Consider the following 144179-nt stretch of genomic DNA (forward strand, 5'->3'; position numbering starts at 1 on the left):
AACAGAAAAGTGGATGAAGGGAGACTGTGGTTGGTATAAGTCATGAAAAATATAAACTAATAATTTATAAATTCTCAAGGGTTCATGAGGGAGAGAAGGTGGTGAAGGGAGGAAGGGAAAAAAATGAGCTGATACTAAGGGCTCCAGTAGAAAGAAAATGTTTTGAAAATGATGAAGGCAGCATCTGTACCAATGTGCTTGACACAATGGATATATATATGGTGATAATTGCGGTAAGAGCCCCCAATAAAATTATTTTTTTTAAAAAAAAAGAGCTCAAGACACATGGAAACCAGGAACAGGAATTAGAGTAGCAGCATAGGAGTGTATGGGAAAGGAGAGGAGGAAGGGGAAACCAATCACAATTTTCAACCCATAACAACCACCCGCAACTTCCAGGGGTACAAACAACAGAAACTGTGGGGGAGGGATACAGCAGTCAGTGTCAGACATGAAAGTAATAATAATTTGTAGTTTATCAAGGGGTCATGAGGCAGGGAGGAGGGCAGGGAGGCTAAAAGGGGGACCCAATTCCAAAGTCTCAAATAGAAAGTAATGTTTAGAAGATAATGATAGCAACATATGTACAAATATGCTTGATATAATTGATGTGTGGATTGTTATTAGAGCTGTGAGAGTCCCCAATAAAGTGATCTTTTAATTTAAAAAAGGCATTGCTTTGTGCAATTTCATAATCTTATCCACAATTTCCAAATCTCAAGAGACTGAAAATAAAATGTCACACTGTGTGTGTCTGATTTTCCTAAGCCAATTGGCTGAAAACTTTTACCTTACCTTTATGTATTTTGTAATACTACTTATAAAGGCATGCGTACGTTTTTGTGTGTGAAAATAATGAAATATTTTAATTATAGGGTCTCCTCAAGATCCTGTACGGAGAGTTATACACTATATATACTCATATATAAATTTAGTTTCTCAGCACATTTTTAATGCAGTTTCTGTGGTAAAATTAGGTGCCTCCGCTGATATTCAGGTAGGCTTATACTCGAGTATATTTGGTACTAAGTCAATATGTAGTAGATACAATGCAATGCTTTTCTTAAATTGGAAAGTCCTGAATTCCATTGTCTTCAGCAATGGGTTCAGACATATAAAAGCAATTGTTGGGAAGACACAGCACCAGGTAGTATTTCATTCTGTTGCACAGCAGGTTGCTGTGAGTTATATCTGATTCAAGGGCACCTAACAACAAAAATGACAAAATACATCATTCTTAAATGGAGAAAGTCCTAAATTCCAAATTGTATATGACTCACCAAGGGTTTTAAATCATGGATTGGGAACAAGTCTCAAAATAATAAAAATTTATAGGAGAAAAAGAAATACCAAATTGAAGATATTGGTTACCTTCGGGAGGGGCGAGTAAAAGCATGGAAGAAGAAAGTGATCAAAGGTGTATACAGAATACCTCACTATATTTACAACATTTTCTTTATTAAGATGAGTAGTTATCACAGATGTATTTTTACATTAATGTATATTCATTTTCCATCTTTATAAAAGAGTTGCCTATCATAAATCGTGGGGATTCACTCTAGGACCAGTGCAGATACCATAATCCATGGGTGCTCAAGTCCTTTATAGGAAATGAGGCAGTATTTGCATATAACCTGTGCACATTCTCCCATGCCTTAATTTATCTTTCTCAACTCAATACAACTCTCACTACCATGAGTCAGTCCAGATTCACAACCTGTAACATCTAGGACAAGGTAGAATTGACTTCGGGGGATTCTTAAGCTATAAATATCGTATGTGAGCAGAAATCCTCATCTTCCTGCCTGTGAACTACTGGCTCAATGACTTAGAGGTAATATAACATGTAATTTACACTGTATTAAGTATTATATAGTATTTATCTAAAATGTGGAGATGATTTTGACCTCTGGTAGTATAGTGGGTAAAGAGTTGGGTGTCTCTAAACCTTTGAGCCACTACTTATCTGTCAGTCTGTCCTACTGTGGTGACTTGTGTTGTGATACCAGAAGCTGTGTCACCAGTATTTCAAATGCCAGCAGGGTCGCCAAAGGTGAACAAGTTTCAGTGGAGCTTCCAGACTAAGAATGGACTACAAAGAAGGAATAGGCTGTCCAATTCTGAGGAATTAGACACAGAAAACCTTACGAACAGAATCAAAACACTGTCAGATACTAAAAACCTCATAAATAGAAGCAGACCACTGGCAGAGATTGTGCCGGGAGATGAGTACCTCAGGTAAGAAGGCTTTCAAAATATGACTGAGGAAGTCCTGCCTTCTTAAAGCAGAGTTGACCATCATGACAGGGATGGAACAAAGCCTGTGGAAGTAAAGCCATCTGAAACTACTTAACTGCTGCGGAAAGACCCAAAATGAGAAAGAAAAGCTACAAATATCAATAATCACAACTTAGAATATGCAAAGTATGAATCTAGGAAGTTGAAAGTTGTAAAAAGTGAAATGGAATCCATAAAAATCAATATTGCAAGCATCAGTGAGCTAACATGAACTGACATCGGCCATTTGAATGAGAAAAGCTTATCATTGTCTTATGCTGGGAATGACACCATGAACAGCAATGGTGCTGCACTCCTCACTGAAAAGGACATTTCAGGATCTATCTTGGAGTACAATGCTGTCTGTGATAGGATTTTATCTATCTGCATTCAAGGAAATGCAATCAATACACGATTATTCAATTTTATGTACCAACCACCAAAGCTAGTGATAAAGAGTTTGAAGGATTCTACCAATGTCTTCAATCTGAAATTATCAAAGATGCATTGATAGTTATTGATGATTGAAATACAAAGTTCAAAGCGGAAGGAACAGTAGTTGGAAGATGTGATCTTGGTGATAGAAATGCACCAACGACTTCTTCGTGGCAAATACCTTATTTCAACAATACAAAATGTGACTTCTCCAGATTGAATACACATAAATCTAATTTACAACATCTGTGGGACTATATGATGAAGAAGCTCAATATTAGTAGCTAACACCAAACCAGGGACTGCCTGCTGACCAGACCATCAATGGTTCATAAATAATTCAGGTTGAAGCTGAAGAAAGAAAAAAAAAGCCAACAAGAGCCAAAATACCATGTAGAGTAGATCCCACCAGAATTTCAAGAATATGTAACGAACACACTCAGCTCGTTGAACACTAATGACAGAAGACCAGATGAGCTATGGGGTAGCACTAAGAACCATACATGAAGAAAACAAAAACTCACTTAAAAAACAACAAAGAAAGAAAAGATAGGTGCAGATGTCAGAAGAGACTACGAATTTGCTTGTCACCATAGAGTAACTAAGGCACGGGAATAAAATGATTACATAAAATACTGGACAGAAAGTTTCAAAGGGCCGCTTGAGAAGACGAAGTAAAATATTGTCATGAATTGTGAAAAAACCTAGAATTAGAAAAACAGAAGAAATAATATGCTCAGTAGATCCTAAACTAAAACAACTGAAGTGAGAAATGGCGATATTGAAAAATTCTGTGGGCAAAGTTTTGAATGATGGAAGAAGCATCGAAATAAGTTGAAAGGCACACACAGAGTCACTGCACCACAAAGACCTAGTTGGCATTCAGCCATTTCACGAAATAGCGTATGGCCAAGAACCAATCTTACCGAAGGAAAAAGTCCAAACTGCACTAAAGGCATCAGCCCAAAACAAGTGTCCAGGAATTGATGTAACACCAATCAAAATGTTCCAGCAAGCCGTGAAACACTGGAAGCACTCAGTCGTCATGTTTTACGGGAAATTTGAAAGACAGGTACTTGGCCAACTGATTGGAAAAGAGCCATATTTGAATCCATTTGAAAGAAAGGTGACCCAACAAAATGCTCACATTAAAAAACAATCTCATTAATATCACATTCAAGTAAAATTTTTCTGAAGATCATCCAACAAGGGTTGCTGGAAGCATGTATTGACCGGGAACTGATAGAGGTGTGGGTCAGATTCAGAAGAGGACATGGAACAAGGGATATCACTGCTGATGTCGATCCTTTCTGAAAGCAGACAAGAACAGATATTTACTTGTACGCCCAGGCATTCAACTGTATGAACCATAACAAACCAAAGATACCCTTGAAAAGAATGTGAATCCCAGAACACTACATTGTGCTCATGCAGAAACTCTATGCGGATCAAGAGGGACTTGTGCAAATAGAACATGAAAATGCTGCATGTTTTAAAATCTGGAAAGGGTACATCAAGGTTACATCCTCTCACTATACTAATTCAATCTGTATTTGAGGCAAATAATCAGAGAATGTGGGTTAGATTTAAAAGAAGGTGGCATCAGGATTGGAGGCAGGCTGGTTTTTAACAAATGACGCAAACTTGTTTGTAAAACAGGATTGCTTGAAGCACTTGCTGATAAAGATGAAGAATTGCAGCCTTCAGTGTGGATTATGACTCAACACAAATGAGGCCAGCATCCTCAAAACTGCACCAGCAGACAACATCATGGTAAATGGAAAGAAGGTTCGAGATTTCAAGGATTTTGCCTTGCTTGGATCCACATTCAATGCTCATGGAAGCTGCGAGCAAGAGATCATTGCATTGAGTGAATCTGCTGCACAAGACCCATTTTAAGTGTTGAAAAGCAAAGATATTACTTTGAAGAATAAGATGCTCCTGCTCCAAATTATGGTATTTTCGATTATCTCCTATGCATGTGAAAGTAGGACATGAAGTAAGGAAGACTGAAACAAAATATGTTCATGAAGGTGCTGGTAAAGAATATTGAAAGTATTACGGACTGCCAAAAAACAAACATTTTTCTTGGAAGCCGTACAACCAGAATGCCCCTTGGAGGCAAGGATAGTGAGATCTCTAGTGCTTCGGACATGTTCTAGAGAGAAACCATTTCCTGGAGAAGGGCATTGTGCGTGGTAAAAAGCAGGGCAGTAAAAACAGAGGAAAGCCTGCAACAAGATGGATTGTCACCGTGGCTTCAACAATGTGTTTAAGCATAGAAACAATTGCAAGAATGGCAGTGGACTGGGCAGCGTTTCATTCTGTTGTGCGTAGGGTAGCTGTGAGCTGGAATGGACTCCAGCAATGACAACATCACTAAATGTATGCACTTCTAAAACTACATAAACGTACACCATTAATACATTTGACTGTACATACATCTTTCTGATTTGGGTGGTCATTGCCATCCTTTCCTTCATCATTCATGCATCTTCTTCCAAATCATCTGTGCCAGGCCTCGCTACCCTCTCATTCTAGAGTCTTTCATAGAATCACCATTACTTCTAACTATATTTAATGGATCCACTTTGCATGTTAAAATTTCAGACAAGTTCCTGTAAGCAAAATTTCTCTCCTGCATATCTATCTCACTGTTCTAAATCTTAACTCAAATGCCATTTTATGCTATTCTAAGAAATTCATCTGAAGTTTCTTTGCAATTTTGATGGAGAAGAAAAATATATCTAGAGGTCTGAGGCTCAGGCCCTAAACAACATCACCAATTACATGCCCAGTTACATGAGGGAATTCCCATTTAATGAGTTAATCCTTGATTCAGACAACAAACAGTACAACTACTGTGACTAAGGAGTATAAGTTTTTCACTTTGCATATTTCTAGAAAGAAATCAAAGTATCACTAGAAACAACCAAACATTTTCATTAACAGGGGCAGATAGTACCCATGAGCCTGTTGTCCTTGAGTTGATTGTAACTCGTGGTGCCCAAATAGAACAGGGAGTGCAGGCTCCAAGACTGTAATCTTTGAGGTAGCGGACTGTGCCCACTGAGGGGGTGACTTGTTCTAACTGCTAACCTTGTATTTAGCAACTATCATTTAACCACCGTGCCTTTCTGGTTGCTTGATCAAAGCATAGGCCCATCAAAATAGTATGTATTTTAATTTTGTAATTTTAGGTATGGTCTAGCAGAACATAAAGTGAAATTCATTGAAGTTAAGGAAGTGAGGGACATAGCTCAATTACATTCTGACTTTGGGGCACAGACTATTAATTTAAGCCCCAGAGAGTATGTCCTTGAAGATCCTTAAGCATGAGCACAAGTTTATGGCATGAAAAAAATTTAAGTATTAATGTAATAACAGCTTTGGTTTTCTAAAAGAATTTCTTCCTAGCTTAATAAAATCATGGGGAATTCATTTTCAGACTTACTCAAAACATAAGCTGCCTGCCTCACTCACTGGACATTTATCACAATCAATATTAGTTGTAAATATTATATAATGTTATCCATTTCTTTATAGTAACTGTAAACTCAGTAACTATAGTAACTCAGTTATTTCTATATATACATTTTTAATAATTTTTTATTGCTCCCTGGTGGTACAGTAATTAAGTGTTTGGTAACTAATCAAGTTCAAGCTGCTTTACAGGACAAAGATGTGGCAGTCTACTCCCAGAAAAACCCAAACTTAGTAAACCTGATGGAAGGTTTTTCACTGCCCTACAGGGACCTTATGAGTCAGAATCAACCAAATAGATTTGTTTTATTTAACTTGCATTGCTTATTTGAGGTACCCAATGATTTTCCTCATACCAAAAAGTATGTGCATATATTTCTCTCCCATACTGTCAACTCCACATTTCAAACTTGATTCTAATGCACAATTGCCTTGATCTAGGTATATATCTCATACATTGAAACAGAGATAGCAAAGACTATATCATTTTAAGTTGCTGTACATACATGTAAAGCCATCTAATTAAGAGAGATGGTCTTTCTGTGGGCAGTTAGGGATAATTCTTTTAATTCAAATTTGTCTGTCTTGAACTTTAAATCTCTTTAACATTTTCTATTAAGTATTTAAAGAATGGTAGCAATACTCTGGCACTTTTAAGTTTGAGCAAATTGGTTGCTTTACATTTATGGTTAAGTATCAAAAACCCTACATGTAAACAGATTCCTTGATCTAATTCATTTTTCTAAATGGCTTAGTTTTCGTCCTTTAGACACAAGCATATGCCACATTTTACTGCAGTCCTTAACTTGGGTCAGGAGAGGGGAAAGAGAGAAGGGGGGGGGGGGAGAAAGGAGACATGGAAAAGGAGAGAAAGATAGACCGTGTCGTGGATCTTAATAACTATCGTTCAGTCTTTCTACCGTTTCCATGCCAACTTAGTTAATTTTCAGTACCTTATTCTCTGTGTCTCAGCTTTTTCCTTGGGTTTTCAAGTAATTTTAAATCATTTCTGATAATTTGTTCTTATTTTGCTATTTCACTTGTAGAACTTTTATGCAGCTCTAATTTCCCCTGGTTAGATATCAGAACTATCATCTTTGTGACACCGCCTTTCAAATAAATCTAGAGCCATTTCTGCCATTGTTCCATAATCCCACTGCTAGTATATCTTAATTTTAAAGGACACTGGAAATTATTATTTGAATGAATGATACAACATAAAGGATAATCACTTGAAAACTACAGATCGACAACTTTATCCTAAATTTCCACCTACATTTATCGGTCTACATAATTACTCAACTGTACAAATTGAAGATGGATTATCATGTAGCATCTGATGGCTGTCCCTTATGCTGCAAAGTGTGTTTTCAAAAATAATTTCCTGCCACATTCCTGACTGTATTTGCAGCCTGGATTGATCTCCTTCCCTGCTGTTCTCTGATCTGCCCCTGGGTTACTAACAGCCCCAACAGACAGACTGGCTGGTGCTACCTGCTGCTCAAACACAGATTAACTCACTACCAGCCATATGGGCTAGCGACTTCATAAATTCCTCTCCTTTTGCTTTTAGCTCTTAGGGAAGTTAATGGACAGTTTTCTGCTGAAGAGAACAACAACCTGGTAGCATGCAGGCTGGGCAGTAATCACCTGCAACCTACACAACTGTCACCTCCATCTGCCTTTCGGCAGCTATTTGTGTGAGGGGAATAGATTATTGCATTCAAAGCTATTACGGTGCTGTTAGCCAACACCATTTGCCTCAATTAGAAAGTCAAATGATTAAACACCTAACTTGTATTTCTATTATTTAGGATAATTACTGAATGCATTCATTGTTACAGGGTTTATCAGCGTTCCAGAGTTTTAAAAAATTGAATAATTCTATATGCTTTTGTAAGCATATTCAAATATGTATGCTTAGTTTTTAAAGTACTAAAATTAATGCTCTAAGACCCAGCATGGTAAAATGGAAAATATTTTCTTATTTGGATTTACTATGACTTTGCACACATTCATTGCTGTGTCTAATATCTCTGAAATATCTGAGTTTGTAAAAGTACATTGCAAATTGTATGACAGCACTTAAGTGTTATAAAAGACTAATACTACACGTTGGTTTTATTGTAACTAAATAGTAGAGGTTGTCAAATTATCTGAGTCTTAATTATATTGACACATATTTTTCATCAGCAAATGATCAGTGCCATGAATATATTTACCAGCAGTAATACATGGTTCAGGCTTTTAGCATTGCAGCCATGTTCAACTCAGCTTGCGTGAGTCAACAGTGGTAGAATAATTAAAATTTTGAATAATTAGTTTAGAGGTAGTAATTCATCAGAAATGCTTGATTTAATTAATTGCTGCTCTTTGCTTGAAACATTACTTTCTAAACTTGTTGATCACATAATACCTCTACACTAAGAACTTAATTAACATGAAATCATTTGGGTGGTTTATATTCACCACATAATTTGGAAGTTGGTTTTATTATCAAGCTGTCTTGTAAGTTTTAACAGTCATCAACTCTTTATTAAATCCTTCATTTCCTTTATATTTAAACTGTGTTAAAGAAATAAAAAGAATAATTATAGTCTATTGCAAAAATAACAACTCAAAACTTCTTACATGGCAATATGACATGTAAAACTAGATCTTAAATTTATTTTTCTCATGTTTTGTTTTTTAAAACATTATAAATTTGATGATAATCTACAGAGCAGATAAGTTTTCCATTAAACAATTCATATCCATTTTGTATCATCTCATTCATTCAATTCCTCAATGTACCATCATTACCCCACTTCCTCCCATATTTCCTATACTATTACTTTTTCTTTCCTAACCCTTCTGAAGTTTGTACTTGAGTGTGTTAGTCTGGGTGGACTAGAGAAACAAATTCATAAACATGCACATGTATATAAGGGAAAAGTTTACAAGAGGAATTGAACATCAAGAAAACATCCCAACCCAGTCCAGTCCAGGGCTTAAGTCTGATATTAGCCCATATGTCCAAAATCAATCTACAAAATCCTCTTCAGACTCATGAAACACATGCAATGAATCCAAATGCAGAAGATCACAGGCCAGTGGGTAGAAAGTCTTTGGATCCAGTGTCACTGGAACAAGCTCAGCACTGCAGGGGGTCTTTCTATGGCTTCTCCAGCTTCCAGGTCTGGTTGCATCCATGCAGCTTGTCTTGTGCAATGTATCCCAGGGAGTAGCAGAGAGAGAGGTGACTTCCGCTTCCAAGGAGGAAGCACCAGAATTTTCAGGAGAAGATCATGCCCTCACAGAAGTATCATTGGCGATCTCCAGATTGACAGCCTAGACTCCACCCGTACACTCTTAATCTTTAAATTGACACCAGATGAGGTGACTACCACATTGAGTAAACACTGTCCTTTTGATCTTATATAGTTGATTATTCTGCAATGTGTGTATCTCACTACGTTAATGTTCCCCTTATTCAGCCTATTGTTTGGCTGAAAATCTAGCCACACAAACAGTTCAGTTCCAGACTGAAAGGGTGACTAAAGGACATAATCTCAGAGGTCCTGCCTCTCTCTAACTGACTAGTAAATGTTGTCTCTTTTATGATTTTGAGTTTTGTACTATGTACAGTAGTCTCCCACCTCCTGGCCCATCTTCATCCATGACTCTAATATGACACGTTTCAGAGCACTTGATCTGGTAGCTGGGTACCATCTAGTTCTTTTGACCTCAGGGAAGAAGAGACTCATGTATCCAATAGTTCCTGCAACTAATTGTTTCCTTATGTCTCCAGTTTTTCTCACTCTTCAATCTTATTGATGGAGAAAGATCAATAGTTTGCACCTTAGATAGAAATCCATGAGTTTTTAAAACCCCAATTTCTGCTCAATAAAGCAGAAAGTAGAACATTTTCTTTGTGAGTATTGTTGTCAGTTGACCGTAGTACCCACAAGACTTTTGTCACAGCCCATCAACCCAGTGACTCATTCCCTCAAGGTATTTGGTGTGTCTAAGAAGTGTCCAAATCTTTTCCCTCTTCATGCTCTTCCACATGATGGATATATTTGCAGCAAAAGGAAGGACATTTCTCCAATTCCCACTCTCCTTCCCATACCTGTTTAGCCTGCATATCTAGATGCATCTACTCATAGATCTCTGTTACTGCAAAATTGTGTTTCACAAAGTTAATCTCTGCTGTCTTTAACTCTTATAAACCACCCGGTATCTTCCCCTGGCAGCATCATTTTTGCCCATTTTTCTCTTTTTGTACATTGCCTTTCCCTTCACTCAAGTTACCACTTGTCTACCCTCTAGCTAGTGTTTTATGTTCTTTTTCATTTGATTTCACTTTCTTACTGATTCCTGAAAGTAGAATTTAATAAGTAGTCTGGAGAGACATTCTCCTGCCAAGACAATTGGAGATCCCCTTTTCCACCATGAGGTACTACAAGGGCAGGGTAGTACCAAGATGGATGTTGCAACCTGACACTTCTCCACCCAGAGAAACCAATAGTAAAAGAAGGAATCCCACCATGGTGGTTGCTTTTAAGCGCTGTCCAACTGGTTCCTACTCAGTCAGCCTATGCAGCACACTGTCTGATCCTGCACCATCCTCTTAATTGTCGTTCTCATGGAGTCGATTATTGCAGCCACTGTGTCAATCGATCTTTTTCTTGTTGCCTGTCTGCCTTATCAAGCATGATGGCCTCCTCCAGGGAATAGTCTCTCCTGATAATATGTCCGAAGTACATGAACTGAAATCATACCATCCTTGCTTCTAAGCAACGTTCTGATACCTCATAAAAGACACATTTGATGGTTCTTCTCGAAGTCCCCACTGCTTTCAAAATTCTTTGTCAACACCAGAGTTCAAATTCTTTCTTTCTTTTTTAAGTTGTTTATCATTTTAATGGGGACTCAGACAGCAACCTGGTGCACCAAGAAGTGAATGCAATATACCGGCATGAAGCAGGGAACCAATAGAGAGGTCTTTGGGGCCAGCCACAATGACATAGACACCCCCACCTCTCCTCTCAGAAGAAAGCACTACAGAGGATAGCACTGAAGCTACAGCTCAGGAAGAGTGGCTCATTGATCAGAGCACACAGGATCAAATGAAGAGGGAAGGAGAGAGTGTGGAACACCTCCTGCCTCACCAAGCCCTGAGAACGATATTCCTGCTCAGAGCAGCAAATGCACAGAGAGGACCATAGGGCCAACCCCACCACAAGACGAGACATTTCTCACTGGCCCATATCACTGTGAGGGACAACACACTGTGGAGGCACAGTGTGAGAATTGTGCCCAACCTGACCCCACCATACCGGGGCAACAGAGCAGCAAGCAAAAATAGACTTTGGGGCCAAGGTGTGGCACCCCATCAGACTCCACCTGAAAACACTCCTAAAAGTCAACAAACAGATCCAGAACTATTTATAGGCTTTTCTATTGTTTTGTTGAGGGTTGTTTGTTGTTGTTGTTGCTTGGTTATTGGGTTTTTTATTGTTGTTTTGTTTTGCTCTGCCTTGTTTTTGTGCTTATTATTGTCTCTACATGTCTATCTAGAAAAGATAAGTGGGAAAAACAATCCAGAGGAGAAAACAATGGGACCAATGGTTCCTGGGGGACATGGCAGAGGAGAGGCAGGGAAAGGAAGTGGGTGTTAACAAACCCAGGGACAAGGGAACAACAAGTGATCTAAAATCAATGGCGAGGAGGGCATAGGATGTCTGGTAGCGCTTGATCAAGGGTACTTTAATTGAGAGGAATTATTGAAACTCAAATGAAGGCCAAACATGATAGTGGGACAAGAGGAGAGTAAAAGGAAATGGAGGAAATAACTAGAAGGCAAAGGGCATCTGTAGAAGCCTAAATATAGGCATGTACATATGTAAATATATTTATATATAAAGATAGGGAAGTAGACCTATGTACATATATTTATGTTAAGTATCAAGGTAGCAGATGGACATAGGGCCTCTACTCAAGTACTTCCTCAATGCAAGAACACTTTGTTCTAATAATCTGGCATTCCATGATACTCACCTTCCCAACATGATCGCTGAAGACAAAATGGGTGCATAAGAAAATGTAGTGAAGAAAGTTGATGGTGCCCAGCTACTAAAGAATATAGTGTCTGTGGTCTTACTGGTTTGAAAATAAACCAGTGGGCATCTGGCTGAGGAGCAACAAAGTCCACATGGAAGAAGTGTGCCAGCCTGTGTGATCATAAGCTGTTCATGGGATAAGGTATCAGGCATCAAAGACCGAGAACAAAACACTCATGTTAGCGTGAATGAGGGGAAGTGCTGAGTGGAGACCCAAAGCCCATCTGTAGACAATTGGAAATCCCCTTACAGAAGGGTCACAAGGAATAGAAAAGCCTGTCAGAGTGCAGTATAGCCCAGATGAAACATACCAATTTCTCTAGTTCTTTTTGTTTTAATACTTTTATTGGGGGCTCCTACATCTCTTATCACAATCTATACATTTATTCATTGTGTCAAGCACTTTTGTATATATGCTGCCATCATCATTTTCAAAGCATTTTCTTTCTACTTGAGCCCTTGAGATCAGCTCCTTATCCTCCCCCCTCCTCTGCCCTCCTTCCCTCATGAACCCTGGATAAATTATAGATTATTATTTTCATATCTTACATCATCCTCTGTCACCCTTCACCCACTTTTCTGTTTTTCATCCCCCTGGGAGGAGGTTATAGGTTGATCCTTGTGATTGATTCCCCCTTTCTCCTCCCCTTTTTCCCCTTATCCTCCTGGCATCTCTACTCTCATTTGTTGGTCCTGAGGGGTTATTTATCCTGGATTCCTTGTGTTGTAGGATCTTATCTGTCGCAGTGTGCATGCTCTGGTCTAGTCTGATTTGTAAGGTACAATTAATGTCATGAAAGTGGGGGGGGGGCGGTGGTTGGGGGGAAGTATTAAAGAACTAGAGGAAAGTTGCATGTTTCAAAGGTGCTATATTGAACTCTGAATGGCTCGTCTCTTCCTTGTGACCCTTCTGAAAAGGGATGTCAACTGTCTACAGATGAGCTTTGGATTTCCACTCCGCACCCTACCCTCACCCCACCGCCCCATCCACATTGGTATGATTTTGTTCTTCTAGTTATTTAATGCTTCCTCCCCCCTCACTATCACAACCCCAATTCTGCCTTACATATGCAGCTAGATCAGAGAATGTACATTGGTACAGATAAGAGATGGTAACACCGGGAATCCAGGACAGATAAACCCCTCAGAACCAATAATGAGAGTAGCAATACCAGGAGGGTTAGGGGACTGTGGAGGGAGAGAGGGGGAACTGATCACCATGATGGAAAACAGAGAAGTGGGTGAAGGGAGACATCAGTCAGTGTAGGACTATTATAAGTATTATAACAACAACTTATAAATTATCAAGCGTTCATGAGGGAGGGAGGGGAAAAAGAGGGGTTGATACCAAGGGCTCTAGTAGAAAAGAAAATATTTTGAAAATTCTTCTTGATTTTTCCTTACACTTTTTCTAATTTTCACATGCATACAAGGCAATTGAAATGGCATGGCTTGTGTTAGGTGCCCTTAATCCCTTAGTAAATGAGCAGCCATCCTTCCTTTTGAGCACTTTAAAGAGGTTGTGCAATAGGTCTGCCCGATGCAGTGCACGGCTTGGTTCCTCAACTGCTGATTTCATGAGCATTGTCAGGGCTACAATCAAAATGAAATACTGGACAACTTGAATTTTTCTCCATTTGCCATGATTCTGTCTACCATAAACATCTTCTAACCAACATAGATAATGAGATCGACCCCACCATAAAAACCACCTGGTCAGGAAATTGGCTGACTCTGAGGGTCTGAGACTCACCTCTCCTTCTGAGAAACACTACCATGGAAGCTCTCCTAGAGAAAATCTCTCCTATCATCCTGAGGTGGCATCACCAAGGACAAGTGTAAACCTCTATAGTACCCCATAAAATAATCCCACCAAGATTAGCATGGCAAGGTCTTTGAAAAATAAACTTTCAAAGATACAATAGGGCACAAAATTAGGCCAGGAGCTAGATGCTAAACCTGAACATTATGTCTGTCTACTAACATGAGAGCTAAAAGGTTACAGAGTCTTCTAATAAAGTAGAAAACTTATCAAGGATACAATTAAAAATCACCCACCATATCAAAACCAGGAACATCACAATCTGAATGATAAAACACATGTTGATAAACTGATACCAATCCAAACCAATAAAACATTAAAATTACAGGAAGAGATTTTTTAAAATCATTTTATTGGGGTCTTTTACAGCTCTTATAACATTCTATACATCAATTGTATCAAGCATATTTGTACATATGTTGCCATCATCATTTCTAAAACATTTTCTTCTTGAGCCCTTAGAATAAGCTCCTCTTTTTCCCCTCCTTCCCCTCCCCTCCCACTCTAATGAATCCTTAAGCAATTATATATTGTTTTTATTATTTCATATCTTACACTGTCTCCCTTCACCCACATTTCTGCTATTTGTCCCCTTTGGGGTTGGGGGCTATATGTTCAACCTTGTAATGGTTCCCCCTTTCTCCCCCTTCTCCCCTCCCTACCATCTCCCTACCTTCAGGTTATTGATACTCCCACTACTGCTTCTGAGGGGTTGATCTGTCCTGAAATCCACGTGTAGAGAGCTTATCTATACCAATGTGTGTTCTCTGGTCTAGCCAGATTTGTAAGGCAGAAATGGGTCATGGTAGTGGGGGAAGAAGGCATTCAGGAACTAGAGGAATGATGTGTGTTTTGTGGGTACTTACTGAATACTGGCTGAATCATCCCTTCTTTATAACCCCTGTGTGGGGGGGGATATCCAGTTGTCTACAGATGGACTTTGGATCGCCATTCCAAACCCCCTCGTTCACATCAATATAGTTGTTTGTTTTGGATCTTCTGATACCTGATCCCGTCAACACCTCACAGGCTGGCATGCTTCTTCCATGTGGGTGTATTTGCTTTCCTGCTGGATGGATGCTTGTTTAACTTCAAGCCTTTAAGACCCCAGATGCTATATCTTTGACAGCAGGGCACCATCCACCCTCTTCACCACATTTGTTTATGCACCCATTTTGTCTTCAATGATCATTTTGGGAAGGTGATTATCAACGAGTTCTAAGTTATTAGAAAAAAAGTGTTAAGGGGGGTCTTGAGTAGAGGTCCAAAGTCTGCAGGCTATCTTAATACTTAACCTATAAATATATGTTCATTGGTCTCTATCCTTTTTATTATAAATTAGTATATTTGCCTATATACATACCTATAGCTATAGCTATATAAATAGCCTTTACCTCCTATTTCTTTCCTCTATTTCTTTTCACCTTCCTCCTATCCCACTATCAGGCTCACCCTCTATTTGGCTCTCAAAATTCCTCTTGGATACCTTGCACTTGAATAAACCCCAGCCGTCATTATACGCCTTCCTTGCCATCAATAATCCATCTCTTGTTGTTCCCTTATCCCTAAGTTTGTTGGCTCCCCATTCCCCCTATCCAGCCCCTCCTCTCATGCCCCACACCCCGATACCCACCCCAGAACCTCAGGTCTCAGTTGTTTTCTCCTTGGGATTTTTCGTCCTGTCTATCTTATATAGATAGACATAGGGCAAAGAAAAACAAAAATAAAAACAAGGGAAAAAATAGATAGTTCCAGGTCTATCTGCTGGATTGACCTTATGTTTGTTTTTGTATCAAGTCAGAAGCCTATTTTCAGGATTCCTCGGGGACTTGGTTACTTTGCTCCCCTTGCTGCCCTGTTGCACTCCCTTTGAGTTTCACCCTGCTGTGCATGGGGGAGACCAGGCACACTTTTAATCACAGTGTCTCCAGGGCTGTCCGCCATAGCACTATGGGTCAGCGAGGGAACGTTGTGTCTCGTGGTGAGGAGGACCCTAAAGACCTCTCTGTGCATTGACTGCTCTGAGCAGCCCGGGGCTTGGTAGGCCATGAGTTTCTCTCTCTCACTCTCTTTCTCCCTCTTAGTTCACTCCCAAGTGGTCTGGACAGACACGCCTCTCTCCCTGGGCTGTATCTTCAGTGTTGTCCTTTGAATTACCTTCTGGGGAGGTGGTCAACATAGTTTGGCTTTGGCACTGCCCCGTCGTCCTCTCTGTTAGTTTGCTGTTCCATGGTGCTCTGGGAAGGGATTTGATCCCTCTCTTCCTTTCCTGTGGAGTCATAAACAATACCCTCCCCATGGGTATATTAGTGCCCTTTTCCCCAATCAGTCCTGTTTTCCCTTCTTTTTAGGAAGAAATGTTTAAATTCATTTTATGGGGGGCTCTTATAGCCCTTATAACCTTCTATACATCAATTGTATCAAGCATATTTGTGCATATGCTGCCATCATCATATTCTAAACATTTACTTTCTATTTGAGTCCTTGGTATCAGCTCCTCTGCTTTTGCCTCCCTCTCCCTTCCCACCCTCGTGACCCCTTGATAAATTATAAATTAAGATTATTTTCATATCTTACACCCATCACTGTCTCCCTTAGTGGAGACAGTGTTTCTGTTTTTCTTCTCCCTGGGGGACAGGGGGTGAGGGCTGGTTGTTATGTGTCAATCATTGTGATCAGTGCCCCCTTCCACCTTGCTTCCTCTCACAAGGAAGAGATTTTTAAAGCAACTGTTACATAAAAAAATGATTGAATAGTTACACATCCTCACGAAACATGAGAAACAAAAACTATAAGCAAAGAATTAAAAGTCATAAAAAGGAACTACATTTTTTAAAAGGAACCACACACAAAAAATTAACCAAAAAAACACTACCACAGAGATATGCAATTAACTGGTTATGCTTTCTAGTAGAGTCCAGTAGGAATAAAATGAGTGAACTGAAGGATGTACACATATAATTTATCTAATGTGAGCAAAATATGAAAAATAAATTGAAAAGTAAATGAGCAGAATTCCAGATACTTGGAGACAATGAGAGGTGGAAAAGTAACCACCCCCACTCCTGTGAAAAAGAAACAACCAAAGAGTGCCACTGAGTTAATTCTGACTCATAACAACTTTATGACAGAGTAGAGCTGCCCCTATGGATTTCAGAGGCTGTAAATCTTTATGGGGGCAGAAAGTCTCATTCTTCTTCCATAGATCAGGCCGTGGGTTCTCACTGCTGACTGTGTGCTTAGCAGCCCAATTCATAATCCACTACATCAGCATGCTTAAAAATAGGATGAAAGAAATGATGCATGGCAGCTTCCCAAAGTTGACAAAAGATGTAATCCTATAAATTAAGATGCTCTTAAACCCAAATTAGATCAATCCATAGACACTCACAAAAAGTCAAATTATAATCAAACATCTGAAAGCTAAAGATTAAAAAATAATAATGAAGCTGAAATCAACCAGAGAAATTAGGCATTGCAGGGAACACCAATTTGATTGGTAGCAGATTTCTCATCTGATATCATGGAGGCCTAGTAGTGTCGTAAATATAGTAAATATATATATATATTTGCATTTTATTGGGAGCTCTTACAGATATTGTTACAGTGCAGAGTTTCATTAGATCAGATGTAGTTGTACAATTGTCATCATCATTTATAATCAATTTTTCTTTTTCTTGAACTTCGTGATATCAGCTACCCTTTATCCCCTACCTTCCCTGTCTTACCATTCCCCTGAGCTCTTAATAAATTTTATATATATATATGTATATATATATAATTGTTAGTTTGTGAGAGTTTTTGTTAGACTTACACCATCCAATGAATCTCTTCACCTAAATTTCTGATGTTAATTCCCCTCAAGTGGGGCTATACAGTCATCATTGTAATCAGTTCTCTCTTCCTCCATTCCCCCCTCTCCTCTCTTCCTATGCCCTCAGGGAATCATTACTCCCATTAATGTTTCTGATGGGTCTATCTATCTTGGATTTTGTTCTTTGAAAGATCTGACTAGTACCAATGTACATAACGACAGGTCTAGCAAAATTAATGAGGTAAACTAAGGCCATTAATAGTGGGAGTTGGAAATTTTAATGAACTACAGAATAGTTATGTGTTCACCATTACTCTACTACACCTGGATGTATCATCCCTTCTGTGTGGCTCTTCTGTGGGGGACTGTCTAGTTATCTTGCAGGTGGGCTTTTGGGCTCCACTTTGCCTGTTCTCCTTCACATCAGTTTGGTTGCTTGTTTTTTAACTTCTGATACCTCTTCCTGTCGACCCCTCATGATCACACAGGCTGCCATGCCTCTTCCATATGGGTCGTGTTACTTCCCTGACAGATGGCCACTTGTTTAACTTCAAACCTTTAAGACCCCAGATGCTATATCTTTTGATAGCTGGGCACCATCAGCTTTCTTCACTACATTGGTTTATGCATTGATTTTGTCCTCAGCAATCATGTTGGGAAGGGGAGTATCATACATTGCCACATTATTAAAACAAACCATTCATGTACTGAATGGTCCCAAGTCCATCTGCTTCCTAGTTGTATTAACATATATATATATATATATATATATATAGCTAAAAATGCCCATCTTTATATACTTACATATATACATATCTATACCTATATATACATAATTTTCCTTCCTTGTTGTTTCCTCTATCTCTTTACTCCTACCTCACTATTATAAAGAGCTGAATATCAGCCCAGATTAAATTTTTTTAAAAAAAGACATTCTCAGACCATATATATATATATATATATATATATTTCCTATCAGCGTTATCTTCAATAACTGTCTAGAATTAATCAAGCAAAGGGGAATATTAAAAGCAAGGTTCTTGGAGTATCAGGGGAAAAGAAAGAAAGGGGAAAAGGCCAAAAATTGGGGATACATAATAGATTTTGATTTTTCCATGAGTTTTTTTAACCATACCTAATGATTGAAATATAAATGACAATGATAGTAAATGGAAATGAAATGCACATACTTCTCTTTAATTGGCAAAATGTTGATATCAAATGACTATAAATGTCATATATATATATCCATAGCAATGACTACAAAAATCATAAAAAGAAAACTCTCAAAACATAGTAGGTAAAAAATAAATAGGTATATTATCATCTATGTAGATGTTTCCCAAAAATTTAAGGGGAAATTATTTTCAACTAATAAATGAGGTCAGTAATGTTGCAAAGTACAAAATCAACTCAAAAAGATATTTTATATTTGTGGTTCAAACCCACCAGCCAATCTGCAGCATGAAAAAGAGGCTGTCACCTCCTGTAAAGATTCACAACCTCAGAAACTCTATAGAGGGTTCCTATGGATTGGACTCGACTTGGTGACACAACACTGAACGATGAAAAATAAAAACAGAAATACAATTTACAGTTATTCCAAAATTATTAAACGCTTGCATATACATGTAATGTATTTGTATGCTAAATTTTACAGAAATAAAAAGACATAAATAAATGTATAAAATACTGTTAATGGATAGAAAGATTCAAAATAACAAAAATATCAATTCACCCAAAATTTAAGTATTACAAATTTAATGTAATTCTTAGCAAAATGACAATAGGGATAGTTGATTATTTGTTTTAAACAAAAAAATATTCTTCAATGTATGTGAAAAGGCAGAGGGTTAAACCTAGCTAAAACTATCTTGACAAAGAAAAATAAAATGGGAAGAATCAGTCTAAAGCTTACTTAAATTACAGTAATTTTGACAGTATACTAATAATGTAGAAATAGATACACAGATCAATGTAACAAAATAAAGATCCCAGAAATAGAGTCATCCAAATATGCCACTTCTACCATCCCCATCCCCATTGGCCTGGTTCACCAGAGGTACATTCTCTTAAGATGACTCAATCAGTTATAAGAACACAGCTGTCCTAGTCATACCAGATACCAAAGTATCACCTTAACCTGAATCTCACCCTCCTCAGACATCCTAGAAGACCAGAAGGCAGTAAAACATCATACCAAAAAAACAAACAAACCACTATCTCTACATAATACACAGGGTGTACAAGTGACCCTGGTGGGTTTTCTATACTCCTCCTTTACCCCAACCACAACAACCTCTGAAACCTAGTCTCTTCACATCAGCACCACACAACCTCCTTGAAACTCACCAAGTAATATTGAAGCTTCTAGGATTTGAGCTGGTCTCCAAGGAGAAAGAGATGCAACTTTAACTCACAGCATTGCTAGTCCAGAGAGTTGTTATATGAATACATATTAACTCCTGAGAAAAAAAAATACAAGGCACCTTTGCCCACCACAGAAATTGGGACTCATCACATCGGGGTTACTCAGTGACCTTTTCCACCCCTGGCAAGGTAGTCAGTGACTACGGGGTTCTTAATATAACCTGGCCACCTTCTGAACAGAAACTCTGCCTGACAGTGGTACCCACAACAACTCTTGTATCTACCACAGGATTGTACATAAGGATAGGAGAAGTCGAAGTTGTGCAGAAACCTACTATCAAGGGGCCTTCTGTTATAAAAAAACAAAAACCAAATAATTAAAGGTCTTAACTCTTCCTTTCACAATTTACAGGGTTGACAGGAGACCCCGGTAGATTTAGCATACCCATCATGCACCCCTACCACCATCGCATGTAGAACCTGCTTCCTATACCTTGACATCATCTATTCTCTGCCAGATTATCAACTAAATGTGCATCCCCATAACTATCTGTCCCCAGGTCCCTGTGAATAACTGTCCACTTGTGCATGATCAGCCTGCCTAAAACCACCCTCGCTGCTCACAACAGACCTGATGCTGCTGCCAGTGATTGGAGCCTGTGACCAGTCAGTCCACAGGTCCCTTGAGTAGCTCCCTCCCCCACACAGTGCATAAGTGCCAACGCATACTGTGCAATCGGCCTGCCCAGCACAACCCTTACTGCATATGGTTGCCCTGCCCACACTGCCTGAGAAAGTCACCCACATGCCCCGCCCCCAATAGATAGTTGCAGCTGACTAGGGAGAAAGTCAACACCAGTGAGAGACACAGCTCAGACCTGCAGCACAGCTGACTCCAGGTAGACCTGAGAGTCATTCTTAGTAGCCTCTGAGGAAAAATTCACAGAACTACTGGACTCCCAGGAAATTGTGCTGAGCTGCATAAAAATGCCACAACAGATAACAATCCACATTAGCAACCACTACAAGAATGCAAGAGAAACAAAATGCAATGTCTGAGGAGAAACTGAGCCTAGCAATATGCAAACAGGCAGACTTTGAATGGCCACAGAAAGAATTCTTCAGTAGAGTGTTTTGAGTCATACAGGATAAGAGAGAATCATTATAGAAAAAGGATGAAAACACAGAGAGGATAGAGTCTGCCTACCAAATGGAGATACAAAAGTTAGGGGGAAAGGAGCAAAAACAAAACAAATGGTCAAAGACCTTACCACCAGACTGGAAGAGGCAGATAATCAGATCACTGACTACAGAGGCAGCCAATGAGAATTCAACAAATAGGAAACAAGAAATCAAACAAGATCATCAAAGAAACTTACGAAAAGCTGAGGACAATGAGCAATGCTATGGAGAGAAGCAATGTCTGAATAATTGGTTTACCGGGGCAAGACATAACAAACAAACAAAAAATCAAAAACCATGATATTAAGGGAATTCTTGGAAGAAAACTTTCCCAATTTAATGAAGGTGAATCAGACAATCATCCAAGAAGCAGAGAGGACACCAATTAGACTGAACCCCAAGAAGAACACACCAAGGAATATTAAAGTCAAAATATCCAACTTTGTGGAAAAGGAGAAAAAATACTGTCACCTATAAGGGTAAACATATACGAGTATGCTGACTAATCAGCAGAAACCATGAAAAAGAAGAGAGAACAGAATAGCATATTCCAAATGCTGAAGGGTAATAATGGTAACCCAAGAATCCTCTATCCCACCAAACTCTCTATCAAAATAGACTGAGATAAGGGTTTTCCCAGATCTGGAAAAAGTTAGAGAATATGTCAGAAGAAAAAAAAACACTACAAAAATTACTATCCAACTCACTTTGGTAAGAAGACCAACACCCACAAAGCACAAACACAAGACCACAGCATAGTGTAACACTATCTAGAAGTCAGAGCACTGAAAGTAATGCCCAAGACGTCTTTGACCCAATGGTGAAAATAAGTAAAAAATCAATTCCCCTACATGTTCCTAACACAATGCTAAGTAGGAAGGGAGGAAAATGTCTATCACAAAAGGTCCGAGATGTCGAATCCACAGCAAAGAATCCACAGATGAATGTAAAAACTTTGGACATCAATGGTCTGATTTCCCCCATCAAAAAACAACAGCTGGAAGACTGGATTGGGAAACAAAACCTAGCAACCTGTTGTCTGCAAGAAACACATCTCAAGATCACAGACAAAAACAGGTGGAGGATCAAAGGTTGGCAGAAAGTATATTGAGCAAATGGCAACCTAAAAAAGCAGAAGTCACGATTCTAATCTCTGACAAAAATATAAGAGATCAGTTTGGGCATTATATAATTCTTAAGGGATCAGTAGACCAAGAGTAGTGATCATAATAAACATATATGCACCCAACGAGAGACCCCTGAAATACATCAACAAAATCCTTCAAAAGATGAAAAAGGAAATCACTAGCTTGACAATAATAATAGGAGACTTCACTACACCACTCTCAAGAAGGATAGATAAACATGAATGAAGCTCAAGGAGCCTGTAGAACTTAACTCTATAATTCGACAGCTCATCCTGATAGGCATAGTCAGAGCTCTCCACTCAACTGCTGAAAAGTTCACATTACTTTCAAGTTCACATATCTTGGAATTAACAATAGATCATTGGCAGGGACACAATTCAAGTTTGATCAAATTCAGGCCACACAGACTTCTTTCTTGAACCACTACTTCATAAAGCTGGGGACCAACAAAAGAAATGTATTTTTAAAAACAAGGACAAATACTTAGAGGTTAAATAACTTACGTCTCCAAAAGGAGTAGGCATTAACCCAAATAAGATACGAAATTTGGAAGTTTCTCGAAACCAATGAGAATACAACCTACAGAAATCTTTGGGATACAACAAAGGCAGTTATCAGAGAATGATTGATAGCAGGAAATGTGCTTATGAAAAAGAGAGAAGTATGGTGGATACCCCCTCACAAAATCTCCAGCAGTTGGAACAGCATCAACAGAATAATTCTTCTAATAGCAAAAGAAACAAAATTACAAAAATCAGGAAGGGACTAAATGATTGGGGTAATAAAACTATGAATAAAAAATGAATTCAGTAAAAAGTTACTTACTTCTTAAGGATTAACAAAATTGACAAGCCAATGGCAAATTTAACAAAAGATAGGAAAGAGCAGAAGTCAATATCAGGTTGAGGGATGAAACAGGATAAATTACAACAGACCCCAATGAAATTAAAAGACTAATTTATTACACAGTACTATGAAGGACTGCAAGGAATTCAACAACTTAGAAGACATGGACAAATACCTGGAAAAACAACCCTCCTCAGATTATCCCATGTAGACATCAAGAACTTGAAGAGACTGCTAGCAAAAGAAGAAAAAGATAAGGTTATCCAGGAACTAAAAATAACCCTGGCCCAAATGGCTTCACAGGAGAATTCTACCAAGTATTCAGGGAAGAGCTGACATCAATTCTACACAAGCTCTTCCAGAACATAGAAAAAGACATTACACTCCCAAACACATTCTATGATGCTAGTATAACACTGATACCAAAATTCAGCAAGGCTGACATAATGAACATAGATGCAAAAATGAACATAGATAACAAAATCATGACTAATAGAACACAAAAGTATATAAAATAGTTCATTATGACAAAGGTGGGATTCATACCAGAGATGCAGGGATGGTTCAACCTTCAAAAATCCATCAAAATCATCCAACACATTAGGAAGAAAAAGGACAAGAACCACATGATAATATCAATAGATGCAGAAAAAGCATTTGCTAACATTCAACACCTGTTCCTAATTAAGACTCTCAAGAAGATAGGACTGGAAGGAAATTACTTCAATATAATTAAAGATATATATATGAAAAGCCAACAGCCAGCATTACAATGGAGAAAAGACCCAAAAAATCCCATTTAAAAAGTGAACCTGACAAGGATGTCCTTTGTCCCCACTTTTATTCAACATTGTCCTGGAGGTCCTAATAATGTAAGGCAATGGAAGGATATCAAAGATAAAGGCTGGGAGAAAGAAGAAGTGAAATTATCATTATTTGCAGATGATATGATATTATTGAGAATGCCAAAGATTCCATAATAGGATTGCTGGAAGTGATATAGGAATATGGTAAAATGGGAGGATACAAGATCAATTATCAGAAGTCAATTGGATTGCTATATACAACTGATGGTTTTACAGGGAGGAAAAAAGGAGTACCCTTCATAATAGACAAACATAAATTGAAGTATCTAGGGATATACCTAACAAACAAATAAGAAAGATCTGTACAAGAAAAACTACAGAACACTATTAGAAGAAAGCAAAAGGGACCTTGACATTTAGAAAAATATCCCATGCTCATGGATCAGTAGACTAAATGTTGTAAATTTATCAATCCTACCTAAGGCACTATATAGGATCAATGCAATCCGATACAAATACCATCATCATTTTTTCAAAGAAATGGAAAAACTGGTTACCAATGTCATATGGAAAGGGAAGAAACCAGAATTGACAAAGAATTCCTGAAGAAGAATAAAGTGGGCAGACTTGCATTATCTGACATTAAAGCTTATTATACAACCACAGTTCTCAAAGCAGCATGAAACTGGTGCAATGATAGATAATTGGACCAATGGATAAGAACAGAAAATCTAGTGATAAAACCAGCAGAATACAGACCACTGATCTCTGATAAGCCACCCCCACCCCAATCAAATGGGATGTAAATGCCCTTTTGAACAAATGGTGCTGGATAAAATGAATATCTATCAGCCTACAGAAGAATGAACCAACACCTCTAACTCACTCCATACATAAGGATAAATTCAAAGTGGATCACAGACCTTGAGGTAAAACCCCAAACTATCGGAATCATCAATGAAACATGTGGGACAAAACTAAGAACCTTAGCACAGGGATTAAATGGTGTGGTAGTAACAGAATTTGGTGTCAATTTGAAGATTAAGAGTGTAGGGGTGGTGTCTAGCCTGTCGAACAGGATATAGCCAATGAGGCCACTGTATGGGCATGGCCTTCTCCTTAGGATTCTGGGAACTCCTATATTTTTCCTCCTTGGAAGTGGGAGACACTCTTTCTTGGATGACTCTCTGCAAGATATCCCTCTTGATAAGACACATGGAGAGGGATGATGGAGCCAGATTTCTGGAGATGGAGAAGCCATGTGGAGACCCCTGCCAGAGCTGAGATGCTTAAAATGCCACTGGATCCACAAGACTCCCCGCCCACTGGCCTGTGATCACCCTGTATTCGGGATCATTGCTTGTGTTGGGTGAGTCTGAAGATGACTTTATAGACTGGTATGACATCTGAGCTAATAATGCATTTATGGACTTGATCTGGACTGGGCTGAGGTATTTTCTTAATGTTCAATTTCTTTTGTATATAAGCCTCTTTCCTATACATATATGAGTGTCTATGAATTTGTTTCTCTAGTCCACTTGAACTAACACACATGGGTTATCAGCAATAATAAAGGATATACACCCAGAGGAAGAGAAAATAGACATGTGGGACAGAGTAAAGATAAAACACTTGTGTGCATCAACAGACTTCATCAAGAGAGTAATGAGAGAGCCCACAGACTGGGAAAAGATATTTAGTATTGACATATCAGATGAAGATCTTATTACTAAAATCTAAAGAACCCTGCAACCTTACAATATGAAAAAAAAATGAATAGTCCACTGAAGAGGTGGGCAAAAGACTTGAACAGAATATTCACAAAGGAGGAAACCTGAATGGCAAATAAACATTTGAGATAATATTCCCAATTATTAGACTTCTGGGAAATGCAAATCAAAGCAACCATGAGATACCCACAAGCACAACCCAATTAAATAAAACAGAAATCAACAAATGTTGTAAGGGGTGTGGTGAGATAGGAACTCTGATTCATGTCTGGTGACCTTGTAGATACAGGCAAGCACTGTGGAAAGCAATTTCATGATACCCAAAACAGATGGAAATCAACTTATCTTATGTATGACCCAGTACTTCCACTAATGGGCATATACTCAGAAGAAATAAGAAAGAGGCAACAACCAGACACCTGTGCTCCATCGTTCATTGAGGAGCAGTTCACTATCACAAGGAATTGGAAGCAGCCCAAATTTCCATCAATTAATGAATGGATTTAAAAACTCTGTCATAAGGGAGGGGGTGTGGGGAGGGAGGGGGAAAATGAGGAGCTGATATTAAGGGCTCAAGTAGAAAGCAAAGGTTTTGATAATGATGATGGCAACAAATGTACAAATGTGTGTTGACACAACGGATGGATGTATGGATTGTGATAAGAATTGTACGAGCCCCAGTAAAATGATTAAAAAAGAAACTCTGGTATATACACACAATGGAGTACTACACACCCCTAACATGAAACATTGAGGAGCCTTGTGTCCTGGAAAGAGTTGGAGGATATAATGGTCAGCAAAGTTAGTCAAGCACAAAAGGACAAGCACAACATGACCCCACTGAAATAAGTTCAAACGACAGAATGGACATAGGGGAAAATGTTGCACACTTCCCAGGCTGAGGACCAGATACTCTGGTAAAAACCAAACAAAACACAATGATGTGTATGTCAAGGAGGAGGAGGAGGAGGAGGACGATGAGGAGGACGAGGAGGATGAGAAGGAGAGAAGGAAGAAAAAAAAAGAAAGAAAAGATGTAGATAGCAACTAGGCAGAAAGGCATCTCCCCACCCACCCCATAGGCATTTAAGGCCCACAGAGGGGTGAGGGAAGATAAAAACAGCTATGGGGGCACAGGGCACTAATCCACACAAGGGGATAGTGTTGTTTTATGTCCTCACAGGTAGGGGAGAGAGAGAGGAGACTTTATCCCAATGCATCAAGCTTTACGGACAACACTTCCGCTCCACGCTGTTCATTCACAGAGAGGACTGCAGGACCAATCCAGAGTCAAGATACGACTTCCCCTCCCTAGACACCTAGACAATAGTACCATAAGGAGAGCACTGAAGATAGAGTTCAGGGAGTACCAGCCTGTCTGACCCGCCCACATGGGACAAACCAAGAGGGGTGTGCAACAGACCAGCAATGAAAGCAAAGACATGAAGTCCCTGAGGAATCTTGCTTGTAGACTTTTAACCAAATTGGACGGGGGCTAGCGGAGCTTGCTAGTGCTCTGTACCTCATCTGAACTGGTCAGGGGATATTCCCAAAGGGACCACACTGAAAGTCTGAAGTTGTAACTGGGTGGGGAAATAGACCACTCCATCCTTGACTGCAAGAAGGGCAATGGGGTCTTTGTAGAAGGTGCCCCTCTCAGACATAAACACTGAGGACTAAAAGTTTAGAAGTGTGGTTGGGCAAGCAGGCTCTGGGATATGGATCCATGAAATAAAGTGGGAAAAGACCAATTGACTATATCAGGGCCTGTTCACTATTTAACAGAGTGATAGTCATCTACTCTGCATCAGTACAAGGTAGACTTGGAACTATTTGTATGATGTCCCTCTCTCTTTTTGTCTTGATGTCTATATAAGATAGGCAGCATAAGCAATCCCAAGGAAACAGCAACGGGACTGACATATGGGGTGCGTGGGGGAGGAGGACCCGGGAGGAAGGGAGAATGAGCCAACAACACCAGGAATAAGAGAATAGGAAGGGATCTAAAATTGATAATAAGGAGGGTGTAGCATTCCTGGTATGTTTGATCAATTGAAATGTGTCTGGGAGGAATTACTGAGAGACAAACGATGGTGAAACATGATAGTGGGGCAGGAGGAAAGAAAAAAACAAATGGGGAAAGACAAAAAAATAAAAAGCATATGTATAGGCATACATATAGATATGTAAATATATAAATATATAAAGATAGGTGTATTTGTGTATATAAATAAATAGATATATAAAATAAGGAGCAGATGGACTTTGGACATCTATGTAAATTTTACCTCAGTACAGGAACAGTTTGCTCTAATAATATGGCAATGTATGATACTCACCTTCCCTACATGATCGCTGAAGACAAAATGAGAGCATACGCAAAAGTGGGGAAGAAAGGTAATGGTGCCCAGCTATTAAAAGATTTAGTGCCTAGAGTCTTAAAGACTTGAAGTTAAACTAGCTGCCATCTAGCAGGGAAGCAACAAAGCCCACATGGAAGAAGCACACCAGCCTGTGTGATCATGAGGTGTCAAAGACAATAGGTATCAGAAATTCAAAATCAAGTAATGAAATTGATGTGAAGGAGCATAGGTAAAGTGGAGACCTCAAACCTGCCTGTGGATAATTGGACAGTCCTTCACAGAAGGGCCACACAGAAGGAATGATAGACCCAGGTGCAGTATAGCACTGATGAAACTCATAACTATCTTCTAGTTTTTATTTATTCCTCCCTTGCTATTATGGTCTTAGTTTTTCCTCATTAATCTTGTTAGATCTGCATATGTTCATTTGTATAATTAAGATTGTTCAATGCATGATATCCAAGATAGATAAACCCTTCAGAAATAGCAATAGGAGTAATTATTCCCTGAGTATGGAAAGGGAGTGGAGAGGGTGAACTGATAGCAAGTATGACTGTATAACCCCATGCAAGAGGACCAGATAACCGAATGGTAGGTGAGCGGATACATTGGATGGTGTAAACTATGGGAAAATACATATGCATATAACAAAAAGGGTTCTTGGGCGTAGGGTGAGGGAGGAGGGATAAAGGGGAGCTGTTCTCAAAGCGTTCAAGGAGAAAGTGTTTTGAAAAGGATGGTGGCAGCAATTATAGCATTGTGCTTAATTTAACGGAACGATGAATTGTTACAATATCTTAAGAGCTCCTAGTAAAATGGTGGCGGGGGGGGGGGGCGCGGAGGGTCAGAGATTTGCTGAACTGTGGGAGGACATCAGGAACATCATTCATGAAGAAAGAAAAAAGATATTAAAAGGACAGGAACGAAAGAAAATATCAAAGGTGATGTCAGAAGAGACTCAAACGTGGTCTTAATTGTTGCGAATTTAAAGTAATTTAAAGTAGATGAAATCAAAACACTGACTAGAACATTTCAAAGGGCAGATGAAAATACAAAGCTAAATATTGTAATTAAAAGCACAAAGACCAAGAATTAGGAAACCAAAAGGGAAGATCACACGTAGCATATCTTAAACTGAAAAAACTCTATAAAAATTTCAAGCCTACCATTGAAATTTTGAAAGCGACTGCAGGAAATATCAAAAGAAGATTGAAAGAATACAGAGTGATTGTGCTAAAAAAGAACTAGTTGACAGTCCATCATTTCAGGGCCTAGCATATGAGCAAGAACCAATGGTGCTGAAGGAAGAATTTAAAGCTACACTGATCACATTAGCCCAAAATACAGGCTCCAGGAACTGATGGAATGCCAATGAAAATATTTCAACAAGTTAGTGAAGCACCGGAGCACCCACTGGTCTATGCCAGGAAACCTGGACGATGACTGCTTGGTCAACTGACTGGAAGAGAGCCATATTTGTACCCATTCCAAAGAAAGAGGACCCAAAAGAATGCTCGAACTATAGAACAAGATCATTGATCTCACATGTCTGTAGAATCTTTTCTGAAGATCATTCAACAACAGTTGCAGCAGTACATTGACAGGGAGCTGTTGGAGGTTCAGACCAAATTCAGAAGAGCACTTAGAACAAGGAATATTAGTACTGATGTCAGATCAAACTTCGATGAAAGCAGAGAATACCAGAAAGATGTTTACTGGTGTGTTTACTGACTATTCAAAGACATTCAACTGTTTGGATCATAGCAAACTATGGATAACCTTGAGAAGAGCGGGAACTCCAGACGTGTAATTGAACTTATGCAGAACTTGGATCAATAGTCCATGGGAATGCTGCATGGTTTAAAATCAGGAAAGGTGTGCAACAGGGTGTATCTTGTCACCATACTTACTCAATGTGTATGTTGACCAAATGCACAGAAAATCTGGCTTATATGAAGAAGAATGCAGCATCAGGATTGGAAGAAAGTTTATGAACAATCTGAGATATGCAGATGACAAATCTGCTGTACTAGATGTTTTAAAGTGTGTGTGTGTGTGTGTGTGTGTGTGTGTGTGTTAGTCCTGGTTGACTAGGGAAATTCATTGACACTCATATATGTGCAAGAGAGATTTTTATATCAAAGAGTAATTGTATATTAAGAAAACATCCCAGCTCAATCCTGACCAAGTTATTAAGTTCAAGATTAGCCCACATGTCCAATGCTAGTCCATAAATTCCTCTTTTGAATCATGCAGCCATACAATGATGCCAAAAGCAGGAAAATCACAGGCCAGTCGGTGAAAAGTCTTGTAGATCCAGTGATGGTGGAAGCTTCTCAGTGCTGGCATGGGACTCCACATGTTTCCTCCATCTCCGGGACCCTGGCTCCATCAGTGTGTTTCCATGTGGCTTGTCAACAGGAATGTGTAGCAGAGTGTGTCCTGCCTCCAGGGAGGAATACAGGAGTTCCCAGAATCCTCAGGAGAAGCCATGCTCACACACAGGCCTCATTGGCTATGACTTGATTGACCAGCCAGACTCCACCCCTTCACTCAAGTTGACAAAAGATTATGTAACTGCCACAGTGTGAAAGAGCAACAATGTCACTTTGGGAATAAAGATTCACCAACCTCGCACCATGTATTTATGATTTTGTCATATGTATATGAAAGTGAATGAATAAGGAATACAATAAATAAGGAAGATTGAAGAGCTATTAGACAGGTACCAAGGCCACTAGTTGGTGGCCCTCTAATGCCTGGCTTGCTGTCTAGAAAATGGTTCTAGCCAACAGTCTAAGACTGGCTCCCGACTCCGCCAAAGATGGAGACGTCTGTCTGAGGCTCTCAAGTTACAGTGTACTGTAACCTCTGGGACACTGGGCTCTTTAACCTTTTGCTGTTTGTTTACTAGATGGGCAACCAGGAGTCTGCTCCCCAGGGAAGGTTTTTGTATTGCATCCTGTCTAACTGGTTTAAATTTGACCCACAATGCTAATGAAGCAGAAGCTAGTGTTCTTCTGCAATACCGTCTGACCCCAGGACATTCCAGGTGATAGGGAATCCTGGCCAAAGCATAGTACACTCTCCCTCCCTAATCTAATAGAGTTAGAATTTTTCTGCAAGGGAATGGGCAAGTGGGCTGAAATCCCGTATGTCCAGGCATTTTTCCTCTCGAGAAACAGTAAAGTCCTTTGTTCCAAGTGTACCAAAGACCCTATAAAGGGACCAGAGTCTGGAGCTGAGACCTGCTCAGCCCCTAGCCCAACTGTTCCACCCTCTGAATCTGCATGACCTAAGAAGGAAGAGGGCCCCTCCGAAGTTCTACTTTTGGTAGAGGCCGCTGGAGAATTTGGTTCTCAAATGGTTCATAAGTCTTTCACCTTAATTGAACTCAAGCAGATTAAGAGTGACCTAGGCAGCTACTCAGATAATCCAGAACATAGATACCTTTCAGCACCACACCTGGCCTAGAAGGATGTAATGATAGTTCTTGGACAGATTATGACAGATTTTGAGAAAGAATGAGTATTAAAGGAAGCTAAGAAAATTGCATATAATTTACATGTAATGAATGAGAAGCATCCAACAGGAGAAAGACCTGTGCTTCCAACTGACCCCAACTGGGATTATAATGATCCCACCGACAGGTGGGCATGGGAAGATTTTCTAGTGTGTGTGAAAAATGGCCTAAAGCCATGGTGGCAAAAGGCATCAACTATACTAAAATAACAGCCATTAGTCAGAAGCCTAATGAAAGTCCTGTAAGCTTCTTGGAATAGCTGAGAGAAGCCTTGGATAAGCATAAGAGTTGATTTAGACTCATATGCAGGGCAGACCGTACTAAAAAAACAAATTTCTCACACAGGCTGCATCGGACATTTGGAAGAAACTCCATAAATTAGTGCAAGAGACTTAAGGAGCTACACTAGACTAGATGGTTCCTATTGCCAATGCTACCTTTTACAGTAAAGCCAGGAAGCAAGAGGCTCGGGAGAAGGAGACGGAGAAAAGGAAAGCTCCTGGGCAGACACAGGTACTGGTTGCCATTGCTCATCAGCAGCCATCTACTGTCTCCCAAGTTCCAAAGACTCCTGCAAGGGTAAAAAGTGCCATGTGCATTGGCATGTGGGTCACAGGGCAAAGGACTGCCCTAATAGAAATAGCCCTCCATGAGGGCCACGCTATCACTATAAACAAAATGACCACTGGGAGGCACTCTGTTCTATAGGGGAGACCCAAGAGGAGAGCAGCCCACACATTCATCTGCAACTGCTAACTGAAGATTAAGATAGCCTGGCTCGATGGCCCAGCAGCTGGATATCGCTGTTACTGGTCTGGAACCTCGGGTGAGTGTACATGTAGCAGAGCTAGCTAAAGATGCTCAAGTATCCTTAAGACAGCAATATGCTATAAAAATAGCCAGTGCCAAGAGCTATTCCATCAATATGGGCTTACTCAGGCCCAAGGGGAAGACTACTCTCCCTTTGTGTCTTCCTGGAGGCCTCGTTCCTATAAAAACTTGGAGGGATGGGTCCAGCCGGTCAGGAAGGGTACTGTCCTAGTAATTCTATGTACCCCTACTACCATTTAAGTTCCACGACAGAGTGCATGGATCCACCATGCCTGGGTAAAGCTGTGGAAACCACTGGAACCAACTCTTTCAGACTCAGATCAAACAGAGAAAGATCAGCACACATGTGAACCATTAGACAGCCTAAAGATGGTGTTTCATCGGCACCCTGAGACAGATAAATGCTCTGTAGAAACCTACTCTCAAATCCACAATACCTTTTAAGTTCACAAGTACTTTCCCACAATTCCTGTGTTTAAGTAAGTCTGCAGTCTATGCCTATAAATCCAGTATTAAAACTATCTTTTGAGGTTTCCTTTGGAATCTTCTAGTGTGAGACTGACTCACACTTCAATGGGCATTGCTACCCCATAGCTTTTGCCCTAGCCTTACCTAAATGGCTCATCTGTTTTGTCTCTTCCAGAAGCCATCAGATTACCAAGATTGCCACCCCCAGCGTCTCTAGTGTTGTGATCACCTCAGCCTCATTCACCATGGGCCCCTAAGTGGATGACAACCCCTCCAGGACAGCAGAAAGAATATCGACTCAAAACCCATCTCGTGCCCACATGACAGCAGTAAATAGCCAAATGACTAACCGTGGCCAGTATCCCACAATGATTTGATCCATACTCCTTCCATGATAATTGATAGATAGGAAGATAGGGATAGAGGGGGTTGTCTCCACTGAATGCCTATGCTAAACAAAACTTAGCTGGCCATGCCACAACAAAGGGGCTGGAAAGAAAGCAGGCACAGAGTAGACCCCTATGGGGACAATCCAAGCTGGGCATGCACAGACAGACCAAGGTCACCCAGAGAGGTGAAGGTCAACCTGGGCACACACTGGGCACTACCCACATCATGTCACAGGTGCACCTGAACTCAGCCACTAGTAACAGCCATCCCATCCCTTCATCCATGACCCCCTCCCAAGTGAGGATAGAGGAGATAAATATCACAGATTGAGGGCAGGGAGCTCTCACAGGTGACTCCCTTTTCAGGTTGGCAGGTGGGATCTCTCTCGTGTGTGCTGTGCACATGGGTGTGCCCTCTCAGGCCTGCCTCTCTCTATCTCTCTCTCTGTCTGTCTCTCTCTCTCCTTTTTTGTTTCTGGGACTTCTCTTTTGTTTCTGTGGATTCCACATTACGGTCATTTTTCCACCTGAGGTTTTATACTCCCCTACAGCGGCCATTTTTGGTCTCAAACTTCCCCATGGCCTCCACCATGTGACCTTGCTCTCTTTCCAGACATGACATATACCGTCTGAGACTGTATTACCCAAACTTGCCTTTCTCTCGCAAAAGTTATTTGGATTTACAAAAGTGCTTCTGCCACGTGAATTCTTCCAGTGTTGAGAAGCAAGAGCTGGCATAAATCATCTCAGAAGCCTAAGACAGGGAAATGTTACTTATTGCCTCTTTACATAGGCTGTTGGTGGTGGTGTTCCTGAATAAGTTCTTTAGTACATACACATAATGGAATATTTTAGTAATACAAACAGTGGAGTACTATGCAATGTCAAAGAATAATAATAAATCAGTAAAATGCATCATAACATGGATGAACCTGCAAGATGTTGTGCTATGTGAAAGTGATCAATCACAAATGACAAATATTGTACAAGATTATTATATACAGTAAAGGAAAATATTGTACAATAAAGAAACAGTTCAATGATTATCAGAAATGGAAGTGGCGCTAAGGAGTAAATAGGCATTAACTTGCATGAAGGAGAACACCACATACAAGAGAGAAGTCAGAAAAATGTGTGAAGGCATGGCAAGACATTGAGATATTTTCAAGAGTTAAAGGCAAAATAGAGAGACATTGTATATAACACAAGATTGTATATATATACAAACTTGAAATAGTGGGGGTTTATGAGTAGAAGTTTAGACATGCAAGCTGAACAGGTGTAGGAAGGAGATTGAGAGGATGTCCATGAGTATATATATATAGATTTGACAGCTGACAAGTCACTAATGCCTAGGATATCAATAGTTAAGCTTTCCATTTCACTTTTGACAACTTCCAATTTTCCTGGATTCATACTTTGCACATTCCAAGTTCTAAGCCTTAGCAGATTTTACAGCTGTTTCTCCTTACGTTGAGTAGCTTTAATTAGTCAATGAAAATCCCAAAGTCTCTATGCCTACAGGTTTCCTCAACTCACATCACCATAGTCACCTTCACTCCAAGAAATGAGATCCTCCTCCATCAAAATATGAGTGTCCCAGAACCTGAGTGACCCCTCCTCCCACACTGTCTCTGACAATATTCTGTTTCCATTCTTGTGGCCCTCTGTGTCTGACCACACTTTGAAGCTACACAAAAGGTGTTCAGAGACTCCTTCTTGTGAAATGAGCTGGATCCTTGTTTGTAGTCTCTTCTTACTCTGGAAGTTCTGCCGACACCTGTTCACTTTGGGTAACCTTGCTGGCATTTGAAATACCAGTGATATAGCTCCCAGCTTCACAGCAACACCCAAGCCACAACAGTATTACAAACTGACAGTCAAGTGATGGGTATAGGACCCTAACACTGATTAAATATATAGATAGAGGGTAGAGAATGCGTGTCTGTCCTATACTAATATGTCACTCCTTCCTAGTTCCCTAAGAGTTTGTAATGAATTTAATGAATTCGGAGGGGAGTGAGGAGTACATGTTCCTTGGTAAGCATAGACGGCAAGGCAGCATGGCACAAGGGACAAATTCTGTATCTTCAAATAAATAGTGTCCATTTTAATTGACACTGATTCTAATTAAAGTTACCTGGAAACTGGACCCAGGATTAAAATCTTTGCCTTTGTTTCCACAACCACATGAGCATCAATTTTCGGATAAGATTTTGTGTAACAGCTAAGTGCTATGGAATATAAAAATTCGTTCCATCCTCAAACATGCAATACTTATTCACTTACAGATTCTCTTTTGCAGAAATTTGAGGACAATTAACTCAGTTTTCTCAAATTAAATTTTAATTTGTCATATTATTTGGAAATTATCTCAATTGAAGCAATTATTCTGAATTTCAATAATGGAAAAAAATCCTACTTGCTGATCACAGATTTGAGTTTTTTTTAGTGCAAGGGAAGTCCTTAACAAAACTACAAATAGTCAGCAGATTTTAGAAATAGTTTGTGAATTATTTTAATAGGTTAGAAGCCCTTAAGGCAATTTTAATTAAACAAAGAGCAGCGATAACTTCATAAATCTAAAGTCAAGGTTATGCTCCCTTCTGACTTTCACGTCATCTGGCACAGCCTGAATTCAAAGAAGATGGAATAAGCCAAGGAATGAAAAAACAGCAGCAATAGTTAGTTAAGGAGCCCCTCCAGGAAAGCAGAACTTCAACTATGGATCTTCAAGACCTATTTCATGAGAAGCAAATGATTAAGTGCTCTGTCCAGATGCCTACAATTATGAAATGAGAGAAATCAATCTTCGGTTGGCAGGATTCAGGCACATGCTGAGAGGGCCAATAAAATAGGAATAAGTTTCTAAAGTAGACTCGCACATGAAAGTCAGCTGGTAGTTGTCCTTGGTCTCCACTTGAGACACACCCAACAATGAGGCGGTTGCTTTTCACTGGGTCCTTTTTATGGCCCAATGTCTTCAAAATATTTTTTGCAAACAGGTTTTTTGTTTTGTAATAGAAAAAATAATCACTCTCCTTCCCCCTATCTCTATTTAAAAATCTTCATTGACTAGAAGACTCCCATCCACTATAATAGCCCATTCTGACTATTTAGAGGAGTGAAGGATTCTTTATTCTGAGGTTCTTTGTGTACAAAGGTAGGTTTGAAATACTGTAAGAATCATAGTCTTCTAATCAATATATTTTTTAATGTTGTGTTTGTAGCCATACCTCCACCATTACTGATGGAAGGCTTAAGAATGAGGACAGCAATATTAGATATTTGATTTACAAAGGAAAGAGGTTGGTTCAGAGGATGGCAGCATTTAAAAATTAATGTTGTATATAAACAAATGAAAGAAAACATAGCTAATCATGTTTTTGCAAGGATAAATTCGGTAATTCAATCCCTTTTAGATAACTTTCATTGTTACTTCTCACCGGCACCTCTTCAAATGTCAAGTATAGTGATCGAAATATATTTAGGTTTGTACTAAACTAACTGTGGATACAAAGTGATTAAGCTCTGGGTTGCCAGGTGAGCACATTGACAGTTTGAGTGTCAGCCTCTGTGCAAGAGAAAGAGGTGGCAATCTGCATCCTTAAAGATGATAGCCTTGGAAACCCTGTTATGCAATTCTATGCTGTCCTATAGGGTCATTGAGTCCATGAACTTGGTTTGCCTTTTAAAATCATATGCATTAATGAATGGGTATTTCAATACTTATTTTAAAATTTAATAGGTTTCCTAATCATTACTACCAATAGCCAACAGACATCAGCAATGGCATCTCTGTGTCAAATGGATTGGGACTGAAAGCAAAGAATACCAGAAAGATGTTTACTTGTGTTTTAGTGACTATACAAAGGCATTCAACTCTGTGGAGCATAACAAACTAGGGGTAGCATTAAACAGAATCCCAGAATACTTCATTGTGCTAGAGGAGGTCTTGTGTTGGTGTGTGTTATGCATTGGGTTGTTAACTGCAAAGTAAGCAGCTTTAAACCCCCAGTCAGTGCACAGGAGAAAGATAAAGCTTTCTACTCCCACAAAGAGTTACAGTCTTGGAAACCCAACGTGGAAGGTTTCTCCTGTCCTGAAACACTATGAGTCAGATTTGACTTAAATACAGTGAGATAATCTTTGTAGAACCTGTATATGGAGCAAGCAATAGTCTTTTATACAGAACAAGGAACTACTGTGTGGCTGAGAGTCAGAAAAGATGTATACAAGGATTTTAGTTTTCACCATACTTATTCAATAATCTGAAAAGGTGGACTAGACAAAAAAGCAGTGGATTGGCGTATCAGGATTGAAGGATATCCATATGACATAATTATGCTTGCCAAAACCAAGAGGACTTAAAACACTTGCTGATGAAGATCAAGGATTGAAGCCTTCAGTATGGATTACTACTCACTGTAAAGAAAGCCAGAATCCTCACAACTAGACCAATGAAAAGCATCATGATAAACAGAAAAAAGATCAAAGTTGTCAAGAATTTCTTTTAAAAAATTTTATTAAATACTTTTATTGGGGGTTCTTGCATCTCTTATCACAATCCATACATTCATCCATTGTGTTAAGCACATTTGTACGTATGCTGCTATCAGCATTTTCAAAGCATTTTCTTTCTACTTGAGCCCTGATATCTGCTCCTCATTTTTCTCCTCCTTCCCCCACCCTCTGTTCCTCATGAACCCTCGATAAGTTGTAGATTATTATTATCTTATCTTACATCGTCCTCTGTCGTTCTTCACCCACTTTTCTGTTATTCATTCTCCTGGGAGGGGACTAAATATTGATCCTTGTGATCTATTCAAGAATTTCATATTACTTGGATCCACAGTCAATATTCATGGGTGCAGCAGTCAAGAAATCATATTGCAGAGCTGGTCAAGACCGTGTCCAGGTGAGCAGCACATACTAAGAGCTGTTTTGAGCATGGCAGGTCCTGATGTCCAGACGGCTTACTGGATGGATTCTGGTGAGTTAAGGAACCCCCTGGGGCCACCCATGCATCTGTCCTGAGCTGGAGCCTCTGAGATCTGGGATCTAATCTTTGGGACATCTCGGCTTATTGAGCTGAGCTGCCCCACCATGTTGCTACCATGGTCAATGATTGACTCACCCCACCCCCAAGCGTGATCCACACCAGGAGTTGCTTGACCGTCCCACCAAGATATGTGCAGCTGTGGCAGGACCCCCTACAGCAGCTGCCCACTCACAGTGCCCCACTTAGAGAGTGGCTTCCTTCTCCCATGATTCCCCTCATCCTATGTGGCAGTGATCCACCACAGGGATTGGGTCTCTACTTCCATTCAGCCAGGGCCCCAGACACTGAACTTTAGTCTACTAGTAGCAGGTTAAGTGACCTGCGACAGGGATGACCCACCCCCATTGTTGCCTTGGATGTCCTCACCGGTGCCCCTGCTGCCCACCTACTTCAGCAGCATTCCCACCAGTGCCACTCATGTTCCCCACCTGGACCAGTGAAGCTTCCACTGCAGCACGCTCTCTGAGCCAGCAGCCCTGGGCACTCCCACCACTCCCGCTGGCAACACCCCCTCTGCCTGAGCCCACACCCCTTCTGTCCACACACAGGCTGGACCATGCCACTGCAGAGGCCTACAGCAAGCTCCCAACACTACCACCTTGCTGCTCCAGCCTGCTCCTGCCAGCACAGGGGGCTCACATCACTGCTGTGCATTTCCCGCCAGCACCACTTATGCCACTGACTCAGTACTCCAGGACAGCAGGAAACAGGTGAGATGCATCCTGGATATGAAGAGCATACATTCCCCATGCATAGCCTGACTCTGGATCCCTCGATCAGTACCACCTCCCATAGTAGCGAGGTGTCCCCCCACCTTTGCCTTCTATTAAGCATGTTTAAAAATTAAAGTAAAAATTATGATTATTTTTAATTAATCAAGAAAAGGGCTGCTAAGTGTGGCCTGACAGACCAGATCAAAGCAGCCCAGGGGAATACATATAGGCTCCAGCCCCCTTCCAGTCACTGAAACTCTTCACCACTGTTGGTCACTGAACTACTGTGGAACTCTGCCTTCACAGCAGTCTGACCCACCTCTATAGTAGGCCATAGGCAACTCCCCTGAAAGCATTCTTATCAGTAACACAGAAAAAGACCTAAGGACCCCCTGGTCTCCCAGAAACATGGGGCATACAAAAGGGTCAAGGAAACATCAACAAATAACATCACTCTCAACCAAAAAGCCATAGAGACAGTAGCAGAGTTAATGACACTCATAGAAGAATCAGACACAGACCTGCCACCGAAAGAAATATTCAGAAGTCTGCTTGGAATAATACAGGAGTTGAGGGAAGCAACACAGAATAAGGAGGCAATGATAGAGGAGAAAAAGCAACAATAGAAGGGATGAAGTCCACCCACCAAAGGGGAATGCGTGTGCTAATGGATGAAGTAGCAGAAGCCACACACAATTTATAGAAGTTATGATGAGACTTGAGGAGGCAACGAATCGTATTAGTAATCTCGAAGACACTGAAACAACCCTCAGTGAACAAGAAATACAGTCAGATAGGAAAATTAAAGAATGAAAAATAACCCAAGATCAATGACAGATGCAATATTTGAATAATTGGTCTATCAGAGCAGGACACAGTGCACAAGTCAACAGCCAAGATACCAAAGGAATTTCTGAAAGAAAAATTCTCCATCTTAAATGAGTGAGGATTAGGTACTCATACAGGAAGCAGACAGGATACCAACTAGACTAAACCCCCCAGAGAACTCACCAAGACTTATAATAGTGAAATTATCCAACTTTGAGGAAAAAGTGAAAATGTTAAAGAGCAGCAAAAGAAAGACGGTGACATACAAGGGAGCTCAGGTAAGAATATGTTCACACCTATCAGAAGACATCATGAAGGGTAGCAGATTGTGGAGCAACATCTTCCAAAAGTTGAAAGAATAAAACACCTGCCCAATAATCCTTTACCCTGCCAAATTATCTATTAAAGTAGATGGTGAGATAAGGGTCTTCCAGGACAAAGAAAGACTCAAAGAATATGCTGCAAGACACCTGACCCTGCAGAAGATACTGGATGATTTATTATGTCCAGAGGATCAACCTCCACCAAGTACAAGCAGGAGACCACCATATAACCCAACTCCATCGAGAAGCCAACGTGCCAACAATTACCAAGACAGTGGGGTCTCAGAGAGAAAGGAAAACAAAAAAGAAGCCACACACAAACTCAGCACACTGATACGAAGGGAGACAGGGAAACAACCAAAATGCAACACATGATATGACAGCAATGAATCCACAGATTGTGATAATAATTCTGGAAACCAATGGCTTCAATTCATATTAAAAAAAAGCTTGAGGACTGGTTCAGAAAACATAACCCAACAATCTGTTACCTGCAAGAGACACATCTTAAGTACACACACACAAATAAACTAAGAATAAAAGGCTGGTGGAAAGTATATCAGACAAATGGTAACTTATAAAAAGCAGGGGTTGCAATTACAATCTCAGACAAAATTGACCTATAGGTTAAGACAATAAAAAGAGACAAAGAGGGTCCATTTATATCCATTTCAAAGAAAACTGACCCAACAATATATGCAAACTCTAGGGCAAAATCAGTAATATCACATGCAAGTAACATCTTGTTGAAGATCATCTAACAATGGCTGCAGAAATATACAGACAAGGAGCTGCCAGAGGTCCAGGTAATATTCAAAAAAGGATATTGTACTGCTGATGTCAGGTGGATGTTGTCTGAAAATGGAAAATACAAGCAAGATGCTATCTATTTATTTATTTATTTATTTTTCTGGACTAGGCACTTATTTTTAATGTATTGATCACTTTATTGAGGGTGGCTCTTACAAATCTTATAACAACCCATAATTCAATTGCATTAAGCACACTTGTACATATGCTGCCATCAACATTTCAAAAACATTTTCTTTCAACTTGAGCCCTTGGTATCAACGCCTCTTTTTTCCCCTCCCTACCCCACTATTCCACACTCTTGAATCCTTGATCAATTATATATTATTAATGTTATTTCATACCTTATATCTTCCATTATATCCTTTCACCCACCTTTCTGCTATTTGTTCCCTTTGGGGGGGTGGTATGGGTTGTGATGGGTTATGAACCTTGTTATGGGTTCCCCCTTTCTCCACCCCCAATGCCATCCCCCTAGCTTCATGATATCACTACTCCCACTACTGTTCCTGAGGGGTTTATCTATCCTGGATTCCAAGTGTTGAGAGCTCTTTTCTGTACCAATGTGTGTACTGTGGTCTAGTCGGATTTGTAAGGCAGAACTGGGTCATGGTAGTGGTGGAAGGGGAGTTGGGAGATAACATTCAGGAACTAGAGATATGATGAATGTTTTGTTAGTGCTATACTGCACTCTAGGTGAATCATCCCTTCCTTGAAACCCTTACGTGGGGGGAATATCCAATTGTCTACAGATTGGCTTTGGGTCTCCACTCCAACCGACCTCCTTCACATCGATATCATTGTTTGCTTTGGATCTTTTAATACCTGATCCCATTGACACCTCATGATCACAGAGGCTGGTGTGCCTCTTCCATGTGGGCTTAGTTGCTTCCCTGCTAGATAGCCACTTGTTTAACTTCAAGCCTTTAAGACCCCAGATGATACATCATTTGATAGCCAGGCACCATCCACTTTCTTCACCACATTTAGTAATGCACCCAATGTTGTCTTCAGTAATTGTGTTGGGAAGGTGAGTATCAACGAGTGCCAGGTTATTGTAACAATATGTTCTTGTGTTTAGGGAGGACTTGAGTAGAGACCCAAAGCCTGTCTCTAATCATAATACTCAATATATAAATAGATGTACATTTACCTCTATCTCTATTATTATAAATTAACATATTTACATATATATGCCTATAGCTATAACTCTATAAATAGCTTTTGTCTCTTGTCTCCTCTATTTCCTCTCACCTTCCTCCTGTCCCATTATCATCCTTACCCTCCACTTGGCTCTCAGCTATTCCTCTTAGATACATTGCACTTGATAAAACCACACCAGGAATTAGCACTCTCCACCCCATCACTTTTAGATCTCTTGTTGTTCCCTTATCCCTGAATTTGTTAGCTCCCTCTTCCCCTTCCCTGGCCCCTCCTCTCCCATGTTTCCCTGGAACTGCTTGTCCCATTGTTTTCTCCTTGAGATCATTTGTCCTGCCTATCTTTTATAGGTAGACTTAGAGCAAAAAGTAATGAAAAGAAAAAAAAACTATAAATAGTTCCAGGTCTGTCTGCTGACCCTTAAGAATGTTTTCCAATAAGGTCCAATGAGGTGCCAAGCCCTGTTCCCGCAGTCAGAAGTCTATTTTCAGGATTCCTCAGGGGGTTTGTTACATTGCTCCCTTTGCTGTACTGTTGCACTCCCTTCACATTTCACCCCCTCTTTGTGTGAGACAGACCAGGCATACTTTCCAGTGTCTCCAATGCTGTCCTCTGTAGCACTATGGGTCAGTGAGGGATGCCATGTCCTGTGGTATGGCTGACCCTATGTTCCTCTCTGTGTGTTGGCTGCTTTCGAGCAGAGATGTCATTCCCAGGGTTTGGTGAATCATGATGAGGTTCTCTCTTGCTCTCTCTTTTAGTTTGCACCCATGTGGTTATTGACTTTGCCGAGACATTTTAGGTGTACATCATAACAAACTATGTGAAGATTGGGAATGCAAAGGCCCTTCATGTGCTCGTGAGGACCCTGTACGCGGATCAAGAGGCAATTATGCAAACAGAACAAGGAAATACCACAGGGTTAAAAGTCAAGAAGTGTGTATTAGGGTTGTATCCTCTCACCGTACTTATTAGAAACTAGATTATATGAAGAAGAATTCAACATCAGGTTTCAGGAAAGGCCTTTTAAGAACCTACAATATGCAGATGACACAACCTTGCTTACTGAAAATAAGGAGGACCTGAAATACCTGCTGATGAAGATGATTGACTGCAACCTTAAATGTGAGTTACAACTCACCGTAATGCAAAGAAAGCCAAAATCTTCAGAACTGAACCTGTAGGTAAAATCATGTTAACTAGAGAAAAGTTGTCAAGTGTTTCATCTTGGAACCACAATCGATGTTATGGAAGCAGCAAATGACACACAGTGGCAAGTAAATCTGTCAAGACCTTGTTAAAGTGTTGAAAAGCAAGGATGTTCCTTTGAGGATTAACATGCTCCCGATCCAAATCCTGGTATTTTTAGATGCCTCCAATGAAAGTGAGAGATGAGCCTTGAGTAAGGAAGACCGAAGGAGGATCCATACACTTGAACTATAGGGCTGACAAAGAATATGGACAGAATCATGGGCTCCCAGAAGAACAAATAAACGTGTTTGGAAAAATTACTGCCAGAATGCTCCTTAGAAGCAAGGATAGTGACACTTTATTTCATGTACTTGGGACATGTTACCACGAGAGATTAGTCCCTGTAAAAGGACACCATGCTTGGTAAAGTGGAGGAACAGTGCAAAAGACTTTGCTTTGAAAATGATGTTGGCAATGTATGTAAAAATGTGCTTGAGACAATGGATGGATGTATGGATTATGATAAGAGTTGTACGAGTCCCCAATAAAATGAATTTTTTTAAAGAGTAAGACTTTTGACAAGATGAATTGACACAATGGCTGCAATGATGGCCTCAAACATTGCAACCGTGAGAATGGCACAAGACCCAGTTTTGTTTCATTCTGCTTTACATAGAGTTGCTATGAGCCAGAACCAACTCAATCCCTTCTAAAAACCACAGAGGATAAGAACCAAGTCACCATGCTTTCTTTCTGTAGTTGTATGATCAAATGAAAGACAAAAGTCACTTCTCCCCAAAGGCATTCCCCTGCCTATAACAGATGTATCTCAGAAACAGGAAGAAAGTGAATTTCCAGGGCCATCAAGGAAGAAAAGCCACCGTGGAGCACACTTGAGATCTTGCTTTGAAGTGGCAGAGGCAACAGTCATCATGCCATGCCAAAGACTGAAGCAAAGAGACCAGAAGACAGAGTGAAAGAGTGATGCCTAGAGTATAAGACAGAGCAGCAGCTGGGCTTCCTGGCTTATGTAGGTAGAAGCCAAGGCTTTGGGGCTGAGGACTGGAGAGACATGTGGCTGATGGCTAAGGAAAGGTGCTGTTGTGGACCAATGACTACACACTTAATGTTTTGGGTCCTAGCTTTTGGCAACCTGGTAACTTCCTTAGTAAACCTTAGTCACAAGTACTATCAATGAGTAGCCATTGCAGTGGATTGTCAACCCTGCAGAGAAGGAGAATGCCTTGGGAAGAACACTCGGGGTCAGAATAGGGTAAAAGTAGGACAGAGGAGGGAAATATGTCTGACATCTGCCTTGTGGCGAAGTTGGTGTGGAGTTGGAATCTCTTCCTTTGTCTAGGCAGAAGGTTAAATGTGGTCTTCCTTTGCCGATGTTTGCGCTGGCTTTCCTTCTTGTTAAGAGAGTTCATATACCTATGAATGCATACGTTTAGAAGTCTGGATATGGTGGCAACTGAGTATAATTCCAGGGATTCTTATTACTTGATTTGATTGTTAAAGGAGGAAGAAATAGTTATAGTCTTGATTCGCTTTGATTTTCCTTGCAGCAAATACCGCAAAAGAGAAGGTTAAATATGACGATTTGATGGAAAATAAGGAAGAATTCCTTCTTAAGTCAATATCATATGGAGTCAGTTTTAAAGCAAATTCCTATCAGTAATGAACTTGTATTCATCACAAGGAAAACTAATGCGAATCAAGTGGATGAGATTGGAGGAATGCCCTCTTCACTCAGGCACTTCAATGCAGATTGTTCAGGCTTTTGAATTTAAGGTATGCTACTACTACAAATCCTGCTGAATGAGAATCAAGAGCTCTGAAAGTAAATCTTGTTTCTAAAATTTTGGTAACGATAATGTTGTCTCCACCATAAAATGTGGATTGTTGCAATTTGCAAAACAATCATCCCTTTAAATTAAAATTTTATCAGGGAAAAGTTAATTGAAAACATTGTTTTTCTAACTAAATGGAAGTGTGCATCATGCAGGCAATAAACATTCTTGCTTGAAAGAAATTCTTGCTCCTTTTTCTAAGACCCCCATGGGAATAAAATAGAAAATAGGTGGGGTGCCAGAGGCAGGGGGTGGCGGTGGGCTGAAGTTGTGTCTTGGTGAGCCAAATGTGGTTTTTAAGCCCACATTTTTCTATACACTTCTAAATTTAGCATCCACAAATTATCCTTTTGGCAAATCATATTCTCCAAGCCCCAGTGCAAAACATTTATTTAGGGATTCTTGTCATTAACTCCCTCTTACCAGCCATAACTAATCTACCCTGCTGGAAATTTGGCAAAAGAATATTTCAGAGTTCCTGTATGCTCATACAGGGAAAGAAGAAGTGAGAGAATATAGCTGGTTTATAACTTCAGCAAATGAGGTGGTGAAGGAAAATGTTTTCCAATGTAAATAATCTGTGATTCAGGACACAGAGGATAACAGCATTCATGACATTCACTTTTCTGAAAATTTTTGTTCTTTTACTTTGATCATCATTCCTTCGACGCTTTTCATTTTTTTCTTTTAGATAAAGATACTTTCCTGCAATTATAACACTTCTGTGTTGTTGAGAGCATTTCTCTTGAACACTTAATTGCAGAGTACCAAGACTTGTGTTATAAAATAGATGCCTTTTTGTGGGGAAACATTGTCCTGTTGCCCCTGAGAGGATTGCTTGGGTGCAAAAGACTCTGACGAAACATTGAGTGTGTAATTCTTTGCATGTTCTACGAACTTAAATGCTAAGTGATAAGGGGATTCTTTGATGGAAACTAAAGGACAGATCACAATGTGCTTACCCACAAGAATGTTTGATAGCCATACAAGAATGCTTGTTAGTGGGAAAATGTTCATTAACTATGAATCATATAAGCTTCTTGAACCTGAAATCATTCTGCCCCAGTATTTTTTTTAATCATTTCATTGGGGCTCATACAACTCTTATCACAATCCATACATACATCAATTGTGTAAAGCACATTTGTGCATTCGTTACCATTCGTTACCCTCATCATTCTCAAAACATTTGCTCTCCACTTAAGCCCCTGGTATCAGCTCCTCATTTTTCTTATTCCTCCCCACTCACCCCTCCCTCGTGAACCCTTGATAATTTATAAATTATTATTATTTTGTCATATCTTACACTTTCTGATGTCTCCCTTCACTCATTTTTCTGTTGTCTGTCCCCCAAGGAGGAAGTTATATGTAGATCCCTGTAATCTGTTCCCTCTTTCTACCCCACCCTCCCTCCACTCTCCTGCTCTCACCACTCTCACCACTGGTCCTGAAGAGATCATCTGCCCTGGATTCACTGTGTTTCCAGTCCCTGTCTGTACCAGTGTAAACCTTCTGATCTAGCCAAATTTGTAAGGTAGAATTGGGATCATGATAGTGGGGGTGGGGGGAGGGGAGGAAGCATTTAGGAACTACAGGAAAGTTGTATGTTTCATCTTTGCTACACTGCACCCTGACTGGCTCATCTCCTCCCCACGACCCTTTCATAAGGGGATGTATAGTTGCCTACAGATGGGCTTTGGGTCCCCACTCCGCTCTTCCTCTCATTCACAATGATATGATTTTTTGTTCTTTGATGCCTGATAACTGATCCCTTCGGCACCTCGTGATCATAGAGGCTGGTGTGCTTCTTCCATGTGGACTTTGTTGCTTCTAAGCTAGATGGCCACTTGTTTACCTTCAAGTCTTTAAGACCCCCAGATGCTATTTCCTTTGATAGCCGGATTCCATCAGCTTTCTTCAATCGCATTTGCTATGTACCCCCTTAGTTTTCAGTGATTGTATTGGGAAGATGAGCATCATGGATTTCCAGTTTAATGGAACAAAGTATTCTTGCATTGAAGAAGTACTTGAGTGGAAGTCCAATGTCCATCTGTCCAATGTCCTTAATACTAAACCTATAAATATATATCTATTCCCCCATCCTCATATAAATATACTTACATATGTGCATGCCTTTATTTAGACCTCTATAAATGCCCTTTGCCTCATAGTTCTTTCCTCTATTTCCTTTTATTTTCCTCTTGTCCCACTATCATGCTCAACCTTCATTTTGGTTTCAGTAATTCCTCTCAGTTACATTACCTTTGATCATGCCCTAACAGGCCTCCTACTTGTTGTTCCCTTGTGCCTTGGTTTGTTAAAACTACTTCTCCCAACCCCTCTCCCCGCCTCCGCCACCTTCCCCTCTCCCATGCTCCCCTGGAACTGTTGGTACCTTTGTTTTCTCCTCCAGGTTGTTCTTCCAGCCTGTCTTATTTAGACAGAACTGTAGAGATAATAACATGCACAAAAACAAGACAGAGGAAAACCAAGCAACAAAAGAAAACAAAACAACAAGCCAAAGACAAAACAAACAAAAAAAACCCCACAATAACAACAAAGAAGAAAAGCTGTAGTTAGTTCAAGGACTGTGTGTTGACCTTTAGGAGTGTTTTCTGGTCCAGTGTGATGAGGTGCCAAGCCCTGGCCCCAAAGTCTGTATTTGGTATTCCCTAGGGACTTTGTTGCTTTGTTCCCCTTGCTCTTCTGTTGCATGCCCTGCTGTTTTGCCTCGGTGTAGTGGGATCGCATCGGGCGCCATTCCCACACTGTGTCTCCAGTGTTGTATCCTGTAGGGCTATGGGTCAGTGAGGGATGTCATGTCTCATAGTGGGGCCGGCCATATGGCCTTGTTTGTGGATTGGCTGCTCTAAGTGGGAATATTGTTGTCAGGTCTTGGTGGGCCAGGATGTGCTCCACTCTCTCTTCTTCCCCCTTCATTTGCTCCTGTGTGCTCTGATCAGACATGTCCCTCTCCCTGAGCTGCAGCTTCAGTGCTGTCCTCTGAAGTAAATTCTTCTGAAGGAAGGGGCATTTGTGCCCCAGTATTGTGCCAGCATTTGAAATTTGTAAACGTTCTCCTTTGACATGCAACTAAAACCTGGCCAGTGGTAAAGCTCAGGAGGGCCTTCTCTCTCTTGAGTCCTTCCTCTTTCCCTCAGGAATCAATCTTGAGTCGAGTAGTTCCTTTGTGGAACTCAGGCAGCTCCCAGTTGTTTGAAGTGTGAGTTAGTTTATTGTGCCAACCTGGCCGATAAACGCATGTGTGGTTAATTGAAGGCGGAGAGGTAAATTGCTCTGTGAGCTTAGCCTTTTGAGTTCTCGGGTCTCTTGCTCTGTGATGGTCGACGGACCAGGGTGCAGCTGCCTTAGCCAGTTCTCGCTTCAATTGACAAGGCTCACTTCCTTCAAAAACATCCCTGAGGAGAACCCACATGGACCTACCCTGATGCATCCCTGGGTGCTGGAGCAGCCGTGTGGAGACCCCTGCCAGCGCTGAGATGCTTACACATTCACTGACTCGGCTTTCCTCCTGCAGTTGGCATCATAGTATGTGTTTTGTGAGACAGAGGAGGACTTTGTGGATTGGTGTTAATGTGGGCCTTGTGGGTTTGGGAAGCACTGGATTGGGAGGTTTTCTTGATGGGCACTTAAGCTTGATATAAAACTCCCTCTTTGTTTTTTTAAACTCTCTCTTGTACATGTGAGTTTCTGTAGCTTTGTTTCTCTAAAGTACCCAGACTAACACAAAGTGCTATAACTTTCTATGTCTGTATCTTCCACTTTATTTTTATGTTTTATTAACTGAGGTAGTTAGTTTATTGTGCCAACCAACCCGATAAACATATGTGGGATTAATTGAAGGGCAGAGGGATAAATGACTCAGCGAGCCTCACCTTTCTTGTCTCTTGCTCTTTGATTATCAGACCAGTGTGCAGCTGCCTTGCTTGTTCTTTGCCTCAATTTGCAAGCTACTTTACCTGTGGGACACTTAACCCATGGACTGCGTCACTATTATTTCAGGGTCCTTCAAGACCTGCTTTGTCACACCATTGGAATTTATATCTGTTGAGCTGGCGACTGTCGGACCCTGTCAGCTGGCTGACTTGGTGACTTGCCTTGGTGTTTGCTGCCTGAGCCTGGATAGCCTGAATTGCTCTACAGAGGACTACCCAGCAGCCTACAAGACTTGAAGGACTGCCAGTGTCTCACAACTGTCTCACGGGAGTGAGTTGCACTGAGTCATTTGTATTGCTTCATAATTTAATTAACTGTTTATTTCTTATGTTTTATATAGATAGATAGATAAACTTTATATATAATTTATATATAATTATTAGCATTCTGGTTTTAAATATATATAAATTAAATATAAATATAATATATAAATAGATATAAAAGTATTAGCATTCTGGTTTTATTTCTCTGGAGAACCCTGTCTAACACATTAACTTACCTTTTTATTGTGAATTCAATGAAGGTTTATGGAGAAAATCATGATCAATTTTATATTCAACTATTCTCACACATTTTGTTGCACCTCATTCATTGTATTCACTCCAATCTATCGCTTATGCTGTTTCATGCCTGGTTCCTGATTACTTTCTTCCTTCTTCCTTTACCCTTAAGAATTATGCCCTTGAGTAGATTCTGCCATTTTGATCTTAAATGTTGGATTATTCTACTGTCTTTATTGTTTGTCTTATAGACCTGTCTAAAATTTGGATGAAAATTGAACCACCAGTTCAATTCCAGGCATGAAGGATGACTGAGGCCATCGGCTTAGGGGTTTCACCAGTCTCAAACAGACCAGTAAACCTGATTATTGATATGACTTTGAGGTTTTTTTCCATTCTTTCTCCCACACTAAAATGATACCACTTAGAACAGTTGGTAGTGGTAGCTGGGCATCATTTAGTTCTGGTCTCCATGTTGTGGAGACATATTTGCGTGGTCCATTAGGTAGTTCACTAGACTGTTTCCACATATCTTTCTATTTTCATCCTTGTTCTTTCCTCTAGTTAAGGGGTAGCCAAGAGTTTCATTTTAGATAACTTTAGCTCTCACCTTCGCTCTCATGAGCCTAAGAACCCTGTCACTACTCATCACAGTAGAATATAGAATATTGTATTGGTAAACTCTGTTGTGCCAGTTGATTTAGCATACCCTAAAACGATGGTCCTGACTATGTCTTGTTTTGGGTTCTTACTCACAGCGCCTTTTGTGTAACATAAGGACCACTGCCTGGTCCTGCCCCAACCTCAGAATCAGAATGTTCAGACCCATTTTGCAGCCAAAATGTCAATACACCATACAGAGATTTCTCTCACTTTTACAGACACCCCATTTTACTAAACATCATGCAAGATAAAATCATGTTCCTTCCAAGGGACATCTGGATATAGGCATACTCCCATCAATATTTATTTGTTCATTTTTGTTTTCCCACTGGCGTCCTGATGTATACAATATTCTTCACATTAAGAAGGAGATAATTTAGAAAAACGATGATATATACTGAGAGAGAGACTGAGATGTTAGATTGGGGCAGGATGTAGAACGCATTTTCAAATGACTGAAGAATGACCATTTAATCATATTTTTGGCCCCATTCTTTGGAATACAATTTCCTCTCTTCCCTTTTGATGGGATGAAATTAAAACCACCTTGTGCTTGAAAACAAACAAGACGGTTTCAGTGCTATGACTCCATGCTTTGGTCTCAATGGGTTTCCCATGTCTGTTGCAAGAGATTAGCAAGTATGTTGGGTTTGAGAGGAGATGTACCAATTCTGCAGAAACAGTGACATAGTTAGTTAATTGTGCCAACCTGGCCTATAAACTCATGTGGGGCTAATTGAAGGGTGGAGAGATAAATGGCTCCATGAGACGCCCTTCGGAGTTCTCTAGTCTCTTGCTTTGCGATGGTTGCAGCTGGGTGCAGCTGCCTTAGCCAGTTCCCTGCTTCAGGTGGCCAGGTTTACTTCCTGCAAGACATCCCCAAGGAGAAGCCACATGGACCTACTCCGATGCAGCCTTGGGTGCTGGAGCAGTCTTGTGAAAAACTCTGCAGGTGCTGAGATGCTTACACATTCACTGACTCGGCTTTCCTCCTGCAGTTGGCATCATAGTGTGTGTTTTGTGAGATGGAGGAGGACTTTGTGGATTGGGGTCAGACATACGGGTTAATGTTGGACTTGTGAGTTTGGGCAGCACTGGGTAGGGATGTTTTCTTGATGTGCACTTAACCTTTATATAAAACTCTCACTTATACATGAGTTTCTGAGGATTTGTTTCTCTAAAGTACCTCGACGAACACATACCAGAAGGCAAACGTGTAGAAAGGAAAAATAACTGAAAGACATTATTAAAATGAGTCTCAGAAAGTGAGCTGCAAAATGTTTCTCAAATTAAGAGATCTGCATCCCCATTAAGAGTGAAATAACTGGTTCTATCAAAAATGCAGAATAAGAGATGCCATTCAAAAAGCCAGGCACATTCCCCACTCCCACCCCACTTTTTCAGACACAGTGTATTTTATACACCTAATCTTACTTTGTTACCTGGTTCATTGATATTTATTCTTCAAAATTCAATTCCTGTGACATTCCCAGATCCCCTTGGTAGAAAATAATCTTTGAATAACCTTTGCTTCTCCTGTAATTTTCATTAAAGACAGCCCATAACACATCTCATTATCATGGTTTATACCCATAGAGAATGACCTCTTAATAATGAAGTTTGTTTTTATCCTTTTGAATGGTTTGTCAATTACTACATTAATGGTGAACACAATAGATGAATAAAACATAGTTCATTGGTTCTCTGAGCCAATGAAGTGAGTTTCAGGTGAACAAACATGTACTTCTTTCAAGCTTCTAAGGTCTATAAAAAGGAAAAGAAACTTCTTGTGGGAGTAATGCCAAGTCAATAACAAATAGGAATATGGACTCACTGCCCACTCTCTGCATGCTTTCACAGTATATGAATTTCCCTGGAGAATGAATATGGTAAATGATGGATGAAATATCAGCACTTCCTACTTGACTATGTGCTGACTGCCTCTGGCCTCATATTTAGTTGTATATTTAAAATGGAGATTTTAGTAATCCAGTTTAATTTTAAGGCATTATTCATAAAGCAATGTGTTAGATTTCTTTGCACCACCACCAACCCCCCCCCTGCATTTTTTCTTATTCTTGCTGCTATTATTAGCTGTAGAAAGGGACATGATAATGCTATACACTGAATTATTTCTCCAATCTTTTTAAATAAGTAGAGGGAGACTATTTTCCATTGACTTACTCACCTGATCAATTCATGTAAAATGTGGTCCTAATTTTTATTGATTCATATATTTAATTCAACTTCATTGAATTTTAATTGAATACATAAATAGCACAAATATAAGACCACATGAAAGTGATAAACAATTATAACATTAGTCACAGCTGGGCCAGAAGAGAAGGAACTACAATCAGTGCTAGCTATAGAAAGGATCACAAATATATTTGTAATTTTCTTTCTTTAAATAAAGATCTGAGCCAATGTTAATAATAAAAATTAGTGATTGTAAGCACAGGTTTCAGTATACTACTATAATTTTTTCTTCATTTATGTGACATATTAAACCATAATAAGGTAAAGTATTAATAAAAGGGATTCCCTAAATAGTGCAGTGGACTAGTATTGATCCTGGTCTATGCAATGGTCACTGCCTGGCTTCTTTCTAGCTAATAGACGTTTAATTATTTACACCTTCCTCTAAGCAACCTAGTCCTTCAGTATAGGCTGAGCCTCTACCAGGATCCACACAAGGAATCTGGTCATCTTTTTGTCAGTTATTGTTTTAAGCAAAGATTCACAAAGCTATTTATAAATTCCCTATGATAGAGAAGGCGACTCTTCTGAGGGGATTTTGTGAAACCTTTCTGAATTAAAGCAAAACAAAGGAGTAGAATTATCCTTTTCTGCTTCTGAACTTTTCTCTCTGCTTGTCATTCCCAGTACTGTCGGGCATATGACTGACTATAAAGGTAAGTAAACATGTAAAAGAAGAGAGCCTGCAGGGCCAAAGGAGGAACCCTGAAGATAGAATGGTTAAGAATTGGGCTGCTAACGAAAGGTAAGTGGTTTGAATCCATCATCAATTCTAGGGAAAAAAGACCTGCTCCTGTAGTCATGTACAATCAAGAAACCCTATGAGGCAGTGTTATTCTGTCATATAGGCTTACTATGAATTGGAATCAACTCAATGACACACAACGTAGTCAAAATATGGGAGATGATATTGAGTTAACTAGCCACATCACTCTTACATTTATACTTCTTATTATCTGCGATGACAAATATTCTTATTTTAAAGGCTATTTATTAGTTGAGACAGTTAAAAGCTTCATAATTAGTAGATATTTGATAACTTTTTCCGATATTAAATTTATTCTATTGGCTAGTTGGGGCAAATTCCCAAGAGTAAATTTATTACTTTTGATCTCTCATGTAAAATTATATATATACATATATATATATGGACTACATCTTTTCTTTCTTTTTTAAAATCATTTTATTGGGGGCTCATACAATTCTTATCACAATCCATACATCCATCCATTGTGTCAAGAACATATATGTACATTTGTTGCCATCATCATTCTCAAAACATTTGCCCTCTATTTGAGCCCTTAATATCCGCTGTTCATGTAATATATTTAAAAATTACTTTACCATTAATATTTTCAACTAAACACAGCAAAATTAAAATATTATGAATTGTAATGCTGATATAATATTTTGTGAGTTAGGAACTATTTTAAATTCTTTTGAAAGCTTTTGACACTCTCTAAAATAAAAATTACAAATGAACCTGAACTACAAAATTGTCTTAAAATGGATAATAGTAGACCTCCCTCAAACTCTTCATTGACCATAAATTATAGGGTAGGAATCCCTGATACAAAGCTATAAATAATAAATACATCCACATCAGTCATTTCCTTTAATGGTTCCAGGTGCTAAATTTTAAACTATGCAATTTTTGTTTTGTTTATAAACATCTCTTATTTGAGCAACTTATCTGAGTGCTTTTAAACAATGTAATGATAATCTTGCCTAAGAACTAGACTATTTTTTCCTTCCACATTGGTTTTCTTTTTAAAGAACCCCTAATCAAAGGTTGCTTTTAGTAGATACTTAGTGTTCTTTCTACTCTTAACTTTTTGAGTTGAAGAAGGTGGCTCTGGAATAGTTGGCAAATCACAGGCCTTTTATCAAGTGTTTCAAACAGAGCAGATAAAGGAAACTGGATTCAGAGCCTCAGTGCAGATTATAATCATCCATATGGGCCCATAGAACAAGTTTGTTTAATTTGAAACATACATACAGTAAGGAACCTAGGCCAACCTTCCTCATTGCCATGGAAATATCCAGGTCTCCATGTGCTTATGACCTTTTATCCTAAAGTGTGTACTGACAGCTGATTTTAACTTAGTCTAAAATTATACTTGGAAAAGGAGACAGAGCTGTTGGGGGGAGGGGTAGCGTGTGCATTTAAACTAATCCAGTGTTGTAGTCATTTTCTATTCATTACAACATTCATTATATGTATACTCTCTTCCCTCACATCACACACTTACTCCAATACACTGCTATTGAGTAAATATGAAGAATTTATTTCAACAAATCGCTTTCTTCTCTTTCCCTGCAGATCTCTTCTTATGAAGTTATTCTATCTTTTTCTTTAGATTCTTTTTTTCTTAATAGATCATTATTTAATAAAGATTGGCAGCTAATAAGACCAAATCTAAAGAATGAAGTAGCAAATGCCAGTTGACTACCTGCCAATGCAATGAATAATGCTAAATCCATTACATATATAATCTTATTTAATTTAATCATTTATTCAACCCTATGAAATAGTATCTATTTTCATATAATATACAAGGAATTGTAATTTGCTCAGTGCTACAAATCTGCATAAAGCTAAAATTCAACCTCTGGTGCCTGATATACTGAGATCTATATCTATATCCTCTATATCTATCTAGCTCTACTTGTGTCATATTGGGCTATGCATTTTGCTACTAATGGTAAAGTCTGCAGTTCCAACTGCTGACAGCAGCTGTTGGTAGGAGTTCCAACCCACCAGCCAATCCATGGGAGAAAGCTGAGTTCTGATGCTCCCGTGAAGATGTACAGAGTCAGAAGGCCAGAGGGTCAACTCTATCTGATACTATACAGGGTCAACATGAGTCAGAGTCTATTGAATGGCAGTGAGTTGTTTGAGTTTTACAGTCACCCACGGAAAAAGTTTCTTTGCATTTATAGTTTATGTCTGTTAAGCTTATGTTTGTAGGTTTATATGCGTCTTTATCTCTTCCTATTTTTGCTTCACTTTCTCTGGTCCTGACTTTCCCTTTTTATATCAAAACCTATTTTTATTCATGATAATGCATCTTCAACTTCAACAGTAAACACATTCCAGTTGAGCTCTTGGTATCAAATCCTCTTTTTACTCTCCCTCCACTTCTCCCACCCTGATGACCCGTTGATAAATTATAAATTATTAATTTCCTATCTTACACCAACTACTGTCTCCCTCCCACCCCACACCCCCTGTGGTTTCTTCCCCGCTCCTCTCCCCACCTTGCTCCTACCCTCCTGGTATTTCTACTCCCACTTCTGTTCCTGAGGGGTTTATCTGATCCTGGATTCCATGTGTTCTGAGCTCTTATCTGCACCTGTGCACATACGCTGGCATAGCCCTCAGTGAAAGGCAGGATTGGGGTCATGATAGTGGACGGTAAGGAAACCTCAAGGAACCAGAGAAATATTGTGTGTTTAATTAGTGCTATACTTCACCCTAGCTGACTCATCCCTTCCATGAGACCTTTCTGGGTTGTCCCATTGTCTACAAATGGGTTTTGGGTCTCTGCTCTGACTCCCTTCATTCTCAACAATGTGTTTGTTTGTTGGTTTGTTTTAGATCTTCTGATGGCTGATACCTAATCCTATTGACACCTCATGATCACACAGCCTGGTGTGCTTCTTTCATGTGGGCTAGTTGCTTCTCTACTTGATGACCACTTGTTTAACTTCAAGCCTTAAAGATCTCAGATAGTTTATCTTTTGATAGCCAGGCACCATCAGCTTTCTTCACCACATTTGCTTATGCACCTATTTTGTCTTTGGTGATCGTGTTGGGAGGATGAGAATCATGGAATGACAGGATGTTAAAACAAAGTGAACGTGCATTTAGCGAAGACTTGAGCAGAGGCCCAAAGTCAGTCCACTTCCTCAATGTATTGCCATATAAAAATATGTAACTATGCTAATACCCCTATTTTATGAATTAATATATTTATATAAGTGCACACCTATGTTTATATCTCTATCCATAGCTTTGCTTTCTAGATCTTTCCTCCATTTCATTTTACATTCCTTCTTTCCCGCCATCAAACTCACTCTTCTTTTGCCTCTTGGTAATTCCTATTAGCTAGATTGCTGTTGCTCCAACACACCCAAGATCTCTACATCCACCTCATTGTTAATTTTAATTCCCTATTGGTTCCCCTATCTATGGTGTTGTTTGCTCACCACCCACTTCCCTCACCTCCTCCTCCCCCTAACTCTCTGGAACCTTCAGTACCATTGCTTTCTCCTAGGGTTTGCTTCCCATGCCTGTCTTATATAAATAGGCAAACCAACAATAATGTAGACAATACAAAGAGAAAAACAGAAAATGAATAAAAGAGAAAATATACCTTAATCATTCTTTAAATATAATAGAATTCTTTATTTCACAGGCTTTAAGAATATAAAGGAGAAAAATGTCTTGCTCTTGCAAAGTCTTACTAATGTAAAAATGAGGTATACTCGAAATAAAAGTAACTCATTATTCCTTTTATTTAGAATCTAATGGTTATAAACATACAAATATTAAAGAGTTTGTATTATGGTTATACTTAGTATGTAAGAATTATTCAACATTAGGAAAATATCAATGCAACTCACTACATAAATAAAATAAAGGAAAATATATGATAATATAAATTGAGGCATAAAAAGCATTTAATAAAATTTACACCCACTCCTACAAAAAACTCTCAGAAAAATAGGAACAGAAGAAAAATTCTTCACCATAAATTAAGGGCATATTCATACAACCCATGTTCACCATTATAGGTAGTTCTACCCCAAATACTAAATCAATACAATATCCAAATTTTCAAAGAAGAAATAAAATATATGCATATGTTATGATCCAATAAATATAAAACCAACCCCAGAGACTTAATGATAAAATTAATGAGATAGAATAGAACTATGGAAACAACCCACCAAACACTATTAAAATTAATTAAAAGCGAGTTACAGAAATGGAACATTCTAAGCTCATTGATAGGAAAAATAATCACCGTGAAAATGTCAATACATCCCAAAGCAATCTATAGATGTAATGCAATCCCCATCCAGATACCATCAATGGTAATTTAGGAGATACAAAAAAGAGTCACTAACTTTATATGGAAAGGAAAGAGAATCTAGATGAGCAAAGCTCTATTGAAGAATAAAAATAAAAGAAGAGCCCTCATATTTTCTGGCTTCAAACCCAATGTTGTAGCTAAGGTTGTCAAAACATCCTGGTACTTTTGGTACTACAGCCATATAGACCAAAGGAACATAATTGTGAAACATCAAAAAATAAATGTATCTACTTATATAAAAGTGACATTTGGCAAAGGGCCAAAATCTATTAAAAAGAGAAAATCCTGTTTTGTTTGTTGTTGTTTTTTTTAAAGAGTGCTGGTAAAACAGAATATCCATTTGCAGAAAAATGAAACAGGATCCATACCTCACACCATATACAAAGGAGCTTAAAAATGCTCATAAAAATTAAATGAAAATATAATGACATCTTTCCATGAAATTTTAAAATCCTCCTTTGTAAAAAACTAACACAAGGTGAATCAAAGACCTAAATATGAACTCTAAAACTTTAAAGAGCATCAGAGCAAAATAGCAACAAAGTTAGGTACCCTAAATTATATTATAAATACTCTATCCAACATATCCAAAAATACAGTATTTGGAGAAAGTACACTAGATAATTTTACTTGGTAAAATTAAATACTTACTAAACACTTGTAAAACTTAAACAAAATTATATTCCAAAAGAGTAAAAAGTAAAACATTCAATAACAAAAATGCAAATAATCCATTTTTAATCGGTAGAGAATTTGAAGAGAGGAGAACCAATGAAAGCATTTAGACAGTTCACAAAGACATGAAGAAAGGGTGACAATCATTTGACATTTTGTAATTGTTTGATACCTGCTAGTTGGTTCTAACAGTAACCCTATCTATAACAGAACAAAAAATACCACCTGATCCTGAACCATGCTCACAATTGTTGTCATATTTGAGGTGATTTTTGCAGCCACTGCATAAGTTCATCTCATTGAGCGTATTTCTCTTTTTCACTAACTTTCTACTTGACTATGTATGATTATCTTTTTCTACATACTTCTCCTTCCTGAAAACATGTCCTAAATATGTGAGTCAAAAGCTTGCCCTTCTCAATACCAAGGAGTATTCTGACTGTACTTCTTCCAAGACAGATGTGTTTGCTCTTCTGGCCAGTACACACTACTTTCATGATTTTTCAGCAACATCAAAATTCAACTGCGTTCACTCTTCCTTATACATTGCCCAACTTTCATTTTCAGATGAAGCAATTGAACATGACTTGGATTAAACACACTTTAGTCTTAAAGTAACATTCCTGAGCTTAAACACCTTAAAGTGGTCTTATGCAGCAGATTTCCCCATTGCCATGTCATTTGATTTCTTCGCTGCTGCTTCCTTGATAATTAACTGTAGGTCTAAGAAAAATGAAATACTTGACAACTTTGATTTCTTTTTCTGTTCATCATAATGTTTTCTATTGATTCAGTCATGAGTATTTGGGTTTTCTTTACATGGAGTTGCAGTCCATACAGAGGATTACAATCTTTGACTTTCATCAGCATGTGCTTCAAATCCTGTTTCACCAAGAAAAGTTGTGTCTTCTGCATAGCTCCGGTTGTTCTTCTAATCCGGATACCACATTGTTCTTCATATAATCCAGCTTCTCTGATTATTTGTTCAAACATAGAGTGTGAAAAAAATGATGAGAGGATATAATCATGAGGCACACCTCTCTTGATTTTTAGCCTTGCAATAACCCCGTTTTGTTCATACAATTGCTCTTCGAGCAGTAAACAACTTCCTCCTGAGCACATTGAAGTATTCTGGAATTTCCATTCTTCTCAAGACTACCCTTAGTTTGTTATGATCCACACAGTGGAATGCCCTGGGATACTCAAGAAAACACAAATAAGCATCTTTCCGGCATTGTCTGATTTCAGCCAAGATCCACCTAACATTAGCAATGATATCCCTTGTTCCACATCCTCTTCTGAATCCAGCCTGAATAGCTGGCAGTTCCCTGTCATTGTACTGCTGCAATTGTTGTTGAATAATCTTAAACAAAATTTTATTTTTATTTGATATTAATGATATTGTACTATAGTTTGAGCATTCTGTTGGGTTACCTTTCTTTGGAATGGGTGCAGATATACATCTCTTCTAGTCCATTGGGAAAGTATCTGTCTTCCAAATTTCTTGCCATATAGCAGTGAGTGCTTCCAGTGCTTTATCGGCTTGTTGAAACATTTAAATTTTTTTTGAGACTGGTTTTTGGATAATGCTTTCAGTGCAGCTCGGACTTCTTCCTTTAGAACCATTGGTTCTTGTTCATATGCTACCTCCTAAAATGATGGAATGTCGACTGGTTCTTTTTCGTGCAGTGACTGTATATTTTTTCCATCTTGTTTAGATGTTCAATACTTTGCCCGTGGAATCTTTCAATATTGAAAATGAAGCTCTAACTCTAGGTCTTTGCACATTTCGTTATAATATTTTACTTTGAATTTTAAAGCTGCCCTTTTGAATTTTCTGTTCATCTCTTTGACTTTGACATTTCTTCCATTTGTCTTCGCTACACTATGATTAAGAGCAAGTTTCAGTCTCTTCTGACATCCCCTTTGATCTTTTCTTTCTTGTCTTTTTAATGACCTTTTTCTTCCTTCATATATGATGCTTTTAATGTAATCCCATAGTTCATCTGGACTTCTGTCATTAGTGTTCAGTGCATCCAATCTGTTCTTGAGATGTTCTTGAAATTCAGGGGGATATTCTCAGGGTGGACTCTTGTGGACTTGTTTTAACGTTCTTCAGTTCAATCGAAACTTGCACATAAGCTTTCCAGAGTTAGTCCCTGGCTTGTTGTTTAGGTGCTAATACTGAGCTTCTCCATGCTCTCTTCCCACAGATGTAGTCAATTTGGCCTCTGTGAATTCGACCTGGAGAAGTCCAAGTGTATAGTCCTCTTTTGTGTTCTTGAAAAAGAACAACTTGTTGGTCTAGCAGAGTTCTATCATGAGATCTCTGGCTTTGTTTCCAAAATACTAAGGTTGTATTTTCCAATTACTATTCCTTCTTCTTTGTTTAGAACTTCTGCATTCAAATCACCAATAATTACCAATGCATCTTGATTGTAATGGACAGACATTGAGGTGCAGAAAGGAGATAGGGCTCAGGAATGAAAAGTAAAGAAAGGCTTTTGTCAAGGCAGGGATGAACTCCTGGGCAGATTCTACAACCTAAGGAGCTGGGTTAAGGAAGTCGTGCCTGGCAGTAAGGCAGTAGGATACGTATATGGTTTGAGCTAAGGACATATGCACTAATGAGGGGAAGGGAGTTTTTTAGTGCTGTAGCTGCAGGATTTGAGCCAGGATAGGGCCTGTCAGTAAAGCATCTTGATTTTGCAGAATTGCTTCATGCTTGTCAGGAATGCTGGAGGACGGGGCTGGGTAATCCCTGCCCAGTAAACCCTGCCCAGAGATATAAACTCTTAGGAATCCTGGAAGCAGGGGCCACAAAGTCCAGCAAGTCATCTGTCTTTCTGAGAGGCGAGGGGAAGGGGCTTCCTGGTCCGGACCTGGACCAAACATAACGTTTGATAATTTTCAGGTGAAGATAGTAAAATTCATCAACTTCTGCAACACTAGCTTTAGTGGTTGGTGCATACATTTGACTAAAACTTGTATTGAAATAATGAATGCAATGCCATTCCTCTTTAATCTGTCATTCTTGGAATATTGAATTATTTGATTTTCTGATCCAAAATAGCCAATGCCAATTCATTTCCACTCACTATCACTCACTAGGAAATCACATTTTATGTGTTCTATTTCAGTTTTGGAAATTTCCAGTATTCCTATATTCATACTTCACATATTCCAAATTGAAATTGTTAATTGAATTTTAAACTATTACTTGCCATTTTGAGTTGTATCTTATCAGCAATGAAGGTTTGAAGACTTTATTCCAAAGGAATTATTATTATAGACTTTACTTTGAGAAGGCAGCTCTTTCTCCATCATATTTTAAGTGCCTTCCATCTGAGAAACTCATATTTTGACACTATATATGACAATACAATGCTACACAGTATTAAATATAACGAGTCATTGAACACACCATACCACGGATGAACCTAAAGACATTATGCTGAACAAAATAAGCCAATAACAGGAGGACAAATAGTATATGAGACCACTATTGTAAAAAGTGGAGGTAGGGGTTGCACACAGAAAGGACCATTATTATGATTACCATGCAAGAGAGGAAGGGACAATCACTCACTAAAGAGGAGATGGATATTAACTTGGGTGAATAAATGTACAATATATATTACGGAGTGGTGTGCAAAACATGGCCAAGGTTGGGGGTTGGGAACCACTGGAGAAGTTCACAAATGTAAAAGGAAACAAGGCAAAATACTATTAAATATATAATCCTTTGATAACAATGATAACAAACAGCAATCTACAATTTGATACATAGATAGACATGCAAGCTGAGCAGATCTGGGCTAGCCAATGGAAATACATCCCTGAGTATAGGCAGGCTTAACAGAGGCAATTACTACATATGTATTTATATGTGCTGCAATTAGTGGAGTTTAGTGGGGACAAAATTATTAAAACTTCTTATCCAGAACCAAGCACCTTGAGGTCATTAGGCTTGGGGACTGATAGTCCTGGGGAATATCTAGGTCGAATGGCGTAGCATAGTGCACAAAGTAGTGACTGGGGTCTTAAAACCTCTTCAGCAAGGCCAGCCGAGTCCTCTTCTTCAACACGCCCAAGAAGATGGGCAACTTCTACAACTTCGCCAGCCAGCAGCAGAAGCCCGAGGACACCACCATCCCCTCCACGGAGGAGCTGACCCAGCAGGTCCTCCAGTATGCCCAGCAGCTAGAGATGATTGAGTCTGAGGATGCAGGCGGGCGGAGGGCTCTGCTCCAGTAAAGGCGGATTGACAGTCCAAAAAAAGCTTGGTAGCAATCATCTGAGATGCGCTCATTGGTCTCTCCATCCTGGGCACAGAAGAATGAAGGAAATGAAAATCTTGAGGAAACAATCAGTAGGACTGATGGATATGAGAACCACTGCCTCCCCTAGTCTAAGACCAGAAGATCTTAATGGAGCCCTATTATCTCTATTAACTGCCCTAATTGGAATTGCAAATGAGGATTCTGCACGAAATAGGAGAAAAGTGTAAAACAAAATTCCAATTTATAAAAAGCCCAAACATATTCAGACTGCAGGAACTCTCTCCGCATGGCCTGAGACATCCTTAAAGTCTTGGATGGATCTGCCTCCCCTGCTCCCTTGCTCCTGAGATCACCTTTCCAACAAATAATAGACGGGCCCATAAAATGAACCCCAAAGCCTGTGAGGAATTTACTCCTTAGAACAATCAACCGTGCTGTGTCAAAAGGGCAGCATTTGCCCCCAAACAAAGTTCAAAATGTAGAAAGAGTCATAAAAAAAGGAGGTATGGATTCGTCTGTCCTAGATTCCCTGTGTTTCCAGATCCCTACTGCACCGCTGTACATCCTCTGGTCTAACCAGGCCCGCAAGGTACACCAGCGGTGGGAGTGGCGACACCGGGAGGGAAGGGGGTGTAGAAAGGGAGAACCGATCTTGGAGATCTATGTGTAACCTCCTCTCTGGGAGATGCGCAATGGGGAGGCGGGTGAGGGGAGATGCCGGGGAGTGTAAGATAGGATATAATAATTATTTATAAACTATCAAGGGACCAGGGGTGGGATCAGGGAGGGAGGGAAGGGGGAAAAAAAGGGAAACCAAGCTGATTCCAGGAACCCAAGTGGAAGGTGAGTTATGAGAATGATGAGTGCAACAAATGTATAAGGGTGCTTTGCTCAATTGATATATGTACAGATTGTGATAAGAGCCTTATGAGCCCCAATAAAAAGATTTTTTTTAAAAAGAAGGAGGTATGGAAATTGGAAACTCGGGGAGACTGTGGAAGTAGTGCTGTTACATTAAGGAGTTTCCAAGTAATGCCATCAAACATCTATATAATTTTTTATGGAAATTTAATTTGATTTTTACTCTATAAAATTCCACCCAAATCACAATAAAATTTTTTAGGGAAAAGAAGTGTTGTAGTTTAAAAGTACCAGTGACATTTTAGTAGGCTAAAATTGCATGTATTAACATATAAAATTTATGTTTAAAATATTTTTATTAGTTGGGATTATATATATATATATATATTTCCATATTCCAATCACATCAAGTAGAATTGTACAATTGCCAGCACAATCAGTTTCCAAACATTATTTTTCTACATAGATTCTGACATTATCTCCCTTTTGTTTTATCCCCCACCCCCACCACTACCACAGTACTCCATCCTCCCTGGATCCCTCATTCTACTTGCTATCCCTACAGGTTGATTTTTGATTAGGTCCGAGTGAGCCTGTTTTTATTTCTCTGTCTTCTTTCTAGCTTGAGGATAAATAAGTTTCTTCACAAACACACAAATATCTCTTTTCCCATGTTTGTTTTGTCTCCAGATTATTTAAGGCAACTCTCAATGATATTATTCAGAGTCAGATTATTGAAGGAAGTTCTCAGTAAAGTTAAATATACAGACCCTGACACACATGGAGTGTAAGGGCCAGCAGCCTCTCTGAGCTACTTTTGGCTGGCTAGGATTGCACTGGCAAAAAATGCAAAAGACATCTTGATAGTACACTTTTTTCTTCTCTTTATCGCCTTCTGCATCATGGAAGAGGGAAGTGTTATAGAGTGAGTATATAGTTCTTTCTGCTCTCAAAAATTTAGTATTCAAAAAATATTTTCCTCATCAAAGTACCCTTTTTATAGCAGGGGGAAGGGTAAGGGTGAGGTTTGGATGGTGGAGGCCACAATACTTCTGCCTCACTAGCGGCACTTTTTCCCTTTATTCATGCTACTGAGGAAGCATGGACTTATCTTTTTCTGACTTGCACTACAAAGTGTCAGAAATAACACTATTTGTTGCCTGCATGCAAACCAATCATTTATCTGGATGACCTTCAAAGGACTACTTTACTCAATTAGTCAGTATTCAGCCTCCATTAAAGAATTCCAGACACACACTTGGAATTTTCTTTTAATTCACACCCCCCCCCACCCTTTCCCTTATCCCACCTCCTCAACTTGCCCAAGAAAGAACTGGCTGCCAATCCTTCCACTTCAACTTCCTTCACCTCCTTTTGGCTATTATTCTGTGCTCAAGTTACCATCAGTGCTGTGTCTCAAACCCAAGGACTCATATTTGCCTAAAATAAATAAAAAGCAGAAGGAACAGACAAGCAGCTTGTTTTTGCCGCCTTTTCTGAGAGCATGAGGTAATGCTGAGCTATTCAGCACTTTCTACAACTGACAGACATTTGGAGAATCTCAGTGGTGAGAGATGAGGAATGTCCCGGCTAGGGCTGGCAGCACGAGCCCACACTAGCACACAAGAACCCTTTTAAAGACACAGTGGAAAGAATGTGTAATGCTTCTCTTCAAAGTGGGATTGAACTACCCATTGATAAACTACCTAGACATTTTGTGCTCCTTCGAGCTAACATGTGTCCTTTCTTTTCATGAATCCCTTACACAATTCTACACTACTATGAACAGGATCAATTCTATTAAATTTTAACTTATTCTATGGGCATTTCACATTTTCTAGCCAGATTAGAGAGGGAAAGAGAGAGGGTGAGCATTAAAGCAGATTGGTGGAGTTCATTAAAATAAAATATGAAAGTGCTTCAAAAATTAGTGGACAAGGGAATTAAACGATAATGGGAAGTTTTCATGAATTCTTGGAAGCCTCCTGTCAGTGTTTTGTTATAAAAATGACTGGTAAGTACGCTTAATTTATCATTTTAGACACCTCCTCAACAACGTAGCAGGGGACATAATTACTATTAAAATTCAGTTAGTGACCTTTTGCTAACAAAGGCCTGAGAGAAAATTAGGGAAATGATACCATTTACAATAAAAGCTCATTGCCATTGGTTCCAACTATGGTTCTAAGTCATAGCTACCATATACAATGGGGGTTAATTGCCAGAGGGGCGGGTGTTCCTGAATAAATTGTTCATTTAATTGATACTCACACCTTTATCTTACATGTGGCTAGTGGTTTTGACTATTGAACTTGCAGTTAGAAACTCAAAGCAGGACTCACTATGTCATTAGGATCTCTTAGCATTTATAATGAACCTCCAAAAGATAAAAGTTGAGGAATAAATATAATCAGAGAAAGCAATTATCTGGACAAAGAAAACTACAAAACACTATTATAAGAAACCAAAAGCTCATAAATGGAAGAACCCAGGCTCACAGACAAACATGAAATGGACTGGTATTTGCCATTTTGAATCAGTTATGTGGTTTACTCTTCCAGGAACAACAATTCAAGAGGACTGGTATCACATTCATCATCAAAGAGAGATTTCAAGATCTATCCTGAAGTATAATGAGCTGTGTGATAGGATTATATTAGTAAACAAGGAAACCAAATCAATACAACTACTATTCAAATTTATGCATCAACTACTAAATCTAGTGATGAAGAAAATGAAGAATTTACCATTGTCTTAAGCCTGAAGTTGGATAAACATGCAACCAAGATGCACTGATAATTATTGCTTATTGGAATATGCAGTATGGAAACAAAGAGGAAGAAACTTAGTAATAGAATCAAAGCTGGAAATAACATGGTAGATTTTTTGCAAGACTAAAGAATTCTTTGTCACATCTACCTTATTTTATCAACAACACAAATGGAGACTATGCATGTGCACTTCTCCAGGTGGAATTCACAGAAATCAAATTGCCAACGTCTGTGGGAAGACATGATGAAGAAGCTCAATATCAACAGCGACTGTGGAACAGACTGTCAATTGCTCTGTAGGTTTAGGCTGACACTGAAGAAATTTAAACAACTCCAGGAAAGTCAAAATGTAACCTTGTGTACAGATGTGCATCTGAATTTCAAGAAAATCTCTAGAACAGATTCCACACATTAAGGACTAATGAGAGAAGACCTGACATTAAAAATATCATATGTGAAGAAAGCAAAAGATCATTAAAAAGACATCAGGGGCTCAAGTGGAAAGAGAATGCCTTGAAAATGATGACGGCAACATATGTGCAAATGTGCTGACACGCTGGATGGATGTAAGGATTGTGATAAGAGATGTAAGAGCCCCAATAAAAGTATTTAAATAAAAAGACAGGAATGAAAGAAAACATCCAAGTGGTTGTCAGAAGAGATTATGAAATGCGCTGTTCATTGAAAGCAGCTAAGGCAAATGGAAGAAATGATGAAGTCCAAGAGATGAACGTGAAACTTCAAAGGGCAGTTCAAGACAAAGTATTATAATGAAATGTGCAGAGAACTTTAGTTAGAAAACCAAAAAGAAACAACACAAGCAGCAAACCATATACTGAAAGAACTGAAAAAGAATTCAAACCTTGAGTTACAATATTGAAAGATTCTATGGGGAAAATATTGAACAATGTAGGCAGCATCAAAAAAAGATGGAAAAAATACACTGAGTCACTGTACCAAAAAGAACTAGTCCACATTGAACCGTTTCCAGAGTTAGCATATGACCAAGGACCAGTGTTATTGATGGAAGAATGCCAAGCCACACTGAAGGTGTTATCCCAAAACAAGGCTCTAGGAATCATGAAATACAAATGGAAACGTTTCAACAAGCTGATAAAACACTGGAAGCACTCACTTCTCTATGCCAAGAAATTTGGAAGACAGCTACTTGGCCAATTTACTGAAAGATATCCATATTTGTACCCATTCCTAAGAAACGTGACCCAAAATAATGTCCTAAATGTAGAACAGCATCGTTGATATCTGTAGGTAGAGGTGAAGACCATCCTGTCAATCAGGTGATAGCCTGGTGATGTCTCCTTAGGGGTGTGTCCTCGGATTGCAGCCTTCATTATGGATCACAGCTCAATGTAAAGAAAACACAAATTGTCACAACAGGGCCAATGGTAACATCATGATAAATGGAGAAAAAACTGAAGTTGTGAAGGATTTTGTCTTTCTTGGATCCACATTGTGAGGATGGTGCAAGAAGCTGCCAGAATTTAAGCTGGGTTCAGAGGAAGACAGAAACTGAGGCATCTCTTTGCTGATGTCAAATGGATCTTGTCTGAAAGCAGAGAATACCAGAAAGATGTTTACTTGTGTTTTACTGACTTTACAAAAGCATTTGAGTGTAGGGATTATAACAAATTATGGATAGCCTGGAGAAGACTAAGGATTACAGAACACTTCATTGTGCCTTTGTGGACCCTGAATGTAGACCAAGAAGCAGTCTTTTCAACACAACCAGAGAATACAACATGGCTAACATTAAGCAAAGTATGAGTCAGGACTCTATCTTTTTAATATGTATGCTAAGCATATAAGCCCAGAAACTTTACTATATGAAGAAGTATGCAAAAGGATTGAGGAAAGTTTATTAACAACTTACGATACTAAGGTGACACAACCTCGCCGGCTGAAAGTGAGAAAGACTAGACATATTTGCTGATGAAAGCAAAGAAAACCAAAATTCTCATAACTGGATCATGCCTAAACATTATGACTAAAAAATAAAAGACATCACTATGAGGACAGGGTGTATCTTACCCAGACTCTGGGATTTTCATCCACTCTCTGAGGCATGTGAAAGCAGAACGATGAATAAAGAAGACCACAGCAGGATGGGTGCATTTGAATTTTTGGAGTGGTGAAAAATATTGAAAGTGTGCTGGACTATCATAAAAACAAACAGATCTGCATTGGAAGAAGTACAGCCAGAACCTTTGTTACATGCCAAAGACCAGATTTCATCTCATGTACTTTGCATATATATCATGAGTGACCAGTACCAGGAGAGACATCATGTTCAGTAAAATAGAGTCTGAGATAAACAGGAATTGTCTCACGGAGATGGATTGATATAGTGGCTACAGCAATGGGCTCAAACTGAACATGTGAACCTGGCAAAGGACAATGCAGTATTGTTGTTGCTGTTTTTCTGTTGTATTTTGGATTATAAACTGGCCCTATCTTGATGTTACAACAGAACTGAATGTTAACTAATATTACATATTATACTAGAGAGTCAAATTTTTGAAATATAATTAAACAATAATTTGAAGAGGAAATGTATTGTCTTAAATAATTGTATTTGGGAAGAAGAAAGGCTAAATATCCCCCCCCCAACAATTGCATTGGCACATAATTTGCATATCATGCAATTCAATTGTTCAGTCATATCAAGGAGGATTATATAATAATTACCACATCGATTTTAGAGCATCCCCCACTCCAAGCTTAAATCACCTTTAAAATGAGTTGTGCAACCACAATCCCTTCTGGTGCTCCCTCCCCCTCCCACCTTTATTATTTACTCCCCAAATCCCCACCCCCTCCCTATCACTCAACCCCACTCATGCATTTATTTATCAGCTATTATCATTATGCATCCACTCTCCCTGTGCTTCACAGCCCGGAAACCCAACAGAAAACAATAAAACACAAAATTGTCATAATTGTGGTAAGGATAAAATCATAATAGTGTAAAGACAAAAATACAAGTAATGCATAAGACAGAAAAGACCCCCATATTAATGAGCAGCGTGCTAAAAATTAAAATATGCGAACAAATAACAGTATGCACAGGATAATAAAGTCTAGATGGTACCTGGTTACCATGAAAAACTGCTCTGAAAATGACCACATTAGAAGGTGTGAGAAAGAGAGAAAATGTGGAACAGAACTCAAAATCCTAAAATAGACCGGGCTAGTGACCAGCTTGATAGTAGTGGAAACCCTTAAGACTATAGTTCCTAGTGGTCCTTCAGTCTCGACCTAAGCATAACCTCATGATAATATAATCAGCCATGGGTCAAAAGGGTCAGTCTTTATCCAAGGACACGGAACTGAGGATGAGGAAAGAAGGAAAATGGGAATGGGAAATCCAGGGAACTAGTTGGGAAAGTGATAGCACATTGAAGGCATTGCAATGGATGAGCTGGAACAAATGAATATGGCCTGGTGAATTTGTAAGCGATTATTCTGAATCCCATCACCTAGTTCATAATAAAAACTTTTCAAAAAGCATAAGACATAAACATTGGGAAATAGCAATAAAATAAATCTATGGTTAAGTATGTAAATAAGTCTAATGTAATTTCTTGAATAAAATTAACACGATACTTTATTGAATATCAATTTTTAAAAAGGAACAGATTTGGTAGATCATCTGTAGCACAAATATACTTAACTTTAAGAACAGAATGTACACAAAAGCATACTAAATTAACATGCTAATTATGCATCTATTTTGTGGATGAACTAAAAAAGCAGTCTCTTGAATCAACAAGATGAATCAATGAGGTCAATGAGCTTATTTGTTTTTTATAAAGAAACTAGAAATACACAGGAAAAGAACAGAAAATACCTCTTAGTTTGCTTCAAACAGTTTTGCCCCGTTCATTCATGGGCAGAAAGGCAACATAAGAACAGACCAGAAATTTTATAGTATGTGTGAACTGAAATGAGATCCAGAATAGGAAAATATACAGGTCATATCTCTAGAAGAAACTTACTCTTTCTTATAAAATAAGGTCCGTGGGAGTGTTGCATGTGGTTGTGGTTGTTTGGTATCTTTGAGTCTGTTCTGACTCAGTGATACTATGTACAACAGAATGATACACTTCCTAGTCTTAGGCGATATTCACAACTGCTCTTACATTGGAACCCATTGATGTGCCATTATGTCACTCCATCTTGTCGAAGGTCTTCCTCATTTTTGCGGTCCTACTGCTTGAGCACGATGTCTTCTCCAAGCACTGGTCTCTCCTGAAATGTCCAAAGTACATAAGAGAGAGTCTTACCATCCTTGTCTCTAATGAGCATTCTGGCTGTACTTTGTCTAAGACAGATTTGGCAGTTCTTTTGGCAGTCCATGGTACTCAAATATTCTTCATGAACACGATATTTCAAATGCACCAATTCTTCTTCAATCTTCCTTATTCAATGCCAAACTTTAACATCCAGATGATAAAATTTGAAAATATCATGACTTGGGTCCTCAAATTAATATCCTTGCTTTTCTACACTTGAAAGAGGTCTTGTACAGCAGATTTACCTAATGCAATATGTCTTTTGATCTTTAGATTTCTATTTCTATGAACATTGATTGTGTACCCAAGCCAGACAAAATCGTTGATAACTCCAATCTCTTCTCTGATTAGTATGATGTTACCTTTTGGTCCAAATGTGAGGATTTGTGTATCATCTATTTTACAGATACCCCTTCAATCAGTAAACAGGACAAAAACAAAATGGAATCATTATGGTGAGAGAGTCCATCAGCCTGATATCAAAGAATTCATATTCACATAACTAAATTATAAAGCATGGAAAATGAGAAAGGGCCTGTGATCAAAAGTGGAGACTGGACCAGAGGCAGAATTGAAGACAGTTCTTTTGTGAAGTGAAACTCAAGAGAAGCTCCTAGAGGCAGACACTACGATTAAATAGGTACATCATTGCAAATTAGAAGTTTACAAAATTGGTTCAGGTTCTACCAAAGTAGCCTTGGTATAACTCATGACCGTGTGACCTTTGTACTACAAAATCCATCAAAGGAATGCCCAGCCAAGTTCCTGACTGCTCCTCCCTGGTCTGCTCAGGGGAAACACAGCAAACACACTCTGTCTGAGGGTAAAACATTTTGCATTATCAGCCAGTGGTCCGAAACAACTCACTGGAGCTAACTTCATTGTGGAGAATAAAAAGAGATTAAGGTGTCCCACTGTAACACCCGGGTTCCAGTAAACTTAGTGCGCATAATTAAAGCTCTAATATAAAATTAAATTGACGACACTTGATGCTACCTTTCTAGTTATTTGAGACAGGCATGGTAATATACCAAAACTTTAATTTTAAAAACTTCAATAGGAATATATGTGCAAATAAAATGTTCTACATTGTATTCAAATATCACAATACTGGAATTAATGTCCTCATAGATGTCTTGTTCATAAAATATTTTTGTTCATACAAATTTCATGACATGGAAGTCATTTAACTCCTTCTATTTAGGCACCCTCATAATCTTGATCGTGGGAAAGAAGCATTTTCTCTACTAAAACCTCCCTGTGCTCTCCATTGTAACCATAGTCATAATGTAGTGGGTCAGAGTAACTGAGCACAATCTTCCCCTGAATCTATTCATATCACAAAAATTCCTCCTTTTTTCTTCCTTCGAAGTCTTCTCTTTGTGAATTCTAATCATCATTCTAAAAGCCCCTCTCATTTGTGCGCTGCCCCCAGGGCTTGGAGCCACTCCAGAAACAATGAAATCATGAAGGGATCGCTACCCCCATCTCAGTTTAAGAATCATAGTCACTGACACTCCTCCCAGACCCTCCCTTGGCTCTTTTTTCCACCCTATGCAAATTTAGCTCAAAGACAAAAATCATCACTCACAATAGGTCATCACCAACCTTTCCTTTCCTCCACCTTACCCTCTGCATTTCACCACTGTTCCCTCCTCCCCAACCTTTCTCCGTGCTGAGAGGCTTGTGAGAGATTAAACTAATCCACCAAGAAGCTCACTAAGCAGTTCTGAGCAAAGTCCAAAATTCCTGTGAAGCAGTGGAGCTGGGGAGAAAATTAATGTAACAATCACCACATTATAGCAATAGCTTATCCAGGAAAATTCTTTCCTTTCACATAATTCCATGCAACATCAGGAGAAAGCAGGAAGCATGTAGTGTGTGTGGTAAAGGGACTATAAAGACAATTAGTTTTTCTTATTAAATATAAACAACTAAGTGTATTGGCAGCACTACACTTTTCTTTTAACTAATTTAATCTACCCTTTCTTCACAAAACAGGAATGGCTTATAAATAGCCAACCTTTAAGTGGTTTGGGATTGGCTCATTTGCTAATGAATACTTAAGAGTAGAATTAGAAGACTGGGCAGGAGTGAGGCCATTTCTGGGAGTTCTGTCTGCAGCATATTGATGCTTCTATCTAGCTGCATTTCTGAGAAACGAGGAAAGTGGCATATCGCTCTGACTTTGGAAGAATATAGTGCTCTTCTGTCTTTTATGATTCTCTTACCTTGACTTACTTGCCAAATGTCTACAGACAACAAGACTCAAAATCCAATCTAATACGCAACATTCAAATCAGTTTAGTGAATTGCTTTAGATTTTCAAACTTTAGGACTCTCCCTCCCTACTCACCACCATGGAATAAATCTTTCAATCTCAAAAGCTGAGGTAGGCTGGAATAATCATTGCCAATGACCTTGTGGGGAGTAAAACATTTCTTTTCAGATCTGGGTGAATGCAAGTAGCAATGCTAAAAGAGAAAAAATGTGGGAGAGGGTTCAGAGTAAAGTCTAGTCTTGAGGGTAAAACCAATGGTTTTTGTTCTTGGCATTCATTATGCCAAAGCATTCCATGTCAAATGGAAAAGAATTTTAAAAATAAATAAAAACAGATCCAAAGGCATAACAGCCCTAAAGATTGCTGAAATGCTCAAGACACAATGAGGCTAAAACCAGTCGAAAGAAGTATAATGTCCCCTTCCAGAGCAGGTAAAGGAAGAAGCTAAACAAGGTACTGTTAGCTCAGTCTTTAAGAAAAGATGCTTCTAGTTGGCAAAAAAAGTCCAAAGTGAATTTTGTTCCAAAGGCATTTAAACCAGTTATGCAGCTTCCCAAGCCGGCACTAGATCTTTCCAAATGCCCTCGTGGTTTCCTGAGAAACCTTAGAAAGTAAAGTTTCCTTTAATTTCCTTTTCTCTTTTACATTTTACATATGTATACAAACACACATATTATTTTAAAAACTTCATGGAAAATCCCACTATATTTCACTGTATATACTTGAGTATAAGCTGACCTGAATATCAACCAAGGCACCTAATTTTACCACAAAAATGGCATTTTAAAATGTGCTGAAAAACTCGGCTTCCACACAAGTCTATACAGTAATTCTATTCTTCCACAAACCTTTTGAAGCCCCCTAGTATTTCTTTTTAATCAAGGAACTTTAAAGTAAGTCAACCACTTTTAATCCTTGATGTCTTCCCCATTTATATGCTCACTGATTGCTATGGAGTCCACCCACCCAGACTCCCAGCAATCCTATAGGACAGGGTAGAACTACCCTGTGGGTTTCCAAGACTGTAACTCTTTGTAGGAGTAGAAAGCCCCACCTTTCTCCTGTGAAATGACTAGTTTTTTTTTTTTAACTGCTTACCTTGCACCTAGCTGCCAAATGGGTAACCAGTAAGGCAAGTCACCACGGCTCCTTACCTACTTATAAAGACCAATATTTAAAATTACACAATCTCGATAAATATTTACTGGTTACCAATTCCTGGTACAGTAAATCACTAGGTTTGAGACAAGGTCCTTGAACCATGATGGTACAGCTAGGCAAATATCTGTGTTATTTTATATTTCTCTAAATTTAACTATAGCTCTCTAAATCTCTGCTTTGAATGAATCCTTTACTGGGTTTCGTGACCTTAGCAGAATTTACCAAATGAGCATTTATCAGAACTTACCAAACGAGGACTCAAATTTAAGTCCTTTCATCTGATTGATCTTTTTGATATAAAGATATAGTAGAGCTTAAATTTGGAGCATCTTGGTTTGCAAGGACTATGGACGGCAGTGGTAAGTCAAAATCCCTTTGCAGAGTCCCTACATAGATAAGTTTCCATTGAATTTTCTGATCATTAACCAAAAATTTAGATAATCTTGCCCTCAAGCAGAGTGTGTTGGAAAGTACATTATATCCACACATCTCCTGCCAGCCCAGGAAAGGCAGTTTCCCGTAGGGCCTAGCTGCGTGCGTCCTTGAGGCCCTCATAATGAGGACAGTACAGGGGGTTGCCTAGGCATGAGTTAAGCCCTACCCATCTTCCCCGACTGCCTTGCTTGGAAGGAATGGACCAATCTTGCCACATAATGCATGTGTCCCAATCATAGTCCTGTTCCTGCTTCTGTTGCCCCACCTATAACTACAAACCGGTTAGATTAGATTATCTAGAGACACAAATCCAGTGATACTCATACACATACAAGAAGGAATTTTATATCAAGAAGGTATCCCATGCAAGTTCAACTCAAGTCTATAAGTTAGATGCTAGTCCATAAATCCCTCTTAGGACCCATATAGCTGCTGGCTGAGGACACAGAAAGGTAAAGTGGAATGATCACAGGCTGGTGGCGTCCTGTGAATATGAGGTCGGTGGAAACAAGGCAGGGTGAGTTCTCAGGGTTGGGCAGCCCACACAGGGCTGACTGTCCCTGAAGGCACGCAGAGGCAAAGGGGCAAAGAGAGAGAAGTCCCAGTGTCTCTCATTTTCATACAAAAGGGTGTATGACATCAAGAAGGCGTCATCAGGCTGTGACCCAATTGATAGCTTGGGCCCTACCCCTACCCTACCCAGGAATGTCCAGTTGACATATCCCCTTACACCATAGTGACATATTTATCTGCCACATATCATGACATTTTGACAATACCGTTGTTACATGGCTTTAAAAAGTGTCCTTGTCTGTTCATCCTTGTACCCTAATCTGACTTCATGCTGATGGCCTCCCTCATCTGAATGATGTGCCTGTCTTTGTGCAGTCTCTGTCCCTTTTGTTGTTGCTGTCATTAGGTGCCATGAGTCTGTTCTGAATCATGGGGACACTATCTATGAACAGCAGACCGAAACACTGCCTCGTGTGCGCCATCCTCTACGTGTCAGGTTTTCCGGATCTGACAATGGTTTGAGTCTCTCCATACAGTTTCCAGTGACTCATTCCTCAGAAGCGAGCAGCCGATTCCTTCCCCACAGTTCTTAGTCTGTTCTTTTTAAGACTTAGCAAATATTCTCCTTCAGTTGGACTTGAGATGGGGGTCTCATTTACATCCTAAAAAGAAGAGTAAACCCTAATTCAGCTGCCACTTCACTCCTCAAAGATGGTAGCAGCAGGAAGCATAATTTCAAGGTGGAATAAAACAATATATAATTTTAAAACAAACAATAATAAAATCATATCCGTACCTAACAGGATAAAACTAAAATGCATACAATTCAATATGTGCCACCATCATTTAACCATAACATTCTGTAAGTCGACAAAACAAAAATATCCTATGTCTAAAAATTTCAGTTAAGTAACACCTGCAAGTGTAAAAAATAAAATGTCATTTAAAATATTACGGTGTGCCTGGCCCAAACATGGTCTTGTCACTGTCATCTGTGTGTATATACACAGAGAACATTACAATAATTTTAAAAATTCCTTCGTAAAGAGTATAAGAAATATCCTTTGCACTGAACACTTTATGCAAGATTATATTATCTTTGAAACTATTGCAGACATCTCATATCTAAGAAGGTTTGAGACATCAAAGATAGAAAGAGCACGGACCCTTGATGATATGGCTGATTTGTTTTTAAACACCCCATCATTGCAACTCATATTATATGAAGTAGCAAATAACCCTCTGTTTAGCCCACTTTGGGTTTAGTGTTCTGTGCTAGGCAGGGTTCTCTAGAGAAACAAAATCAGAATACTTTCTATATCTATATCTACATTTATCTGTATCTATATCAATACCTATACCTATATCTATCTATATCTATATCTATCTATCTACATACATACATATATATATAGGTTAGCAACCCCTTTGAGGGTTGAATGACCCTTTCACAGATGTCACCCAATTCATAACAGTAGCAAAATTACATTTAGCTATAATGAAAATAATCACAGTACCAAGGAAAATAATTTTATGGTTGGGGAATCACAACAACATGAGGAACTGTCTTAAAGGGTTGCAGCATTAGGAACGTTGAGAACCGCTGATACAGCAAGAAGAAATATAACAGCTAATTAGTCCACACAGCAGTACAGAGGGCTCAGTTTAACCCACTTTCACAGAACAGTTAATATACTGAAGGTCCTTCACTCTTGACAGCTGCTGGTTTAAAGTCAAGGAAGCAGACAACAGAATCTGCCCTCAGAAAGGAACAGCAGAGTCTGCCTGCAGGCACCAGACATGGCAGGGTGGGGCAACAAGAGGAGGAAGATGAGAAATTGAGGTGTAGCAGAGGCCACTAACATTGGAGGGAAGCGGGGTGGGTCCCGATGGAGCCACAAGTTCAAGCAATGCACAGCAATGCAACACAATCCAGCCATTGACTTGGCCCACAGGCAATGGACTAACTCAGGTGGCAGCATGCCAGTCCAAACACCAGGGAGAAAGAGAGGAAGAAGCCAGCCTCAGAGAGCCATTTATCTAGGTCACCCTCTGTGGTAGATACACAACTTCATGTCAACTTGATAAATAAAAGTAATTTGAAGGTCTAGTCTCTCAATCAGGTCACAGCCTAATGTCTACTTATGGGCATGGCCTTCTCATGAGGATTCTGGGAACTATCTCTAGATTCTGTCATCAGAAGAGATGAGCCACTCTCCCTCTCAGTCTGTCTGTGGCACCTTCCTGTTGACAAGCCACATGGAGCCATGCTGATGGCAGCTAGAACCCTGTAGCGCATCCACTGCTATTGGATCCACAGCGCTTTCCACCCATTGGTCTGTGATCTTCCTGCATTCAGCATCATTGCATGTCCTGTGTGTGTCTGAAGAATTCATGGGCTAATTTTGGACTTAATGGGCTAATATAGAACTTATAGACTTGATCTGGATTGGGCTGATATGTTTTCTTAATGTACAATTACTCTTTGATATAAAGCTGTCTCCTACACACATGAGTGTCTCTGAATTTGTTTCTCAAGTCTTCTCGGACTAACACACACTCCAATCAAGCTGCAAACTGATCAAACTCTGCCTACATGTTCCTACAGGAGCCTAGTTGACACAATAAACCTAAATATCACATGTTCTGTTACTTGCATTAGATTGTTTTAACTGATACTCATATTTAGGTCAGCAGAAAATAATTGAGTACATCGTAGTGTAGGAGACAATCCTGTGGCATCATATATTTTCATATTATATGTTTTTATGTGGAACTCTAGTGGTGTAGTGGTTACATGTTAGGCTGCTAACCACAAAGTCAGCAGTTCGAAATCTTTGCCTGTTCCTTGACAGAAAAAGCAGGGCTGTCTATTCCTATAAAGAGTTACAGTCTCAGAAACCCACAGAGGGTGTTCTACCCTGTCCAATAGGGTTGCTATGAGTCAGAATTGACTTGATAACAGTAAGTATATTGTTATGAAACAAGCCAGATTCCATGTGTGGTATGCTGAATTATTTAATATGGTTCTTCAAGCCATAGTCTTTATAATCCCCATCAAATGATATTTTTCTGATGAATCTGGGCAAGAGAAGGTGGAAGAAGATGCTGATAGATATGATTAAGAGAATAATTTGGTTCCCTCCATATATCTTTGCATTTTAAATTTTACTATTCCCAGAAATATACATATATAGTTCTTATATATATTTCATATATATAATATTCCCTTAATTTAATATATATAATATTCCTTTAAAAGTTTAAAGTCAAGCAGACTTACCTAGACACTTCTTTAGCTTAGTTCAAAAGGTGAAATTGTATGACCGGATCAATGCCAGGCCGGCTTCTAGCAGCAAGTGACCTTGATTCTGCCCCACCCATGTGGAGCTGACCAGAGATGGCTGAAACAACTAGGAGAAAGTGTCCTTGAATCTCCCACACATACCTGCGGAGCTGAGCAGTGCTGGCTATGTAAACTGTCAGTAGTTTTGCAAGTTTTTTTTCTTTTACTCATGGCCCGTTTTGTGCACGGCCCATTTGGCTCAGTGCCCGCTTTGTTCTCGGCCCACCACTCTGCACCTGACACCGGCAGGGCCCATTTGGCTCAGTGCCCGCTTTGTTCTTGTTCACCGCTCTGCACCAGGCACGAATACACCCAGAACCAGGAAGACACCTTACATTCCAGAAACTCAGACATACCTGTCCATATATAAGCATCACCCCTGCAGCCTGCAGTACAACTCCTCCGGCCTAGACACTGTGGACTGTGGGACTACACCCAGGCTGGGTTTTTCTCCCCAATAAAGCCTTTTGGCTCTAATTCAACTGATTTGGTCTCTAGCGCCTTTCGACTACCTTACAGAAATAACTAATATACACATTAAAAAAGGAAAATTTTCATTTATGAAAAGTTAATGGTTGGTTAGAATATATTTTATTTTTGAAGGAAGTAATAAAATAAATTATACTTTTAAGTATAAATAAATATATGTCTTGTGTGGCATTTTATACATAAAGTTTTTATACAATCTTGATCATAAGTACTTTATAGACCTTCAAATTACTTTTACTCATAACATTTATACACCATACATTATAGATTTAATTTTTGAATTTTCAGTATAATGTACTGGACATAGACTAATTCTGTGCCAGGTAGTTCAACTCAGTTAAATTTAATATGGGGGTAAGTAAAAAAGTTTAGTTACAAAATGTTCAGGGTCCTTACACAATCATAGAGATCTTTATTAAGCAAAAGTATCAAAATATGAAGCTACTATCACTTTAATTACCCTCCATTAAGATCTATACATTTATGGATGGAGTATTTCCATCTCTCTCATCCTTCTCTAAGGACCCCTGGTGGTATAGTGGTTAAATATTGGACTCCCAGCCACACGGTGGGAGAAACATGGTATTTTCTACTCCTGTAAATAGCTACAGCCTCAGGAATTCCCAGGGGCAGTTCTGCACTGCACTGGAGGGTGTCAATGAGTCAGCATCAACTTGATGCAGTGTGATAGGCTGCCGTTTGTTGTTTTAGTGTGTTTTTGTTCTTGAGCTTTACTCCAAAGAATTCTACAGTCTTTGATTTACCATCCTATCAAAAGACAGTTTGAGCATTCTCAAGAGACTAAAATTATGATCCTTTTAAATGTTTATTTAGTTTAGGGAACACAAATAAATCTGAAAAGGCATGATCAGGGAAGTAGGGTAGATGGGTAAAGTTTTCTAATGAAAATGTTGGAGGACAATCCCTTCCAACACTCTGAGAAGGAGCAGACGAATTGTTGTGGTGGACAATAATGTTTTGTGAAAATTTCTAGACCTTTTGTTCATCAACACATTTTCTTTAAAAATTATTTGTAATAAACCTACGTAATCACCCCGTGTCCCTCAAGAAAATCTATCAGGACTTTCTTCTTGGGAGTCCAAGCAAAAACTAACAAAACCTTCTGAGCTGACTTGACTGCTTTGAATTTAACTGATGCACCGGGTCCCCAGGGAAGCCACTGTCCTGATAAGATTTCTATAGTGGGTATATCACTGATTGCAGAGGTGTTCTTAAACATGTATTCTTAAACATTGGACGATCCTTGAACTAACTACAAGTTTTTCATTCTTGTTGCGTTTTGTTTCATTCTTTGTCAGTGGTTTGTTGTTGTTTTGTTGTATATTGTTCCTTGTTTTTGCTCTGTTTGTTTTTGTTCATGTTATTATCTCCGCAGGTCTGTCTAAATAAGATAGGCTGGATGAACAATCTGGTGGAGAAAACAAAGGGACCGACAGTTCCGGGGGGACATGGGAGAGGAGGAGGTTGGGGGAAAGGAAGTGATTTTAACAAACCCAAGGAAAAGGGAACAACAAGTGATCCGAATTGGTGATGAGGTGAGTGTGGGAGGCCTGGTAGTGCATGATCAAGGGTAATGTAATGAAGAGGTACTGCTGAAACCCAGGTGGGGATGGAGCATGATAGTGGGACAGGAGGAAAGTCAAGGGAAATAGAGGAAAGAGCTGGGAGGCAAAGGGCATTTATAGAGGTCTAGATAAAGACATGTACATATGCAAATATATTTATATATGAGGATGGGGAAATAGATATATGTGCCTATTTTTATAGATTTAGTATTAAGGTAGCAGAAGGACATTAGGCCTCCACTCAAGTACCCCCTCAATGCAAGAATATTTTCTTCTATTAAATTGGCATTCTATGGTGCTCACCCTTCCGACACAACCGCTGAAGACAAAGCAGGTGAATAAGCAAATGTGGCGAAGAAAGGTGATGGTGCCCGGCTATCAATAGGTATAGCATCTGGGGCCTGAAAGGCTTAAAGGTAAACAAGCGGCCATCTAGCTCAGAAGTAGCAAAGCCCACATGGAAGAACCACACCAGCCTGTGTGATCACGAGGAGTCGAAGGGATCAGGTATCAGGCATCATCAGAACAAAAAAAAAAACAAAAAACCTTACCATAGTGAATGAAGTGGGGAGTGCACAGTGGAGACCCAAAGCCCATTTGTCGGCCACTGGAGATCCCCTTGCAGAGGGGTCTAGGGGTGGAGATGAGCCAGTCAAGGTATGATGTAGCGCCGATGTAAAATACAACTTTCCTCTAGTTCCTAAATGCTTCCTCCCCCCACTATCATGATCCGAATTCTACCTTGCAAGTCTGGATAGACAAGAGGATGTACGCTGGTACAGATAGGAACTGGAAACACAGGGAATCCAGGACGGATGATACCTTCAGGACCAGGGGTGTGAGTGGCAATACTGGGAGGGTAGAGGGAGAGTGGGTTGGAAAGAGGGAACCGATTACAAGGATTTACATGTGACCTCCTCCCTGGGGGATGGAAAACAGAAAAGTGGGTGAAGGGAGACATCAGACAGGGCAGCGGGGAGGGAGGGGGTAAATGAGGACCTGATTCCAAGGGCTTAAGTGGAGAGCAAATGTTTTGAGAATGATGAGGGCAATGAATGTACAGTTGTGCTTTACACAATTGATGTATGTATGGATTGTGATAAGAGTTATATGAGGCTCTAATAAAATGATTAAAACAAAAACAAAAAAAGACATGTTTTATTTGGAATACACTTATGCACATATTAACTAGAACCCTAGTGCAAATGTTTATGACTAATTCTTATATGTGCTGTCTATTCTGTGCGAGGTGCACACTTGACCCATAGACAAATTTGAGGTAGAGGTGATCCTCAGTTCTCACTAAATTTACATGAAGCTTAGCAGAATATAATGCACACAGTTCTAATGGCCTCATAAATTTTTTTCTATTTGGATGAACACCATTAGTCTAAGGAGACCTGACATAGTGGACTACAAATTAAGCTGCTAACCACAAGGTCAGCAATTCAAATTCATAATTCTTGGGATAACAATGAGGCTATCTACTTCTGTAGAGCCTTGAAGTCTTTGAAATCCCAAAGAGGCAGTTCAAGTCTCTATCAGTCAGACTTAGTTTAAAAGCAGAGAGTTTTTAAGTTTATCATCACTGTTTTATTCTTCACAATTTCAGTAAGAATGTGGAAAAATTACTATCTTACTGTGTTGGACAGGGTTCTCTAGAGAGACAAGCCAGATTGCTAGTAATTATATATAAATATATTTATAAAGATAGATATATAATACAAGAAATGAACCATCAAATTACATACAGATAGATAATACAAGAAATATACAGTTAAATTATAAAGCAGTGAGACACTAGCAGTCCTTTAAGGCTTGAGAGCTGCCAGTTGCCAGTCCCTTTCTGTAGAGAGAGCTGGGCTATATATACCCAGGCAGCAAACAGCAAGGCTAGTCACCAACTGTAGGTCCCCACCTCCAGAGACGAACATTCCAATCCTGTGGGATTAAAGGGACCTCAATTTACAGCGACACAGTTCACAGGCTAGGCATCCCACAGGTAGTGTACCCCTTTAAACTGAGGCACAGAACAAGCAAGGCAAGGCTCACCAAGCCATTTATCCCTCTGCCCTTCAATTAATCCTACTTGTGTTTATTGGCCAGGCTGGCACAATAAACTATCGCACTTACTCATATAGGAATTAATATACTTTAGAACTTTGAAGTGTAGTGAGTAGTCCTAACCAATGGCATTAAGAAATTCATGTTGAAATGAAAGACAAAGGCTCTGTTATGGTACCAGGGATCTCTAATATATCCACATTTGAATCCCTCTCAGATATTCTGATTATTATCTCCAAACTCCTCAAAAATCATTTTCAACTACCATTTTACTATTAAAAGTTCTTAGCTATACTTAAAAAAAAAAGAGTTCTTAGCTATAAAGAGCCTGTTTTGCCATAGGACATAATATCTTGAAATCTTAGATGTATCCCAGCAACCAGTGACTTGCTGACAAATGTTTAACAACCAGACCTGTGATGATGGGCACAGCCTCTATTTGTAATTCAAAATTCCTTGGTGAAACTTCTCCCCAGTGCCAACATCAAGCTGCCAAAGTGAAGATAGTGAATGTCGATTTTGAAAGCAATACAATAGCTGTGAATGCTTTCAGAAGCACCAATAGTAATAAAGTTTTGTTTTGGCTGTCATGAATTCCCTCCCCCACATTTTCTTCAACTTTATCCTGAACTTAGAAATGAGCAATTGATGATCTATTACATAGTCCTGCTTGATTTTAGCTGCTATTGGTCTCTTCCCACAGATGTAGTCAATTCGATTTTTGTGTATTCCATATGAGGATATTCATGTGAAGAAGCCTTTTGTGTTGTTGAATAAGGGTATTTGATATAAACAAGTCCTTGGTTTTACAAAATTGTGTCATGTCTTCTCCAGCTTCATTTCTAACACTGAGACCATAGTTTCCAACTCCTGTTCCTTCCTCTTTGTTTCCAACTTTTGCATTCTTTTTTTTTAATCCTTTTTTGGGGGCTCATACAACACTTATAACAATTCATACATACATTCATTGTGTCAAGCACATTTGTACATTTGTTGCCATCATCATTCTCAAAACATTAGCTTTCTACTTGAGCCCTTGGTGTCAGCTCATCATTTTTCCCCTCCCTCCCCCAAACCTCTCCCTCATGCACCCTTGATAATTTATAATTTATTAGTATTTTGTCATATCTTACACTCCAACATCTCCCTTCACCCACTTTTCTGTTGTCCATCCTCCAGGGAGAAGGCTAAATGTAGATCCTTGTAATTGGTTTCCCCTTTGTACCCCATCTTCTACCTTTCCTGTATCGCCACTCTCACCACTGGTCCTGAGGGGTTCATCTTTCCTGGATTCCTTGTGTTTCCAGTTCCTGTCCGTACAATTGTACATCCTCTGGTCTAGCCAGATTTGTAAGGTAGAACCTGGATCATAATTGTAGCGGGGAGAGGGGGAGGAAACATTGAGGAACTAGAAGGAAAGTTGTATGTTTCACCGTTGCTACACTGCAACCAGACTGGCGTGTCTCCTCTCTGCGACCCTTCCATAATGGGATGTCCAGTTGCCTACAGATGGTTTTGGGGTTTCCAATCTGCCCTCCCCCTCATTCACAATGATTTGATATTTTGTTCTTTGATGCCTGATACCTGATCCCTTCAACACCTCGTGATCACACAGGCTGGTGTGCTTCCATGTGGGCTTTGTTGTTTTACAGTTAGATGGTCTCTTGTTTATCTTCAAGCCTTTAAGACCCCAGATGCTACATCTTTTGATAGCTGGGCATCATCAGCTTTCTTCACCACTTTTGATTATGCATCCATTTGTCTTCAACGATTGTAGTGGGAAGGTGACCACACAATGATATGATTTTTTGTTCTTTGATATCTGATACCTGATCCCTTTGACTTGCATTCTAATTGCCAATAATTATCAATGCATCTAGATTGCTTGTTTGATCAATTTCTGACTGAAGTCATTGGTAGAATTCTTCATTTTTTTATCAATAGTTTTGTGCTTGCTGTATAAATTTGAATAATAGTCATATTGATTAGATTTCCTTGAAGATGGAGAGATATAAGCCTATCATAGACAGCATTGTATTTTAAGACTGATTTTTCACTCTCTTTTTGACAATGGATGCCATGTGATTCCTCTTGATTGTGTTATTCTGGCATAGTAAATCATATTATTTTGTGATTCAAAATGGGCAAAACCTATCCATTTCATCTCACTAATGTTTAAGATGTAGATCAGTGGTTCTCAACCTGTGGTCACAACCCCTTTGGAGGTAACAAAGGTAGCAAAATTACAGTTATGAAGTAGCAACAAATAATTTTATGGTTTGGGGGTCACCACAACATGAGGAACTATATTACAGGGTCATGCATTAGGAAAGTTAAGAACCACTGATATAGGTCTTTATGGGTTCATACCATTTATTACAACTTTCAGTTTTTCCAAGATTCATACTTCATACATTCCAAGCTTAATGTTTGCAGCTGTTTCTTCTCATGTTGAGTCATGCCACCACCCCCCAATAAATGATGCTTTTGAAGGCTTTGCTCCATCTACTTCATTATTGTCTACTTTGAGAAGACAATTCTTCAGTCATATGTTGAGTGCCTTCCAACCTGAAGAGTTCACCTTCTGGCAGTATCTCTGACAATATTCTGCTCATTTTTAAGAGTTTTTTAATATCTGACAGTATTTCATTTCTAGCTAATTCTTCAATTTGTTCCTCATTAGCTTTAATGTTTCATTTGAATGTTTGTATAGAATGTAATTTTTTGTATATAGTAATTATTATCCTATCACAGGAAACATTGTACTTGAAGATAGTTTTTGAAACATCCTTTTTGATGATGAATACAAGACTGTTCATTAATGAATGCAACGTCTTTCAGAAAATTAGTATGTACCTAATTTGAGGACCTTTCACTGAAGAGGGGATACAAATTTCTTTTTGAAATGATGAAAAATTTTATAAAATTTATTTCGGTGATGATTACATAATTTGATGAATCCATTATTGTTGCTATGTGCTGTTGATTAGTTGCAACTCAAAGGGACCCTATGTACAACAGAAAGAAACAATGCCAGGTCCTGCATCCTCATCATTGTTCTCATGTTTTACTCCATTGTAACAGCCACTGTGGCCATCCACCTCATTGAAGGTGCTGAGCAAATAATCAGAGAAGCTGGATTATGTGAAGAATTCAGCACCAGGGTGGAAGAACGTCTTACTAACAACCTGTGATATGCAGATGAAACAACCTTGCTGGCTGTAAGTGAAGAGGACTTGAAGCACTTGTTGATGAAGATCAAGGATTACAGCCTTCAATAAAGATTGCGATTTAATTTGAAGAAAAACAAAACAAGACAAACAGAAAACCTCACTGCCGTTGGGTCAATGGGTAGGAATTCTGTAAGACTGGGTAGAGCTGCCCCTGGTGAGTTCTGACACTGTAACTCTTTCCTTTAAATACTTTTATTGGAATTCTGATGTCTCTTAGCACAATCCCTACATACATCCACTGTGTCAAGCACATTTGCACATATGCCACCATAATTTTCAAAGGCTGTAACTCTTTAGAGGAGTAGAAAGCCTCATGTTTTTCCAGAGGAGATGCTGGTGTTTTCAAACCACTAACCTTGCAGTTAGTAGCCCAACTGGTGACCAAATGTACCCACAACTAGACCAAAGTTAACATCATGATAATCAGAGAAAAGATTGACATTGTCTAGGATTCTGCCATGGGTGTGTCTGTAATGAATACTATGGAAGCAGCAGTCAAGAGATCAAAAGACACATTGCATTGGGTAAATCTGCTTTGGAGGATCTCTTTCAAGTGTTGAAAAGCAAGGATGTCACTTTGAGAACTAAAGTGAGCCTAACTCAAAGCATGATATTTTCAGTGGCCCCATATGCACGTGAAAGTTGAACATAGAATAAGAAAGACCAAAGCTAAAGCTAGGCACGTGAATTATAGTGCTGCAAACAATACTGAAAGTACAATGGACTGCCAAAGAAGCAAATACATCTGTGTTGGAAGAAGTACAGCCAAAATGCTCCTTAGAAGCTACGATGGTGAGACTTCATCTCATATACTTTATATGTGGTATCTGGGGCAGCCAGTCCCTGGAGAAGGGCATCATGCTTGGGAAAGTAGAGAAGCAGAGAAAAAGAGAGAGACAGATTCTTGAAGAAGCAAAATGACACAATGGCTGTAAGGATGGGCTCAAAGATGACAATAGTTGTGTGAATGTTGCAAGAACATATGGTGTCTCATTCTTTTGGACATAGGGTCTTGGTGAGTTGGATCCCAGTTAAGGGCACCAAACAACAACAACCTGCCACCTAAATGAATGGTTTGAGGATTGAGACACTTCCAACACTAAGCCAGTACAAATAATGTTAGGCAAATGCAACATTTTCATGCTTTATTAGCAATCCAAATCATGTGTCCGAGATTCATTTTATGTTGAATGTCAAGTGAGTTCATCCAATATCTGCAGTCTCGAAGGTTGCTGTTACCTGTCACTTACTGCCTCTCGGGATCCTACTCAACCTCTATCAACCTTGGCTCTGCAATCTGTTCTTGCCCATTTACTACCTACAATCACCAATCTCCTTAGCATTGGCATGCCCTCGCCTGCACTATTCTTGTTCACCAGCAGTATCTACCCATCACCCATGCCCTCTGTAACTGTACTAACACGTGATGGATGAATTAGAGAAGGTATCCTACAAGTGCGTAGCCACCGTCCCTTGGAGGACTTGGTCACCTATGGGACCCTGTTATATAATTCAAGGTGGCCTTCCAAGGAAGTATCATGATTACATGGCCCTGTATGAGTCCACACCATTGTATTTTTAAAATGTCATAAATGTGAAATGTTGGATATCAAAATAAGTGTTCGGATAACTTTCAGAGAAACAAACTCAGTGTTTTACACTAGGATCTGGATTTGAATCATGTCACCAAAGAAAAAATTGTGCGTTGGGTTGATTTTCTGTTTCACTTTACAAATAAGTGTAAAAATGGCTCCACCATGTGGTCAAACTGTTCACACAGTTCACAGGAATCAAACACTGCAACAGTATAATGAAATAGAGTACTATATTCATTCGTGAAATAGATCACTGTTATTCGTTAATTCATCCAATAAACACTGAGAACCTACTATGTGTCAATTTCTGTTATCTGCACACAGGATATTGCACACAAAACAAATCCAATTCCCAATTTCTTTAATCATATACTCACTGTTCATTATTTCTATAGAAAAGGAAATTATATGAAGAAAATACATACCTTTTGAATTATTTTACTTGAATATAAGAAAAAATGGAACAGAACTTTCTTGCTACCCAGTGAGGGATCCATATTCTGTTGTCTTGCATTCTCATCATAATTTAAAGGGAAATTTCTACAATATCCAGAACCCTTGAAATCCTCTAATTTCTCACATTTCTCAAAAACTCATTGCCATCGATTTGAAACTGACTCATAGGGACCCTATAGGATCAGGTAGAATGGTCCTTAAGAATTTTTGAGATTGCAAGTGTTTATAGAAGTAGAAATCCTTTCTTTCTCCCATGGAACTGCACATAGTTTTGAACTGCCAACCTTTAGGATCACAGCCAAATGCATAACCACTATACCAAGGCTCCTCAAAGGACACACTTAGGTAGGGAAAACCTTTTTCTGGAAATTCAAGCCATTGTTGCCATTGAAAACTCAATTGATGTTAATGTCATACCCCCCAGAAATAGTAGCAAACTTTCATTTGCTGGGGCCAAAGAAGTAGCTCCTATTGTTCGGCACTTTATTCCTGGAACCTTCACAAAGCAGATCCAGGTCATCTCTGGGAGCTGAGTCTTCATCTGGTTACTTAATCCAGCATGGACCACTAGCCTCTCATCGATGTGTCTCATGTAAACCTGTCTAAGCACCCTGTGTGTTGCACAGATTCCTGTCTGCCCTGCGTGGACATCTACATCCTGGGAAACAAAGAGGGAGCTCCTTCAGTGGGTCTGATGAGGTGGATGCTGGCAGAGCTCTGATGAACTGCTAAGAGCAGTTCAAATGTATCAGCTGTTTTTTGAGTAAAAGATGAGACAGGTTTCATAAATATTTACAGGCTTGAAACCCCTATTATCAGGTCAATATTAGTAGGAATCCACTTAATGGTAGTGAGTTTGAGGCTTTGGCCCCGAACTCACATGCATGGCTCCATCTCTTGGAGAACCCATGGGAGGTCATGCCTGAGCACAACTTTTATAGAAATCCAGAAGTAATTGAAAAGCAAGAACAGGCCAACATTGCAAAGACAGTGATTAAGGAAGAACAACAAGATGAATGACTGGCCCAGCTATTGAATTTACTGCTGCTCAACCTGTGATCAAACTTGTCAAAGGGTGAGCACTCAGCCTGCAATTTAAAACTAGTTCTCAGCACCTGCTGCTCAAACTCCTCAGTGGGTAGGACAATCACTGAGTGCTCTTAAGCTGTTCTTCCTCAGTCTTTTGGTTGAAAGGCAGATTATGGTAGAAAGGTTAACCAAAAAATGATTTGTTTCTTTTTTTTTAAAGCATAGAGTAGGGTTTTTTTAATTCAAAAAAATTTAAACAGATTTATTGGCATATATTTTACATAGAATAAAATGCGATAACATTAATAAGATCTGTATAATCATCTCCATATCAACTTTATAACATTTAATACTTTCTTGTATCCATTGTCATGAGCTCCCCCCAACTTTCCCTACCGTAGCCTTCAATAAACCATCAATTTAGTCACTGTGTACATAGCTCTCCCTGAATCCTGGCTATCAAATACAGAAAAACATAAAAAACAAAATAGAGAAAAACAAAGCAAAACAAAAGACACTACATTCGGCATGGTAGCAAGGCACATTCCTGCTCTGTGGTCAGAGGGGATTCACTGGGGGTTTAATCCATGTGTGGATGCTGAAAATGGATTTGGGTCACCCACTGTGTTCCATAGCCTTCCAAAATGCAGGTGTTCACAATTTAAGCTTTGGTACCATTTCCTGCTTTGGTTTTGGATTTTATCATTCACAATTCTTGCATCGTACAGACTGGTGAGCTTCTTCCATGTGGGCCCAGATGGCACAACCCTCAGAAAGCTGATTATTTGAAGATAGGCCTTTAAGACCTCAGACACGATTCTTTCTAATATTCAGTCACCATATAGTTTCTTTGTCACACTTTCTATAGCACCTCTATCTTCAGTGATCTGTTCAGAAGGGTGACCATCAAGGGGGCCATGCCATAAAATCTAATTGTTCTCAAATTGGGGCTAGAAGTAATATGAGGCCCAAAATGCATTCATACATCTAAGACCTGCATATGTCTCTGGTTCCCTCATTATCATTTTATGTGACAGAACAGTATCATTCATCCTTCTAGGGCATAAAGATATTCTATTGATAGTGTGATTAACAGCCAGTGGTGTAGAATTTTAAAAACTTGAGAAAAGACCATACAACTGTAGTCTGACTGTGATCATCAATCCATAAATTATTGACTTGTACAAATTAAACTCTTAAGTGACTGGACATTATTTACACTAAAAATGGGCGTTGGTCATTGTGTTGGAACTAAGGGGTGGAAGCTGGAGAAGCTCCACTCACGATTACTCTTAGTGATCCCCTTGAAGCATTTTTGCTTCCTGTCCCAGCCACCCTGTGTTCCTCAGGTAATGCTACTGATGCAGCCCCACCTGGCATATTAACTTGAATAGTTTGGCTAATCTGATCAGGTGTTTCTAAGGGCTCAATATCCTCTTCTTCTGGATCATCAGCCCATATGTTCCCATCCCATGTTTCAGGGTCCCAACTCTTCCCAATTAATGCCCTTACTTTGGTTTCAGACATTACTCTAGATCTGCAATTCAGCTGCCGTTGTAATTCAGCCACTCGTATAATGAGACTCAGGACCTGGTTCTCAGCAATGTCAGCTCTTTTACTAGAGGAGAGAAGGCTCTCCTTTGTAGCACAGATTGAAGTTTTCAAATCTGTTAGTCTGCACCTGAGGTGTGCTTTTGAGGCTCTGAGATCATCCCTCTCCTTAAACACACTTTCCATTGTACGAAGGACCAGCCAACTAGCTTCCCTATACTTGTCATTATCCCAAAACTCCTGGAAAATATCAAACATACGATCTCCTAGAGCATCTCCTTTATCCAGCACGTCATCTACCGGTGGTGCTACTTTAGGTATTATCTTTGCTATTTCACACCATGCATTAGTAAGGGTAGCAGACGTATCCACATCAAGACTAATCAGGTTGGAAAGCCAATTCAAGAAACCCATATTTATGGTTTATTTCTCTAGAAGCACTCCTTGTACCAAAGTGTGTTGGACAGGGTTCTCTAGAGAGACAAGACCAGATTGCTAGTAATTATATATAAATATATTTATAAAGATAGATATGTAATACAAGAAATGAACCATCAAATTATATACAGATAGATAATACAAGAAATTAACAGTTAAATTATAAAGCAGTGAGACACTAGCAGTCCTTTAAGGCTTGAGAGCCACCAGTTGCCAGTGTCCTTATGTAGAGAGAGCTGAGTTATATATACCCAGGCAACAAACAGCAAGGCAGGTCACCAACTGTCACCAACTGTCGGTCCCCAGCTCCAGAGACAAACATTCCAATCCTGTGAGATTAAAGGGACCTCAATTTACAGCAACACAGTCCACAGGCTCGGCACTCCACAGGTAGTGTACCCCTTTAAATTGAGGCACAGAAAAAGCAAGGCGAGGCTCACCGAGCCATTTATCCCTCTGCCCTTCAATTAATCCTACTTGTGTTTATCAGCCAGGCTGGCACAATAAACTATCGCAGTCATAGAGCAAAACTTCCAGTAACATTAATTCACAAAGGCACAATCATGCCTCCCAGATTGATTTATGTCATAATAAAGCAAAGAGAGCATTAAAATAGTAAGTATATGAGAGTCTTGGGTCACCATTCATTGGGCACCCTCAAAAGCAAGATGTGTTCATAGGCCGACTCTTAGTGCTACCTTGCCCTGTGATTAAAGTAAATGGTAAGTTACAGCAACCTGACCCAGACCCCTCAGGAATGAAGGTCTGAGTCACCCCACAAGGCAAAAAACCACAGCCAGCTGAGGTGCTTGCTGAGGTAAAGGTAATACAGAATGGGTAGTAGAAGAAGGCAGTTCTACCTATCAATTACAACCCCATGATCAATTGCAGAAACGGGGTTTGTAATTGTCAGTGTATTTTCCTTATATGTGCTTATTGAATATCTTTCTTTTGCTCATGTATGATATATCAGATACAATTAGACTCAGTGAGTTTTCATTTATATGTATGATAGATGTTTGCTGTTAAGTATAAGTGTGATTTCATTAATGTCCAGAAATTATATATGGCAAAAGAATTGTGTGGAGATAGCGGCATGAAGTGGCTGGTTTACAAACTTTCCTAGGTGGGGGAACATATTCACAGGATTATAGGACTAAGGTGTAGGTGTTACTTAATTGCAATTGTGAGGCTAAAGAATGATGTACAGGTGCCAAGTTGACCAGAGGTAGATAGAGTTAGTTTATTGTGCCAACCTGGTCAATAAACACATGGAGTTAATTGAAAAGCAGAGGGATAAATGGCTCGGTGAGCCTCATCTTTTGAATTATCAGGTCTCTTACCTTGTGATGGTCAGACTGGTGTGCAGCTTCCTTAGCCAGTTCATTGCTTCAGCTGGCAAGGCTTACTTCCTGCAAGACATCCCTGAGGAGAAGTCGAATGGTCCTACCCCGATGCAGCCCTGGTTGCTGGAGTAGCCGTGTGGAGACCCCTGCCAGCACTGAGATGCTTACATGCTCACTGATTCTGCTTTCCTCCTGAAGTTAGTGTCATAGTGTGTGTTTTGTGAGCTGGAGGAGAACTTTGTGGATTGGTGGCAGACATGGGTTAATGGGTTAATGTTGGACTTGTGGGTTTGGGCAGCACTGGGTTGGGGTGTTTTCTTGATATGCGCTTAACCTTTATTTTTTAAAAAAACACTTTCTCACACATATGAGTTTCTGTGGATTTGTTTCTCTAAAGTACCCAGACTAATACACAAGAAATCTACACCAAAGTTTAATGATCACCAGTTCTGTAACCTTGGGATAGTAGTAATCTGATTTTGAAATACTAGAGAGTTTCGGCCCTAAGACCAATGTCTACAGATGAGTTTAAGGTTCTCTTAGTGGGGTTTCCGCATCAAGTTCTTCTTGTATGGCTTATGTAGGATGATGTGCACCTCCATAGACTGTTGATAGAACAGGGTCTAAGGTCCTGATAGTATAAAGCACATACCTGGATCATCAAGACCTGGATAACAACTAGGTCAAAAGTGTCCAGTGAGGAACACAGTACTGGGAACACTCTTCCCTTTGGTTCTATATATGTATATATTATTAGATTTATTTTGCCTTAATGACCGGCTGCTTCTTCCTGTTTACCCACCAACAGAAATGTAATAGACTTATCAGAGAACTGGATATCACCCTGCCCCTTTCTAACGTGAATTATCAATAAGGTTCAATTATCACTCTTATTGGAGTGCCTATTGATTTGGGATCACCTCAGCACAATATTGTAACACAGCATCTGAATGGTCCTCTCCTTTCCCTAAATTCCAAAACTGATGCCAGATTAGAGGAGGCCTCCTCTGTCAAAGTGATTTCACAGATGTCCAGACAGAAGGCATGATGTGATATGACTGCCAGGCAGTGTCTCTACCTTGTGGGTTTGGAGAACAGATTAGGAGAGTAGATAACCTGAGAGCAGAAAACTGCCTTTTGCTTGGTTTTTATTCTATGGTAGTGGACTCCTACAATATCTGACCTTTTGTGATTGACTAATTAACTTAGAATAATTGTTTACAGCTCCTTCAATGTCATGAGGTGATTCGTGGTTTAAGTGTCATTTTTTTATGGATGCATGATATTCCATTCTGTGTATATACCAGGGTTCCTGTGTCTGCTGGTAATTGGGGTTGTTGACATCTTTTTACTATTGTTGACTGTGCTGCTGTCAACATAGGGGAGTTTGTTTCCGTTCATGTCCTTTCTCTTGCTTCCTTAGTGCATCTGCCTGTGTTCGGCCAGGCTGCCTAGAAAAACAGTCCAGTGACACTCCTGTAGGTATAAGAAAGAGATTTATATCAAGAAGTAATTACATAGGAAGAAGGCATCTCATCCCAGCTCAACTCAAGTCCATAAGCCACGTACCACTAGTCCATATATCCCTCTTCAGACTCGAGCAGCCTCATGCCGTGATGCAGACTACAGTAGGCCAGTGGGTGCAGAGGCCTGTGGATCACAGTCAGTGGAAACATGGGAGGGTACTGACAGCTCCCAGGGTCTGTGGCAGAGCTCAAGCAGGCAGGAAGGTGAAGGGGTAAAGAGAAAAAGGCAGGTTCCTAAGGTTCTTTTCATAAGAAGGCCACTGTCCTAGGAGGCAACATCAGAGTATGACCTGATTGATAAGTTGGATTCTACCACTACCCTTTGATGTATCTTCAAGTTGACATTAAGTCACCTGACGGCGGTATTGCTGGTCACATTGTATTACTATTCCTAGTTGTTTCAGATCAACAGTGCTTTTCACTGTTGTGCACATGTTCAATCCCACCAGCAGTGTATGATAGTGTCATTCTCGCCATCCCCTCTCCAGCATTTATTGCTCCCTGTGGATTTTTTAATTTTGCTATCATTGTGGGTGTAAAGTGATATCTCAGTGCTGTTTCCACTTGCACCACCCGATCGGCTAGTGATCAAGAGTGTTTCCTCATGTGTTTGTTTGCCATTCGAGTGTCTTCTCTCGTGACTTCTTGGTTCATCTTTTGACAACTGTTTAATTGGAATACTCGTTTTCTACTTCTACTCTTTCAGAATGCTATATAATTTAGTGACGAAGCCCTTTCTGTTGTGTTGCTGCTAAAGATTGTTTTCCCATTCTATGAGATTTTGTTTAATTCTTGTGATGAAATCTTTTGATTTATGTGTCTTATTTTTAATGGATCTCAGTCATCTATATTGTCTTCTACTGTGTGTGACTCCTTTATTATAGTTGGGAGTCTGCTCTTACACACAGTACTTCCTACAATATTGCTCTTTCTATAATACTGCTTTTAAATTGGCCCCGATTTTCTCATCGATGATCCCTATAGATTTGGGGTTTACAATTTAGATCTTTAATATATCTTGAGTTTGTTTTTGTGCTTATAATGAGGTATTGGTCTTGTTTCATTCTTCTATAGTTGTAGATCCAGTTTATCAAACACTAGTTGTTGAAGAGGGTGTCCCCTTCCCATTTAATATTGTTTGGTCTTTTGTTAAAACTCAATTGTCAGTAGATAGATAATTTTTATTTCTGGATTGCCTATCCTGTTCCATTTGTCTATGTATCTCTTGAACCAATAAAAGTCTGTTTTGACTACTATAACTCTGGAGAGGTTTTGAGGTTGAGTAGTATGAGACCTCTGACTTTGTTCCTTTTTTTTTTTTTTCCACAAGAGAAAAGCTTGTAGTTAGTTCAGGGATCGTTTGCTGGCCCTTAGGAGCGTTTTCCAGTCCAGTCTGTTGGGGCACCACGCCCTGGCCCCAAAGTCCACTTTCAGCATTCCCTGGGGACCTTGCCACTCCATTCCCTTGCTGTTCCGCTGCACTCCCCCAATGATTTGCCTCGGTGTGGTGGGATCAGGTCAGGTGCAATTCCCACACTGTGTCTCCGGTGCTGTCCCCTGTATCGCCTTTAGTCACTGAGGGGCATCATGTCTCATAGTAGGGACAGCCATGTTGTTCTCTCTGTGGACTGGCTGCTCTACTCAGGAACATCATCATCACGGCCTGGTGGGCCAGGCTGTGCTCCACTCTCTCCTCCTGCCCCTTCATCTGCTCCCGTGTGCTCTGATCAAATATGTCCATCTCCCAGAGCTGCAGAGTCAATGTTGTCCTTTGGAACAAATTCTTTTCGGGGGAGGGGCAGGAATCCACTTAATTTATGGTGCTGGGGCCAGCCTCCCAGACCTCTCCACTGGTTCCCTCCTCCACGCCGGGATATTGCGTTCACACCTTGCGACACTGGGTTGAAGTCTAGTCCCACTTTCCCTATTTTTAAGAAGTTCTTTACTTATCCTGGGTTTCTTCCCTCTCCATGTGAAGTGGCTTATGCAGTTTTCTATTTCTTTAAAGAATACAGTTGGGATTTGGATTAGAATTGCACTGTATTTGTAGTTGCTTTAGGAGTGTTGACATGAATAGGTTAGGTCTACCTGTTCATGAGCATGGGATGCTATTCTATTTGTGTAGGTCTCTTATGGCTTCTTGTAGGAGTGGCCTGCATTTTCCTTGTATAGGTCTTTTGTTTCTTTTTTTATGCTTATCCCTAAGTATTTCTTCTTTTGTGTGTTATTGTAAATGGTGTTGTTTTCTTGATATCTTTTTGTGTATTTCCGTTAATCTCGTAGCCTTCCAATTTACCAAATTCCTCAGTTGTTTAAATAATACATATTTTGTGGACTCCTTGGGGTTCTCTAAATATTATGTCATCTGCAAATAGTGATAGTTTCATTTTTCTTTGCCCATTTTTATTCCATTGATTTCGTTCTGTTGTCTGAAGGTTCTAGCAAAAACTTCTAACACAATGTTGAATAAGAGTGGTATAGAAGACATCCTTGTCTAGATCCCTTTCTCAGGAAGAATGTTTTCACTTTTTCCCCATTTAGCATGTTAGCCATTGGTTTATCGTCCATGGTTTGCATGATACTGAGGAGTTTCCCTTCCATTCCTATTTTGTTGAGTGTTTATATCAAAAATAGATATGATCAAATGCATTCTCTGCATCTATTCATATGATCATATAGGTTTTATTTTTATCTTTTTTATGTGTTAGATTACATTTACTCTTTTTTCTGATGTTCAACCTTCCTTGCATCCCTGATATGAATCACACTTGGTTGTGTGGTGATGTATTATTTTTTAGATGTGTTATTGAATTCTGTTGGCCAGAATTGTGTTGAGAAATTTTGCTTCTGTTTTTAAGGGTGTGTTAGACTGTGTTGACTAGAGAAACAAACCCAGAGACACTCATATGTGTGTAAGAGAGAGTTTTATATCAAAGAGCAATTGTATATTGAGAAAACACCCAGCCCAGTCCAGATCAAGTCCATAAGTTCAATATTAGCCCATATGGCCGATACTCATCCATATATTCTACTTCAGACTCAAGCAACATATGCAACTATGCTGAATATGGGAAGATCACAGGTAGACGGTCTTGTGGATCTAGTGGCAGTAGAAGCATCTCCATGACTCTGGATGCCATCAGTGTGGCTTCATGTGGCGTCTCAACAGACAGGAGAAACAGAGAGAGAGTGTGTGGCCCAGTTCTTCTTATGACAGAATGATGAGATACAGAGGCTCCCAGAATCCTCATGAGAAGGCTATGCTCACAAGGAGGGATCAATAAGGCCATGGCTTGATTGACAGGCTAGATTTCACCACTTCATTCTTATTTATCAAGCTGACATGAAATTGTGTAACTACCAGAGAGGGATATTCATCTTACATGCTTTGGATATGTTGTCAGTAGCAACTGGTCCTTGGAGAAGGACATCATATCAGTTCGGGTAGAGGGGCAGCAAAAGAGAGGAGGCCATCACGAAGAAAGACTGACACTGTGGCTGTTCCAATGGGTTCAAGCGTAGGAACAATTGTTATGGTGCAAGGCTGGACAGTGGTTCGTTCGCTATGGGGCTGAACCAACTCAATGGTGACTGACAACAATAACACAGCCCTAACTTCGCCGTTCTTCTGCAGGTTTATCTGATCCAAGGAAAACCTCAGTGGATAACCCTTACCCTCTCGGCGGGATGAAAACTGTACCTTATAAAAGAGTTTTCTTTTCTCCTTTTGTCTCCACTTAAATTTCTAGGCCAGTGTATACTTGATCATGTTACACTCTTCCTCAAAAAACCTAGTCTTTCAATGAGACATTTCTCCTGCATTCCAACCATTTCACTGTCACTATTTTCTGACTGTCTCCACATGTTTCTCCTCCCCTCTTAGACCTTTACTTACATTGTTTCTCTTATCAAAAATATCTGCATTTTAGTAGTTTTATTTATGCAACTGTGTGGAACTACTTTTAATTAAGTACAAAATAATTGCTGAGTATTGCATTAAACCATATGAAATCACCATATTTTTTACTAAAGACAGCAACTAAAATATTGGCAACTTTGTGTCAGCATATTAGTTACACTTCATAAAGAACATCTACAAACATTTTTCATTTGACCTTCTCAAGAACACTGGGAAATGGGTGAAGCTGCGGCTTAAGAATGTTAACTGACCAATTTCTTATAATTTGTGTACAGAAGTGTAGAGCTAGCATTTGATATCAGCTGAAAGACACATTCTAATTCCAACTCTCCAATTCAAAACCTATGCTTGTCACCGTGGAGGATTTCCCAATTTTTCTAACTTATGTAATTTCTTCTTTAGATTTAAAAGCTGGATGAAGTTCTCAAAATACTTAAATAGGGAGAACCAGCTAAATTACCATATATACTCAAGGATAAGGTAACCTGAATATCAACCAAGGCACCTAATTTTACCACAGAAACTGCATAAAATATGTGCTGAAAAAACTCGGCTTATACACAAGTACATATGGTATTAATAAGTAATACTTATTCATGCCTTAAAAAATTAAGTGCATTTTTATTTTCACATTGTAATTTAGCATAAATAATTTCTCTGGGTAGAATACAGTAAATTATATGCAGTATGTTAGGCATCCATAAATATTTCTCATGCTTCTAGGGATATTCAATTAAGCTAATAAAATTGGATAGCATATTTTGGTCATGGAAGCAAATAAAAAGAAATTAGCAGGAACTTATTTCCATATGCTGTCTCTATGATACAGAGCTTGCATCTATAATCTGAAAAGCAAATTAAACAAGTCTTACACTTTTTTTTACTGTAGAAACAGCAGTTCACAGCACCAATAGCACCTTAGATTGAAAAATAAAAATTGTGAATATATTTTCCACGTCTCAAAATTATAGAGCACTTTTATTTAAAGGGAAGTTTCTTTCATATATTTTTAATGTTCTTTTTTATATTTATTTAAATATTCAGTGCCCTTGTAACGAAGCTAAAATGACGTTAGCAAACACATACACACACATTCATTCATCTTAGATTAATTTTAAATTTTTTAAAGTATCTTTATCTTAACCAAGCTATAATTTTAAGTATACAGTTTGATGGGTTTAGATAAACTACCCACTCCGAAAGTCAATTTAAATAGTTTACTGTTGATTGGATCCCAACTTAAGACAACCCCATAAGTATTTGAATAGGGACATGCTGTCTAGGGTTTGCCACGCTGATTTTTTGGAAGTATATAACCAGACTTTCTTCTGGTGTGCCTGTATGTGGACTTGGACCTCTAACATTTTGTTTAGCAGCTAAAAACATTAACTGATCATATTACCCAGGTACTCAACTAAACGTATTATGTTGAACTTATCACCACTAAAACTCATTTTACACTCTTTCAACCAATACTTTGGTGAACTATGCATTTTGTTAACCTTTGTGCCTGGATTCCCTGTGTTTCCAGCTTTAATCTGTACCAGTGTACATCCTGTGATCCAGCCAGATTTGTAAGATAGAATTGGGATCATGGTAGTGGGGCGGGGGGAGAAGGAAATCATTAAAGAACTAGAGGAAAATTGTATGTTTCATTGGTGTTACACTGCTCCCTGACTGGCTCATCTCCTCACCCTTCTGTAAGGGGAAGTCCAGTTGCTACAGATGGGCTTTGGGTCTTCACTCTGCACTCACCCTAATTCACAATGATATGTTTTTGTTCTTGGATGCCTGATACCTGATCCCAATGACACCTCGTGATCAAACAGGTTGGTGTACTTCAACCGTGTGGGCTTTGTTGCTTCCCAACTTGATAGCCACTTGTTTATCTCCAAACCTTTAAAACCTCAGATGCTATATCTTCTGATAGCTGGGCACCATCAACTTTCTTCACCACATTTGCTTGTGTACCTTCTTTGTATTCAGTGATCATCAGGAAGATGAGCATCATGGAATGCCAGGTTAAAAGAACAAAGTATTCTTGTGTTAATGTATGTGCATAGATCTATTTCCCCATGGTCATATGTAAATATGTTTACATATATACATGCCTGTATTTAGACCTCTATAAATACGCTTTGCCTCCTACCTCTTTCCTCTATTTCCTTTTACTTTCCTCTTGTTCCACTATCGTGCTCAGCCATCCCTTGAGTTTCAATAATTCCTCTTAGTTACATTGCCCTTGATCAAGCCCTATGAGGCCCCCTACACTCCCTTGCCATCAATTTTAGATCACTTGTCCCTGGGTTTGTTAACACCCACTCTCTTTTCCCTGCCTCCCCCTCTCCTTTGTCCCCTTGGAACCATCAGTACTGTTGTTTAGTTCTCCAGATTTTTTATCCCATCTATCTTATCTGATAGACCTACAGAGATAATATGCACAAAAAAGAAAACAGCAAAACAAAGCAGCAAAATAAAACAAAACAAAAAAGCTATGAATAGTTCAAAGTCTGTTTGCTGACTTTTAGGAGTGTTTTCTGGTCGAGTCTGATGGGGTGCCATCCCCTGGCCCCAAAGTCTAGCTTTGGTATTCCTTGCAGACTTCCGGACTTGGTTAATGTGCTCCCCTTGCTGTTCTGTTGCACCTCCTTAGTGTTTCACCTCTGTGTGGGTGTGGTGGTGTCAGATCAGGCACAATCCCCCCACTGTGTCCCCAGTGTTGTTCCCCATAGCGCTATGGGTCTGTGAGGGATGCCATGTCTCATAGTGAGGTTGGCCCTATCATCCTCTTTGTTCATTGGCTGCTCTGAGCAGGAATATTGTCTTCAAGGCTTGGTGGGCCAGGGTGTGCTCTAATCTCTCTCCCTTCATTTGCTCCTGTGCACTCTGATCAGACAAGTCCCTCTGCCTGAGCTGTAACTTCAGTGCTGTCCTCTGAACGGAATTCTTCTGGAGGGGGAGGGGGCTGTCCACATGGTTGGAATTAGGTCTGGCCACTCAGACCTCTCTATTGGTTCCCTGGTACATGCCAGTATGTATCATTCACATATTGGAGCACAGGGTTGAAGTCTGTTCCATCTTACCCTGTGGAGAAATAAACAACACCCTTCCCTTTGGTAGGTTAAAGCCCGGTTCTCCCGCCTACCCATGTCTCTCCCCCACCCCCCACCCCACCACTCCTTTTAAGTTGGCTACCATATGAATCCCTGGATTTTATCTGGTCCCTGCCATATTACCTGGACGTCACCTCAGAAATGTTTGTATACAATAGCTTTTCCCCTTATGACCCTTTTGCATTTTTAAGCTTACCTTAGCAGACTCATGTTGTACTTGTCCTTTTGTGCTTGGCTTACTTCGCTTAGCATCATTTCCTCCAGTTCTTCCCATGTTGTGATGTGCTTCATACATTCATCATTGTTTTTTGGGTTGCATAGTACTCCATTGTATGTATGTACCACCGTTTTTTAATCCATTCATCAGTTGATGGAAATTTGGGTTGTTTCCAACTCCTTGCAATTGTGAATTGTGCAGTGATGAACATTTGAGGACAGATGTCTGGTCATGGTTTCTTTATTGCCTCTTCCAGGTATATGCCCAGTAGCAGGATTGCTGGCTTGTATGGTAGCTCAATTTCTATTTGTTTTAGATATTGCCAAGTTGATTTCCTTAGTGGCTGTACATACCTACAGGCCCACCAGCAGTGGATGAGAGTTCCTATCTCCCCACAGCCCCTCCAACACTTGTTGCTTTCTGATTTTTTGAATTGGGCTACCTTTGAGGGTGTTGGGTGGTATCTCATTTTAATTGGCATTTCTCTTATGGCCAATGATCAGGAACATTCTCTTATATGTTTATTGGTTATTTGGATTTCTGCCCTTGTGAAACTTCTGTTCAGATCCTTTGCTCACCTCTTCAGTGGGCAATTAGGTTTTTTGTTTTTTCTTTTTGGAAGCTAGAGTATTGTAGATTTTAGTGAGCATTGCTAAAGATGTTTTCCTAGTCTGTGGACTCTCTTATTACTCTCTCGGTAAATTCTTTCGATGTACACAGGTGTCTTATCTTCAGTTTAACGCACTTGTCAACTTTTGACTCATCTGTATTTGTGCCCTTCCCTTTTTCTGATAGCTTATGTATTCCCTGGCCAATATTCTCAGGTGTGTCCCAATTCCCTTACTGATAGCCTTAATAGTTTGGGGTTTTACCTTGAGGTCTGTGATCCAACTTTTGTTTATTCTTATACATGAGTCAGACAATGTTTTTGTTTCATTTTTTCTACAGGCAGATATCCATTTTTTTCCAGTACCATTTGTTGAAGAGGGCATCTGCTTCCCATCTGATATTTTTTTAGGCCTTTATCAAAAATCAGTTGTCTGTATGATTTTATTTCTGGGTTTTCAGTTCTTTCCCATTGGTCTGAGTACCTGTCAGTATACCAATACTGTGCAGTTTTGACTACTGTGGCTGTATAATGACAATATAGCTGAGTCCCAATCCCTGCCCATGGGCTTGAGGTGTTTAAACCCTGAGGTGGCTCAGACTGTGGTAAGAAACAGAGAAGAGAGAGAAACAGAAGTAACTACATAGCTGAGCCCTGAGCCCTGAGCCCTGACCATGGGGCTGGAGGGGTTTAAACCCTGCCCTGAGGCTTTGGCAAACTGTGGCTGTGTTAAGATAAAGGCCTTGGGCTGGCTCCAAAGGATCCTGGCTCTGGTCAAGACAGTGTGGGGGTAAGGTTAAACCCTAGCGGGTCTTCACTGTGGTAAGCCAAAAGCCCCCAGCCTAAACCTAATGGATCAGTGCCTACTTATCTTTATGATGCTCCTCCTGCGACCCAGCAGTGTGCAATTTCCCTTACTGGCTCTCCTGTGCCATCTTGCCAGAAGTCCCCTAAAATTTTTCTTTTAAAGGACAGTTCTTTGTTCTGCTTATTTTGTGTTTAATTTCCTCTTCTTTTTCTATTTTAACAGAAATTTTTGCTTTGTTCTTTTCAGAACGCTTCCATTTTTCTTTCGACTTTCAGTAACCAATGCTGAGTCATCTGCATATTGCATTATTAGTTTTCCTATGATTCTGATGCCATGTTCTTCTCCATGTAGCCCAGCTTCTCGTGTTGTTTGCTTAGCTCAGCATGCAGATTGAATAAATATGGTGAAAGAACACAATTATAACTCCTACCCTTACTAATCTTAAACCATGCAATATCCCCTTATTATGTTCAAACTACTGCCTGTTGGTTTGTGTACAAGTTCTTCATGAGCACAATAAAATGCTATGGAATTCCCATTCTTCACAATGTTTACATAATTTGTTATAATCCACATAGGTGATACAACACAATTGAACATCTTTCTGACATCCGCTGCTTTCAGTCAAGATCCACCTGATATCAGCAATGATATCCCCGGCTGAACGCCCTCTAGCTTGAATTTCTGGCACTTCCTTTCGTGGTAGGCTGGTGTGACTAGAGAAACAAATCCCAACATACTCATATATTTGTGAGAAGGCTGTATATCAAGGGGTATTTAACAAGAAAACAGCCCAGCCCAGTGCAACACAAATCCATAATTCTGATACTAATTCATAAGTCCCTCTTCAGACTTGCACGGTCACATGCAGTGATGTAGAATGCAGTGATGTAGAATGCAGTGATGTAGAATGCCGGTGAGTGAAAAATCCCATGGATCCAATGGTGCAGTCTATCACAGGGCTCTGGGACATCTCAGAGTGACTCTCCATCAGAAAGGTGAGAGGGGGAGGTTCCCAGGCCTTTCTTTAGGAGGAGTTCACACCCACCAGGAGGCACCGTCAGGCTGTGACCTGATTGACAGGCTAGATTCCACCCCTACACTTCAAGTTGACACAAAATTATGTTACTTCCACACCTATCAATGTACTGCTGCAACTATGTTTGAATTATCTTTAGCAAAATTTTACTTGCATATGGTAACTAATGATATTGTTCAATAATTTCTGCAATCTGTTGAGTCACCTTTCCTTGCAGTGGATAAAAATAATATCTTCCAATTGGTTTACCAGGTAGTTGTGTTCCAGATTTCTTATTATTGACTTATGAGCATTTCAAGTGCTGCATGAATTTTCTGAATCATTTCATCAGTTCCTGGAGCTGTGTATTTTTTTTATAACTTCAGTGCAGCTGGGGTGTCTTCTTTCAAAAGCATTGGTTGTTGATCATATACTAAATCCTGTATCGTTCAATATTTTGCCTTTATAATCCTTCATATTTAACTTGAATTTTTTCTTCTTTTCTTCCAGCTTGAGATATATTTTCCCCTTGGTTTTCTAATTGTATATTTTATTATAATTCTTTATTTTTACCTTCTCAGGCATCCTTTAGAGATTGTATTCAACTCTTTTGCTTTATAATTTCTCTCATTTATCTAGCTACTCTACATTCAAGAGTAGCTTTTCTTTCTTTCTTTAATGACCTTTTACTTTTCTTTATTTTTTCAGTGCCCTTTTACTTTCTTCATATATGATGTTCCTGATGTCATCCTATAACTCATCTATCTGATCTTCAATGATTAAAGCTTGACGCATCCAATTTTTTTTAAGAACCGAAACTTTATTTTCAGATGACATAACCCTATATGTAGGAAAACCCAAATAATAAATTTTTTAACTGAAACTAATTGAAAATTTTGGCAATGTAGCAGGCTATATCAACATACAAATATTATTTGGATTCTTGTAAATTAAAGAAGAGAAATTGCAAAAGAAATTAAATGGAAAGAGATTAAAAGACCATCCCATTTCAATAACTATCCTAAGATAAAATAGTTAGGAATAAATGTTCTTAAAATAGTCTCTAAATTCAGGCTCATTTTACTCAGAGTCATATTCTGGCTATTGTAACCTTATCTTAGTATTAAGGTTTCATTAGTTTTAGTCTGAACTTGCAACAAACAAATGATATTCTGTTCCACAGCACCTCCTATTTTGGATGATGGTATTGAGTATTTCCATCTTTTGTTCCACAAATTTAGTAAGTGTAATTCCTTTGTATTCCATATGGTGAGGTCCATGTTTATAGTTGCAATTTTTGTTGTTCAAAGGGGTTTTTGCAATGAAGCTATCATTGGTCGTGCAAACTCTATCATGAGATCTGTAGCTTCATTTCTATCTCCAAGGCCATGGTTTTCAACCACTAATTCTTCCTTTGATTGCAATTTTTTATTCTAATCTCCAGTAATTATCAATGCATCTTGATTGAATGTTTGATCAACTTAGGCTAAAGAAGTAACATTAAGATTATTTAATTTCTTCATCATTACTTTTAGGGCTTTCTAGGTAAAATTGAATAATAGTTAATTAACTGGATTTCCTTGTAGTCATGTTATATATTATCCTATTACATACAGCATTGTACTTTAAAATCAATCTTTAAATGTTCTTTTGGACGATGATCACAGTACCATTCCTCTTGAATTTGTCGTTCTTGGCATAGTAAACCTAATGAATGTTTACTTAAAATGGGCCAGTATCAGTATATATATGGGACTAGTGTCTAGTAACTTGTTCCTTATATGTTCCATTTCATATTTGATAGATTCCAATTTTCCTAGATTTATACTTTGTCCATTCTCCATTCTGGCTATTAATAGATGTTTGAAGCTGTCGTGTCCCATCAGCAGATGAATATCCTATAAGCTTTGCTCCATTCACACCATTAAGGATGACTCTATTTTGAGGAAGCTGCTTTTCCCCGGTGTTATCGCGAATGCCTCCCAACCTGAGCAGTGCATCTTCTGCCACTGTAACTGACAATGCTCAATTGCTATTCATAAGGTTCTCAATAGCTAATCCTTCTTCCTAGTATATTCTCAGTCGGTAAGTTCTATTGAAATCTGTTCACCTGTCTGATCCTGCAGGTATTTGAAATACAAGTCTGAGATTGCCAATATCTATGTCCTACTTGGTCTCTGCTTCTATGACTTGTAAAGTTTACAGAATCTCAAGAACAATTATGGCTATGTGCTTCTCCTTCTTCATTTATTATTCTTTGTTTGTGATGTTTGGAAGTTTTAAAATATACTAAACTATTAGAATCCCATATTGAAGAATGATTCTGCTATTTATAGCAGGAATCAGGCAACAAAATATATTGCCTTGCAAATAAATATTCTTGACAAATTTGCTAAATCATTACTAACATGGCCTTTGAGTGAAAGATTCATTCTTGCTTTGGGTAATTTTTTAATCATCAAAAAGCACTCACACCCCTGACAAGACAGAATAATGCCATGAGACAAATTTAAAGTAAATAAACTTTTCAAAACCTAATATTTCTGACAAAGGGAATGGATAAAATATAGAGATCGTTATGGGACTAAAATTAAATAAAGAAATCTATCTAAATAAAAACATTTTATTGTGATTTGGGTGAAAGTTTGCAGATAAAATTGGTTTTCTGTTCAACAAATTACACATATTTTGTTCCATGACATTGGCTTGCAATCATCTAAATGTAACAGCACATTTTTCCCTTTAGGTTTCCTATTTCCATTTGTTCTCTTTGTGCCCCATCCTACTTTTTGAAACACTACCACTTTGTATTTTCTTCTATTTTTTCAATCATTTTATTGGGAATTCTTACAAATATTATAACAGTACACAATTTAATTAGATCAAGTATAATTGTACATAAGCTACTATCATCAGTTTGAAACCTTTTCTTTGTTCTTGTACTCTTTGATATAAGCTCCCCTGTGTTCCCTCCCACTTCCACCCTACCCCCTAGGAACCCTTATTATTATATTGAATATTATTATTATTGCTGTATCTTACACCATCCAATGTATCCATTCACCTGCAATATTGTTGTTTATTCCCCTTGAGTGGGGTTATACAGTCATCATTGCTAACAGCTGCCCTTACTCCCCCACCCTCTCCCCATACCCTCTGGGTATCGTTGCTCCTGTTACTGTTTCTGAAGGGAAATCTATCTTGTTTTTCATGCATTAAACAATTTTAATTATACAAAGAAACATATGTAGGTCTAAGCAGGTTAACGAGGTAAAATAAAGACCACAATTGTAAGGGGGAGGCAATATTAAAGAACTATAGGAGAGTTAAATGTTTCATCAGTGCTACACCATACCCTAGATGTAACATGCCTTCCATGTGGCCCTTCTGTGAGAGATTCTTCAATTATCTTTCAAGTGGGTTTGGAGTCTCCATTGCGTCCACACTCCTCCACATCAATTTGATTGCTTATTTTTGAGCTTCGGATAACTAGTCCTTTCAACACAATAGGCTGGTATGCTTCCTCCATGTGGGCTTTTTTGCTTCCCTGATAGATCGCCGCTTGTCTAACTAAAAGCTTTTAAGACCTCAGATGCTGTATCTTTTGATTTCCAGGCACCATCAGCTTTCTTCATCACATTTACTTCTGCACCCATTTTGTCTTCAGCGGTCGTGTCAGGAGGGTGGGTATCCTACAATACCGCATATTAGAACAAACGGTTCTTGTACTGAGGTACGATTTAAGTAGAGAACCAAAGTCCATCTGCTTCTTTGTTGTATTTGCATGTATATACATACATATATACATACAAATACACCTATCTTTATATAGTTTATTTATTTACATATATACATATCTATATTTATACCTATATATAATGTTTATATTCTTATTTCCTTTTTTTTCTTCCTGCCACACTCTCGTGTTTACTCAGTGATCACTTCTCAGTAATTCCTCTTGGATACATTTCAATTGATCAATTGATAGTGAGGAGGGTATAGCATTCCTGACCATGTTTGATCAATTGAAATATAGTTATATTTTCACAGGTGTTGTTTATTCGCTTTATAGACCAGCCTATCGTTTAGTCTAAAGTTGTTTTTTGGGAAGGGGTTGAGTATCAGTGTCTATCAGACCAATAAGTCTGGTTGTTTTGATCATTTTTAATTTTGTTCTACATTTTTCTTCCAATTTCCCCAGGACTTTCTCTTGTGATCCCCATCAGAATGGTGTGTAAGCATCAGCTAGTTCTTCTGATCTCCACCTAGTGGAAACTTTGGTTCCCGTGGTTCACTACCTTTGTATTATTCTTCACTCTTATTTGAGCAGGTAGGATATTGTGTTTGTAGGCTATATTTTCCTAATTTAGCTACATGCACTCTGAGAATGTGGTCTAAATCCCCCAAGGTCTATACCTCATTCTATCAAGGTGTTTATTTTTGGCTGAGAAGTTTTTATACATTTTAGACATGAATTTATTTTCAGTGCATACAAATTTTTACATAGAAATTTCCTCTTCCAAATTCCTGGGTATATGCCTACATACCATGTCACACCTGAAAAACCATTTTTAATTGCTTCTTAGTTAGTTTTACTTTTGAAGTAACAGAGCTACCATTTTAAAAACTGTTTCACCTTATCAAACTATGGATTTAACCATTGTGACTATCAACATTTTAAATATTATTATCTATCTTTTCTATCTCTGGGTTCGTTAATCATTTATTTGGTGCTTCCAATGTGCTAGGTGCTTGCAATATTTGTACAATGTACAAACTGTCAACTTTGTGTTTCTCTTTTGGGGTATAGGTTTTTGTCCTGCTCATTTTAATAAATCATAAAATTTCTAGCATGAAGTTCTTCACTTATCTGCCTATAAGCTTATTACTTTTATTTTTATTCTTTTCCTTTTTTCAGCAGAGATTTTATTTGGTCTTCAGAGATGGTGTTGGGAAGGTGAGCATCACAGAATGCCAGGTTATTAGAATAAAGTTGTTCTTGCATTGAGGGAGGACTTGAGTAGAGCCCTATGTCTGTCTGCTACCTTAATACTTACATATAAGTAAATGTACACAGACCTGTATCCCTATTGCTATATATTGATATATTTACTTATGTAAATGCCTATGTTTATACCTCTATAAATATCTTTTACCTCCTAGTTCTTTCTTCTATTTCCTTTTACTTTCCTCCTGTCCCACTATCATGTTAATTCAGCTCTCTGTACTTCTAGGCTACTTTGTCCTTGATTGAACCCCACCAGGTATTCTATGATTTTAGATTTCTTGTTGTTCCCTTGCCCCTGGGTTTGTTGGCTTCTCCCTCCTATCCCCCACCACCTCCTCCTCTCCCCTGTGCCTCCTGAACTGTCGGTCCCATTGTTTTCTCCTCGAGATTATAGATAAATATTATAAAGAGGAAAACATAGCCTATGAATAGTTCCAGGTCTGTCTGCTGACCCTTATGGATGTTTTCTGATCAGGTCTGATGAGGTGCCAAGTCCTGCCCCCAAGTCCAAAGTCTTTTTTCAGAATTCATCAGGGCCTTTGCTGCTTTGCTCCTCTTGCTGTTCTATTGCACTCCCTGCATGTTAAACCATGGTGTCAGAGGTCAGACCAGGCACAAATCCAGCACTCTGTCTCTGGTGCTGCACTGCCCCCCCCCCCCCCCACACACACACACACACGTCCCACATCCTCCGCCATAGCACTCTGGGTCAGTAAGGGGATGTTGTGTGTCAAGGTGAGGCTGACCCTAAAAGCCCTTTGTCTGTGCATTTGCCTCCTCTGAGCAGCAATGTTGTCCTTTAGGTTTGGTGGGTGAGTATGTTGCTCTCTCTGTAGTTTTCTCCTTCTCCCCTCCCTCCCTGCCTCTCTCTAGTTTGCTCCCCTGTGGCCTGGGAAGACCCTCGCCACTCTCCCAAGGTTGCGTCTTCTGTGCTGTCCTCTGTAGTGCATTCTTCTGGGGAGGGGGATCAATATTATAGGGGGTCACCCTGCAGACCTCTCTATTAGTTCACTGCTTCATTCCAGTATGTTGGTATGTTGCCCTCAAAGCTTGGCGCACAAGGTTGAGATCTGGTCCCTCTCTTTCTTTCATGTGGAGACATTAACAATACCCTCCCCATGGTAGATTAGTGCCCAGTCCCCCCCAACCCCCACTGCCTTCATTTTTCACTTTTTTTCCCACACTACCTCCCCTCCCCCCACCTTTTCCCCTTCTTTATGTTGGTACACTGTATGCATCTTTGGGCTTCTCTGTCTCCTGCCTGTACACCTACCCTTCAGCCCTTAAATTATATTTTAAATAGATTTTCTCCTGTTCCTGCTGTGTTGATTGGAATTACCTCAGTGGACTCATCTTGTACTTCGCCTTTTGTGCTTGACTAAGTTTGTTTAGCATAGTTTTCTCCAATTCTTCTGATGAGACAATGTGCTTCATGTGTTCATCACTGTTTTTCAGGGATGCGTTGTACTCATTGTGTATGTCCCAGAGTTTTCTAATCCAATCGTCTTTCAATGGAAATTTAGGTTGTTTCCAGATCTTTGAGACTGTGAATTGCACCACAATAAATATTGGATTGCAGATGACTGGACATGGTCTATTCTTACTTCTTCCCAATAGAGGGATTGCTAGGTCATAAGGTAGCTCATTTCCATTTGCTGGATATTGCCAGATCGCTTTCCACAGTGGTTGCATGTATGGACAAGACCCCCAGCAGTGGATGAGAGTGCCTATCTTGCTACAACCTCTCCCACATTTGTTGTTTTCTGATTTTTTGTTGTATCTCATAGATGTATTAATTAGCATTTCTCTGATGGCTAGTGATTGTGAACATTTTCTCATATGTTTATTGGCCACCTGGGTTTCCTCCCTGGTGAAACTTCTGTTCAGGTCTTTTGCCCACCTCCTCGGAGGGCTCTCTGCTTTTTTCTTCTTGCAGGCTATTAGAGTATGGTATATTTTGGTAATAAGCCCTTTGTCTGACTTGCCATTTCTAAAGCTCTTCTCCCAGTCCGTGGGTTCTCTTATTACTCTTTTTGAAGTGTCTCAATGCACACAGGTGTCTTACCCTTAGACTTTCCCATTTGTCAATTTCAGAGTCTTCAGTGTATGTGTGTTCATTCTTATTTTGGTCCGCCTATGTATTCCCGGTTCTTGGTCATAATCTTGATGACAACAAATTTCCAGGCCTTTCTTTCCCTGTACTACTGTGTATGTTCTAACTGCTAATGTTTAGGTTAATAATCAAGAACAAACTTTTTCACCACCCAATCCAGGGACCAAGACATATATTCTCACTCAATAAATTTTTATTAATAAGAAGCATGAATAAGTGTAGTTATTTTTAAATTATCATATAAATATCTAATGTATTCTAGCCTCCTCTCTTACAAATGAGCAAATTTAAGCCAAGACATATGCCGGTAAGTGATTGTTCCAAGATTATATATTGTTGCTCTGGTGTAGAACTCTTGGTCTTGATTCCTAATAAGCATATTTTATTTCCTTCTGAAAATAAAAAAAATACCTCAGGAACAATCTAGACATACTTTATAACTTACAACAACTCCAAAAAGTATCTTCCATTGAATTGATACTGATTCATACTGACTTTATGTGTATCAGAATAGAACTTTGCAACATAGTATTTGCAATGGTTGTGATTATGGTAGCTTCAAACAAACCACACACCTTTCCACTAGTATCCAAGCTCCTAATTGTTTGTGCTATTGTACTAGGCATTGTAGTAGGCTATTAGCTTTTGCTTATTCTAGACAAATTTTCTTCTCTTTGAAGTCTAGTGTAGAGAGGAGCACCTGTAGCATGCTGAGGTAGTTCTGTCGGCTAGAAATGTTGAATAAAACTCGTTAGTTTTACATGTATATTACAACAGGAGGCCATTCATTTCTTTGTTCCAGACTAAAATAGCCACATCAATAAAATAGAAGTTTGGAATAAGCTATCTTGATGGTTCTGTTTATTTTTATGTTCTAAGATTCTGTGATCCCTTATATTTCATTTATGCCTGAGATTTTAAAAGTTATGAGAGCTAGAACAGATATGAAAGACGATTTGTCCAGCACGAGTGAAACCTAAGGAGAAAAGTGACTTTTCCAAAGGTCATATGGTCAAGGGGAGCAATTGGACAAGCTTTTCAATCATTCAAGTTCTTTTTCTTTGGACGACAACACCTTTGTGAATTTTAGAAGTTATGCTTTCTTTAACTGCTTTAACATTCCCTTTAAGGAAAATTACGAGGCTACGTTATTTTCGAAGTGGATTACAGATCATTGATTTTTTGGAGACTGTATTCGGAAAGACAAAGTCTCATCCAACTGCAAGCTGTTTCTGTCATTTATCAAATCCAAGGTCTTGAGACTTTTAGTTTCCTTTTAGAAAAAGGCATGTCACATTATGTGGCACAATGAGCACTGGGCTTAGAATGCAAAGATCTAGTTTCTCACGTCTTTGAGTTAGTAGTTATTTGATCTAGGTTTTAATTTTGTTCTCTCTCTGAAATTTAAGAGTACATGAAGTAGCAAATGGTAAGATATTGGTAAATTCTAAAATATTTTATTAATTTAATGAGGAATAACATAATCATTTATAAATTAAGGAAAACTTAAAAAAATAATGTACTACCCCAATGCAAAATACGGTCACGTCCATTCAAAATAAAGGTATGTTGATTGTAAGAGATCAACAAAATCGATTAGCTTATTTTTTGTTAGTTTGCTTGCATACGTGCATGAATGTGTGTGTGTGTGTGTGTGTGTGTGTGTGTGTGTGTGAATGTAAGGAGACTGGATGGCACTGTCTTTCCCCATAAAAATTTACAACCTTTGAAACCCTATACATGGTTGCTGCGAGTCAGACTTGACACTATGCGAGTGAATTTATTTTTGCTTTTGCTTTTTGGCTTGGTGAAGGGGACTTCCATGTATATAAACTTTAAGGGGAAAGTTTGTAGGACACACACACACACAACACTCCAAAAATATAAAGTATGGAAGGCATAAAATATTCATTCAAGCCAGTAATTTTTGGTGCCCTAGAAGACTTTCATAATATATCTTAACTTAAATACAAGGAGATTCCAGCAAGTTTATGAAATGTCCCATTATCTTCTAATTACCCATCACATAGATTGCTGGTAAATTTTCATTTTTCAATTCATATTAATTAATCAATTATTATATAACAAGTAATAACTTAGTTATTTCAGATTATTCCATTACTTGTATCTCCCTAAAATACAAAGCCCCCTTCTGTCTTGAATTGGAAGTTATGGCTTTTTCTATTTTTAAAGTTAATGACCTTTAAAGAGAGTATCCTTGTATTTTTTTAATTCGCTTGAATATGTAGAAACTTTAGGGTTAATTGAAGTCAGTTCTTTCCTGTTATCAACTAAGCAACTTAGAAAGTGAAATGTCAAATCCTGCATTTGGCTAAGAAGAGGCAAATCTATATTTCAGAACTCTGACCTCCATCACCCATCCCCTATATCAAATAGTAATATACTCAGAAAGATCAACTCTCTACTGCCCCCCAAAGGGGGTTTAAAGGGATTGTTGCAATGCTATTTCTTTGCCAGGGATTGATTTAGATATATGCAACAATAGAATTCTGACCAATGACTTGTAAGTTATTTTGGAGTATTCTGGACAATAATGTCTCCTAGTGATAAGTGAGAAAAAACACCTGACCCTTTCTCTTTCTCTCTGTTTCTGTCCTAGAATGACCACGTTGAAGAGCAAAGCCATCTGTCAAGGTTTCCAGATCCCTCACCTCCTTGATCACTGCATGCATCAACTTTGAAACAGCTTCATATTCAGCCTTATTGTTGTATAAGATTACAGCGAAGGAGAAGTATAAAGGACATCAAAGAGTTGTGGAAATGAAGTATAATGAAATTTTTCCATGAAAATTCTGAAGTCCCCTCGGACGTTGTTGCAAAGGGTTCCAAGGCATCATGGGAAAATGTCTTTATTCAATCCATTAAATATATAGGAAGGAACATGTACTGAATTTTCACAATCTAAGAGGACATCTGCAGTGAATGTTTATTGAAATATGTATGTAGCCACCCGTTTTGTAGCTCTTATCTTACGTCAGAGGAATCCTCCACCTTATACGTCAGAGATCTTCTCCAGCTATGGAAGCTAAAAGTCTCAAACAGTTATTGCTCAAGATCCTTTACTAAATGGATTAAAGTGTGGGCACAGGTCCGTATGCATTGTACCAAGTCTGGACTCGGAAACTAGTGATATAAAAAAGGTAAGGAATTGTAAGGTAGAATTGGGATCGTGATGGAGGGGGGGGTGGCGGGGAGGAAGGATTTAAGAACTAGAGGAAAGTTGTATGTTTCATCATTGCTACACTGCACCCTGATTGACTCATCTCCTCCCATGACACTGGTACAGATAGGAACAGAAAACACGGGTAATCCAGGACAGATGATCCCTTCAGGACCAGTGTTGAAAGTGGTGATACCGGGAGGGTGGAGGGAAGATGGGGCAGTAATTTATAAATTTTCCAGGGTACATTAGGGAGAGCAGAGCGGTGAGGAAGGGGAATAAATGAGGGGCTGATACCAAGGGCTCAAGTAGAAAGCAAATGTTTTGAGAATGATGAGGGCCATAAATGTACAAATGTGCTTGACACGATGGATGGATGTATAGATTGTGATAAGAGTTGTACTAGCCCCCAGTAAAATGATTATTAAAAAAGTAAGGAATCAGTTCTTACAAGAGAAGCAGCTCTGAGGGCAGAAAACCCAGTGTACAGTATTGATGGTGTTAAAAACGGTGGCATCTCTTATAGTGTTTTTATGAAATCTCCTGTCTCCATGGAACTACAAAGTAGCTTCTGTTAGTTCCTTCTTCTGCTTAAATTGGTCATATTTAGTTCCTGTTACTCATAAGGAGACCCTTGGCTGATATAGGAAATGACCTTCTGAAAATATCATAAAGAATTATTCACAAAATCCGGATAAGGACATGACTCCTGATTTAATTGGGTCTCAATATATTTTTTATTATTTTATTGGGAGATCCTACTGATATTATAATAATACACAATTCAGTTAGATCAAGCAAATTGTACAATCACAGCCACCATCATTTTTCCCTTTCTTTTGAACTCTTTGATATCCGCTCCCCTTAGTCCCCTCCCTCCCACACACTAACCCTTATTCATGTATAATAGTTAGTATAATTATTTTGCCTTATCTTACACCATACACTGTATCCATTCTCCTACAATTCTGTTATTTGTTTCCCTCAATTGAGGTTATACAGTCATCTTTGCTATCCGTTTCTCCTTTCCCTCCTTAGCCCCCCTCTCTTCCCAGTACCCCCAGGGAATAGTTGCTCCCATTACTATTTTTGACGGGTTTATCTATCTTGGAAGTCATGCATCAAACAATATTCGTTATACAGATGAATATTCGCACATCTAATAGGTTTAATAAAGTAAAAGTGGGACTATAATAGTAATGGAAGGAATTTTTAAAGAACTAGAGGATAGCTTTGGGTTCATCAGTGCTATACTGCACCCTGAATATATCTTACCCCCATATGGCTCTTCTGTGAGGAACTGTCCAATTATTTTACAGGTGGGTTGTTGGTGTCCACTTTGTCTACACTTCTTCACATCAATTTGATTACTTGTTTTTGAACTTCTGGTACCTATTCCCATTGATACCTCATGATCACACAAGCAGGCATGCTTCTTCCATGTGGTCTTTGTTGCTTCCCTGCTAGATGGCCTTTTATTTAACTTCAAACCTTTAAGCCCACAGATGTGCTATCTTTTGATAGCCAGGCACCATCAGTTTTCTTCACCACATTTGCTTATGCACCCATTTTATGTTCAGCGATCATGTTGTGAAGGTATCATACGTTGCCACACTATTAGAACAAACCATTCCTATACTCAGGTAAAATTTAAGTAGAAGCCCAAACTCCATCTGCTTCCTTATTGTATTTGTGTGTGTGTGTGTGTGTGTGTGTGTGTGCGCGCGTGCGCGTACAAATTGATGCACTTATCTTTATATATTTATACATATCTATCTATATATACCTGTACATACGATCATTACTTTCTATTTATTTCCTGTTTTTCTTTCCTCCTGCCCACTATGATGTTTACCTGTCATTTACTTCTCAGTTATACCTCCAGGATACATTTAAATTGATCAAACACAATCTGGAATTTTCCCCTTTGATTTTATATCCCTTTCTATTCCCCTGCCCCTGCTATTATTGGATCCTATTTCCACACCTACCAATCTTGCTCTCCCATGCTTGTCACCCCAAACTTTGGTCCAGTTGCTATCTCCTTGGGATGGCTTGTCCTGCCTATCTTGTATAGACACCAAACCAGAAAAGGAAAAAGAGACCATAAAGTTGCAGGTCGAGCTATTGTCCTGACCCAGGGTAGACCCCGTTATAATCCATTGGTCCAATCCCCTTTTCTTTCAGGGATCACATGTCCAAGACCCGCTTACCTATCATCCTTCATACCCTTTTAGTCCTCAGCATTCATGCCCAAGGGGTGCACATTTCTTGTTCATGCCCAGTGGGGACAAAGACCCCATTGCTCTTCTTGCAGTCAATTATGGAGCAATCTAGTGCCCCAATCCATTACACCTTTAGACCTTCCATGTGGCCTCCTTGTGAATATCCTCCAACCAGTTCAGATGAAGTGCTAAGTGCTGCCCCCCAGTCTAAAGTCTACAACTGCACCTCCTTAGGGACTTTGTGGCCTTGCTCCCATCACTGGTCTGTAGCACTCCCCTCTTGGTTTGCCCTGAGGTGGACAGGTCAGGCTGGCCTGGATCACAATATTTTAAGAAGGTTTTAATCATAGCATTCAGAGAACTCTCCCTGTAGAAAGAAGGCGATCTGTATGCAAAGTGCCAAGAAAGCAAGGTGTTTGGACTACCTTGAAGCAGGTCAGGGCCCTGCACATGCTTCCCTGCACATCCCCATAGGTCAGCAGCAGACAGCGCCAGATAAGATAATGGGTGAAACCAGATGTTCCAGGTTTGAAGAAAGCCGCAAGGAGTCCCCAAGTAATTATCGAAGATTCCAGACCCATATGCTAATTGCCATAATTGCCATACATTCCTCACAATTTCTTTAAAAAGCCGGCCCCCAGCTGCTGAGCACAGCTCACTTCCCTGACCTGTTGGCCTAGGTCTCGGAGCCTCCTCTGGGAGCTCCCCTAATAAAGCAATTTCTGTCTCTGCTCTCCCCTGTCCTGTCAGTTATGTCTGTCTGTCTCCCTGTACCTCAGCTTCACCTTTACACAAGGTAATAATGCAAAACACATGAACAGACTATGGTATGTCAAAATTCTGAGTGAGAAACCACATTCCTGAGAGGATTAGGAGTGATTTCTAGATTGAATTAGAAACTTTTTCAAATATCTAATTGCAGATGTTAGTAGAGATTTAAGGGAAAGACAGAGCATACCATGGAGACCTGGGTGTTGTGGGTGCAGATTAAAACAGTTTTGGAGCCTCTGGAGGGTGAGAAAGTAAAGGAACAACCCCAGCAGATCAGTGGGAAGACTCTAAGCTACGCAGACTTAAATCAGGTGAGAAGCAGGCAGAATGTGTGACAGGCAGATGAGAAGATTTTACGCATAGCTGAGAAAATGAAGTCTGAATTAGACTAGAAGCAGCTGTGCCACCACCAGAGTAGAGTCTAGGGAATCACAGTGTAATCAAGCAAGTCAGTGCTGGAGGGAGAGAGGAGATTAGATCCAAAGAAATGCACATGGAGAGATTCAACATAGAAGGTGAGGCTCCGGAAGTGAGAAGCAAAGAGGCAAGGGGTAGGAAGGCACCTTTGCTTTCCCAGGTGGAGAGAGTATAGCTCAAGAAGCAGATTTAGAATAAAGAATGGCTTATCCTGTTAGAATTACAGACAGGGAGCCTGACGAGCTGCACCCCGAAGGGATTCAGGAACAGCGATGTTCTGCCTTTCCCTTTACGCTATTGAACGATCTCAAACAAGCTGTATCTAGTTATGGTTCAGATTTGACATTTGTAATTAGTATGATAAAATCTTTGTCAGATATAGAATATTGAATCCCTGCAGACTGGAAAGCGCTAATGAAAGCGTGCTTTCCTCTTTAGAATCTTTGCAATATCAGATGCTGTGGAACAAAGCAGCCCTTGCACGAGCACACAAAAATACGGAAGAGGGCTCAGATATGGGGGTTCATCAGCTGCTAGGAGATGAGAATTACCTCACAATCGAGTCACAAACTTTGATGAGCGGACTTTCACACAAGCACGAGAAGTCTGTCTAAAGGTCTGGGAGAAAATAAAACCATCGGGAAGCAGATGGCCAAGTTACAGGACAGTTACATGACAGTAAAGCAAAGGAATGATGAGCCTTATACAGATTTTATATCCAGGTTACAGGATGCTGTCCACAAGAATGTGGCGGACAAAGGGGCATCGGATAATCTGATTCTTACACTTGCATTGGAGAACTTGAATATATCATGTCAAGCTGCCATACGCCCTTTCATCAGTATATGCAGGAATGTAAGGACAGATGAACACAGAGCCAACCGAATGGCCGCTGCTTTGGCAAACTACGCCAGACCTGAAGGGAGATGCTTTACATGTGGAGCAGAGGGACATTACCAGAGACAGTGTAAGCAGATATTACAAACTAACAGGACAATTTACAGGGGAAAGGATCCAGGGAAAGAGTCCAAGGAAACGACTTTTCCCCTGCTGCGATAGAGGTAGACTCTGGGCAGAGCATTGTCATTCAAAGTTAGAGGGGACATTTACAAGGAACTAACACCCAGCCAATAAAACCCTCATAGCGGGGACTGCTCTGAGCCCCTTTGAACTGGAGCGCAGGTAGTAGAGGAAGGAGCTTTATCCAAGCCCCTCCCAGCAGAGCTGGACAGGCGAAGCCTAGGCCTAACCCAGCAAAAGAAGCTTTGAATGGCACAAGGATCCCCCAACTTCACAGCAGGAGATCAGACCTAAGGAAACTTGCAAAATCCCAGCCTCTGTCCTCACTGCAGTAAGTTTAATTAACCAAGTAAAGACTTAGAAACCCTCTCAGGAGTCTGTTGATTTTAAAAAGCAGGAGCCTCTTATTGAAAGAGTAATACAGTTTTTATCAGGAAGATTTAACCTAAATTCTCAAGGAATTCAAATTGATACTGGAGTTGATCAGAGTTGTGAGAAAAGCCAAAAGCGATTAAATCAGAAATTATTTAGAGTGGTAATTGGGGTCTTCTAGCTAAAATAACTATAGGATGTTTATTAGGAAAGTCTAACCTAAATTCTCAAGGTGTTCAGATTGTTGCTGGAATTATTGATCAGGATTATGAAGGAGAAATTAAGGCAGTGATAAAATCGGATATCCCATGGTTTATAAAAATGGAAGAGTGCTTAAGTCAATTTTTGTGTCCTTGCATTTCTAAAGTAAAAATGTATACCTATCAGGGAAGAGTACTTAAGAAGTCTGACCACCCTATATGAACTCAAGGGGTCTTTGGGGGTGCTGTTGTGGGGAAACAATAGCACCCCCACATGGAATTAGAAATTTAAGGGAACAGATTTTTCAGATCTGTATATTGGGTCATTCCTTTGGCCAATTCAGGAGGGCCTAAGACCTGCCCATTAACTTCCTCTAAATCCAACTTGCAAGGAGTGAGCAAAATTAACCAGATCAGAATATTGCAAGATTGTAAAATCCTACAGTGCAAGAAGCCTGATGGGCAATACTGCTTAGTTGAACCTGTAACCTTATTTGTAGACTCAGAGAAAAAAAATGTCTGTTTGGTAAGTTACTTCAAGAAGAGCTGAACAAATTTATTAAGATTTTTTTTTTTTTTAGTCTTTCAAATCATCCTGAGTGTGGTAAGAAGTTCTCACAATTAGATATTCTCTGAGAGCTGGAAGCCAAAATTTACTAACAATAAACTCTATCTAAGTAGTTATACTGATCCCAAACCAAGTAAGTTAACTGAGATTGCTAGCAGTGCTTTAATATCTGTATTGTTAAAACAGAGGGTTAGAAGAGGAATCTTATGTGTGCTCATTTAGTCATTTTAACCAAAAAATTTTTTTCCTTACTAAAAGCTTGTAATAAAATTAGGGCAGATAAATGCATTTTCACTTCTACAGAGAAAGTTGATCCTAAGGAATCCCAAGAAGATGGAAATTGCATTTGGGATCCAGGTCCATTTGTCACCTGGAGAAAGGGCTATCCATTTATGTTTTTGCAGAATAAAGGTGGTGGACACCCCTGAGAAGGACACAATCACATTTGGAGAAAGATGAAGAACACAAAGGAGATAGAGAGATCATCCAATCTTAATCATAATTCTTTATCCAGATTGCTGACACCCCAAAGGTAGGGGCTAGTTGTTTATATTTTCACAGGCAAAGGAGATAGGTGGATTTCTTTTCAGCTAGCAAGACCCAGAAAAAAAAAAACGGAGGGAAGCTCATGCTGTGCTCTGAGAGTTGAGGGAGAAGACAGACATCCTGATGGGAAAGGCAAAAATTTAAATTTCACTCTGGGCTTTATGTGTGGGCACCAGTCCTAGCTGTCTAGCCATAAACTCTCAGGCATGGAATAACTGGCTGCTCTTTAATGAAACCAACTATGGCTTCTACATGATAATGGATGAAACATTTGCAGAATATGAAAACTCCACTACTGTGGAGGGAAAGGGAGATATGGAAACCTGCTGACAGACTCAAATGGCTCAAATGTCAGGGGCCACATGGGAAGGTGTTAAGAAATGACACTGTAACTATTATTGATTGGGGCCCCCATAATAAGTTTCTAACTAGTTGCTCAGAGGAATCCAACGTCACCTCATGTGATTATATCAGCAATTATGAGTGGCAAAAGATACCTGATGGCATTGCCACAACCAGGTCAAAGTTGATGGCCTGGCATGAGGGAGGCCTTGCATAAGGTTACTGAAGCCTGTGATGGGACCTGAACAGTGGGATTTGTGGAAATTACCACTTGCCACTAAGTCTTTAACAGGCTACACAGGAAGCTTTACTGGCACCAGTCAGCCTGGCTATACTTACACTTTTCATGAGAATGAGACTGGATACATAGTCTCATGTGTAAAGCTGCCTTAGGAAACATCATCATAAATGAAACTGCTCACCGTACCCCTTGTCATAATTGTAAATTGTTCACTTGCATTAACCACGCTCTACTTATAAACCTCTCTAAAGACAGCATCCTCATCCTGAAGAGCAGGCTGGGGGTGTGGATCCCGGTGGAGATGAAACGCAAATGGGAGAGCAGTCCAGAATCATCCTTCTTGATGCAAGTGGTGTCGGAGATGCTGAAAAGACCTTGCCGATTCGTGGGCACGTTAATCGCAGCTATACTTGGACTCATGGCTATTGCCGCCACTGCTGCTGTTGCTGGTGGAGCTTCACAAGAATCCATTAAAACTGAACATTTTGTGCAAAAGTGGCAAGTGGATACACATCAGCTCTGGGCCACTCAGGAAAAGGTAGATGATGAACTTGGGGGAGATAATAGCCGAATTGCAGCAGACTGTCCAGTGGTTGGGAGATCCAATCATGGACTTGCAACATCAATTAATGCTAAAATGTGATTGAAATGTAACTGATTTTTGTATAATCCCGTACCCATATAATAAGACATTGCATGACTGGGATTTGATTAGGAAACATTTACAAAGGTTTAAGGGAAACATTTCATTAGTTGTTGATCAGTTTAAGAAGGATATTTTGTATACATTCAAAGATAAATTCGAGGCATCTCCTAGTTCTGATATAATTAAGCAATTTATGAATGACATGGAAAGATTGGAAGCTCAAACTTGGGTTCAAAGTATTTCTTTTTTTTAAATCATTTTATTGGGGGCTCATACAACTCTTATCACAATTCTTATATACATCAATTGTATAAAGCACATGTGTACATTTGTTACCCTCATCAATCTCAAAACATTAGCTCTCCATGTAAGCCCCTAGCATCAGCTGCTCGTTTGCCCCCCTGTCCCCCTGCTGCCCATTCGCTCATGAATCCTTGATAATTTATAATTATTTTGTCATATCTTACACTGTCCAACATCTACCTTCACCAACTTTTCTGTTGTCCATCCCCCAGGGAGAAGGTTATATGTAGCTCCCTGTAATTGGTTCCCCCTTGCTACCCCATCTTCCCTCTACCCTTCCAGTATCGCCACTTTCACCACTGGTTCTGAAGGGATCATCTGTCCTAGATTCCCTGTGTTTCTAGTTCCTATCTGTACCAGTGTACATCCTCTAGTCTAGCCAAATTTGTAAAGTAAAATTAGGATCAGGATAGTGGGGAGTGGGGGAAATAAGCATTTAGGAACTAGAGGAAAGTTCTAGGTTTCATCGTTGCTACACTGCACCCTGACTGGCTCATCTCCTCCCCATGACTCTTCCATAAGGGGATGTCTAGTTGCCTACAGATGGGTTTTGGATCCCCACCTCGTACTCCCCCTCATTCACAATGATATGATTTTATGTTCTTTGATGCATGATACCTCATCCCTTCAACACCTCATGGCCACACAGGCTGATGTTCTCCTTCCATATGGGCTTTGTTGCTTCTGAGGTAGACGGCTGCTTTTTTACCTTCAAGCCTTTAAGACCCCAGACACTATATCTTTTGATACCTGGGCACCATCTGCTTTCTTCACCACATTTGCTTATGCACCCATTTGTCTTCAGCTATCGTATCAAAGAGATGAGCACGCAATGATAGGGTTTTTTGTTCTTTGATGCTTGATTCTTCATCCCTTAGGCACCTCGTGATCCCACAGGCTGGTGTGCTTCTTCCATGTGGGCTTTGTTGCTCCCAAACTAGATGGCCACTTGTTTACTGTGGGATACAGAAGGATTTCTCCCAAGCTGTCTCCCCCAAATATATGCCAGACAGCTGCTTGGGATGACTATACTTGGATGTCATCAGAAGTAGGTAAGGGGTTATTCTCCCTGAGAGCTATCAACCATCTAGAGCAAGTAGTTACCACTGTTTGTCCCACAACAAGTAGGGCCCACTCCCTTCTGATAAGGATAATGGTTGTCTGTTTCCTTGTAGGAGACCCCAGAGAGGTCAAACCCGCCCAAGGATGATCAAGGTTAGGTTGTCATCTTGAACCTAAGGTCTACCCATCTTGTCACATGTTTAACCCCAATCCCTCCCCTTCTTATTGCGTGTATTTCCCTAGACCACCCCTTCCCATTACTGTATTGCCTATAGTACAGCCCCTTCCTGTAATTAGGGGGCTCGCACATCCCCACCTGTAATTAGGGGGCTTGCACGTCCCCAGAGAATATAAAAGGGGCCGGGGCTACCATTAAACTCTCTCTCTCTCCACGTGGACCATCAGCGGGGCAGAGGTGAGCATGTTACCATGAATTGTGACTGACTCCCATTTATTTCAATACTTCTACCTCTCATGCTCTCAATAACTTTACTATGATCTTTACTTATTATCGCTGTACAATTGCGCCTACCGGACCCCTGATGATGTGTTAGGGGCTTGCTTTCCCTGACAGTTTACCTTCAAGTTTTTAAGACTCTAGATGCTATATCTTTTGATATCCGGATTATATCAGCTTTCTTTACCACATTTGCTTATGTACGCGCTTTGTCTTCAGCAATATGCTGGGAAGGTGAGCATCTGGAATGCCAGTTTAATAGAACAAAGTATTCTTGTATTGATGGAGTACTTGAGTGGAGGCCCAATGTCCATCTGCTACCTTAATACTCAACCTATAAATATATGCACGTAGATCTATTTCCCCATCCTCATATATAAATATATTTACATATGTACATGCCTTTATTTAGACCTCTGTAAATGCCCTTTGTCTCCTAGCTCTTTCCTCTATTTCCTTTTACTTTGCTCTTGTCTCACTATCATGTTCAGTCTTCATTTGGGTTTGAATAATTCCTCTCTTTTACATTACCCATGATCATGCCCTACTAGGCCTCCTACACCATCCTCATCACTGATTTGGATCACTTATTGTTCCCTTGGTTTGTTAACACCATTTCCTTTCCCCCCACCGCCCCCTCTCCCATGTTCCCCCGGAACTGTCGGTCCGTTGTTTTCTCCTCCAGATTGTTCATCCATACTATCTTATTTAGACAGACCTGCAGAGATAATAACACACAAAAGCAAGACAGAGAAAAACCAAGCAATAAAAGAGAACAAAACAACAACAAAATGCCACTGGAAAAAACCCTCAAAACATAGCACCAACAAAAGAGAAAAGCTTGTTGTTTTTCAAGGATTGTTAGCCTTTAGAAGTGTTTTCTGGTCAAGTCTGATGGGGTCACAAGCCCTGGCCCCAAAGTCTATTTTTGGTATTTCCTGGGGACTTTGTTGCTCTGCTCCCCTTGCCATTTTTTTGCATGCCCTTAGTGTTTTGCCTTGGTGTCGTAGGATCAGATCAGGCGCAATTCCCACACTGTGTCTCCAGTGTTGTATCCTGTAGGACTATGGGTCAGTGAGGGATGTGGTGTCTCATAGTGGGGCCGGCCATATGGTCTTCTCTGTGCATTGACTGCTCTGAGCAGGAATATCGTCATCATGGCTTGGTGGGTCAGGGTGTGCTCCACTCTCTCTTCCTACCTCTTCATTAGCTCTGATCATACATGTCCCTCTCCATGAACTGCAGCTTCAGTGCTGTCCTTTGAAATAAATTCTTCTGGGAGGAGGGCCAGGTATCCATGTATTTGGGATTGGGGCCAGCCCCTCAGACCTCTCCACTGGTTCCCTACTCCATGCCCCAAATATTTCTCCTCGCCTGGGTTCCAGTCTAACAGTGCTGCTCATAATCATAATTATTGTCCTGGCTATCACGTGTTGCTTCTATAGGAAGCTGAGACGTGTGAAGGAAAATCACACAGCATCTATGGCATTTTTGATATTCATACATAAAGCAAACACCGTGGGGAACAGAGAACGGGAAGAGAGAGTTTAAGGATGAATCCTTTATTCTCTCACAAAGAAGCCTGTCAGGCTAGGTTTCTAGAGGTGGACGGGGACCTTCACCCTTGTGAGTTGTAGGTAAGTCCTAATCAGATTCTCATGATATTGTTCCCCACTTTACCCTCGCATATGGTGCTGATTTCAGGTTGTCTCAGTAACACATAGCTGGTTGCTGTGTGGCCAGCAGTTTTAACTATAGAAGCAGCAATTCTTATTGGCTCTATTTCTTCCCGCAGCAGTATCCAATCCCTCTCATACCTTCCTCCAATAGCAGATTAGCATAGGGGGACTTTATCTCCCATGCCTGAATTAAAAATATTTGCCATACCCAGATTTTTTTGTTTGATCATTGAATTTGACTTGACAGCTTTCAATATATAGAAAATAGCTATGTAGCCACTGTAGCTCTTTTAATTTTTATATAAAACAAAAGGGAATTGTGGGATTATAAAGAGACTTTTCCCCAACTTTGTCTACCCCAAAGACATGCCAAGCATTAGAGGTTATTTGTGAGCATATGGTGGGAGGTCAGATGCTTAGAGACATCCTCCCTGAAGGCAGTCAGTTGCCAGACAACTGGTAGGGCCAGACCACCGGTAGGTAGGGCCCACTCCTGCTGTTAAGGACAATGGGCTACTTCTCCCTAAAAGCTTGCGCCCATCATTCTGGTCCCTGTAGATGGGGTTTATACCCTACTGATAATGGTTTCCATGGAGAGCCAGAAAACAGGTCAGACCTGCTCAGTGACATCCAAAGTTAGGCCGCCATCATGAGTCTTGGGTCTGACCATCTTGTCACATGTGTACCCTTATTCTCTTCTCTATCTAATAGAGCACCTACCTTTCATTACTGCATTACCTAGAGCACAACCCTTTCCAGTGATGTATGTCTTCACCTGTAAATAGGGGGCTTGCACATCCCCACAGAATTAATAAGCCTTGGTTAGCAATAAAAAGCTCTCTCTTTGGCTCCCCTTCCTCTACTTCAACCTTGCTACCCTGTTCCCTTTCCCCTTGTCCTCCTTCCCCTCCCCCTCTCTCCTGCCCTCTGGCCTCTCTCTCTCCACGTGGACCACCAAGTGAGGCTGAGGTGAGCATGCTACCATGAAAGGTGTCTGACTCCATTATTTCGGTCTCTCTTCTATCTCTCATGCTCTCAATGATGTTACTATAATCTTTACTTATTATCGCTGTACAATTGAGCCTACCTGACCTGTGATGATATGTTAAGGGCTGGTCTCCCCTGACACATAGGATTCTCAAAACTAAGCCTTTTGGGAGGCAGATCATCAGACCCACTTTCCAAAATCTCTCTGGATGAGTTCTAACAACCAACTTTCCGTTAGTAGTTAAGCACATAACTGTTTGCTCTACACAGTGACACCTAGCCAGATACTTCGTAGATGAAAAAATAAATGCCAAGTGATTATTTTTTAAAGTATACAATTAAAAGCAATTTGGGCAGGATTGTGTTTCCTATTTTGATGAGTTGATAAGAAGTGGCAACAGATAAAAAAACCAAGTAAGATGGTAGAAAACAGCTAGAAAGTTGGAAGACCACAGAACTGAAGTGTTCTTTTGTTTTCAGCAAAATATAAAGAGCAGCCAAATCTAACACAGGGTAATCTTTCTTGCATGCAAAATACATTTAGGATCCTGAGAAAACAAGCTGTGAAAGTTATGAGTGAGACATCAAAGCTGCTCTTTGGTGCTTTGGAAAACATATCACATTGCTGTATCAGACAGGATTTGCTATGGAAAAGAACAGAAACGCAATGTGAATTACATGAATCCCTCAGCAAAGACCAAAGCTGAACTGAAGAAAATTAGTAATGACAGAAAAAGAGAGCATGTTAAAATGCCAACTAAACTCATTCTCTCTGTATGAAGAGTCTTCTACCTATGACTTAATGGTTAAAATATTTGTCAGTTATTTTATGTGTCACGTTTCCATGTTTTTATGTTATAAAACCATTTGACTATAAAATATGAAAGAATCTGAAATAATACATTAATGGATTCTAGCCCTTCTTTTTTCACCTAAGAGTAGAATCGGCGTAGTTTTTGTTGATGATGATGTTGGTTTTTCCCCTATATATATACACAGAGAGGGTTCAGATTGCATTTCTCAACTAATTGATATTACAATGCTAAAAGATAAAAATTCTCAAAGATTTCTAAAGTTGTTACTTGTGTGTTAGTCCGGGTAGACTAGAGAAACAAATTCACAAACACGCATATGTATATAAGGGAGAGGTTTATATACATATTCAGTCCAATTATGTATAAGTCCCATTAGCCCACACGTCTGATACCAATCTATAAAGTCCTCTTCTGACTCAAGAAACACATGCAATGATGCTGAAAGTAGAAGATCACAGGCCAGTGGGTAGAAAGAATTTGGATCCTCTGGCATTGGAAACATCTCAGTGCTGGCAGGGGTCTCTGCACTGGGGTAGGTCCATGTGTCTGTCAGCTGCTGTCTCCCAGGGAGTGTCAGAGAGAGAAGTGTCTCTCGCCCCCAAGGAGGAAGTACTAGATTTCCCAGAATTCTGAGAAGAAGGCCATGCCCACACAGAAGCCTCATTGACTATGATCTAATTGACAGACTAGACTCCACCTCCTCACTTATAATCCTCTCAAATTGACAATTACATAACTACCACAACTTGTTACTTTTCAGTTTATTGTACTTGACTCAAGAATGCCAGTGGATAATAAAAGGGTCCATTTGAACATACATATACAGTAAGTACCAATCTTCAAGTTGAGCCACACGAAAGCATTCTAAGAGGACCAAGCTTTTCTGAAGAGTCAAAAGAAATGTTCTCAAGTAGTGTTTCTGCACATGGACTTGCTCTTTGATCATCATTTCCATTGTGTTCATTTCAGAATTCCATATGAATGATTCCTTTTTAAAAATCATTTTATTGGGGACTCATACAACTCTGATCACAATCCATACATACATCCATTGTGTCAAGCACATTTGTACATTCATTGCCCTCATCATTCTCAAAACATTTGCTCTCCTCTTAAGCCCTTGGTATCAGCTCCTCATTTTTCCCCTCCCTTCCCCCTCCTTCATGAACCATATATAATTTATAAATTACCATTATTTTGTCATGTCTTACACTAATGAGTTCTATAGTTAATTCAATTTGAAATTATAGATAGATAGCATAAGAGTGGCATAAAAGTGATGCTATTTATTGAGGACTTACTGTATATCCCTATTACCCTCTGTAAGTCAGTTATGCCAGAATGGTGGTTTGTATATTGGTACGATGCTGAAGTTGATGCTACTGCTATTGCAAAGTGCTCATTTATCAACATTGTTAGGTTCCACAGACCAGGTCATTATTTGAAAATTGTCATTATGCAAAATCAGAGGATAACCATATCAGATCAGAAAATAGAGAACAATTGTATTATTACATATGGTCAATGTATGTCATTACTGCCCTTCCAAACTAATGAAAATCACGGCCAAGCCAATTTGACGCACAGTTGAATCAATTCAGCAAAAATCATTCTTACCTTGAGTTTCAGTGTTTATTTCTGTCAGATGTATGTCATGAATGCATAATGGTTAGAATTTTGTAATCTTTTCCATGAATTGGAAATGTCAAATAATGGGATAGTCAATAATTGAGGAGTGTCAGAAAGGTGACCTATTGTTAGATTTCAGCAGAGCTTCCAAATTAAGACAATCTCTCAGGAAAGTTATGATGATCAGCTTCAGAATATTAGCCAATGAAAACCCCTGGCTCAAAACAGAAGGCTGTCTAATATTGTATTGTAAATTGAGTTCCTTAGGTTGTAAAGCATCCAGAATACACAGAAGTTAGAACTGTAGACTTGAGTTTGCAATCGGGATTGATTGCACAGGACCAAGTAATTTTTCCTTGTGCGCTTTATGGAGGCACCATGAAGGTAAGATGACTTAAAGGAAACCAACAGAAATAATTAGTGTCTGAAACCCTTCGAGCTTCCTGGAAGTAAGATATGAGGATCAATTTTTAACATTCCTTTATGCTTCAAAAAAAAATCCTTTGGTTAGGTGCTGTCACATTGGCTCCAACTCTTAACCACCCCTATGTACAACAGAATAAAACCCTGGTCCTACCTCTTCCTCATAACTCTTAGGCTTGAGCCTATTATTGCAACCACTCTGTTAATCTAGCCCACTGAGGGTGTTCCCTCTTTTAACTGGCCTTCTACTTTACCAAGCGTGATGACCTTCTACAGATACCAGCCTCTTCAGATACTGTGTCCAAAGGACACGAGACAGAGCTTTGCCATTCTTTAGTCTAAGTCACATCTTCATTTGATCTTCATCAGTAAGTGCTTCAAGTCTTCTTGACTTTCAGTAAGCACAGCTATATTGTCTGCATATTGTAGACTGTTAATGACTGTTCTTTCCATCCTGATGCTGTGTTCTTCTTCGTGTAGTGCAGCTTCTCAGATCCTTTGCTCAGCATTCAAACTAAATAAATAGGGTCAAAATTGCAAAATATTAAAGCATAAATCATCCTCTTGGTGTGCTTAAAAATGTGTGTATTGATCCATGTAAAAATTCTCCATGAGTTCAATGAAGTCCTCTGAAATTCCATGCTTCACAATCTTGTTTATAGTTTGGTATGATCCACACAATTGCATATTCAATGAAATGCAAGTAAATATTTTTCTGGTATTCTTCCCCCAATGCCATCAGTTCATGAAAATACATGACAGCTTGATATGGTTGAATGTCTACAATTCTTTTTGTATCAGTTACTCTATGTGTTCCTTCCACATTCTCTTGGTGTTTCCTGCATCATGCAAATTTTGTCAGTTAGAAAACAAAAATCAATTGTCATCAAGTCAATTCTGATTCATAGCAATCTTATATCATCCTGTCAAAGACATCCAAGGCTAGATTGTTATATTGGAGCTGATAGCCGCCTCCTCCTCCTGCCTCAGGCCTTGTGCTTAGGTGCCCAGTATTTAGTTTGACAGTGTAACAAGATGTCTTTGGTATTGCAACTTGAGGATTGAAATTTTTAAAATTTTAATTCTTTTAACTTGAGATATGCTGAATATACTCTTCCGCCTTAGCACATTTCATTATAATGCTTTACTGTGTCTTCTAAAGTGGCTCTTAGTAATGTTCTGTTCGATTCTTTTTGTTTGTTTGTTTGTTTGACATGAACTCCTTTGTCACTAAAATCTCCAAGTTCATTTCAGTTTTACTTTCCCTCTTTGTTTTAAGTGATTCCAACCACTGTAGGAGGCATCCGGCTGATCAAGGTGTTTACTAATGGGTTACTATTTAGTCCCCTGTGCTTCTGTGTCTCTGCAGACAAAAGCATTGCAAAAAGACTGTTATTTGTGACTTTGCTGCTAAAAACATTGAGAGATAACTCAGTTATTTACCATCTCTTTAAGGCTCTCTTGAATCTTGCATATCCTTGTGATTGTCTTTGAACTTAGTGCTTTTATTATTCTAAGGTTAAGAAACTGTGACTAGTTAAGTAGATAACTTAGATACGAGTTTAGGAATAGATAAGAGTTTAGGAATGTTTAAGTTCTTTGATGTTTGTTTTGTAACCAATTCCCTTGTGTAAGAAGAGTATAAAAGCCAAGCTTCAAATATACTCCAGACTTCAGTCCATCAGATTGAAGTCCTCCTGATCCCATGCTTTGTATATATCTCTTTCTTTTCCTTCCATCCACACACCTCATTTCAAACCCAGCTTGATGCGGGATAGCTGGTCTAATCCCCCCGCAAACCAATATTTATGTTTGAGGGTTAGGGAATCTGGAGGGATTTTTGTTGTTGATTTTTTAAAAATCATTTTATTGGGAACTCATACAACGCTTATCACAATCCATACATCCATCCATTGGTCAAGCACATTTGTACATTTGTTTCCATCATCTCTCAAAACATTTGCTTTCCACTTGAGTCCTTGGTATCAGCTCTTCATTTATTTCCCTCCCTCCCCACACCCTCCTCCCTCATGAACCCTTGATAATCTGTAAATTATTATTATTTTGTCATATCTTACACTGTCCAGCGTCTCCCCTCACCCACCTTTCTGCTGTCTGTCCCCCAAAGAGGAGGCCATATGTAGATCCCCATAATCAGTTCCCACCTTTTCTCTACCCTCCCAGTATCTCCACTCTCACCACTGGTCCTGAGGAGTTCATCTGTCTTGAATTCCCGTGTTTCCATCTCCTATCTGTACCAGTGTACATCCTCTGGTCTAGCCAGATTTGTAAGGTAGAATTGGGATCATGATAGTGGAGGAAAGGGAGGGAAGGCATTTAAGAAGTAGAGGAAGGTTGTGTTTCATCGTTGCTACACTGCACCCTGACTGGCTTATCTCTGCCCCATGACCCTTCTGTAATGGACTGTCCAGTTGCCCAGGGATGAACTTTGGGTCCCTAATCTGCACTCCCCCTCATTCATAAGGTTATGATTTTTTGTTCTTTGATGCCTGATACCTCATCCCTTTGACACCTTGTGATCACACAGGCTGGTGTGCTTCTTTGATGTGGGCTTGGCTGCTTCTCAGCTAGATTGCCGCTTGTTTACCTTCAAGCCTTTAATACTCCAGATGCTATATCTTTCAATAGCTGGGCACCATCAGCCTTCTTCACCACATTTGCTTATGTGGTGAAGAAGTATGTATTTATATTGCTCATATCAAGATATGAAATCAGCAATGATATCCTGTTAAGCCCTCCACATATGTGATTCTCTTTCTCCCTCCTGCATCTTTCCTTCATCCCTCTTCAATTTCATCAATTTCATTTTGACAGCTTCTAATTTACTATATTCATACATCATATATTCTATATTCTAATTATTAATGATATATTCAGCTGTTTCTTCTGATTCTGAGTTGTGTTCCATTAGCAAACAAAGTTCCTGAAAGCTCTGTTCTATCCATATTAATAATATCCACATTAATAAGTTTGACTCTATTTTAATGAGACAGTTCTTATCCAGCCATTTTTTAAAATGTCTTCCAACCTGGCCCATCTTCTTGCACTATATCAAACAATGTTCTGCTGCTAGTCACATAGTTTTACATTCCAAATTTCTTTAAAATCATTTTCTTGGGGGCTCACATTCCAAATTTTTAAGTCGTGAATTCCTTCTTCCTTTTGAATCTAGGAGTCATGGTGGCATAGTGCTGCTAACTACATTGGACTGCTAACTACAAGGTCAGTTGTTTCAACGCACCAGCCAATCTAAGGGATAAAGACTGAGCTTTCTAATCCCATTAAGAGTCACAGTCTCTTACAGGGGCAGTTCCATACTGTATTGTAGGTAATTATGAGTGGGATGTGTGTTGATGGCAGTGATCTTGATTTTATATTCTTTTTAATCTGTTCTATGTCTGGAAACTCCATTGAAATCTTTCCTTTATGGGTGATCCTGAAAACATTTGAAATACTGGTGGCATATATACCAGCATCACAAAAACATAAGCCACTATAATATTTGTACTAATAGTCGTAGAAAGGTTTTACCCAATGGACAAATTCACAGATTGGAGACATCAAGGACAACATAGTTGAGAAAATTAGCATTAAGTAGTCGTGAGATGGGGTGGGGGATTGGCTGAAATCTTAGACCACAGCTTGAAAGCTAAGTGGTTTGAAACCTCCAGCTCCCAGACACTGGAGCAAGCAGAATAAGGAGAGGAAGGGACAGCCCACACAAAAGAGGCCCAGTGCTTTCTTCCCCTATCACTCAGTGCCTATTCCACGCGATCCCAGAAGACTCAACCAATCAGCCCTACTCTTGCTGCATCAAGCCCAAGCCTTTAGAAAAACAAAACAAAACTATTTTCCTTTCATTCTAAACAATAGCTGCTTATTTTTCTGAAACTCAGAATTCTCCTTTGCTTTATTCTTGTCTTTTTTCTAGACAACTTACTCCTCACTTCTTTCATGTAGTCTTGCTCTATCTTCCTCTCATTCCTATTCATATTGCTTTCTATTCCCTTCTGTTTGGGGTTTTTATCATTCTGTTTTGGCGCCACTTGATCAGCAATCCTTCCAACCCTAACAGCTGCATGAAGATGCCACAGAGAAAACAATAAATCTTCATCCATATGTGAAAACAAGAATAAAAGGCACAAACTACTGAAGAACACCAGATCCAAAGGGATTTTTTGATGAGGATGAAAGGAGAGATCAAAGGGATTTTTTTGAAGATGAAAAGGTCTTAAAATGATCAGAAACAGAATTCAGAAGAATGATGTTCATTTGCTTTAAATGATTGGAGAAATAATTTGAGGGAACAATGAAAAAAATAGAAAACTAGAAACCTTACAGAAAATGAATACTATACCAGTGTTAGATCCTACTTTAAAATACCACAGTAATAGAACTGAAGAAATTCCAGGCTGAAGTAGTGAGCTTGCTGACAAATCTCCCAATTCCAATATACAAGAAGTACAATCAATCAAAATAAAACACCAAAGAAGTCTGAATGGAGCTTAAAAAATATGTAGGTCATAATCAAGAGGAACTGCTTATGCCTCATTGGGATTTCAGAACAAGAAGCAACAAAGAAAACAAGGGAGTAAATATTACAGGAAATACTGGAAGAAAATATCGTTAACAGTATAATACAGGAGAAAATAACTATCCAGGAAGCTTAGAGAGTGCAAAGCAAGATAGACCCCAAAAGATATTGTAGTCAAAATTTCCCAGATCACAGACTAGACAATAGTCTTTGAATAGCCAGGGGGGAAAGGGCATTCACATACAAAGTAAAACCAATAGGAATAAAACTGGGTTTTTTCATCAGAAACCCCAAGGCAATAGTCTGGACAGATTCTCAACAACAGCAAACCAACCTGAGATAAACATACAAGAGAATGCTACCCCCAAATCAATACACTTAAAATAGAATTAAAAAGAAGAAAGATGCTCGTAACACCACAAGAACACATATAAAAATGACAGCAAAGGGCAACATATGTTAATACTAACATTGAGTCTTAATAAAGTAAATACACCAGCCAGGGGACAAGGCTATCACATTGCTTATAAGAACAAGATACATCACTATTCTGCTTACAAAAAACATACCTTAGACACAAAGACAATACATCAAATCAAATGATGGAAAAATATACATCTGAATTTAATGGCAGCAAAAAAATCAGGCCTGGCAATATTCATTTCTGAGAAAACAGACTTCAAGGCATCAATCTATAATGAGAAATAAAGCAAGACACTATAAAATACATTGAGGTATAATAAAACTAGATGTCATAACCATAATAAGTAGATAAGCACTAAATGAAAGAAATGTGCCAATCAAAATCTTATAAAACTAAAAAAAAATAACAATGCAACAATGATATGAAGGAATTTAACACACCCTCTCAAGGAAGGACAAACCAACACCTTACCTCAGCATCTATAAAAGTAGAACAAAACCAAACAAAAAAATCAATCTTCAATCACTGAGAAAAGAAATTACAAAAATTAGGACAGAAACATAAATCAGGACACAGAAAGCAATAGAAAAAAATAAAAAGAGAAAAAGTTGGTTCTTTGAAAGAATTAACAAAATTGACAAACCATTGGCACAACCTTAAGAAAGATAAAATGTACATGTCAAGATAAAGAGATGAATGGGCTGACAGACCCAAATGATGACACAACTGACAAGACACTAATTTCTAAAATCTATAGAAACCTGAAACACCTCAATAAGAAAAAGAATAACACAATTAAAATGTTGGTAAAGCACAGAAACAGACAGTTCATCAAAGATACCCAATGACCAACAAACATATGAGGAAATGTTCGCAATCACAAGCCATTTGGGAGATACAAAATAAAGCAAGATGACACGACACTTACACCAACAATGACAGCCAAGGCTCAAAGACAGAAGATAACAAATGTTGGAGAGATTGGAACCTTCCAACGCGGACATGTCACTGTAAGTATGTACAAATTCGGAGAGCGTTATGGAGATACTGCAAACAGCTGAGAATTGAAATTCTGTATGTTCCAGTACTCATTCTTCAGGGTGTATTCCGTGTAGCCTGAGATATGGATTTGGAAATTTCAAGCATTCACAGCTGTGTGAACAATTTCTTTGAAATAATGTTCCCCCTAGCTATACATGTATATTTAAACTTCACTGATTTTGTTCCTGTAGTGAACTCAGCCTATGACAAGATACTTTTCCCCCTCCTGTGTGTTCTTTCACTTATCATAACCATAAGTTTGCATGTGTTTTGGTAATTAAATTATTATTTTTTCTTCCATTAGGTTTTCATCTTTGGGTGCACCTCTGTTTTATTATAAGGGTTTAATCCAGGACCTGGTATAAAGTACTGTTGGGTTAGGGGGTCCACCAAACTTGAACAGGTCCTCAAGAGCGACTTGTGGAAAGTGATAGACACAGATGGACAGATAATGGGGCATAAGGGCTTCTTGTCCCTACATCAGGGCCAAGAGAGTGAATGTTGGTTTCCAATGGGTATGTTTAATGGGCCTTTCAAGTCTTTCAGAAGGCATGCACATCATCCTGCAAACATGTTACGCAGTCAATGGGTAATATCATAAGTGGGTAACATAAAAAGCAAGGAGATGAATCATCATCTTGATCTAGTGCTAGTTGACCTTGAGTGCCCCGGAGACCTCCCCAGGGGAGCAATCTGTTATCCTTATCTGCAAAAGAGAGTTTTGTTACATTTTACAGTGGGTTGGGGTATAGAACATGATTGCTCTTATCTACAGATAACCTCCAGGCCTATCTGTAGACACAGAAATGATTCATAGTTTATGGTAGCCCCTTTACAACTGTTCCTTTATAGGGGTTTATTAGTAGGACTGTGTTCAGTCATGAGAATGTGTATATCTCATAACCAGAATGGTCTTCCCCCACAAGAGTCGGCTTCCCAGACCCATAATCATGAGCATACTGCATTTAGCTGCACTACATTATCATCTAGTCCCTCCGTTGGCCACAATTACCCCTATCATAGTAGATGCTAAATTCAAAAGGGCTGCCTCAACAACATTGCTTTCTCTCTACACGCCAAGATTTTCTGCAGAAACAGCGAGTGGCTGCACAGACTGAAATGGTGACAATAAACAAGACAGTTAATCCGGAGATTAACTGCAAGAGATTGTGAACCCATGCTTAAAAGTATTGAAAATCTCCCCTTTCATCCGTTTGATATCTAATGGGATGTTTCCCTGGAATTCCTGCAAACGGTTTCTCATTACGGGCAATTATGTAAGGGTTGATTGTATGGCTACGAGGTTACACAAATTTGCAATATTGCAATCACATTTCAGCATCAATTGTTACTGCAAGAAATATTGCAATCGCATTCAGCATCAACTGCTGTTTCAAATCTATAACCCGAGTTGGAGCTCAGCCATTTTTTCTTCCAGGTTATCATCCACCTGTTTCTGAGAGGCTTAGAGTAGATGAGAATCCACGTAAAATATTCAGTTTTGAGAGAGTCCTAGAGTGTCTTTCTGGTGACGGTAGCTGTGATAGAAATCGTTATAAGTCTCAGAAAGGCAACATTTGCCATTCTCACAAATCAGTGATGTCTTTCTGATGTTTCTGGTAACACCTGCCATGGGAAGCAAGGTCTCTGGGAAGTCTTTCCACTCCCCAGGCCACACCATTGGTTCGCAAACACTTAAGAGACCTTGATTTGCGTTCTCTTGCACCTGAAAAGACCTAAACAAACAGCCCCCCCCCTCCTTGGGCTGTTAGCAACCTTGATCCCAGGTGTGATTTCCATCTTGCCACCAGACCTTCTCCAGGTCAGCTTTCCCTTTAGAGCTGGAAATGTTTCCTTTTGCTCTAGAGATTTTTAAAGTTTTTGTTAGGGGAGAAATGGGGGTTAATAAAGCTGAATGAAATTTGTCATGTATAGAATTTCTTTTAGGCCTCCATTTCATCTCCCCCTTCGGTTTTAGTAATTGAGCTTTTTAAATGCTGTAAGTAATTGCCGACAGTTTGTTTGATATAAAACCAGTGAATCTCTTAGATGGTTTACAGAGTTATGCAAATTCAGAAACTCTGTTCTCCGTAAAATGACCAAACTCAGTACATGTTGAGTCAGCCCCCCCAAAAAGCTGACACCCAATGGCAATGTTGCACTTTCATGACATGCACTGAATAAATCCAAGGATTGAGAGTCAATTAATATGGCTATCTAGTTGTTGTTGTTTGTTTTTCTAAGTTAATTTACGTAACAGATCTCTTTCCCACAAGTTTATAAGGTTAAGTGTGACTACAGGCTTAATTAAATCACCTACTCTATACTCTATACACTAGTGGATTTTTCCACTTTGCCATGTTTTTTCCTGGATAACTTTGTTTATTCCCTCCACAGGGAACCAGGAGCAGTTAGGGCCCTTGCCTGGGCAATTGTTGATGGCTAGTGATGGCAGCTCCCCAATCCAAAAGTCTTTTGCATTGATTATTAGTTCCTCATAGAGGCAGTTGTCCAGAAGAGCACTCCAGAATATTCCACGACCTCTGGGCAGGTCTGAGCCTGAGGAACCCTCTCCTGAGCAATGTTTGGTTTCTCAGTAGGGATCTAAGGAAGGAAAAGCACCTGGGCTACGTGATCTCCCTTCTCACAACCAAGGAGGTTTCAGATTGAATCATAGCTCTAAGTTCTCCTTCATCATTTTGATTACTAATTCCAGTAACAATTTGAACACCTTTAGAAGTTAGGTTAGAGTTTTCTAATAACAGATCTATTGTTCCAACTAATAGGCGTCCCCAGGCACCGTCTTAATGGTTGCTGGAGGTCCCGCTAGGACCAACTGCGCTTCGGAGCTGGTCGATTACTGCTGCAGTCCTTCTGGTGAGTAATTAAGGCTGATTCATTATATCGTGCATCTGGTTGGACTAGAACTGCATTTTGGGGCCTCCATTGTGTGGGGCTCGAAGCACGCTCCTCTGCTCCAACTGGGTTGTGTTCCCTAGCAGAACCCCTTCACTGCGGATTTTCTAATGCCAATGAGGGGCGGGGGGGGGGGGGTGCCGGCATTCTCTCTGGAACGATCTGACCTTACCTCAGTTAAAATATTTTCCCTTTGGTTTGGAATTTGCCCAAACAGCAGCCAGCAGTACTGCCTTGTATATCTCAGAGCCAATCCCTCTGCAAATCTTAATCTAGTCTAAGACATTGCCTGCTCTTTGTGTTGATGCATATAGCTTGCACGCATGGCTAGCATCATCCGAAGCTACTGTCTGCAGCAGGCTTTCAGCTACTTCATCGACGGTGTTTTTACAAGACTGCCTCCTGCAGAAGGCACACATTCTACACGGGGCGCACCATTACGCTGCCATCGTGCAGTGTAACTGGACCACCTTTTTTTTCCAGGCGGCAAGCAAAAATCTGTATCTGTGAAAGTCTTTGCTCAATAATTTGCTAGCAGGCTTCGATGGTAATAAAATCTCAGTTCACAAATAACGGATTTACCCCTAGAGGTACACCCTGCTCTGTATTTCCGCAGGCCTGTATATCGGCTCCTCCACTCCACCAGGTTCTGTGTTGTAAGTAATCCCATGGAGAAAGGCAAGCTTTTGCTAATGATTTCCAATCAGTACGCAGGAAACATTCAGCCTCTGTTATGGACCTATTCGTACCTACCACAAAATGCGAGTCTCCGCCATGGTTTTTAACTGGTTCTTTTACCTTTCTTTGAAGTAGGCTGGCCGCATAGACTCCATCTTGTTGACTGCTGAATGACCTGCCTCAGTGCCCCTCCTAGCTCAGAAATCCCCGCAGGTGATTGATTTTAGAATGTACTCTTAGTGATCAGGACATTGTAATGAATAATATTGCTCCTTTAGATGTGGATACCAGGATAGTCTATTCTTATTTTATTAACCATCTTATTTTATTAACCAGGATGCTATAAATGATCCTGCACCCTACAAAGCTCACTTACTTTATAGAATAACACTAATCATGTTTTCTGCTTTTGTCATATCTGCTCGTTCTATAGCAATGATTCTCAACCTGTGGGTTGCAACCCCTTTGGGGGCTGATTGCCCCTTTCACAAAGGTCACCTAAGACCATCAGAAAACACAAGCATGTTTCACAATATATGATTACATGTTGTTTTGTGAGTAATCACTATGTTCTAATTCTGTTTAATTCTGTTCGATTTGTAACAATGAAAATACATCCTGCAAATCAGATGTTTACATTATGATTCATAACAGTAGCAAAATTGCAGTGATGAAGTAGCAACAAAAATAATTCTATGGTTGGGGTCACCACAATATGATCATCTCTTTTAGATTCAAGCAGTCTGGTTATAACCAAATAAAGACTCTTCTAAATCAACAAGACATTATAGTGGCTACTATTTTTTTGAACCTGCAAAATTTTAATACTTGCAAAGGGAAAGTATTGTACTGACGTTCCTCAAATCCTTGTGGTTTGTTAGCATTGCGTGGTCTTTGAACTACTTGGACAGGGCAAGTCAGGCGGGTCTCCAGGTACCCTTCAGCATTGTTAGGTAGCATGACTTATTTTTATGAGAATCCTCTTCTAAAGTCTTGTAGTCTCTGAGTTCAAAGCTGGTGCACTCACCTGGGGGTGCAGAGGCTTTGGCCATGAGATTTTGTTTTGAGTTGGAACCCGCTCTTTTAGTTTCTTCTAATACTTCCTCATATTAGTTCAGCAAGATTTTAGTTGGTTTTAGTAATTTTGGATAGCTCGTGCAAGACTTTTGAATGTAATTATTATCCTTTCTTTCTTTCTATCTTCATATGTTCTAAAATAATCTTAACTCATGCCCACAGAGACCAGGTTTCAATGTGTATATTCTCCCCTTCTCTGTATACTGTTTTAAAATGTGTAGCAACTTTTCCTCGGGTCCCTAGATTTAAGGTTCCTTCCTTGGGAAACCATGGATTGCATATTTTCCCAACTTGTAAAACATCTTGAATTTTTCTTTTCATTACTGCTGAACCCTGTTGCTTTAACAATGGCTGAGCATAATACAGTGATTTTCTGACACAGACTTACTCTTACATTGCCCCACACAAATGTTATATGTTTTTTAATCCCCTGACTGAATTCTCACAATAATTCCCAATCTCACCTATACTTGGTGGGGCTGCAAAGCTGTTTTGCAGGGATTTGGTATTCCTCTCGATGAAATTCTTACCTCGCAGTTCCACCTTCCGGGTGCCAGATTTCAGGATCTTATCTAGTCTGTAAGGTGACGAAGAACATACCAATATCAGAGAGCGGGTTCAATTTCAGCTTTGCCATCTCAATGAAGAAATAAACCTGTACCACATAAACCAAATCACTGATTACATTTTTAGGTTGTTTTACATTTTTTAACAATAGAATGAGGGCAAATATTTCTGTCTTCTATGCAGAGGTATAACAAATTTGGAAGGATTGAGAGGAGGGGCCCCAATAGATTACAATGCTGTTACTGGAACCATCTTTAAAGTAAAGGGGCTTGGAGGAGGAGACTTAATAATCCATGGAGTCCACTGTAAGGACTCCCTGATCTTCCCCAGAGGATAATGACAATCTATTGCCCCGTAAAAGTCAGCTATTGCTATTTGAAAATCTGTAGAAAATTCAAAAGTCTTTGTTTGAGCTGGGGTATAAGGTAAAATTATTATTGAAAATAAATAAACTTAGTCATATGAGTAGATAGCAACACTAATCATTACTATAAAATTGTGATTTTTTAAAAATTAGAAAAATTTGGAGAAAACTGATAACCTACTGAAATTCTTTCAGAGAATAAATGTTGGGAAAATGATAAGGTTTTCTGACACGTATTTCAGTAGTCTTTCTAACATACAAAAAAAATCCCTCTTAAATTCTCTTCATAAAATTCATGGCAAAACCATGACTTGGTCTTTGGTTTGTAGTTAGCCAGGAAATTTTATTGTAATAAAATACAAAGAGTAGAGAGAATATATGTCCACTTAATTTTAGATTTAAAAAGTCAAACTGTTTAGAATATTTGTTGAAAGTTCATAACTTATCAGTACTAGAGGAAGGCCTAGAATATTGTACTCCTCTCCTTTCTGAAGTATTTGTCTTAAGAATTGGGCTCAGTAAGTGATATTAGAGGTTACTTGAAGTTACCCACATCCTCTGTACTAAATCAAAAGGAGGCAGACATTCTAAGGGAAATGCTAATGATCATCAACATTCAGAAATTCTTCTCTGAGTAAAAGGAGATTTAAAATAAACCAGTCTTTAATTATGGTGCTGGGAGGAATATTGAAAGTACTATGGACTACCAAAAGTGCAAACAAATATGTTTTCTAAGAAGTACAGGTAGAATTCTCTTTAGAGTCAAAGATAGTGTGGCTTCACCTCAGATACTTTACACCATGTCAAGAGAGACCAGTCCCGGAGAAGGACATCACAGTTGGTAGAGAAGAAGGACAGCAAATAAGAGCAAGGCTCTCCAAAGCATGAATTATCATGGTGGCTATAACAATGGGTTCAAACTTAACAACCATTGTAAGGATGATGCAGGACCAGGCATTGTCTAGTTTTGTTGAACATAGGGTCATTAATAGTAGGAACTGACCCAACGCACATCAGGAAAACAACAATAACAAATCCTTTCAAAATAGTTCCATTTAAAAAAGATATATTCATATCTGAGGAGATTGCTCAATCTGGCACTATCTCATGTTTTTTTCATGTTGCCATGGATGAACTGTGGATTACTAGTAATGAACTATGTAATGCTACATGTATTTGGGCCTTTTGTTCTCTATGTCTTTGATAGCTAAATGAATCTCATTGATTTTGTAAAGCCAAAGTCTTTTCAATTGTTACATATGCATGTGAAAGTTGGACATTGAATAGGGAAGACCAAAGAAGAATCAATGCGTTTGAATTGTGGTGCTGGAGAAGATTATCAAAAGCCTCATGGACTGCTAAAAAGCCAACTACGTCTTGGAAGAAGTACTACCAGAGTGCTCCTTGGGGCAAAGGATTATGAGACTTGTCTTCCAGACATAGGGAGGGAGAGACCAGTCCTGGGAGAAGGACATCATGTTTGGTAGAGGGGCGCATAAAAGAGGAAGGCCCTCGAGGAGATGGATTGAGACTGGCTGCAACAGTGGGCTCAGGCATGAGAACAGTTGTGAGGGTGGCTCCCGTCCCGGACAGTGATTTCCTTTTGCTCTGCATAAGGTCACCACGGGTCAGAACTGTCTTGCTGGCATGTAACGGCAACAATAGGAGTCACTATTTTAGGAAGGAGGAATGCTGAAATATTTTTATAGTATCATCACTAAAATAAATCCATACATCTGTACCTATAAAGTAACCTGTGTTCTCAATCATTTGAAAAAAAAACAAAAACAACAGTAAATTAAAAAAAAAACTCAACCAGAAAGTATTATGTGAATTCTTTCCTCATGGTAAACTATTACTTCTTTGCATAAAGGAAAGAGAGAGAGAGATGATTTTATTAATTACCGTAATTCATTTATTCTCTAGCAAAAAATCTTGCTAAATTCTTACTAACAAGGAGGAGGAATTTATTGGAAGACTCTTTGAGATGATGAACCTTGTGGCTGTAAAGATGAGTTCAAAAGCTGGGCAACATTTCATTTTGTTGTACTCAAAGGTGCTATAAGGACCAGGAAGATCTCATACATTTTGAGCAGAATCATGTTTTTTAAAACTTTTATTTTAGTTCCTTGTTTCTTTAAGGAGAACTGTCTCCCCACATACTACATACTTTGAACATGTTCTCAGGAGAAACCAGTTCCTGGAGGGTAGACGCTTGGTGAAGTAGGAGGCGGGGCAGCAATAAAGAGAACCCTCAGAAAAGGGATTCACACAGCAGCTGCCTCGATGGGCTCAGGGGGAGGAATGGTTGTGAGAACGGCACAGGACTGTGTAGCGCTTCTGTTGTGCATAGGGTTACTGCTGGCTGAAACCAACAAAGGCCCCTAACATGAACATCTCCCCTATGATGGAAGACTGGTTGCTCAATGAACATTCAACTGGTATGGGCACAAGGGGCCATTCAAAACCACCAGTGGGTCCACAGGAGAAAGATGACACTCTGTGTTGGTAAAGATTTACGGTTTCAAAAACCCTAAACAGCAGTTTTACTCTGTCCCAGTGTGTTGCTATGAGTCCTAATCAACTTGATGGCAGTGGTATTTTTATTGTTGTTGTTGTTTTAAATATGTCTCACAAAGGAATAAACATAGATGTTAAAAATATAAAATAAAAACCCAGTCAGTTTTAGTTTCACATTAAGTGTTCATATGACCTTTCTAGGATTATATTTGCATAATTGTATATTTTCAAGTTATCTACTTATGGAAATATTGACAAATGCATGTGTTCTTAGTACTTAGAAAGAATAGTTATATCTATGATTAATAAAAACATTAGGAAAATTAAATGAGAGTTGTTGAGCTACTGATAACCCTTTACGTAGTTAACCAGCTTATTTGGGAGGTACAGAAATACATTTATTCCTCCTCTGACTCTCTGTAAAAATCTGCCATTCTTTACCAATGCACCTTTTGAATGAAGCCATTATCCAAGCTTCATTAGCTCCATTTGATGGATAGTGAATCCCAGGAGGCAAAGGATGCATTTGATTTTTCTATGATGAATTTGTCTGACTCATAACCTAGAAGCCAGACTCTATTATTATAATCTCTCCCCTTTTCCCTCCTCTGCTAGAACTGATATTATTTGGAAAGACTAAAATTATTTCAAAACACCTTAATGGGATTTTAAATAAGCATATAATTTATTCAATAACGAATGTATTCTTTATAACTGGAATTGTTTATTTTGGATCACCTTTCTGTGATCCATGCTAGTTCATGAGGATAGAGAGGCCGCTTGTCTGGCTGGTGGTAGCAGAACATTCATCTTTGTTTCCTGCTGCAGTAGGAGTTATTGGAAAGTGCTAGAGAATTAGAGACAGGGCGCTTGCATGTTCTGAAATGGGGAAAAGCATTTAGCTTTCATAAAATAGCAGTGATAATATCTGACCTGCTTTCCTCAGAGTGCTAGTATGAGATCCATTTCATGTAATAGGGGTAAAAGTGATTTATGAACAAAAAGCACTTTCAAAATGTATTTAAGGTAGTATTACTAATTTTAAAGGTGTCAAGAATAAAAATTAGGATAAGACAAGGCAATATTAAGCAATCAGCTTATAAATCATATCAGTAATTAAGGACAAACACATTTGCTCCTGGGGCTTTTTAAGCATTGGCTCCACAAAGTGTAACCCATTGCACCTAAATCAAAATATAATTTATTGATATGAAAGGGATTTATATTGGCTCTTTTGTTGATATATTAAAGTATTGACAATGTAAAGTATTCTTCTTAATTATACAGATAATTCAATTAAAGAGCTGAGAGATGAAATAACTTCCCTAACATCATACTACTATTAAATATGTAGACACTACTCATTTTTACTCTGCTACAATTGT

Source organism: Tenrec ecaudatus, chromosome 8, assembly GCF_050624435.1.
Source record: "Tenrec ecaudatus isolate mTenEca1 chromosome 8, mTenEca1.hap1, whole genome shotgun sequence".
In the NCBI taxonomy this organism is placed as follows: Eukaryota; Metazoa; Chordata; class Mammalia; order Afrosoricida; family Tenrecidae; genus Tenrec; species Tenrec ecaudatus.